We start from the raw sequence: 122,704 nt of genomic DNA, 5'->3' as shown, positions 1-122,704 counted from the left end.
GGTCCGGTGGAAAGGATGTCGTTCTTCAAGAGAAGTCATGGAGTACTGGAGACGGAATGATAATAACTTGGCCAGTGTGAGGAGCCAGACTGATAATCAGGCATTACAGCAAATGGTTAATGAAAATGTGCCATCGCTGTCCTTGGACTGGATCGCTTTGTTCAGAGATGAGTGGGAATGGTCGAACCAGAGTGACAGTTCCTTCAGAGACTGGGAGGGCTCTCAGCCAAAGGATGGACACTGCAGTGTAGGCCCTCGGCCAAGAAGTGGTTAGACAGAGATTGTCCCTTCTCCTGCTGTAATTGTGAGCATTCAGTCTGATTCTATCAAGTAACCGTATATAACATGATTTATTTATTTAACAAAACAAACCAAAAGTATACATTGTATAATTTCTGTTTAGCTGTAGAAAAGAGAAAAAAGAAGATATTGAGGGTGGAATTGAAGTCAAATTCATTGTTGAACTTCGGTGACTCTGCTGTGAGCGAAGCCATTTTAAACTAAGTATGTTTTTGTCTATTCTAAAATGTAGGTGCTGCAGTAGTCAAGAAGTTGTCTTATCACTACCAGTGTACATGGGCCATTACTATAGTAACATAACTAGTTTATTTGACTAAAGGTGTTTTTTCTTGCTTCCATAGACCCAACAAAAATATGAGGAGACCAAGCTTCAGTGGAGAGTCCAGCCAGATGGTAAGCTTTTACATAAATAATAAAAGTAGAAAAGCAATGAGGCATGAAGTGAAGTTGCCAATATGAAATCATCTTCAGTGGCAAAGAATACATTGCAATTACTTCTAAACATCTGTATGGACACCTTAGCTGTGAATATAAAAATATAATGGCTAGAGTGATTAAAACAGCCAGTAATATCATGATCAATGAAACCAGAATGAGTTGGGGAGTTGTACTCTATTAGTAATAAACATAAAACCTATTTTACAGAAAGCACCTCCCTGTTTAAAATGCCTTGCTTTGGAAAGTGCTTTCTGATGTATTTGGCAAATACAAATTATTATAACCGGTCAATTACTCCTACAGTTGTTATACCTTGCAGTCTGTATGTGGTATTTATTTTACACAGATATTATTCATGTATTTACGAGGTTCATTTTTCAAATTTTTTATGCTGTCTTCAATGTTTACTCTTATTTCTCATTATTTAACAGTAGGTGTGCTGTGTCCTTTTGCAGAAATTAAAATTATATAAAATAGATACATAATCTTTTTCCCTTCTGACAAGCCTATGAGCATTAAAGAGAACGCCAACGCCCTTTTGTGGTGCTAAAGGGAGCCGCACATAATCTGATAAATTCAAGTGAACTCAACTGTACAGTTGCATTTTGGGTAATGTAGGCACCAGGTTTTGACAAGGGATAAACATGCATGGAATAAAAAAAGATATTGCTGGTTCTGCTCCATCCATTTTTTGCCATTATTTATTTTTTCTGTCTGAAGGCTAAATCGGCAGGGTACTCTTAAGGCAACAAAAATAAACACTTGTGGGTATTTTTCTTTAAGAATGACTTTATGTTCCTCCATAATATTGCATTACAAAGACTGATCATAGTAATGCAATGGCTGATCATAGTAATACAACGGCTGATCATAGTAATACAACAAGACAAGCTCAACTGAAAACCAAAAAGGCAATAATCAATGAAGAATAACAGCAGTCTGTGTCACTGGTACACACCATCTGACCTGCAACACTGCTCAAGGCTAAATACCTGCACATAATGTTCATGAATATAGCTTGCATTGTTATGCTTCTTTAATAATCCAGTGGTAATAATAATTACAAAACAGATTTATAGATGGCAGTGAAATAACTGGAGTTCATTACAGTACAGTTTTTAACTTTTGAAAAGCCTGACCAATGAAAGATAAACTGACCTACATTATTTGTATGCACATTTTGAATATGTTTAGAAACATGAAATAAAGGTTACAGCCTGGGTGAGCTGGCACTGAATATAATACCAGTCAAAGAGTAATGCCAACCTATGAATTAAGTAGAGCCATGTCATTTCACTACTCCTGTTTCCTGTATAAACAGCCGGGCACTCTCAGCACAGCATTACAATCATGTTGTTTGTGTAGAAAGCAGATATATACATATTGAGTAAACAGTGAGAAGTCGCAGACTTCCGAGATTTCTAAATATGTGGCGTCATTGTTACAGCAATGTTGCATTTACATGGTAGAAACTGAAATTGCCTCAACAGCCCTGCGTGTTTCCTCTCTGAGCTAATGTGCTGAGACTATAGACGCATCACACGCTTCAAAACTAATTTAACAACAGAAAATTAGTGGCACAAAAAGTGTGGCACACTTAGTGGTGTCAAAACATAATGCACTTGAATTGATTTTAAATTACTCCCTGTAATAAGGTGAAGTGTTTAGCAGTTGCTACCCTAATCCTTGAGTGCTGAAATATGTACTGGCCTTTTTTATTATAATCAAAACATGTCAAAATAATAACTTGCATATTTTCCAAAGGTTTTACTGTTAAAACTAAACGCATAAACCATACTGTACTTGAGTAACACTTCTTGTTAATCTATGGACCTTTTTCCTTCTCACACACCTATCATCCAGATAATAGACACACACAAATATAGATGCATATTAGTAAAAACATCACCTCCATTTTATCAGTCTCCCCATTGAGCTGTCACTTGAAAATCATCTGTGTGGCTATACAATTCTCCCAATGCATGAGGGAAAAAACAACCCCTATGTTTCCTTACTTCATAGTGTAACATTTACGCTTGTACACCTTCCCTTCAGCATCCTTTTCTCCTGAGTAGCCGGCTACAGGTCTTTCTTGGCCTCTGGCCGCTTCTCCTCTGTCTTGAACTCTGTTTGGTTGGGGATCAGCAGCTGTAGCAGGTCGCGCAGGGCTTTTCTGATCTGAGCACCAAACGCGTGGGCTGACTGGGGGGGGGGGTAGGAGAGACAGAATAAAGAATAAGGAGACTGGGAGATACTTTTTCTTTTATGTCATCTGCTTTCATCAATCTAAATAGTAACAGAGATAAACTTTATAAACTAATAACTTCACAATTGCCCCAAGTTGAGGAGTTCATTCTTTTCAACTTTTTCTATGGAGCATAATATTACTACTTTCATTAGACTCACAGTGTCTGTACAGGAGAGCTTGCACGCAATGTTGAAGCTTAAGATGTTCTCTCCCAGAACGGAGTAGGACACCCCATAACCGTCATCAGCCACCTGAAAGAGATACAGACAATAGTTACACTCATGGCTGCTAAATGAAAATCAGAACCCAGAGCCACTTTCAAAAAGAAAGTTTCAATAAATATTAAAAAACAAATGTGCTTGTACTTTTACAGTGTCAAGACTGCAAAAAGCATGGAATGGTACTGTTATTTCTAAAAACTCAAACTGTGTACAGCCATTAAAGGGATAGTTTGGATGTTTGGATGTGAGGTTGTACAGTCAACAGTAGATGGCGGTAGGAACGCCCCCCAGTTTGCAGAAGCAGGCAGCAGTCCCGGCAATGAAGCAAAGCAGATTACAGCTGTGGACGGGGGCAGCAGCTAAATGTATTTTTAAGCCACCAGACTCCTTTGACAAAAACAGTAATTTTAGGAAGTTTATTTCTGGCTTCCAGTTTTGCAATAACTTAAACAGTTGAATGACTTTGTGAATGAAGCACTGACCGGTCCAAAGCCCCCTCCACAGCTGACGTACTCTGGGTGATTGACGAGGTCAAACATCTCCACGTGCATTGGAGACTGACTGGTGGACAGCTGCCACGGCTCAGACTGCACCTGAAATACCCACAAGAAGCCATCGCATCAATTTGCTGAAGTTGCTGCTGTATTGGCTCTGCTAAAGAGATAAATACTCATACTGAACCAGACAGACTGATGTCTGACTAAAAATGACAAAGGAAAAAAAATGAACCTCTTTCAAGAAAGGTGACTCCACTCCGAGGTATTTGGACATCACATAGAGGCAAAAGAGGTGTCTGTCGATGCCAGCTCCAGTCATAGCCAAGCGGTATAAATGCTGGTGCTGTTCTGCCGCTTCGTGGAACAAACGCCTGCACACATGTGCTGCCTGGGGGACAATGGCAAGAGCAGCATAACTGCTTGGCATAGCACATATTAATGATAGACACTGCATGATTTATGCGAGAGAGAAAAACGCAATAAAACATAATCATTTGCAATGCAGATAGAACCTTTAGTCATTCTCTTTTGATTTCCTATTATGTTATCCACCAAAATGTTCTTTAAACACTGTACTATACCAAAATGATGGAAATGAAGAGAGTTTCCACGGTCTCACCTCTCCACCCTCCAGTGCCCGGATGAAGGCACTGCTCTCATTGCTACAGGAGCGAACAGTCTCGGTCCTGCCCTCCCTGAACAGACGGGTCATGGAGGCTTCGTACGTCAAACAGAATCTCCTCTGGTCCTGAAATGCAAAAACAAAAACTCACATGCAACAGATAGCAGTAACAGTGCCAAATGCAATGTCCAAATTGAATGTAGTCTGACGAGCACACAAAAGCATGCTACTTCAGAGGGAGGTTTACCCTGTAGTAGGCCAACTGAAGGGCCATCTGAATGAAGGCATCTGGACTGACTCGACACTTCTTGACCTTTCCTTTGCCAAAGTCTTGGAAGGAAAAAACGTGCAAGTCCACATCGTCAGCCAGGGCCTGGGCCACTGCTAGAGACTGGGTGATCTGCTCCTCACACTGGGACAGACACATCCAGACAGCTAACATTAACAGGACTGAGATACATATAACCATTGCGCTGTGGTTTCAAAAGAATGAGCCATGCTTTCATATCGTTCCAAATAACGAGTCACCACAATGTTAGTCTTGTCCCTGGCGCTGACTGGCTAACCAGTCTTTATGCTAAGCTAGGCTACACTGGCTTCACCTTCATATTAAGTATTCAGACATGAGGTTTAAAGGTGAAATTGATCTTCTTATCTGACTCTTGCCAAGAAAACTAATATTTATATATCAAATATTTCTTTAACAATACAGTGTTTCTCTAGATCCTAAGCAGTCTCGCATTCCAACATTATAATATATCCTTGAAAATGGATCAATGAAAATGTCAAAATTCAACATAAGCTTTTTTACAATAATTTAGGCGGCTGTTTTTCTTATTATATAACGTGGGTTTGTCACTATGTCAACTCTCACTTTGAAAGATGAACTTAACAAAATAAGATGTTTGCATGTACCTATTTAAAATGATAAAAATCTAAATAAGAGTAATTGTGACCTTATAATTTTAGCATGAGCCTAATGTGAATTATGTCTACAATACATGCCTCATTTCAAAACACACTTTTTAATGCATGTATAAAAAGCCAGTAGAAGTTGTTGCCGACTAGGGAACCTGTGTTCTTTAGCTAAAGGAGAAAAGGAATAAAGGAAAAGTGTGAATGGATAACTAACTTCTGGAGGGATTTCCCAGTTCAGCTTCTGTGGTCGTGGTAGTGATGAATCCACTTCTCCTTTGCAGTGACCCTCTGCATTGTAACCGAGCTGGAAACAGTCAGTGGACAAGGCGTGCTGGAAACACACAACAATTTTAAGCGATTGCCTCTCAGAACCAGATGACAACAGTGTGGAGCCTACGTTTCTTTCAGGTTCCTTACCTGCCATAAGTGTGATACCACCGGTGCGTCAGCCCACGAGTGCTCTGCATTGATGCCCATTTTTCCATTCTTGAAGTAAATGATTGTGAAGGACTTGTCAAACCACCTGCATGACAACCAAGATAAAGATTGAACACAACATTAAAAACTAGTTCACTTATTACATGTTCACGAGACAGTGATCAGTTATGTGTAATATTACCTGTCATAACATTTCCCATGCAACAAGGATTTGGCGTAGGAATCTAGACTGGCCGGGTCATCTGCCGTCACTCCGTCGTCATCATCATCCAGGGACACAAAGAAGGAGGCTTTCTCTATGCAGTCCAGGGAGCGTTTATTGACCCCACTGCTGAAATACTTCACCCTGGCTTTAGCCCATGGAATTCTGGGAAGCATTTCAGAGGAAAATGATGACATTACATTTAGAGCCAAATGTTAGTAGCCAATATTGGCTTATCACAGAGATATCTATTGTATCAGAGTATATGTTGGCAATATGAAATCTTTTTCTACAGAACATATAATGCAGAAAACGAGGCTTGAGGGGGCGATTTAGAAAATGGTGTCATTGCGTAGTTCTTTATTTAAATGGTCAGCAATTGACTGATACTGAACATACAGTATTGATGTTTATTTAGCTATTTATTTTATTTTTTATCTATTCTTTATTTTTTCTGTGGTTATTTCTTGAATTGGATTGTGAAACTTTGTATGCATAATGTATAATGTTCAATATTATTTAATAAAGTTATTTGTTTAAGGAAGCAGCCTTCTGAGTATTTTTGCATAGTCATATTGGTGAAAAACAAACTACATAGAAAAGGTCTTTTTTAAATTTAGCTCAAAAATTCACTCCATATAGATAATCTGAGAATTTTCTCCCCTCTAAAATAAATATTGGTCTCAAAAACCGAGTCAGGCTCTAATTACATTAAGGATGTACTGTCCTTGTGATTTATGCACTGGTGGTTTGTCAAACTGACCTGTCTCCAGCAGTCAGGGCCCCCAGTTTGGCCTCTCCTTTGGAAGGAGGTGAAGTGTCATCAAGGATCCTCTGAATTTGGAATTCAATCTCCCTGGGTGACAGGAGTCTGCCTGCCTGGTACACCCTAAGACGAAAGTAGCGACCCCTGTGGTATACCGCTATGTAGTCACTGTCCTGCCAATGTTGCACGGTGTCTTTGCACGTAAAAGAAAAAAAGGAAATATTTAGTGAATTGAGACAAAGTACACAAATACATCAGAGATGATGCACTTAATTTAGGAATTTATGTGTGCCTTGTGCTTACGTTTATTCAAAACCTCATCATTTTGTCTGTCCTACTGGCAAGGGTTGTTCTCACATTCATGTCATTCATCTTCAGCAATGCATTCATTTAGTCAGTAGGTGATTTGAGGCAGGATGCCACCCCCCTTGTTAGCAAAATGACCAAAATGCCTGCCATCCCCCTCTCCTCCCCCTAGTAACAGAGAGCACCTGGTCTAGTCTCGTCTGCCTGATGTATTGATCCTTTATCTGACTGAGCTTTGTGCAAGTTAGACCATGGCTCTGAAATCTCAGAAGCCTTACTGTGTGTTGATTAATCCATGGCGCTGTCCATGGTGCTGAAGTAGCAAACAGATTTGTAATGGCGACTTTCTCTCTGAGTCTCGCCCTTCTTTGAGTTTTCTTGTGGATCTATGATATTGTCAAAACTATATAGCTTTTATATAGTTTAGATAAAGCTAAACGGATACCTTAACGCCGACTTAAATGGAAGAATGAAGAAACACAGTGCTGAAGAAGGCATGCCTGAGTAAAGGGAAGCAAGGGTGTTTCTTTTTATTGTGGTTTCTAATTTGAAATGATTAGTAGGGTGACTATCAAGATATTGGCTCATTAACATAATGAACAAGGAACATTTACTATATATGTCTTCATTTTAAATTCTTAATTATCATACCTGCAAACTCAGAAGGCACATCTCTTAAATTTTACATCTCTTGAATTATACACAGTAAAAAAAAAATGTTTTTCTAAGATCTAAAACTAGGATTGAGCCAGTTGTGTAAAAGCATTAATACTACCTGTTAGTGTTCCAGGGATTCGACAAGTGTCAAACATCCTCTCAAATTGATAGGAACAGCAAGGAACTGCAGACCTCAACAATAACTGAGCAGGATAAAGGATGGGAACAGAGCGAAAAGAGAGTAAGGGAGAGAAAGCGAGAAAACAGTGTTGTGAAGGAAGGAAAAGATGAGAAAACGAAATGTGTGGGCAGAAGAAAATAGACATTAGTTGAAGACAGACCCGATCCAGAAACCCAGACAGACCTGCGATGAGACCAGAAGGCAAGAGGAGACAGCTGAGAGATGACAGGATGGACTGTACAGCAGACATATTATGACTCAGTGAATCGCGGCGCCTTTGTTTCTTGAGACCATACACACACATTAACACTCGTCTTTCACACAATTTTCTATCCCACGCTTAAACTCCAGACAGCTCAGACACACGCAGTTTGCCTCATAATCTCTGAAGCAGCATTGTGTTAGCATTTCTCACTTGCTGAAGCGACCTGCTAATGTTTAGACAATATCATATTCAGCACTGTGTGAATATTGACGTTGCCACAGCGTGTGTCTATGTGCGTTTGCATGTCAGTCTCTTTACCCGTCTCCTCTCCAGGAATGCGTGTGGTGTTGAATAGCCTCTCACACTGAGCTGAACACAGAGGAATGACAGTGCCTGGTATACGGTTCTGGGAAACGGAGAGGAGAGCAGTGGAGGGAACGTAGAATCAAGCGATTTTTTTTTAAGAGAGAGGAAACGAGGGTAGTAAATAAAGAGAAATCAAACGAGCGAAAGAGAGGTGGAAAGGGTGAGAGATGAGCATGGTATGAGAACATGAGGGAAAGTGTCTTCACATAAACATTAAAAAGGAGAGATGCACACGCTACCGTATTATAAACACAGCAATGAATGGATGTTACTCACACAGTCAAGACACAGTCAAAACATGTACTGATGGCCTCATATGTTTCTATTGTAATCATTTACCAGTACATAATATTTTCAGGTTCCACAGAGAAATTTGTCTCATCATTTTGAGAAATTTGATCAAAAAATCTTCTGTTGCCATAGCAAAGAGACATAAATAGTGAACGCCTCCATGAGGCAGTTGGGTTGGCTGGTGGGCTAAACTCACAGGTTTAAGCTCTTCTTTGTTGAGTTTGCGGCGGTATAGGAAGAATGCGTGAAGGCTGTTGCCTGCCCTGGCCGCCTGGATGGGTGTGGGCGTCACATACATGAAGTCCTGGGGAGAGAACGCAGGAAGAGACAGGAAGTCAGGAGAAGAATAAACATGGGTGACTATTTTCCAAACATATTGATCTGCCTGGGATTACAGAATCAAGATCCGCGTTCTGCTTGGAGAGTTTGGGTCAAGCTTGCATAACAATCCTCTCAGTTATTATCGCTATGGTTCTTTTAATCAAAAAACAAAGGATTGGAACATGCTTGAGAAAATAGTTGTTTTTGCTAGAAGCCATACCTAAAAACAACATTCACATTCATATTACTGTATGTGTTAAGATGTATCAATATAAACGTGAGCGTTGTTGACAAAGAAGATAAATTAATTTGGACTTTTCCAGGATTATTAAAAAAAGGTAAAAACCTGTGACAAGCAGTAACACACAATTATTTTTCTCTCCTTGTGACAATCAAACAACGCCCACAAATGATTCCCAGAATGAATCCTTAAATATCTCAAAAGCAGAGGTGGGTAGTAACCGGTTACATTTACTCTGTTACATTTACTTGAGTAAGTTTTTGAAAAAATTATACTTCTAGGAGTAGTTTTAAATCACTATACTTTTTTACTTGAGTAGATTTGTGAATAAGAAACTGTACTCTTACTCCGCTACATTAGGCTACAATGAGCTTGTTACTTTTCTTTTTACCTCTTTAGTATTCTACACGTCGTTGTTTTTATCCCCCCCCCCCCCCCTCGCGTACTCCTCATTTTAATGTTTTATTTTGACAGAGAGAGAGACTTCTGCTAAAGGCTCTACCACGTGACTGTGTTTCATCAATCAAACGTAGTTGTGCAGTCTCGTCACGTGACCATACTCAATCTCAGTGGCAGGAAGGGTTGTCAGAATCAACTGTTGGCAATGCAGACACAGACGAGGAGGAACACCCCTGGCCTCATACTGAAAGCATGTTTACCTTAGTAAAAGTGCAAAACAGCAGCTACATTACCTTGTTATAGTTCTGCCTGCAGAGCCTGGTAAAAAAGTATAAAGGTTTGGAAATTTGTGTTACTTGGGCTTATTTATTTTTGATTTATTATTATTTTATTGATTTTATTTTTTAAGTACTTAAATTTACCTGGATTATTTTAATTTAAGCTATTTTGTAATTAATTAATTAATTAATTAAAATTTATTTTATTGATTGGATGAACTATAATTTGCCTAAAGATGATTACTTTGTATTTTTAATGCTTGTCTTAAAAAATACATCAGACGTTACTCAACAGTTACTCAATACTTGAGCACTTTTTTACTCTTACTCAAGTAATTATTTGGATGACTACTTTTTACTTACTTACTTGAGTTATATTATTCTGAAGTAACAGTACTTTTACTTGAGTAAATTTTTTGGCTTCTCTACCACCTCTGCTCAAAAGCCATGAAATAGAATAAAGTAACCTTCAAGGCCTGGTACAGTCAACATTTCCACCATCAAACAGAGTTAAACATAACACCACGTTAGACTGGAAATTTCTGAGAATGAAAAGCTTTTCCTACCATGCCAAAATAGTTACTGTTGACCATTATTGGGCCACGTCCACGTAGATAGACATATTCCTCCCACCAGTCACTTACCTGAAAACAAAAATAAAATATTTGAGACCGAGCGAATACTAAAGCCAACTGGCAGTCACTTACATATTCAGACCGGTTAAATAATTTAAACCACAGAACCTCACAAAGATATACATTGTTAATGGAATTTAAAATTTCGTATGTGATGTTTGAAGTAGCCACACTCAACCAGAGCATTGTGGTCAACCACTTACGTAGTTGGTGGACCAGAGAGCTTTGAGTTTGAGGTACCACTGCAGGCGGTTACCGAGGCTACTCTCAAACTCTGCCGCCAGCTTGGTCATGTGTTCATACTGTCTATCATCCATCAGCGGGCGCACTGATTCCAAGTGCTAAACAGAAGTGACGAGTAAAGAATAATAAGAAGAATAAGCATCATTCAGCAGAAATAAAATGACCACCAGATTAAATAGTCAACTAAATACAGAAACCTAGAAAACGGTTTGTGATGGTATGTGGAAGTCTTCTACCATAAGTCTGCTGATATAACAACAAATCTATTTCCCATTCTATCTCCTCTCATCTGTCAAATATATCTCAATTTAAAAGGGTAGATACCAGGCATTGTTATACATTTCGTAACTAGTTTGCAGCCAGCAACAACAACAACAACAACAACAAAGGACATGTGGTACAACAGAGGCAGGAAATGTGAGAAAGTGATTCATCTGTTTCCTGGTCAGTAATCAGCGTGTTGTCATTTCCTCTGCTTCATGTGACGTCTCACCCTCTTGACTGTGTCCTTGATGGCAGGCACAGGCAGGTTTGGCAACGAACCCTGGTAGCTGTAGAGCAGAGGCTTTCTGCCAGAAAAGATCCGCACCAGAGCCTGGCATAAAAAACAAACACACTCAAAATATTAAAGTGAGGACATACTAGGGCAAAATATTTTTTGGTTTTCTTCAAGTAGTATCGTAGAATATCATATATCATAACAATCAGATTAAATTAAGATAAAATTAAAGAGACAGTTCAACCCCAAATCAAAAAATTTTCCTCTAGTCTGTAGTGCTGTTTATCAGTCTACACTGTTTTGGTGTCAGTTGCCCAGTGTTGGAGATATCATAATCACTTTGCTTTCTAACATAGCATGTAACATTCTGCTCACAGCTCGGTGTGTGAATTGTCTCGAGTAACCAGGTCATGATTTCTGGAAAGAGACATTGCTGTTGAGTTTTCAAATGTATTTTTTTTGCGGCTTTGAGCACCACAAGCCGAGTGCCATCTAGTTCTAATGTTTTCGAGAGAAGGAAGACATCTTTATCTCCAACTCACACAAAAACAATTTAGTTTGATAAAAAGCATTACAGGTAAGAGGAAAAATATGGATTTTTGATTTTGGGGTGAACTGTCCCTTTAAGGTGATTAGATGACTTGTTGTAGATTGTCACATTTTCCTTTTATTTATCTCTTTTCTTGCAGCATAAAACACACATTTTGTAGTATGGGAGGACATAAAAACTATGTCGCTACTTTAAAAAAACCCAATATAAAACATTACAGTGTACTAATTGTATTTTTTAACAACAGCATATAACATACCAAAGATCACAGAACTTGAGGACAGTAAAAGGTATGGTTAGTTTACGGTGCCAAGTGGAAAATGTATGAAACAATACTGACCACCCAGACTTTGGTGGTGTTGGACATCTTGCCGTGCTTCTCGAACATCCAGCGGTGGTAGGAGAGCAGCTTCTTGAGGCACATGCGCATGGTGAAGATGAGCAAGAGCCATAGCATGGTACTGAAAAGAACTGCTGACACCAACGTCTGGCACTGGGTGCTCATAGATTGGCTGCAAATGGTGAGAGAAGGTGGACAGATTGATAGATGGGAAAGAGGGAGAAAAAAAAGAACAGGAAGTGAAACAAATAACAGTAATATGGAACTAGAAGCAAGATTACAACAAGGATTGATGGGAAGAAAAACTACTTCCAAGATTTAAACTACAAAAGCTAGCTGTTTCACAGTGGCAATATCAAGCATGGAAATCTCAAATTAATTCGTTCCCTTTTCCGAATCAGTGCTGTGACCAATATACCTTCACTTAAATGCTAAATCAGTTTTTTATGAAAGGAACAGTGGATCGGAGAAAGGAAGAAGAACAGGAGAACATTGTAAAGATGAGGCAAAAAGAAACATAAAAATATATATTACAGAACACAATGAAAAGGAAGAATGGGAAGGGTAAGGCCTATTTTAACCACACTATATATCTATACATACTGTACACCCATCTCTGTGACACAATGTACAATCAGGGAAAGGGAACATTTAGTGTCTGCAGAGGGTGTCTGGTAAATCAAAAGATTAATCATTAACCTTAACAATTTTCATGGAGTCACGAGATGCGTTACCTGACTGGCAGGTGCTCCTGTATCTTGGCTATGAGTCCCATGGAGGGGTCGGAGCGTGTGTACATAGTAGCCAGGATTGCTATGACCACAAAAAGCCAGGAGGAAGGACTGGCCGGATATACCCCCGTTATCACGCTGTTCTGTTAGCATGAGACAAGAGAGATTGATTTGAAATCCCATTCTTCCTGTTCACAATCAGTACACTGACAATTGATCAGTAGCAAGATAATTCATTCATGATCACAATAAAGTAACACATGTCCTGTAAATGCTCAAGTTGTAACTGCATTTAGCTCTGTGTCAAACATGAACCCAATTTGCACAAAAAAAATCACAGAGAATTGAACTGTTAATTTAAGGTTTTTGCAGCAGGTGCATGTCCGACTTGGTATGAAATGCTTACACATCCAACATCCCTTTAATTCTTATCGACATTGCTTCTGAAAATGAATGAGTGATGGAAGTGAGGATCAAACATGAGACATGAGGGTACCCAGACGCAAAGAGTGCATTGTTATGTGTGGCATGAAGTCCACACATTATAACAGGAAAAAACTCCCTGAGAGCATGCTCTCGCTTTCTTTGTGTTGGCCATTTAAACTCAGGTGGATTCAGGAGGGAGGACTATGATTAACTGCCCCACAGATCTCTGCAGGGTATATCGACACAGCTAACTACACTATCTGTTCAGTCTGAGTGTTCTGTTTTGCAGTGGCGCTGTTGCTCCGTGCGGCGCCAAGATGCTCAAGACTATTGTGATTGGTTTAATTAAATGCCAATAAACCAGAGCACGTTTTTCTTGCCAGACCCCCATCCGCAGCGCTGTGGGGGAAGGTCTGGCAATGCGAGACTAATGTTTCAATGAATGCGGTGAACGTACAAGTAACTTATAGGAATGCCAAATCCAAGTGTATTCTGTTTATTCTTGCAAAGCTACAAACCTGCAAATTGAGAAGAATGAGCAGAAAATGAACAAAAACACTAAAACCATTATATGGACAGGCCAACAGAAAATAATTTAGCTCTGACACAGATTCAAGTGCAGACATGAAGAGAGGAGGACAAGCAGTAAGAACAAGGAGGAAGAGGCACATATGCGATTATCATAGACAGTTTTAGGACACAGACAACAAGTGTGACAGCCAGAATGAAGATACCTTGAGTCCGATGATACGCTTCTTCCATGAGCGCACACCAGAGAGGTAGATCTCAGTGAGGGCCTGGTGGGACAGCTGCAGATCAATGCCCTCTCGCGTGACCGTGAACTGGAAGGCCACCGCCTGGTGGGCTTCCGCCATGATGACTGTGCATGATGAGAGACAGTTTAACTTTAAATTTAAATTAGTCATTTATGCCACGTTTCCACTGCATGGTACGGCACGGCCCACCTAACTCGACTCGTTTGTTTTTGGTTTTCCTTAAGGCTCTGATACACTAACCCGACGGCCGACCGTCGGCAGAACTGCCTCCCCGAGTTGGTCAAAAAAGCAGGCGGCACTAATATGTATTGTCGCCCAAAAAATGAAAACCGGCAGCTGATTGGACGAACCCGTCACGTGGGTCTGGCTTCTCCCGAATTTCAAAACCGACCTTAATGGCGGCTCGTTCAGAATGCGATCTCGTATTTTACAAAATTAGTTCACCGAAACGAGTTTCTGAAAACATTTTAAGCGAGAAATGGGCCATGCAGTTGCTGAATCTGTCTTTATTTCAGATTGACAAATGTCAGTTTAAAAGATTTTTGTCAGATTTTGAGAGGCGTTCGTCAGGCTCATCCTACTCGTCATTTCCGGGATAGCACTCCACCAATCAGATTGACCATTGAGTCCGACTGCCCACTGGCCGATTCAACATGTCAAATCGGCCCAAATGAAGTCCGACGGCTCCTCCGACTGACGACGGCACGGAATACACCGAACAGACTCGAGTCACTGACCTCGCCAGACTGTCCGACGGCCGATAATCGGGTTGGTGTGTCAGCGAGTTTAAGCAAAAGTCAGGATAGTACCTGGTCCTTTCTTTGTTACCACCTCGGTCGAGGTTCCAACCGAGCTGAGCAGATACGAGAAGGTGGAGTTAAAACACTGCAGACCAGTGACTGATTAGTCAGAGAGACATCCTGGCCACATTTATGAATAGCCAACCTACTGTCAAAAAAACGACCGCAAGTTTTTTTATTCTCTCGCCCCAGATTTAAAAAAAAAAATAGCAGCGATGAAAGGATCCAGCGAGTCTTGAATTGAAGATGATGTCACAGCAGTTCCATGCGGTGTCGCTATGGCGATCAATTGAGAATCCCACCTACAATGAGGGGGTTCTATCTTCAGGGAAATAAGGCACTAGGACCCCAGGTTACGACCTAGAGAACTGTCTGAAAACTGTCAACAAGAAAATAAACAATGTAAACAGCCAAAAGCAACATTATGCTTTGTGAATTGTATTTAAAATTTGACTGACAGGAAAGGTGGTAGCAAGTGCTATGAAGAAACAGCAGCACAGAAGATTTATCAAAAAAAAGATGATGAATTGCACAATTTTCGCATTCATGCCCGGCAAAATACATCCATCTCATGCAAGAGCATTTTAAAGAGAAGCTAAAAAAGACACACATTATTTATGAGTCCTTTTGAATGCAAAGTCAACTTGAAACTTTAATAGGACAGCGCTGACTGTGATTGGGACTATTTGTTTAATGCATTAACTGCTTCTCTTCACAAAGGGAATTGATTTTCCTCCAGAAATAGGCTATGGACAATGCCCCGAGGTTGAGTCACAGTGACACTCCCCGTGGAGGCCATGTCTGCTCTAATTGTGTATGTCTAAAAATGATAAACACACACGCACAATTCCCTCATCGTGCGCAGGTCCCATTGAGGTTCTGCTCTTTAGCTCAGATCTGGCAGATACAGTCGTGCCTGTTCCAAGGACTAACAGCAGTACATTTCAGCCCATTTCTTTCAGTGCCAACACACCGGCTCAGTTTAGTGCTGACTGCCCGCACACCAAAGGAGCCACTAATAAATGTTTTGAGAGCTTAAGCTGCATTGACAGTGTAGTAATCCTAAGCATCTCCGCAACTTTGATTCCCAATTCACTTAGAGCTCATGTCTTTACAGCTGTGTTATAAAAAAAGACTGCCAGATAATGATACAGCTTAACAATGATATTCTTGATAAGGCTACAGATATAGTATAATTGAATACAGTAATTAATAAGGGGAACTGGCTATGAATAGTAAAGTCTGTTCAAAGATGTTACAGTTTAAAGGTTTTTAAAGGGGCTGTACTCAACATTCAGCAAACAACTATTTGCTATGTAAAGATATAGGGGAGTAATGATGTCCTGGGCATAAGTCACACTCCCTCTATGTGTGTTGTAATCCAAGCTTCTCTGTTCCTTGTTTTCATTTTGCGTGAGGCCGTGAAATAACGTTTTTCTGAAGAGCTGACACAACCCTGTACCTGCTTGACTAAACAACTTTTTATTTAAATTTTTGGAAAACTGACAGACAGAAAACAAGCGGCTCAAGATTAAACAGTGGGTCCAGAGCAGGAAGAGGAACAAGGGGGCAGGGCCAGTTAAGTGTAAACTAGGTGAAAGAAAATCACCTCTAAGGCTTTAGAAAATACAAACAAACTAAATTTCACATTTAAATCCCTTGTTCTATTGTTTGACTGTAACTTTAGTTAGTAGTGAAATGTGATATTGTCAGGTTACTGTTATCATACTCACATTGTAGAAGCAATCACATAATTCAAAAACAGACATACTAGAAATATTCTTGAATTTTGAACTCTGAAGTACTATTATGTTATTTTTGTGTTTGAATTCTCCAAAAACACAAAGATCCTGCACAACCCCTAACAATTGGCCCACAGTACCAAGGTTATATGCTTTCAACTGTGGACATGACATCACTATCATATAAAGCAGATTTTATTGTAAAATCAGATACTGTTTAAGTCAATTAAATAATCCATACCATGTGTCCTTGTCACACTGTTGACTGCAAATCTGAAAGATTTCCCAATATTCCATCCACTCTTTTTGGATGATATGATGTGAAGTTGTTCAACAATATTAAGTAAGCTTACCATTATTTGGAAAATATTTTTTTTTCTTCCAGTTGAAGAACTCATCTTAAATTATGTTACTATTTATCATTTGCAGACCTTGAAAAGACAAATCTTTAAATCCCTGAGCTCAGGGCTCAGTCACAGCCAGCCTTCAGCTCATACCAGATGCTACTTTTAATCAATACTAAGACGTGTGTGTGTGTTCATACTAGAATTGACTCTTTTTTTACTGGTCACACACAGTTTGTAATTTGATTTTAAATGTTTACGCACTGGCATCGTGTTACAGTAATGGTTGTCCCTAGGTAGGGCATTTCTTGTTGTTCCTAAAACATGCCTTATTACTTAAGGTGACTTTCAGCCTTCACTGTTCAGCCCTTCACTGTGGAGCGAATGTCTAGCTAGCTAAATAACTATCATCTTTTAAATCACTTCATCAAACTTGATCATACTTTAAGCTCTGCTGGGCTTTAATCTGGCTTACTGAAAAACGTCATAACTTAGTGTTTGAAAACTATTCATAAATAAAGTTATTCTCCTTCAGTGGAGGAATGCAGAGTCTATAAACGTAACGTTACATACATATTGAGTGGATTCTCATGTTGAGAAGTAACATTAAAGCCACTGTAAGCCATTTCCTTATGTATTGTCAGTGTTTTATGAGACAGGGCTGGGAACAGTTGGTCACCTTTCAATGTTTAACAAGCAGAAAACCTCTGACTGCCATAAACTAGCTACTATGTCAACTCTATAGAGAAACATTAGTTAACCCATGCACTGAATGTGCAATTGACTAGCTATATGAGACATGTTGTAGGACAACTTCCAAAACGTAGCTAGCTAAAGTCAACAAACTTGTTGCAAATTTAAATTATTTGCTGAGCAAACAAGGTTAACATTCAAGATGACCCTCTAGCCCTTTCAGCCAATATAGCCCCAAATGAAGAGCGGATAGGAATTTGGGTAATGTCATTATAGCTAGCTAACACTCCCGGAACCTTACATTTTAGTAAAGCAATAACGCTAAGCAAGGTCCTGTTTACAAAGTAAAATGTGATTTAGCAGTAGTACCAGTATTATTAATCAGCTTTACGTATTTAGTCATCAACGTATTGTTATACATATTAACGTATTATTGTTATTACATCTGAAAGCTCCACACTAATGTTAGCTTTTATGCTACAAATATGGAAAGCCAGTTGATGCCGGTTGATGCACGTTAACGTTAGCTGACGTTTTAACTAGCTAGCTAACAGCTAGCCGAGCGTCCAGCCTATTATGTAGTGAGCTAACGTTAGGTACTAACAGATGCTGATGGGTCTTCTTAACGTTCATGGAAAGATGCGACTGTATGTGTCTTCATTGTGACGCACTATAACATTGTCATAACCCTGTTAACATACCTGTTGTTGTTTACGAAATGTCCAGCATCCAGAATAGCAGGAAAACGACTTCTGACGACGACCAATTGCCCGGTGTCTTTTGCTGGGGTGTCGGCCCTCTCCACTGAACAACTGTAACCTACTACAGATGCTGCGCTCTCCTGGATGGAGCGGATGCTGCCTTCAGCGACTGTCGGAAATGTCGCAATCGCGCAGTGGCAGTGAGTTGTGTCAATACCTGAGCTGTTACGTTTAAGGGGCGGAGAGAAGCCTATGTCAACATCTCACGATTAGGAATTTATCGTTTGACTGTCGTATACTTGGAATAAAACCCATTAAGAAATAATCCGTGGCATGTAAATCTTTTTTTCCACAGTAAAATGTCAGTCAGTGGAAAAATGCTAGCAAGCCTTTTTTTGTTTCACTGTCATTTTGATAAACCCTGAGTATGTGAGTGAAACTATTATTCAGATAAACTATCCTTACACATTTCTCGTCCTGACACAAAAAAACGAAACTTTCACTCAGTCCATTTACAATTTTTTTTTTTACTTTCAACTTCTCACAGTCTTGAAAGCTCTGAAAAACTCAATTTGTTTAGGAAACCTATAAGATGTGATTGACAGCGCGCGGAAAAGCTAGTAAGTAGACTTTTTCTCACTTTTATCTTGTTTGAGAATAATGACCATTTAGGTTTAGGTTAATGTTGTGATTATTATAGTATTTGATATTATAGCAAATACTACAATAATGTTTGCATCTAAGGCTTTACCTTTTTCGGCATTAGTGCAAAGTAAAAGAAACAGCCACGTAAAATGAACATAAGCCATTTTAAACCAGAAACTAAATAGACACACACATTAATTTAGGGTTTATTATTGTAACCATAACAATGAGGTGGATCTCTCTTTATTTTGACCATCAATTCAACCATAATTGTTCTTTTTATCACAGGCAATTGTTATAATAGTGCACTTTTTATATTTAAATTATGATACAGACATTTCATTTTTTAAACACCTTATTCTACTGACCCTTATGAATGGAGAATAGTTTACAATCTTAGCCAGAGTTGGGTCAATGAAAGTGGAGGTGATGTGGTGATGAGAAAGATGAAAGTGGTGATGATGAGCAATCAAAGAGTGCGTACGGACAGTGAGGCAAACAACTTTGTACAATTTCTCTTTTGGTGATGGCTACACAACAGGTGAAGAGGCCAACAGACTGGTCAAAGGGACAAGGCATAAAAGCAAGAGATGATGAAAATTAGCAAGCATTTTAATGTGTGTGAGAATGCCTGGTAGGGTTTGGCTATGTTAGTTAATGTGATATATTCCTGGGTCAGTCGAAATCTCCGTATGTGATTAGCTCAAAATGCATCTGCTGCAAAGTTTTCAGCTCACTCTCACTCAGCCACCATCCACCCGTCTCACACACACGTTCCAGTTACCAGAGATAAGTGTGATAAAAGAGATGTAAGATATAAACATCACTGGAGAAGTAAGATCAGAGCAACTTGTCAGTACTGCTATAATGAGAAGTGAAATAGAACAGTTTTCTTGAATTAGCGCTTGATGAATTTTTGTTGGCATAAAATCTAGTTTGTAAACAAATACATGACACAAACAACCACGTGACCAAAAAAGTAAATAAATATAAATAAATAGATGGATAAGTAAGTGGACAAATATAAAAACCAAAACAAAATGCCTTTAAAATAAACAGAACTGTAGCACTGTGTATCTCTCTGAAAACATTCTGCACTTTTGTTGCATATTGTGCTGTATGGAAGACTGGTGAAAAACATCAACTACTGTAGTCTGATAGAGTGCTGGAGTAATACATGACTGTCCCGAGTTGCTACGTCTGCTTGCAGAATGGTGCGACTCTGGCGATGAGCGTGGGTGCAGTGATGGACTACTTGGCTTGTTGGTGAACACTGAAGTGAGGAGCATGGGGTTAGGAGACTCTTTGTTTGCTTCCCATTTTGAAGTCCTGTTCAACAAGGAATTGACATCGCAAGCCTTAGTCCGGCATTATGAAAATGTCCATTGATGAATTTATGTTGTCTTTTTTTTTTGTTGTTTTATTTTATTCTGAGTCAGTAGATGAATACTATGGCAATAGGAGACAAGCTCTGCGAGAAAGGTGGCTTCTGTTTGATCCGCGGGCCAGGAATGCTTTTCTCATTCAATCTGGGCACAAACAGCTGTGATGAGGTTCATGGAACTATTCACTCATAGTGTTTTTTTTTTGTTTGTTTGTGTTTTCATAAAGTAATGTTCATATTTCTGTTCAAATCAAAAAATACTTTTCTTCAGAGCAACAAGAGTCCAATGCAAAAATCTTAGATGCATTGTTTTATATTGTCTCTGAGTAAAAAGAAAATACAAAAGAATCACAACGTTTAACTTTAAAAGATTGCCTTCTTAAAATAAACTGGTAAACAGCTTCCCCTCTCCGCCACTGTAGAGTATTTTCAGTTACTGCCTTTACTGCTATCACTGTGCTACTGACATCCTCAAAATACATTTGTAAACAATAAATAAAAACTAAATAAAAAAATATTTTTTTTTTTCACATTCACTTACTTAGCTTACTTTGTTGGTTTTTCTTTACCTCAGGAGAAGACACTGCTGGAATTCCAGGGTGTAGTTTCTCCTGAGAAAATGCGGACGTTTTGTTCAGCTCATCACCACTCACTGAAGTGGGAGCAGGTTGATAACTCTTAGGGTTCATCTGCTGAGATACATCTATATTTCTTTCAGTATGGACTGGTAGTTGCATGTTGCTTGATAATGATATGAGCGCACTGGTTACTTTTAAGAGTGAGACCATTATTTCTTTTTGGTGTCAGATACTGTATTACAATGATATGGTAGACTAGCCTATCTGATCATTTCAGCATCCTTTAGCAGGCTGATTTGCTAACTGGCATGCACATTAGCAATTCAAAATTCCTAGTTTGATCTGTGAAGCTGTATCTATGATGGATACCAAAACTGCTCATTCACATATTTTTTTTTTTCATTAAAGGGTGATTCCTTAACACTTGGTTCTCATTTAAGGGTAGGAATCCTGGTGATCCAGAAGATCAAAAGAATGTTGAGTTGAGGAAAAAAAAAAAAAAAAAAACGTGATGGGGAAAAGGCTCAATCCTTGCTATGGTCAAGCACCTTCAATAACTTAGTCAAGGAAGAGTGGGAGTAGCTCATGGCTTGCAGGGATACTTGGTCTTCTTTCCGGTGTAGTTCAGGCATCCCGCTGCATGCTCTCACTTTCTAGCCTACGGTTGGGATTGGGTTCCGTTGGAGGACAGCAGTCGGGTTCTCTCCTTTGCCGAGCCTCTGCGTTGCAGAACTCCCCCGCTGCCGCCTATGCCTCCGCCATCTGCTCGGTCGCCCCACTCACACCTGTCACCCCCACCCTCGGAGCGCCTCGAGTTTTGGCGGGTGGGGGTCCCATGGGGCCGGCCATTCTTCTCATCTGGGAAGGGATCAGGAGAGGAAAACAGGAAAGTGACTCTCGACGTATACATGATACTACAGTGTCTATGGGTCAGGGCCAGGAATGAATGAAATGCAGGTGTGATTTAAAAAAGTGGGGGTTGAGCCTGAAAGTCAGAGGCGGCAACTACCGTTCTCCCTCTGCTTCGGCCACTGCAGGCGATGGGAGCCTTGAAAGGAAAACCGCTTGAGCAAAAGATTAAATGTGAATACAGACAGAATGCTCATGGCATAGCAGATAGGTTGGTTTTGGTGAAAACGGCACCATCCTCTTCTGTAAATATAGAAAAATGTTTCCAGCACAAATAAAGAAGTATTGGTCATGTAGAAGAACATAAAAAAAGATATTTCAAAAAAGAAACACATCAAAAAGAAAATTGTGTCATTGTTAAATACTAGTGCTCTTGTACGTACCGGTACCTAGAAAAACTCTAGTGGACATAAGTGTGTAAAAGCAGTCTCACCAGATAGGGCTTGCACCATGGGTTGATCATGGGAGCTGAGAAGCTGGGCTTGAATTGTTTCCACCACTCGTCTGAACCTGCGACTCGGACCTGGAGATGCACCACACAATATGATACTTGAGTTTGGGGAAAAAGTATTTTGGATTCATCATCTATACTTTCCTACATTTGCATGACATAACCCCCTGGGTGATTACATGTACTGGTCATGTGTTGGCCTTTTTTCGTGGTGCTGATGTGGAAGCAGAAGAAAGGGAAATCACTTGAGATTAGGTTGAGGAGTGAGTACAATACTAATTTACCAAAGTTTGAGATGATGTGTCTTATACAATGATCTTAAAAAAATGCTGTGATTGCAATATGTGCTGTCATCCTATAGGTTGGTGGCTTGGGAGGAGAAGCTCAAACCACCTAAACAACCAATCCTGTAGAGAGGTGTGAGCGTTGATGAAAGCATACCGTAAAAGCTATTCAAAATCCTTTGAATAGCTTTTAATTCCATAATATCAATGCATTGGGAACACTGCACATTCAATTCTAAATCAAAACATGACCAAAATTGATCAAGTTTGTGTTATACCTTTACAGAAAGTGAAGAAAAAGGAATATTAGGCTGTTAAAAAACAAATAGCAGTATTTGCATTTTTCTTTACAAACTCAAACATTTACTGTATAAACTGAAAAATGTCTCAAGGGTTTGCTTTACTCTGAATCACTGCACTAATATATTTAGTTGCATAACCATTATTTCTGAGAACTGCTTCACATTTGTGTTGCATGGAGTCAACCAACTTCTGGCACCTGTGAACAGGTATTCCAGCCCAGGACGATTGCACTACATTCCACAATTCCTCTGCATTACTGGGTTTTGCCTCAGAAACAACATTTTTGATGTCACCTATGGGACTGAGGTCTGGGGATTGGGCTGGCCACTCCATAACATCAATGTTGTTCATCTGGAACCAAGACTTGGCTCGCTTACTGGTGTGTTTTGGGTCATTGTCTTGTTGAAAGACCCATTTCAAAGGCACTCCTCTTCAGCATAAGGCAACATGACCTCTTCAAGTATTTTGATGTATTGAAACTGATCCATGATCCCTGGTATGCGATAAATAGGCCAAACACCACAGTATAAGAAACATCCCCATAACATGATTTTTGCACCACCATGCTTTACTGTCTTCACAGTACTGCGGCTTGAATTCAGTGCATGGGGCTTGTCGGACAAACTGTCTGCGGCCCCTAGACCCAAAAAGAACAATTTTGCTCTCATCAGTCCACAGAATTCTCCTTTGGCCAGTCAATGTGTCCTTTGGCAAATTTCAACCTATTCGGTACATGTCTTTTTTTCAGCAATGGGACTTTGCGGGGGCTTCTAGCTGATAACTTTGCTTCACATAGCCTTCTTCTGGTTGTAACAGTACTCACAGGTAACTTTAAGTCTTCTTTGATGTTCCTGGAGCTGATCATTGGTTGAGCCTTTGCCATTTTGGCTATTCTTCGATCCATTCGAATGGTTGACCGTTTTTTCCCACGTCGTTCAGGCTTTGGATGCCATTTCAAGGCATATGAAATCATTTTGGCTGAGCAGCCTATAGTTTTTTGCACTTCTTTATATGTTTTCCCCTCTCCAATCAACTTTTTAATCAAAGTCCGCTGTTGCTCAGAGCAATGACTGGAACGACCCATTTTGCTGAGTATTTCAGTGTGAAATGCACTATAACCAGCATGCACAACATTTGCTTCCTTCCTTCCTTAAATATGGGCCATAATTGTCTGTGTCTTCACAGAATCAATCACCTCACTAAGTGAACACAACACTGCTATTATTTTGAACATGCCCCTTTCAATTACAGATTCAATTACACAGAATGAGCAGCATGCATGTCATGACTGTTGAGTCTGTTGGTTTTCTATGACTCTACAACACTTACTAGTAAATTATTTGCCATGTAGAAATATCACTTCTACCAAAATATTTGATGTATGAGGTTAGTGATGTTGGACCTGCTATTATTCTGAACACAACTGTATATAAGTGACTTACTTCTAAGAGTGGTCAAATCTTTCCTGACTTCTGTAACTGGGTGAGTTGTCTCTCGCTATGAATATAATTTTGTATTCCTTGATTTTATCATTGCCTTTAACTCATCACATGCTTTGTGTGTTTAAATGCTTATAGTTGAATTTCCAAACAGTTTCAGGACCAAAACCATAACTATACTATTTTCAAAACATATAATTAATTTGGTAGCCCACTTACTTTTCAGATGCATCACTCCCAATGTCTACACAAAATTCAGTCTTAAAATAAAGTATTAAAAATAACAAAATTATGATTTCATTCAGGAAATGTCTGAATCAGAGAACAAGTAAACACAACTAAGGATCTGGCCAAGCATCCAGAGCCAGTTTTTTTATTTATTTATTTATTTAAAGGAATAGTTTATGAAATATTCCCGTCCTTAAAGGTAGATAATACAAAATTGTTACATAAGGCTACAGCCAGCAGCCTGTAAGCTTAGCTAAGCATAAAGACTGGAAACAGGATGAAACAGCTAGCCTGGATGTGTCCAACAGTAACATAACAAACCCAACGGAATTTATCCTCCCTTATACTGTAACTCTCTGTACTTCCCCAAAATGCCAAACTTTTATTTAAAGTAAGTACAACCAAAACTACTTACAAAATGTTAATAAAGTTTAATTCAATTCCCAATTGAAAGGGTTAAATGTCCGCTCCACTTGCCTGAAATGAGGGTGAACGTCACGCTGTAGATTCCCGTCTCCCTCCTGCCTTCCCTCTCGGTCCTCTCCCTGTCTCGCTCCCTCTCGCCTTCGGAGAAAGCAATGTCCACCTGGAACTTGACGGGCTTCTGGAAGACAGAGGGACCGCCGGAGGACTTGTACTCGGCTCGAAAGCTGGTCTGGGAGAGAACGCTGTGACTGAGTGACGGGATCTGTGTGGTGGGGAGACAGAGAAGAAGCAGAGAGACCGACAGACTTACGAGGCGGGAGAGGTACGGGGGCCAACGTGAGTATAGGGAGACAAAGGGTGAGGGTGAGGGTGAGGGTAAGGAGAAGAGAGAAAGAGTGAGCCATTGGTAAAAGCAAAGTGATCCATCAACATGCCACGAATGAGCAAGACTGAAATAAAGAGAAAAGTGAAATAATGAAAGAAAGGAAGTGCGTACAGTATGAGAGTGCGTGTGAAGTCCTTACAGCTTTGCCAGTGAGAGCCATGCTTTCTACAAACGAGCTTTGATAGTGAGAGGCGCGAAAGACAGACCACATCAGATACTCACGGACAGGAAGGCGTGGACAATGTCGGCTTTGACAGAACTCAGAGGTTTGTCTCTGATCACCACAAAGATCTGCTCCTCCTTCTCCAAGCCAATGAAGTTCCCAAACCACGACTTCTTAGCCAGCCTGGTAGCCAAACAAAAAAATATACAGTAGGAGCAAATACACGGAGCCATAGAAAACATCCAAGAGCAGAGACACACCGCTTTAGAGAGTGAAAACAAGTGACACCTCAGCAATTTATCTCAAGGAGTGTGACTTACTCAGGGCTGGATTCTGGTGTTAGACTGGACATGTCTTCTGATGTAGGAACTGAAAGAGACAACTCACTATTAAAATGAAAATTTGTGTACACAATTAGATCTTTAGCTGGAAGCCAGAAGAAAGTAATATTTGAGATATAATCCATTACCATTATAAAGGGTCTGGTATACTGTATGCTAAAACAGAAAATTGATGTTTTACCAGTGTAAGAATGGAGGAAACCTTTTGAAACTAATGCCCAACTTCAGTTTAGTTGTCCTATACAGATATTAGTGCATCGGAAGAAATAAAATGAAACGAGCATAATATTAAGGTGAACGTACCAAACTCACCTTGCAGTTTACGGCGATGGAAACGAGGTGAGCCCAGCAGGTTGTTCTTGAAAGAATTGAGGCGAGTCCTCCAGTGGGCAGAGCTGCTGGCTGCCATGCCGCTTCCCCCTCCTGGGCTGGAGGGTGGGGTCAGCGACAGCGAGCCCACCCCTCCCCCTCCCTCCGCCCGCGAGGAGGATGAGGATGAGGAAGAGGAGGGCGGGGTAGAGGAGGGGTGGTGAGGGTGGTGGACAGGGGTGCCCAAGGGTGTGGGCAACGGAGAGCCTTGGGGAGTGACCTGCGGCACAGAGTGGGTAGAGTTTGGGTAGAAGCTCTTAGTCACTGACTTTAGGACAGAGGACGACGGGAAGAAGAAACGAGGGATGGGTGACAGGAGCGAAGAAGGGGAGGGTGAGCGGGAGGATGGGTTGTGCAGAGGCAAGGACTTGATGGGCTGCAGATGGGGTCGGTCGGCCGGTCCTTTGGTGGGCAGGGTCTGGGTCTTTGGGTTGGGGGGAGCTTTGAGCTTGTCATGAGCCCGAGCTGAGCGAGGAGTAGTGGCGTTTCCCTGTTTGGGCTCCTTTGGGAGCGGGGTAGCGGTGGCAGAGGTGACGTCTGATTGGCTGAAAGTGAAGACGGGGCTTTGATAGGACTGGGGAGTGGGTTTGTGGGGCGGGGTGGGGGGTGGGAGAGATGGATAACAAGAAAGAGAGGGGATGGAACATGGAGAAAGGATGGAAATGAATATCATGCTTCGTGACAAAAGAGTGCATCTTGTGAGAAGTGAAAGTGTCAAATGCAATACTACCAGTGCTGTCTATAAAAGCTTTCATTTCGGGGCTTTAGTCTTTTGTGCCATTAGTATTTTATGTGAGTGAAGGTTTAGTGAGAGTTGTGGTTGTGACAGGGTTAAAAATGCAGTGACAAAGGATAGTGTCAGTGAAGGTGTTACTGTTTAGTTATTGCTGGCAGTTAAGGTTGATTCAGTCACCATCTATGGACTGTTTAATAATGTAATGCAGTTCAGAACTTGAGCAGACCAGGAAAGCAAATAACGCCATAAACAAAAATAAATCATCTAATTTACGGTTCTATGGTACATTCTTAACAACTGTGCATACAGCTAGTTCATGCATGGTGAAGAAGAGAAGTGATATGAAGACAGAATAAAAATGCCACACAAACCTCCAGTTGGGTGAGATTTAATCAGAGGATCTGGTGTTGTGATGATGTGTAAGAATGACTGACTGAGGAGCTTTATAAATGGATATTTTAGAGGGTTGTGGAGTGTGGTTAAATTTTTTTTTAAAGCAGTTTAATATCGGGGTAGGCAATACTGTCAAAAAAAAGTTGCGAAAGTTATATATTATTGGTATATCAGCATTCCAATATTGATAGTGTATACTATAATTAGTAACACATTCAAAATTACATGTAAAAAGCTATTATTGCCCAGTCCCATCTTACTGTCAGAAATACTTCAAAATCCCAAACTACAATTGGTTAACACAGTACCGTTATCACCTAACTGTCAGAATATACATGTCCTAAATATGAGCACAATGTACAATCTGGGGCCCAATGGAAATGCTAACCATGTTGAGCACACACATAGAAGATTGAGGCTTTAAAGGATAGGTTCAAAATGTTTCAGTCAGTCCTAAAACAATAATTAGGTGCCCATATAAACATTGAAAGAGTTTTTGCTTGCTGTAGTCATTCCTCCTGTTCATACTAGCTATTAAGATATCCCTTCTTAATATGCTTTCAATATAAGTGATGGGGGACAAAATCCACAATCCTTCCTAAAGCTTATCTTAAGCCGAGTTGCAGCAGAGGGCTAAAAACCCAAAGAGGCAATTCAATAAACGACTGTAACTTTCGGAGGCATTGGGAAGGCCAGTATGAACGGGAAGAATTAATACAGCTTAAAGGCCCATATGGGCACCTGACTATTGTTTTAAGATGGACCCCAAAAATTGTCCAAAGTCCTGTACTTGTACTTGTAAATTACAGGTAGGAGTGAAATAATACAAATTAATGTTGGAAATTTAATATTTTCTAAAGCATGCTTGCATCATGTTTCAGAGACAGTGCAGGTAATCAAAACAAAACGGTGTAGAGTTTGTTAAAATTTGGCCAGCAGGCCCTTACCCTGGGACTGCTGAGAGGGCTGGAGGAGAGACCGGTTGATGCTCCACTGACTGAGCGAGACCTGACAAACAGACCAGAGGTCAAAAGATTGTGAACAAAGACAGTGTATAGCCAACAAGAAACTGTGTGCGACATGCACTCTTGGTATGCAACATATGAGTGTGTGTACTGTATAAACATAATATACTGCACCTCTGGCTGTGTGCAGCTGTGTCCAGGGCCCTGCGAGGTGGGGTAGGGGACCCCTGTTCAGTAACACTCAGTACCTCCAAGCTTTTCCTCTCGGGGCGACAGCGGCCGTGGCGCGTCAGCATTGGAGAGTCAACACGCTTTCGAGGAGGGTCTGCTGTAGAATACCACCATAAAGTTATGACAGGATTTACCAACATCCAATAGCAGTTTAAAGATTATGTTAAAGCTGCATTTTTTAATAACATTACATGATATGTCGTGCAACTGCCATAAAAAAAAAAGATTTCTCTCAAAAAGATTGTTTGTTTGTTTCCCCTGAAAGTGGTATTGTTAAAGTGTTTCTCAAAATAATAAGACATTTCAAATTAAAACCTAGTGCTTCCTGTTAGTCAGAGATGTTGCTGCATCTTCATCACCCCGCTCCCTTTTATCACTTTTATTTTCTCTTTTGCAATACTAAAAAGTATGATTATGATGAAAGTGATTCTTTCCACAGGCTTTTGGCTCGCTGCATTATTTGTGACTGTGATAAACGTAGCTTTATTTGCACAGACAGAATAGCTGCCTTCTCCCAGTTTTGTCCCATAGAGAAATCTTGTAGATGTCCTGCAAAGTCTGTTTTGAATATCTTTAAAGACAATTATGTCTTATTGTTGGTAAAATGTTACACATGATTCCATAAAAATAAAGACCATAAAGACAGAACTAGGGAGGCTTTTTGCCCAACAAGTAGGCACTTGGGCAAACATTTTTGTCTGTCTGTCTTTCATATTGCTTTACGTTTTATTGCTAATAGAGGAGATCACAGTTACTGATTCTTAGGCTATCAGTGCAAAATATTTAATCCAAAATGTAATCATGTTTAAAAAATGATCTCAAATAATCGCAAATTCATTGGCAGAGGTAATGAGTACCTGTGTGCGACACCAGACACTGACTGTGGTACAATTCCTTCACAGAAACTGAGGCAGAGAAAAGTAGCTCTCGCCCTTGAGTGGATCCCTCCTGCCCCCTAATGACTGACCTACATCATTGCGCGGTGGCAAATCCTCATCCTCATAGCTGGGGTAGCGCTCTTTCCTGTCCAGCAGCAGGTAATAGATCATCTTCTCTTGGTTTTCTCTGAGAGAAACAGAGAGAAAGTCATCGGATGAGATGTTGAAACTTGGAAAGAAAGAAGAAGACGAAGTAGAAAGGAGCAATATGTGACTAGAGTAGGTAAGCCTGTTTATCCACTACTTTCCGCTAAAAAAAATGTTCCTGGAAGAGATTGGACAGAACATAAATACTCTTACACTGTTCCATACTAAGCTTTGTTCAGGGGTTGGATCCGCCAAAGGCTGCAGTCCTATACTTACTACGTCACAGCAACAAAACGCAGACCTTTTCGAGAGCAAACCAGCACATCATTCAAAGCCCTCAATATCACTTTGTTGTGACAAGGAGCACCTGACTGCACCATGACTTTGATATTTGTGAGGCTAGATCACACCGCTTCAGTGTATCCACCATCTTGCATGCTTTAACCCTGTGGCGAGTCACTCAACCTGATTCAGAACAGGAGTTTCACACGGCATGATGGAGAGGAAACCATATCCCCTCTCCGCTTTCAGACAGCACTCAAAATGTCTGTCCACAATACACTTGGGTCAATAAAAATCAGATGTGGAAACTCTTCAAGTACATGACTGAGTAACCAGAATAATAGTAACTCCCGTACACAATCCAATACAAAAGTCCTGAAATAAGTACAACTATAAGTATAACTAAATTTGTGCAACATATACTATTTAATTGTTGTTGACACTGTGAGAGGTGTTTTAAGATTTGAATAATCTTATTTTCTGTTTAATGTTGTTGTCCAGTTTACTATATTGTTATTCTATCTTGTTAAAATTATATATTTTTAGCTCTACCAACTGAGCTATGTGGGCACCCTATCTGTCCGTTGTAAGTAAAGCAGTAGTGTGTCTGTTACATGGCTATTGCATGGCATTATATCTAAGTGTTTCCATTTTTCTGGTCACTCAGTGTACAATCGGGCACTGTGAAACACAGTTAAGAGTTGAAAAAAATACTTACTCTTCGCATTGCAAATCCCGTGTGAGCTTGCCTCGGTCTCGGAAACAACCCAGCGAGTGCATGCTGTCCAACACATCTGGGTCTAGCTCAGTCAGGGACAGGATTCGCCTCACACACACTCGCCTGGGAGGAGGCTGCTCAGGACACGGCTCATTACGACCACCCCTGGGAGCCACACACACACACACACACACACACACACACACACACACACACACACACACACACAACACACAATGAAAACCACTTGAATGATACAGATATAGTCGTATATACGATTAAATCTGATGCATCACTTTAAATTACTATTTTATTCAACAGTGAGGTGTGTAAAAATGAACGAATACTCACAGATACCAGGCATGTTTCTGGATGGCCTCGAGCTTTAAAGGGTGACAGGGCAGATGGGGCCATTAGTTTCTACAGTCTGTTAACAGCCATATGGCCACAAAGCTGTGCTGGGTTAACATTTCACACCAGACACTTTTCTTAACATGCACAAGACACCTAATCAGTTCTGAATATTGTACATTATAATCGCAATGTGCATGCGTCCTTCTGATTACTGATTATTTATAATGCACCACTGTAAACGCAACTCTATCTCTAGTCTCGCATTGCCAGACTTATCTCGGCAGCGCTGCGGAGATAAGTCTGGCTAGTCCACACAACGTTCCTGGGTAGGAGAAAAGCGTGGTCTGGTTTATTGGCATTTCTTTAAACCAATCATAATCGTCTTGGGCGGCGCTAAGCAGTGGTACGGTGCCCCTGCAAAATAGCCTCGGTAAGGAACTTGTTTTGGTGGACCATGTGCACGTAGGGAGGCGAGCTCTGGAATTAAAATGGCTGTCGAGTGTGTGATGAGAATCTTACTGCGAAAAAAATAACCACAATTTCATTGTCAGTTCTAGCTCAGAGGATGTTTTCCGAATCGACGGGAGTTTAGAATGCCAACACAAAGAAAGCGGAAGGTGAGGGTCATCAGGCGGCACCGGAACTATTGCGTAATTGAAACATCGTCAATATAGACTACTATGTCTCTAATCCATATCAACTCTGATAATCAAAATGCTATAGATCCAGCCACAAAATGCAAAAGTAAAGACAAGCAGGCATCTAAAAAATGATTAATATGAAAGCAAACTAAAGCACTTTTCCACTTCAGTCCCCCTACATGTTGGAAGCAGGATTGTCCATTACCGGTTTGCCAGATCAGGTAGCGGATCTGTAGTTTGATTAGACATAATGACACATTACGACAGCGGTAATGGACAATTCCGCTTCCAACCTGTAGGGGGACCGAAGCGGAAAGTCCTTTAGTGTTGCTTTAATGACAGCAGTCCAATAAAGCTGCTCTCTTCAATCCCCATATATTCAAAAGGAAGGAATGAGAGGCAATCCCAATTCAATGTGGACAATTTATATCTGGATACAGCCTGCATATGAGAATTGTATAAATTCCAGGTGTTTAGGCGGCATTCAGACCCCCTGTCTATGAGCCGCCTGTGTGTGAGCACATCGCTCAGTCTCATACCGTGAGCCTTATTTCAGGGTTGACCTCAATCATGCCTTTGAGCAGAGACTGGCAGTCCGGAGGGATGAAGTGGGGCATGTGGAACACCCCGCTCTTCACCTTCTCCAGGAGCTGGCGTAAATTGTCATGGTCAAAGGGCAGGGCGCCCTGTATGAGAAAAGGGGAGAGAGGGAATAAAAGAAAGACAGATTAAAATAAAGTTGACTTGGGAAGTAAGAACTGCAAACACACAAAGGGGTATTTACAAAGGGATCAACCTCTAAAAACAGGACTAAAAGACTTACCACCAGTAGAGCAAAAAGGATGACCCCACAGCTCCACACATCTGCTCTCCGTCCATCATATTTCTCTCCCTGCCAAAGTCAGAATTCATGTGAATTCACTATTTCAAAACCAAAATGAGCCACATTCATTGATTGAATTCACTGAGATAATTTCAGCTCATTTAAGGCTTACCCAAGAAATCTTAATAAAAAAAAAAGAAACACCGTAATCCATTATGATCCATCATTTAGTCAGTCTCAGTCCAAAAAACATTGAAACCATGTTTTGTTGACAGAACTGGATAATATTCTTGTATGCAAAACAACCCAAGTGACAGCCTCTATATTCCATTGAGACTTTTAAAATGATTTTTTTATGACTTTAAAACAATTAGTGATGTGTTTGTGTTTAGTTCATGTAACAATGCCACTGAATGAATAATGTATTAACATAATCTGCTTATTTATATTACAGGTACCAACATTTGAGGAACACTTACCCGTATAACTTCAGGGCAAGCATAATGTGGTGATCTATAATGAAAGAAATGTGTTACAAGCAACATTACTATGTTTACAATTCTGGAAGAATTGGCAATAAAACTGGTAAGTATACACAGTATTAAAAAAAAGTCTTTAGCTTCTGTGGAAACTACAGTACTCTTTATGGTAAAGAATACATGATGTAGTATGCATAGATTTACATTGTTTCTGAAATACAAAATATGACCATTTTATGTGCGTACACATTATTTATGAACACCCTCACAGTGTCGGTACTCACCCACAGCTGGTCTCTAACAGACTGTCCCCCACCTGGAGGGAGGCCATGCCAAAGTCAGCGATGCGGATGTTGTTCTTTTCATCCAGGAGCAAGTTCTCAGGCTTCAGGTCTCTGTGACTGCACACAACAGGTACTATAAGTCTTCTAGTGCTGATTATGGCATTTCAGCTTAACTGTCACTGTTGACTCATGCTGCACAATCACAAGTTCTTCCACTAATTTATGACTTGATACGCTATCACAAAACTGTGTCAATTTGTCTAAAAGAAATTTAAGGATGATAAGTGCCTTGAAACATCAAGTCAGTAATAAAGAGGAATGTTTAAGATACATTTTTGATGTTACTGACTAAGGCAGCTTATGACTTATTATGCCGTGACACATCGAATTGGCATCAATTTGTCATTGTTTTAAGCGTTTAATTCAAGAACCATTGCTCTCTTCAAAAACCAACCAGATGGAATGACTGTGGCAGAAATCCAAAGCAGAGATGATCTGCCTGAAGAACTTCCTGGCCTCTTTCGGAGTCAGTCGGCCCTTCTTCACCAGGTAGTCAAACAACTCTCCTCCTGACACATGCTCCAACACCAGGTACCTGTCGACATACAGTGTGATTCCAAAAGTTCATCTCTAAGTGACAAGAGGAGGGACAAAAAAAAATAATAATAATAATAAAAACATCTAACCTCAGACACTCTTAAACTGTTAGATACCATCAATGTATGATGTTGGATTCTGGGACTCACAATATTGAGATGAAATCTTGTGATTTACCTTTTTTATGTACTCACTTTTAGCCAACCTGCCTGTCTACTCCAACAGCTGTTTTACATCAGTGTTAAAGCATTTTAGCGAGTAAGATAAATAAAAAACTTTTCAGAATAATTGTAAAAGGTGAAGGAAAAGTAAGATTAGAGTGATGAAAGCAGATTAATACAGTTCTTAGAGTAATATTTATACCCACCCTGCTCCAAAGTTCAGTATTCAGCAAAAGAAAAGCATGCAGACTGCACTGAGCCCAGTTGTGAGGCTCTTTTGAATGCAGAGAGGAAACTCACAGGTATTTGTTATTCTCGTAAACATCATGCAGCTTCAACACATGCGGATGCTCAATCAGTTTCAGAATGGCAATCTCCCTCTCAACCTGGTTAGAGAGAAGAGATAGATGTAAAGAAAAGGAGAGGAGATACAGTACTAAAGCAGAGCACAAGTGTAATTTTGAAGCAACAGAACAGAGGTTAATGTATACACTAATACAGAAGTTAAATATAGAGAATATGGAGCACATGTTAGTGGACAGAATAACACATCTTGCTGTATGCAAAAATAGCATTATTGTCACTGCAACAGCCTCAATAGCATCATACTGTACCTTCATCAGGACTGACTCAGACAGCTTCTCTCTGTTGACTATTTTGATCGCTACCTTTTGACTCGTAATACAATGGACTCCGAGCTTGACCAGTCCTGAAAGACACAATGAGAGAGGTGTAGAGAGGCAAAAATAAGAGACTGACAGACATCATCTACAGTATACATTTTTACATGAATTAGTAGTTTAAAATGCAGTTTGGTTTACTCACCTGTCTGTCCCTTCCCCAGTGTTTTTTCCAGTCGGTAGGGCCCAACATATTGAGCTGACTGACTTAGAGACAGTTCCTTACTCATACTGCTCTTACTGGAGGCTAATACACTACAACTACTGCACAATGGTTATTGCACTGTGATATTATACAGCGGATACAGTTATTGGTGGATACAAGATGGTGCTTTAATTAGAAGGACTATTTCAGTGATAACACTGCCACTCTAAAGTTACTGGGTGAATGTGTAAAAATGCACTGGAAAAACTGGTGCTGAGTTACAACATCTGGATGATAAATTCACATTGTTTATCTAAACCTGGTTAATACACAAAGCTTAATATTTGTGTTCTGAAGCACGGTAAACAGGTAACGTTATAACGGTGATATTTAACAAAAACAGCTTACTACCTAGATTAAAGCAGAGAAACGGAGATGATGGCAAGTTATTAGGCTGTTCTAAGCGTTAAATACTGACCACTACCCTAAAGATAAACATGATAAGTTAGGCAAAACTAAAGAGAATTCACTCCTGTGCATTAGCTATCTTATTCGTATACGTTAACTTACATGTATAACGTTAACGTTAACCATAGATATAACGTTAACTAGCTATATATGACAGATAATAAGGAAATTATCGCAGAGTAACGTTATAGGCTTAAAACCACCAGTGTTTTTCCACGTCTGCTGCAAAGATTGATATCCTTTGCTGGTTGAGTTTACCAACAAAACGCCAAATACATCGAGTGGATGTTAGCACTGAAAATAAAATCAGTGTTATTCTGTCTGTCAGGCCTGTTTTACAGGTGCAACAACATGCTATTTAGCCTCGCCGCCGCTCTCCCACACAGCAGCGAGGCTAGCTTTAGCTTTAACGCCTGGACCAACGGCCGTCTCGCGCCGCCTGTCAAAAAAACCGACACCTCCTGAAGTTTCTAGGCAACGCCAAACGGTAAGATTTATCAGACTGCATTCTCACAATATTTCGAGGTGAAACGCATATTCCTAGCAAAATAACCATCTTTAAGGTAGCCTAGTCCTCCCCCTCCCTGTCTCTCCCCGTTTCTACATCCCTGCAAGTAGCGGATCACAGCATCTTCTCCTCTCTCCTTTGGCGTGTCCTCCTCCCTCACCGGCGGATGCACAGGTACAAAAAAAACACAGATATCCGCAGATCAACCAGCACTATTATCGACTGCCTTATTCCCCTCCTCACTTCTGATAATAGTTCGCGCAGGGTAAAGGCCCCTGTATTATACTCCCTTCGGTTTTCTTGCCGTAAATCGATATTTTCTCTCTCCTCTTCCTTCCTTCGCCTCACTCGCATCAGCATCCGGGTCCCACTCTCTCTCCATCCACTCTCCTCTCGCCTCTCCTCCCCCGCCCTCCTCCTCCTGGTCATCTTCCTCAAAATACGCTTATCTCTGCATTCACCTCAGCACTGGGGCCACACTGTGGGCCCCGTGAGCAGATGCGGGCACTTCCCTCACTGTTATAATAAAAACATTTTTAAACATAGCCAGATGCAGGGGATGGGATGCTGCTTGTTAGGGGGAAATGATGCTGGGGTGCTTTGGCCTGGCTTCTGGCCTTTCAGAATCATTGGTGTCCCACAGGTGGTATTTTGTTTTCAATTTGACTTAATATGAGGTGTAAAATTTGAGGTGCAGCATAACTTAGAGGTGTAGGCTATACTTCAGATAATTTCATAGCATGCAGTTGTGGAAGAAGCATTGGGATCTTTTGCAATAGCAAAAGGAATACTCCATTATCAGTGGGTGAAAGTAACTTAAATGTACTCAAATACAATTTTGAAGTACTTATACTTTTCAGATTCATATTTAACACACAAAACATTTAATTAATGTGTAGAATATGATGCAGTTAAAGATTAAACAGCAGCCTTATTCAAATGAGCTCCACCTCGACCAGCTGTAACACTAAAACATTGCTTAATGCATTCATAATAATAAAACAATAATATAATGTAATGTAACAATGTGAAAGAGACCACTGTGCATAATGAGTTTTATTTTACTGATAATACTTTTACTTGCTGTAAACATGCAGAAACCTTTCATTGAAACAGAGTAGTTTTACATTATGGCATTACTTTTACTCAAGGATCTGACTTCTTCTTCCACGCCTGTCAATTACAAGTAAAATACTTCATTCATAATCATTTTTTCTCAAGTGCAGATGTATTAACAGCTAAATATACTAATCAATTTAGTAAAAGTATTCATGTTTTTCAATGTTGTTGAGCCAATTCTTTTTGTACTATTGAGCAGTTTAATCTAAAAAAAATAAATGTATAGGATGACCATATGTTTTGTATTTAATGTAAAATCTTCACATTTTTTATTTATTTAACAGGGACAATGCTCATTAATCAACAGCAAAGCAACTGTAAATGAGCCAGATTTAGCCCAGCAGGCTAATTTTCATCTGTTGTCCCTGGCCAGTCTGAAAATGGCAACCTAAAATAAATTAAATACAATAAAATGACAATACAGTCAACACATAAAAGCAACATACACAGACCAACATAAAAAAAACAAACAATGCACAACAACAAGTAACAAACACAACACATCATCATACAACAAGCAACATGACAAAACAAATCTGCAGGCAGGCAGCAAAAAGTCAACAGGCCGTCAGCAGTCTAATGTGCACATATCTGGTTATTAATAAGCCAGTTCTTCAGCTAATCAGTAAAAGAACAATAAGTATTTACTTCTCTTATCGGTATTGGCAACATATTCCAGTCTTTAGATGCTGTTACAGAGAACGCTGACTGACCAAAAGCACTTCTTTGGGTGGGAATGATACAGTCCCCTCTTGTGGTGCCTCTGGTAACCCAAGAGCCTGCTCTTTGAACAACAAATGTTTTCAGTGGTGGCAGAGCTACTGTTCAAAGTAACTTTTAATAGCTATCAATATATTTATTGGGGGGAAATTTTAATTACTTCCTCATGAAATGTAGTGGAGAATGAAATAAAAATGGAAATATTCAAGTTAAGTAAAGCACCTCAAAACTGTGCATTAACAGGCCTTGAATAAATGTACTTAGTTACTTTCAACCACTAATTGCCTAGTAGACTATTTTCAAACTGCTTCATTTCATTATTGTGTGATCACTTAGTTTTAATGTCTGCTGATAGTCTGTTGTCACTGAAGACATATAGGAAAATCACTGTGTAAATAGTAAAATAATGATGGCTGAATTCCATTTAGCTGCTTCAGTTTCAGGCACCTGCTATTGTGCATGCTGGCTCACTGTTACACTGTCATGAGTTACTGGGGCACTTGAATAGAACAGAGCCATCGTTAATGTTATTAGTAAGTAAACATATGTGCTTTTCCTACTATGACAAGTCAAAAATATCTGCTGTGAAAGATGCGTTTACTTACACATTTTCATTGTGGTTCACATGAAAAGCACATATTTCGCATCACCTTCTATGCACATCGTCAGCTCCAATTTACAAAATGTCATTACAAATTTCTGTTTTTGTGAAGAAACTACGGAATTCTCATGACACATGATGATAACAGCAATGTCCCAGAAAGTCTCAACAGACCATGGGACATTTAAACTTTACTGAAACCCACACTATCAAAATATTTTCTGATGAGCATTGAGCACACCTCATTAAAAAAGGGTGACCCATTACACCTCCTCATCTGCAGAGGAAACTGAAAAGAAAGAAAAAGTGTTGGGTGTTGATTTAATGAATCATGCAGAGATGTCATTGTTATTTAAAAAAAAAAATAGAGTAAGTAGGACATTTGAATGTATCCTCTGTAAAGTGCTTTGAAAAAATCTCAATTTAAAATGTGTGTGTGGGCGGATAATTCCCCAAAGCCCATCTTCATCTGCGCCTAGCTGTATGATTTACACGCAGCCAGAAGGATTTGTCTCCAACCATGGGGCAGAAATAGAACTGGAAGCGTACTCATCCTACTATTTTCTGGTTCGTTCTAATGGGACACACTGTGTTGTCTTTTGAAATCAAAGTTCTTCAGTGCAATGAAAATAAGTAGGCCTAAATCAGTGGCGTGAACGATAAATCTATCCACCTTAATGGAAGATGGAAGTCTACATTTAAGACAGATACATTGTAAAATATCATGCTTTGTTTTTGTAACCTGTCCCTCTTAATTATGCTGTTATAGTTTTGGACTGCCGGGGGACTTCCTTTGACACACTGAGCTTCTCTCTCCTCTTTCTTTCCACCTGTGTGCATCCTTGTCCCAGAAATGCTTGTTACTAACCTAGCTCTGGGGAGCTTATTCCCCAGAGTCCTTATGTTTTTTTTTGCCCAGCATGTTTCCTTGGATTAGGATGGCACCTAAATCATGGTTGCAGCTGTCGCCGTGGTCCTGCTGCGTGCCCTGCTATGCCCTGTTACACCTTGCTACGCCCTGCTGTGCCCTGCTACGTCCTGCTATGCCCTGCTATGCTCTGCTGTGCCCTGCTACGTCCTGCTATGCCCTGCTATGCTCTGCTGTGCCCTGCTACGTCCTGCTATGCCCTGCTATGCTCTGTTGTGCCCTGCTACGTCCTGCTATGCCCTGCTATGCTCTGCTGTGCTCTGCTGTGCCTTACTACGTCCTGCTACGCCCTGCTATGCTCTGCTGTGCCTTACTACGTCCTGCTACGCCCTGCTATGCTCTGCTGTGCCCTGCTACGTCCTGTAACGCCCTGCAGTGCCCTGCTATGCCATGAACTACCACAACTATTATTTCTAGTCACTGTTCCATTATTTTTTATTGTGACTATTATTGCCACTGTTGATCACACCCCCAACAGGCAACGTCAGACACCGACTACCAAGAGCCTGGGCCTGTCCGAGGTTTCTCCCTAAAAGGAAGTTTTTCCTCGCCACTGTCGCACTAAATGCTTGCTCTTGGGGGAATTACTGGAATTGTTGGGTCTTTGTAAATTATAGAGTGTGGTCTAGACATACTCTATCTGTAAAGTGTCTTTATATAACTCTTGTTATGCTTTGATACTATAAATAAAATTGAATTGAATTGAAATTGTTTGAGTTTTCCCACAAGCAGTATTTGAAATAAAAGAATTGTGGCAACAAGGGAGTCCAAAAAGCAAAGCTGGGGGAAGAAAAATTAGGACAAAACAAGTCTGCAGTTGTTGTGAGGACAAAATGAACTTTGTCTTATTCATAAACCTGCAAACATACATATATACTTCAATTTTCTTTCACAATTGAATGCCTGACACCTAATGTGAATTTTGTCTCTCCAGAGCTTGGTCCTGAACCTCTCCTTCAGCCGACAGCACCAGGATCCACTCTGTCCTCTAGAATTACACAACAGGTTATACTGTAACATCCAGCTTGTGAGTAAATCCATTTTGGCTCTTAAACACCTTTTCCTCTCATCTTACTGAGAACAAGGAACTCTGGAAAAACTTCTCTTCCAGGTCCTTTCTCCTGTCTACTCTTTGTGCATTCCCACAATCCCCACACTCTTTGCAAGAGCTCAGAATGAAAAAAAGTGACATTAGACTGCTTAGGACAGGTACTAATGTGAGGATTAAGCAGAGATTAACAAGCTCTTCTTAATGCCATTAAGAGTAGCTATTCCACATAGAAGCCTATGCTTGGCCAGTGGAGAGATATCTACAGCCAGTACATCTTTAGAAACATAACAAAAATGACTGATGTAATAACATGTGATTACCAAAAGAAGACAATATACTGTGTGTGGTAAATGGACAAGCTTTATATTTATTGTATTTTTGTGCATAAATATGTTACAGTGCATAGGTAAGCAGTGTTATAGTAGAGTCCATAATGGAGTTATGAAATTTACGAAAAAAAAGGTTCACGTTGACAGAAGTACACTGTATCAGAAGCTCAGTATCATCACACCCCTCTTCAGTTTTTCAGATGGTTTGGTCCAGTGCAATAAGCAAGGAAGGGAATACTGGGAAAGAGGAGGACTTTGATAAAGTGAAGCTGTGGTTTAAAAGAATAAATAAAAAAGTCATGTGACTGTAATATCACAGGTAGAATATGTGACAAAATGGGTGATTCAAATAATCTAAATACAACACAATACAATTTGGCCTCAAAGGTATATTCATCCCACAACAAGACAATCTATAATATGTAAAATAAAACATGGAAGCTCAAACATTTCACAAAGTCAATAACTTACATATTGTAAATGGAGCAGTTTACCTGTAATTTTCAAATAGCCATTTTACAATATCTATTTGTCAACATCCAATTTCCTTTTTTAATTTCCTTTTTCTTTTATGATCTGATTTTTCTGAGTTGTACAATTTTTTCTGTTTTCATTTTCTCCTTTAAATTTACTAAAATTATCCTCCAAAAGATTCAGTATTCATCTCCTACTAACCTCACTGATGTCATTCTTGGTTATCTGCTAGTGAAATCAATAAAGTGATGTGACAAAATGGCAAGAAAAAAAATCCCAAAGAAGTAACACCCCAGTATCAACTGGCAATAGCTTTGAAAGATTGTTTATCTGTAATCTGGTTTGCAAACACAGATTATCTTTGTAAACGCACAGGGTTTATGTTTTATGGTTGTTTTTTTACTCTATTCAGGGAAAAAACTATTCAAAAGTCATTTGTGTGAACTTACATTTTAATAAGATGTCTCATGATCCCTCAGACAGGGTTTTTATACAGGCCTGGAAGGCATCTATTAGATCATTACAGGCCTCCTCTCCCTTCTCTCTGACACTGAAACACAAAGATGGATTTACAAAACACACTTATCACTCTCTCACATGTAGCTGGGTTATCCTCTTTGGCATATAACATGGTTTCTGTTCAAATTGTGCAACTGGAATGATGTAAAAATGTGGAGATGTGTTAAATAAATAAACACATTAGAAGTCACCTGAAACTGTGTGGAGGACATATCTCTAAATTTAGTCTGCATGTGCATCAGATGGGATTATTACAGTATAGCATTATAATAAAGTATTTCAACTCAAACCCTCACAGCTGCTTTTATCTGCATTTGTCAAAGCTCCACTAACACTAATCACAGCTGCACGTGTACACGTATCCAACCTCCGTTGCTTGTTCATGTAATACGAACCAGCAGCCTGGAATGTCCTGGTCGTCGGCAATAGGTCATACATGTGGAAGCCTATTTTAAACCTCAGGTCTATTTTGCTTCTCAAGACATTTATGTTACTGTAAGGGTCCTTTTGTAAATGTTATAACACTTAGTCCTATGATGTAGAGTGGATTCACTGAAAGTTGTGAACAAGTATTCTACATGAACACTAATTAGACTTAATGATCACCCCACAAGCACTCTTACATGTTGAGCTCAGATGACAAGTTAATATGAATCACATTGGATGTCCCACATATAAGTAATGACTGAGAATGGACAGTATTTAGTTGGAACCCAAACCCAGTTAATGAATCTTCCTTGAGGGCACAAAGTTATACAAGGACACTCTGTACTAGCACTTACACTCACCAAAAACTGTCACACTGGCTGGAGAAAATGTAAAGTATGTATTTTTGTATAAATGCCATTTTCAGCATCTATATTGTACATCATCCCTGTCAGAACTCACCATTTGTCAAAGTCCTCTTTGATAACCTGGCATGGTGCTGGCATACCATCGTGAGAGTCTGGCATTTTGACGGAGAAGAGCTGAAGTTTGTGGTGGTGTTTGCTGCAAGAGCTGCGGTCAAGTATGGTTACAGATTGTTTACAGAGATAGAGGGAGGGAGGGAGCATGACACTGAATGTATGTGTGATGAACTCTTAAGGCTCTGATACAGTGAGCCTTTGCTCCTTTCTTTTAGTTTACCTTTGTCTCTTGATATTCTTTCCCATTTATGTATATCAACCTATAAAATGAAGGTATTCTTAAATACTTTCAATCCTGTCCTTTGTTTTACTGTCTTTCTAATGAATATGCAGATAGTAGACCTTTTGAGACAGGCATTATGCATTACAAAGACCTCATAATGCATCTAAAATACTCACTACAGGGAAGGGCCTTTTCCTGAAAAGAGATCGGAAAGCCTGACTTGTTTTACAGTAAACTGCTTTGTTGGTTTAAGAGGTTGAGAGTTATAGCATTTGTTTCTCCAGTAAAATGTCAAATTAGCCTTGAACATGCCATTAGAAAGGATGGAACGGATAGTCAGAAAATAATCCAGAATGTTGAGGCTTTTTAAAGATAAAAATAAAACCACATGTAGGAAGCATTAGTGATGTTAATCCTTACAGGAACACACATTTGCTTCTTATTTTGAACATCCAACTCATCTAGTCCTGATTGTGTAGTTACATTCATCTACACAGCATACATTTGAGAAGTATTGTGAGGTTTACTTAACTCTGAGTAACTTTCTGTCCCATAGTTCCAAAGAATTTTCATCATACATCATATATATATAACGTAATTCATTTACATGCATATAGCTTTTTACTGAAGCCAAAAAGTTATACATTTCTCCAATGCTACTCATCAAGATGTATTGTAATTTTTAATATTTTAACTGATAATTGTAGAATGTTCTAGGCATATGTGTTTTCTCCTCTAAATAGCAATATTTTTACAATATTTAAAGAAGGAAATGACAGCAAATCAGAACAATGATAACATGTATTATATCCCATTAAACGCATGTATTGCATAATATGATATGCCACTGCCTCATTTTATTCTCTACAATTACAGCTCGTAATTGTCATGGCACCGGGAAAAGTGACTGATAGGTCAAGTGATGTTAAAGTGTTTTTAATTATTTTCGTCAAGGTACTGCTGGTGTCCACTGTGCATATTATAGATAGTATAGGACAAAACATGGTATGAAGAAATACAGGAGAAATCTTGTCTCCAATGTTTTGTCCACATGACACAGTAAATTTAATTTTACCTCTAGGGGGCAACAAACACTCATGTACAAAATTAATTCCTGGACAAATGGGCCTCCAGTGTGTGCATCATTACCTGTAAACAAAAGAGATCACATTTACATTCACATCATTATTAACTCGTTTAGATTCCTGCTCACGTATTAGAATACTTTTCTAATATTGTCTTGGCTGATGTGTGCAATTGGAGATGGTGACAGGTTAATATGACGGTAAAGCCACTTACAGTGTCTCAGGAAACCCTGGTCAAAATATGAAATATGAGCATGAGCAAAAGCATCTCTGTGTCAGCTCCCAGTGATTCCTCCTCCTTTATAATAACCATAAAACCCAGTGTGCCATCTGTTGGCGTACAAAAAAAGTGCACATGAGGTCTGGCAGACAGGTTTTCCAAATAATAAAATTAGCAAATAAAAGGCCTAAAATAGGTCTTGCTATCTTTAGGAATGTTTGCATGTGTAAGGGAGAAAATACCCCCTATTTGTATGCCACTGATTAGAGACAAACTGCAGCCTAATTAAGCATCTGACTGGAGGCAGGAAGTGCCACGGTCTCTCAAACAGGCTACACAATTCGGATGTGAATTTGCAAAGCGGCTGCTGAAGGCCTTTTTAAATCTGGTTATCACTGGAAATATTTTTGCACTCGAATGCGTCTCAGCCGAACGCGGCGTTCAGTAGAAACAGCATTTTTGTTCGTGTAAAATGTAGTTTAAGATAATAATTAGCCTCTAAATAAGATGAAAATCTGAAAAAGCATGCAGGACTGGTTGGCAGACTGAGGGCCGGTGAATGGAGGTCACCGCAGACACAGAGTGAGTCTCAGCGGTGAGATAGAGAGGGGGAGAGGGAGGACGGACAGCGGCCAGCCGCCTTCAAAAATGGCGTCTCCGGAGGAAAATGAGTAAAAAATATTAAAACGAGGCCTGTTTTCTTTACACTTCCTCGTTCGGTATTTATGTTTTTTCGTACTCTGGTTGTATTTCGCCCGGTTCGAGCAAACTCGTCGTCGCTTTTACTTGAATGGCTAAAGAAAGCAGAAATCAGAGGAGCGAGCATTTAGGGAAATAAAGGCAGCCCTGTTTTATTTTGATGCGTCGTTACTGACAGCTAGCATCTGCTGCTAGCCCACAGCTCTGCTCCGGAGGGGGTGGGAACGATTTGTATTCAAAGGAAAAAACGATTTTTAAATTGGGGTTTTTCTTTGCTCGTCTATGGGGAGTGATTGCTACCAACGTGGCCCGTCGATTACAATCTTTTCTGGTGCTAGCATCGTAGCAAAGACTAGCCCAAAGAAAGGGGAGGAGAGACAGTGAAAAAGGACGCATTCAAATCAAATGTTTATCAGCAATTCGTCCATCACTGGCCAAATCCGCGGCATCTTCATCATGACCATGACTGTTTTTGGACTAAATCTGCATTCGTGGAAATGATAAATGTGAAAGGCGTAGGAAAAGGAGAAAGACTGGCTTTTTTTGGAGGTGGTTGGATTATAACCCCGTAGACCCCCCTCTTTTTTCATCCAGCTTTCTCCTCCTCCCCTCCATTTCTCTTTCAATATGCTGTTTTCCACTCCTGAGGACTTGCTTATGAAACCGGGGAAAATAGCCTGAAACCGAGAACGGGAAAGACTGGATTTTTTTCCGTAATCTGCTCTGCGACGTTCTCGTTGCTTTCGTCCTCATCGCACACATTATACACCACATAAATGGATAGAAATTACCCGGGAACAGGATTTGGTGATTTGGGCGCAGGAGCAGGATGGAGTTACGAGAGATCGGCAAAAGCAAGGTATGCATTGGATTCAGACAATGTGCATGCATCATTGGTACTTTGCAGGACACTGTGTGGCCCATGTAAACAAATTGTCGCCATTGGGTTCATATATAGTGCCATGCCTTGCCATTATGTGCAGTGCATTGTCACCCAAACAGTTGCATAGTAATAATATTATAAACAGGAATAGAGCAGTGTGCGTGTCGTGGGGGTGGGCGGGGTGGAGAAAGGAAAGGTTGGGGATATGAATTGAATGTGATTGACAGACGTGGGTTTTAGGTGGACCTGGCGGGGTGGGGGTATGTCTGGAGCATCCATAGGAATTATTGTTCCTTGTGTGCAGGCCTGGACACAGACCCTGATAGATACAATCATTGGATTTATAGCAACTGCGAAGAGTGCAAACGCAGCAAACCCCCTGACAGACATCAACAAGAAGAACTGATGCATATAAACCGTGAAGATTAATTTAATGAAACATGTTAAAGAAAACAGGAAATACAAATATTTTAGTGGCGGTGGTGCCATACTCAAATAAAATTGAGATTGCTAATGCATTTTGCCCAAGCGTGATCTAGATAATTGGTGATGGATTTTGGATGGTTTATGCTAATTTGCATAATGCAATAAACTGAGTATTCCCACTGCATCAAACTTGCATTTTGCTGTTTGTCAAAAAAAAAAAAAAAAAGGCCATGGTGAATTTATAAGATGATGAAAATTGCCTGGGATGAGCAAGAAAGCTCTGGCTCTCTTTTAGCTTTGCGTTAGCCTGCAAGCTAGCGTTATGTTGCATGGAAGTCAGTTGAGGCCTGTGCTCGCGAGCATCATTGCATATTTAGCTGACCATATTTGAGATATTTTGACCCGTAGTTAGCTGGTTTATCAGATTCGAAAACCACCCTGCTCATATTAGAAGTGATATTTGGCTAAACAAACCTGGCTAGTTGCTGGTGTTTGCATGCAGCTTAGCATGCATTTGCGTCGACTTGCACCATCCAGTTGTTAGCTACATCAACATAATCAATGATTGCAGACAAATTAATCGTTCGTCTTTGGTATATATTGAAAAAAAACTATTTTTAACGTTACCTATATCTGCACATTGATTACCCATGGTCTTTTTACACATAAGACTGGCCTTTCAGTTTGGGCCTAGTCTCTGCATTTCTACCATAGCTGCTGTGCATTGCTGCTAGGCGGTGCTACCAACAGCACAAATGCTAGCATGTTATCTGGCCAGCTAGGCAGCCACGCATTTCATCTATCTTTTGTAAAGCTAAGTTCTGCAACTGGCAAATCCTCAGCTTTGAATAAGAAGCATATTTAGTTTGTACATTTATAAATTATGTAATGTTTTAGTCTTGTGGGTCCATTTATAATTGCAAATTAACTAACCCGTTATTTTTGCATGACAAATTGCTGGTTTGACAGATTTGCATCTACTCTAATACACTTTGGTGTAATGCCCAAGTTTGTAATTCTGTTTGAGTATTGATTGAAAACCATTATCTTCAAATATAGATTGCACTCCTCAGGAATTTAGTTTTTTACATGTAAACTGCTGTTGAGAAGTTACATATGGAGACCAAACAAATGAACAGCCTTGAGTTTACATCTGTAGTGTGTATTTTAATTAAAGATAAATTTGCTTCCATGTCAGATTTTGTGTATTTTAAAAATGACCCAAGCCTAGACCGTTTTTTTTTCTCAAGGGTCACATTTTGGGAACAGATTGTTTTATGTAAATATGCTCTGAAATTAATGACACTCCACCAACTCCCCTTTCTCCGTAGTCTTGTATATGGGAGTTCCAGATCATCCCACCCTGAGTCTGAGCTCCTTCACCGACAAGCCTACGCCACCCCTCACCCTCTGCAGGGCTATGCCACCAATCACCACCCAGGGAGCTCTGGCCAAGGCGGGGCTTGGGGAGCAGCTGGACGGAGTTTGGGTGAGATAAATGTCATACCTTCCATGTCACCACCATAAGGGGCCCCAGCAATGAATTATTATGTCCCTCCATGCAGGTCCTGGTAGATTGTCATTGAAAAATGTGCACATTATAGCTCAACTGAGTTGAAGCCCAAAATGTTAAAGCCCATTCATTCTCATACAGTTTAATGATATTTTAAGGGTTGTTTTCAGCAGCAGACGTGGATGTGCTTATAGTTACACTTGCAACTACTGCCGTCCTAATTTAAATTCTTTGTATGTGCGACAGCAGGCTCGCCAAATAAACTATGATAAATCTAGATCCTTAAATCCTTTATTATTGATCATTTTTTACTGACAACATATCATGATTTCATCTACATCTCTGTAATTAGCTGTTGATATTTGCATTTTTTATCAATTAATAAATTTTCATGGTTCTGTCTTTCCATCCCAAAGGTCTGTCGGGGCTCTTTGACACTGGCCTGCACCATGCCAGCCCCTCTGCCCCCGATGCCTCCGTCATGAATTTGATCTCAGCCCTGGAGTCTCGGGGTCCCCAGCCTCCGCCCTCTGCCTCTTCGCTTCTTTCCCAATTCCGCACGCCATCCTGGCAGACAGGTGGGGCTGTGTTAAATCTTTCCTCATGTGTTGACATTCAAAAAAGCCCCACAGTCAATATGACATTTGAAGAACCTCCCAATGTTTAGCTGCATTATTATTCTGGCGGTGTTGCTATATAAGCATTTTAATATACCATTTAAGCATTTTACTGTACTTGTCAATAGTCTTACTCTAGAATACTTTTATAATACTCCTTTCTTGCTTTCATTATTTCATAATTTAAATGATAGCTTTATAGATACTGAGTAATTTTCCAATATGTCTTCCTTTTCCTAACAGCGATGCACACACCTGCTCCTCCTGAACTATTCATCTCCGGAGCCCTTCCTGGCTCTGGCTCCTTCCCCTCCTCCTCAGCTCTCTCAGCCTATCAGCATCCAGCATCGTTCTCTGGCCGCTCTTTCCCTACAGCCTCCCTTTCCCTCCAGGACACGCCCACGTTTAGTCCCACATCTAATGGCCTCCTCTCCCCACATGACCCCCTACTACACATCAAGGCCCCTTCCCAGTCTAGCCTGGGTTTTGATAGACTGCTGTCCTCGCAGGGTGCTGCAGCAGCTGCCTATAGGGGCAGCCAGGATCCCACGAGTGCCACATCAGCCCAGGCGTCCTCTGCCAGGCACCTGCAGTCACACCAGTTCAACCTGCTGTCATCACAGCTCCAGGACCAGTCGTCCCAGCTGTACAATGCATCAGTCTTTTCCTCAGCCCAGCCCCAGCCTCAGTCCCAGTCCCAGTCCAATTCGGCTCAGGAACGGGCTGTTCCCCGGCAGGACAGCGTTATCAAGCACTACCAGCGGCCCACGCCAGCTCAGTCACAGCTCTCATCCTCTGCTGCCCACTCCCTTCAGCACTACCTCAGCTGTGGAGGGGCGGGGTACCAGCAGATTGCCACCCACCACAGGCATGCTGGCCTTTCCTGCAGCCCACTGGGTGACCAGAGCCCCTCATCTGACCACAAGTCAACCTCTCGCACTGAGCAGTATCGGCCAATCATCCAGCCACCCTATTCCTCCTCCTCCTCGTCTTCTTCCTCAGCTGGGAAAGGTACCAAAAGCAGCTCCAGCAGTGGCTATTCTTCTGCCAGTTCAGCGTCATCCTCAAGAACTCCCCACACACCCCCTTCTGCTTCCTCTACCTCCTCTTCATCCTCATCTTCTTCTGCCACCTCTGGGGCTCATCCTTCCAACTCAATCCCCACCTCCAGCTCCAGCGCAGCCCCTTCCAGGCAGCAGCCACCCCCTCAGCCAGCGCCTCCTCCCCCGGCCCCACAGCAGCCACCTGCCACCTCCAGTTCAGCCCCCCAGTCTCTCTCCAAATCTTGCCTCTCAGGCTATGGTTCTCCTGTGCCCCCAGTGAAGACTCCCAACTCTGCTCTTACTGGTCAGACCCCACCCCAACAACAGACACAATCATATTCCCCTAATCAGCCCCCTACTTCCCACCTGGCTCAGTCCTACGGAGGCTTTAGTTCACCACAAGCCCAAGACCTGAGCTCAGGTACAGGTGGAAAAGGCTATGGGAGTTTAGGAGGGCGAAGCCAGTCATACCCCACTGATATATATGGAGCTGACTCCACCTATGGTTCACTTCCATCCTCTCTGGGTGGAGCTGGAAGCCCATCATTAGGCTACGGAGCCCCAGGTCACTCCCCTGCCCTTTTAAGGTCAAGTGGTTCATCAGGCAGTGGAGCATCTGGGGGAGGAAGCAGTAGCGGCGCAGGAAATGGGAACTCTGGGTCAGGAGGAGGAGGGGGGAATAGTATGACCAATGAGAGAGGTGGAGGTGGTAGTGGTGGAGGGTCTTATCATATTCCAGACTCTAGCCCCTCTCCATCAGGCAACTCCGGCATCATCCGTCCAGGGTTGCACTCCCCAGCGCCCAGCTGCCCCACACAATCTCCAGGAGGTCCAGGCTCTAATAAATATATTTCTTCAGTTCTCTCCCCCACCTTCCTAGCCTCTCCACAGGGTTACCCTGACACTAGAGGTCCAAGCTCCCAACCTCAGTCCTATCATTCCACCTCTTCGAAAACAAAGGACACTTCCATGCTAGGAGTGGGCTCTCAGAGATCACAAGAGGAAGTAGATGACGATGACGAGTTCTTGATCCAACACCTGCTGCAGGCACAAGCAAGTCCCGCTCCCCAGGCTGCTCATCACCATCCTCAACAACAACCCCAACAGACATCCCAACAAACACAGCCTCAGCCCCAATCAGTGCCCCCAACCACTGATTCAGGCAAAGGGCTGAGCTATGACATGGATAAGAGCTCTGAGGAGAGGTACCACCCCCAGAGTGTCATACGTACCCACAGTGCCACATCTACTGGTAATGCAGGGTCTGGAGCGTCCATCTCAGGGCTGGAAAACCAGCTGGAGATGTCACTAAAGAAGCAACAACATCAACAACAACAACACCATCATCAACAACAGCAGCAGCAGCAAAGGAACGAGAGGTCTGTTGGAAGCAGCAGGGGCAGTGGAGGAAGAGGCAGCGCTGAACAAGTGCACTCCCATCTCCATCACCATGACAACCTAGGCTCGGTTGTCCACTATGGGCGGGGTGACCCGTACAGTCAACACTCCCTTGCTCCCCAACACTCCTCACATGGTCAGCATGTGTCCTCGCACTCACAGATACCGTCCCACACCCAAATGGAGCTCCAAAAGAAGCCACAGGAGCGCGCTGAAATCCCTTATCCTCGGAAAACACCGGAGGTCCAGCAACAGCATTCCCAGTCTCAAGCTGCTGCCTCCCTCATGGACTCTCCTACCGATCAGTCTCGTCAGCCACCACATCTGCTACAGTCAGTGCTGTCCCACACCACCCGCAACAAACTTGAGCCTCATCAGCAGCACCACAAGATGGACTCTCACCAACAACATCAACAACAGCACCACAAAATGGACTCTCATCGGCAACATCAGCAACACCCAAAAATGGACTCCCACCCTCAGCATCAACAGCACCATAAAATAGACTCTCATCCCCAACAGCAGCAGCACTCTATCAGTCAACAGCAAGCTGTAATGGAAAGTGGTGGGACACTTGGCTCAAGTAAACACCAGGCTCAGTCTCAGTCCCAAACCACCCAGCTCCAGCTTCAACTCCAGTCCCAGGCTTTGGAGGTGGCAGCGGCTCACTACAACCACGGGCCCCCTCCACATCAGCATGAGCAGAGCCAGGTTAAACAACGGTCAGTGGTGTCTTCTTTGGACATGCTGGAGCGCTCCCTTTCTCAGACCTCCAGCACAGATGTAGCTGTTGCAGAGGACCGACGCGGTGGAGCAGGCAGCGGGGGAAGGAGTGGAGGTAGCAGTGAGCGCCACAGACAGCAGCAGGAGCAGCAGCAGCAGCAGCAGAGGCAGCACCCATCCCACCATCACTCACAGCAACACTCAGCCTCTGAGCTCCACTCCTTCCTCTCGGAGCCCGATATCGGCTTATCCACCCCGCCTCACATGCACCACCTTTCACAGCACCACCCGCAGCAGCAACAGCAGCACCCCAGCTCTCAACACCAACAAACCCACTCTCACCACCCTCACTCTCAGCAGCCCCCACACCCTCACCACATACCCCCACCATCTGCCTCAGCCCACTCCCAGCCTCAGCCTGACCCACAGCAGCCACTCTCATCCCAGCTCACCCCTCAGCAGAGCCAGCTGGACCAACAGCGCTCCGAGCAGCACCAGTTTGACACGGTCAGTCCAGTGGAGAAAGCCGACCAGAATCAACAAAGTAACCGCTTTGTACCCCTAACTTCCATCTGCTTCCCGGACTCCCTTCTTCAGGATGAGGACCGCTCCTTTTTCCCAGGAATGGAAGACATGTTTTGTGCAGAAGACTACAAGTCAAGCTGTGCTGGAGGTGCAGGACCAGGACAGGAAGAGATGAATGAAAGCCACACTGGGCAAGAGGGAATGGATTCCATGAAAGGTGGACCGGGGGGAGGTGGAGCAGGGGGAAGTAGTGGAGCTAGCTATGACATAATGGGTCACCATGGTGGAGATCAAGGTTATGAACCTTACTGTCATGGTCTGGAAGAACCCAGCAACAACACCATGACTCTGGATCTAGACTCGCTTAAAACCCACGAGCTCCCATCCACTGTGAACACTGAACAGCTAGGATTGATTCAGTCCCAGGCCCCAGCTATGGGCATGGGCTCCAATACTGCTGCTCCCAACAACTCAGGAGCTAAACTGTCTTCTGGGCCTGGAGGAACTAGCCAAGGAGCTGGTTCTGGAGGCCTCCAATCTCCCATTTTCTGCTCATCACGTCCCAAGAAACTTCTCAAGTCCAGCTCTTTCCACCTGTTAAAGGAGCGCCGGGACCCCAACACACTGCCGAAGAAAAGTTATGCTCAAGAATATGAGTTTGAAGATGATGAGGATAAAGCTGACCAGCCAGCTGACATCCGGTTGAACAGCCGGAGGCTCCCGGACCTATTGCCGGACTTGGTGTCGAGCTGCAGAAAGGGAGGAGGAGGAAGTGGCTCACTCAGCCCTCTAATGAGTGACATTGACTTTTACCACTCCTCTGGCTACTCCGCTATGGGTTCACACTCTCTTCTGCCTCAGGATGGACCCAAGAAGAGGGGCCGAAAGCCCACTAGACCCAAGAGAGACGGCCCCCCTAGGCCAAGAGGCAGGCCTCGCATTCGCCCGATGCCTGAGCCCTACACTCCACGAGGGATGATGGGGGAGATGGGTGGAACACCAACAGGAGGGGGATTTAGTGTGGAGGGACGAGGTAGGGGTAGGGGCCGTGGAAGCCGAGGTAGAGGACAAAGGAGGGAGGATATGTACATGGAAATTAGCGGGAAGGAGCAGGATCAGATGCACCACCATCACCTCCATCAGCAGCAGCCACAGCAGCTCCATCACCAGCCCCAACAGCAGCTACACGAGCCAATTCCTCCTCTGAAGGTCAGTGACATTCAGTCTAGAAATGGCTTGTCATTTATGCACAACAAATGCTAGTTATTCAAGCTTGACATGGTGCCTTGGGTATCCTTTTGCAAAAACACAGATACAACAAGAGGTTTACATATGATCCCTTTCTTTGAATTAGTAGATCTGCTTGTGTGGTGGAAAGGAGAGTCCACCAATACCTGCAGTTTTTGTATTTTTGTTATTTTTTTTGTGTTCTCTATGCATGGCCATGTGCCTGCTGATGGTCTTCATTTTTTTCTGTCTTCATTTCTAACTCTAACTCTTGCTCTACTTTTTATAAATCTTACGGTTTTCTTCCTTTCATTCATTTTAGATCAAGCTACCAATTGGTACCCTGTCCTCATCCGATGCCTTGCTGAGGACGGACTCCTTGTCTGGCACGGACCCTGCTTTGTCGGACGGCTCAGTGGGCTCCGCTCCCTCACTTGGTTTAAGTCCTGGACCCCCCTGCAACACTGAAAGCAACAGATGTCAGGACAAGAACAAGCAGAAAAACCAGATGATGAGTGAAGGAGTGGATGATGAGGGGCTGGAGGAAAGGGTAAGAGCTACATGATTATTGTTATAAGTTCAGCAAAAAAAGAAAGTTGCGTCAAGATGAATTTTAAACTGATTGTATTCAAGTTTTATTGCATTATAATTGTTGAGTTCACTACTTTAGTGGTGGTAAGTCTCTCTTTTGTTTTTACTTCTAGGGCGAGGAGAAGGACTCTGAGTCCAAGGCCGGCTTCGTCGCTTCATTCTTGGACTTCCTCAAGACAGGGAAGAGACCTCCAGGCTTGGACATTTCACCAGGAATGGAACCTGACAATGGTGAGACCTGTAAATCGGGAGGTTTGCGCCCACTCTCTCCCGCACCTCCTCCTCCACCACCGCCACCTCCATTCGGGGACAGCGAAGGGAACGGGGGTCTGGCTCTGGGCAACTGCCCCAGCCCCAAGCGCTTGGAAGATGAGCTGAAGAGGAACCTGGAGACCTTGCCCTCGTTCTCCTCTGATGAGGAGGACTCCGTTGGAAAGAACCAGGACCTCCAGAAGAGCATCTCCTCAGCCATTTCTGCTCTGTATGACACTCCTCAGCTAACCTCTAACATCCAAACCCAGCTACCTCCTTCCCCTCCCCAGCCTCAGGCTACCCAGTCCCCACTTACTCCCACACTGCAGCCCCCCACGCTTAGCCCACAGCCTACCATGCATACGCCTCACATCTTGCCCCAGTCCAACGAACCTGATGTCCTCCAGCCAGAAGATAGAGACATGGATGAGAACAAAGAGGAGGAGAATGAGGAGGAGAGGAGCATAGGAGGAGAGGAAGAGAGTGACATGACAGAGGAGAGAGAGCCACAGCTGGAAACCCTGGGTACCCCCAATCTCGATGGTAAGGCTGAGAGTTAGCTTTTTATTCCTCTCATGTCCTATTTTCTTGCACATTGATTTTTCTACAGCTCACCTTAAAAAAATTAATAATTTCCCCCTCAGACTGAGCTATTGCTGTGTTTCTTTTGTCTAATAAAATGTCCTCATTATGTATTTGTTAAAACATTAATCTGATTAAATTCTTGTGGCCGTATTAACCTTGTGGTAAAATTGACCTTAACCTCAATCTTGCCCTTCTTTCCTTCCAGCGCCCCTCCCTGAGATTCCTCCAGAGCCAGAAGCTCCTGAACCTCCCTCTGTCCCTCCATCTCCCGCCTCATCCTCGTCACCTTCTCACTCCCCCCTCCCTCCCCTCTCACTCCCCTCACCCCTGCCTCCACCAGAGGAACAACAGGAGAATTCCCAGCCTCCAAGCCCCGTCGCTGCCACATCCCCCTCTCCGCCACCTCCCCCATCCGCCACTCTCCCTCAGCCTGCCACTCCGCCTCCTCCGACTTCCCCTCCTCCTCCATCTTCAGTTCAGAAGGAGTCTCCCATGCCATCTCCAGAGTCCCCCGCCTCTCCTGAAGAGCCCCCCGCTCCTAAGATCACCTCACTGCACCTTGCCCAGAAGCAAGAAGATGCTGCCATCGCTGGAGAGAGTGAGGAGGATGAGAGTGAGAGTGGAGGCGAGGGCATCTTTAGAGAAAGAGACGAGTTTGTGGTACGGGTGGAAGACATTCGAACTCTCAAGGTATTTGCAGGAAATGTGTGTTGATTTCTGTGTTATTGACGGTAACCGAATCAAAATACGTTGTTTTCCAAAAATAGAAAATAGTTGCTTGCTTTCTAGTGAAGAGGCAACAAACTGAATCAACAAATCATTACACTGATATGTAGGTGTCAGTACAGGCAGAAAATAGTGGAAACTAAGAAATTGACAAGGAAAACAGCATTTGGGAAAATCACTTTGAGTAAATTAACTTGAAAGTTGAGTACCTCAGTAGCTGCCAAATTTCGAAGACATTTTATACGTAACTGTGCATCATGTGTTTGTGCACAGCTTGCCCTGCAGATGGGCCGTGAGCCTCCACCCATCTGGAGGGTGCAGAAAGCCCTGCTGCAGAAGTTCAGCCCAGAGATCAAAGATGGACAGAGACAGTTCTGCGCCACAAGCAACGTGAGTTCCCCCACAAGCCCTCAGTCATCTAACCACATCTGCAAACAGTCAACACTTTTCACAGTCCCAGCTACATCCTACTCTATGATGAAAATACTGTAGTATAATGTAGGTTGCTACATTGCTAGCTGAAAGATTGATTGATTGATTGATTCTCACACACCATATTGTCACTGTGTCATCAGTCAAATTAATGACACTGAAAGTTGTGCTATTGTGTAATTAATTCTTTTTCTGGCATAGTATCTTGGCTACTTCGGAGATGCCAAGAGGCGTTACCAGCGAATCTACGTCAAGTTTCTGGAGAATGTCAACAAGAAAGACTATGTCAGAGTCTGCTCTCGGAGACCTTGGCGCAGAGCCACACCTGCTCTAAGGTACCAATGATTTCCATAAAATGAAAATCCAATTCATAATGAATTAAGACTTGCTAGATTTATTTTGCATACAATCACTATGCCCAGATCAGGGAATACAAGTGGCCCAACTGACAGCTGTGGTAGTTGACTCGATTTACCAGTTGATTTAGGTTCCAACCCTCACCTGTAGTCCTGAACTTTGTCCGTGTGTGTGTGTGTGTGTGTGTGTGTGTGTGTGTGTGTGTGTGTGTGTGTGTGTGTGTGTGTGTGTGTGTGTGTGTGTGTGTGTGTGTGTGTGTGTGTGTGTGTGTGTGTGTGTGTGTGTGTGTGTGTGTGTGTGTGTGTGTGTGTGTGTGTGTGTATTTCTGTGCCTTTCTTCGTGTATCATAGACGCCAGCCCCTACCCAGAATGGCTTCCCCTCCTGCCACCCAGGTGCCACCAAAAGTAGAGAAAGAGGAGCGAGTGGCTCCGCCAGTCCAGCGTGAACAGAGGGAGAAAACAAGAACCACAACAACAAAAGAACAACGGGAGAAGAAGGAGGTTCCAGCTGCTGTGCCCAAAGCGAAGGAGAAAGAGAGGGAGCCTGAGAAGGAAAGGGAGAAGCGAGTACAGCCGCAGCAGGAAAAGGTGGAGAAACGTACCGCGGCAGCAGAGCGAGGTAGAGCAAAGGAGGAGAAGAAAGCGGTGGAGAGGAAGGAGAAGGAAAAGGCAGAGCGCCCACCCAAGTCCAAGCCGGCCAAAGTGAAGGCAGAGCCACCGCCCAAGAAGAGGAAGAAGTGGCTGAAGGAAATCCCTTCATCATCTGACTCAGACTCATCGGAGGAGGCAGCTAGTGAGAATGAAAGTGAGATGGTATTTTGGTTCTTTGTGCTCCCATTTTGCCATTAAAAATCAATGTAATGGAGTTACAAAGCAGTTTCAAATTTTTCTTTTTTTGTTTTGTTATGCCATGGTAGAAGGTTTAAACTCTTTTTCTATTTTTTCCCGTCCGCTCAGTGCCAGTGAAAGGCGGAGTGAACAACCGTGCCATGAGGGAGATGTTCAGGAGCTACGTGGAGATGCTGGTCAGCACAGCCCTGGACCCTGACATGATCCAAGCCCTGGAGGACACTGATGGTGAGAACCGCACACATTGCCTCCTAAGCATGTTTACAATTAAAGCTTCCTTTAAAAAAATAAAATACAAATAAAAAAAATGAAACTACTGACATGTAGGAGACAGAAATCGAGTGAGAAGCTCAGATGCAGCCTGTCTGGTAGCACGTTTTCTGCAGATAACGTACCTGCAAACTAGTCGCTTTTCGGCGAAAATCGCTGTTTTGAATGGGAAAATGTCATCCTCATGAATCGTGTAGATCCAAAGAGTTTTTTTATTTGGGGGCTGGGGGGTGGTCCGTAACCTGACTCCGCCAGATGGATTGTTTCGCATTTGCTCGGCATTTCCATCTGGGAACTTTCCGTTGGAGAACTTTTGGGAAGGGGCGGAAATACTGGTTAGCTGATTGGATGAACCATCTGTCTATCACCTATGTTGGTGATAGACGGGCCAAATCAACCAATCAGATCCACGAAGCGTAGGAAAATACAACCTCAAGCCCGCCCCTGCTGCTGCAGGCAAAGCATAGCTCGTTAGCTCAGCATGCAAGCAACATGTCGGTAAAGGATATTTGCCGTTTGTGTAACGAGAATTTAGGAATAAAAGTCACCATTTCAGGTTCCCGGACCATATTCCAAAAGAAGGATCCAAGAGAAAAAAAGCATTAGCGAGCGGCTAACAGAATTAGGGCTACCGCTGGCTGATAATACTGGTTAGCTGATTGGATAAACCATCTGTCTATCACCACCTAACCCACCTCAAAACCAACGCTGATTGGCCCGGTCGTTTGGCTAACGGCTCCAACTTTTCTCTGCCTCAAGATGCCAGACTGATCTGCGAGTGGAAAACTGGAGCTCGCGAGATCAGGACGGTCTCACGAGGCTAGGTGGTCCGAGACCCAGTGCTAATACGGCACCGGTGCCTTAACGACCGTTATCTACCGGACCGAATAGCAACGTGGATTTCGCTGCCTTATTTAGGTGCCACTTAGGTGTGTTTGCAGGTGTGAGATTAGATAAAATGATGGAATTTTCTTAAAGTTGCTTCAGTTGTCTGTGTGCAGTGTGGGGAGGTTGAATAAACGTCACCACTGACAAGTAGCAACTGCCAAGTTTCAGTTCAAGCCATCCAGCAGGACAAACGGATCTTACTGATAGTAAGATAGTGGTTTTTAGTAATCCAAATAAACAAGGTGTGGCAGGATGAAGGAAAGCCCCAGGAATACTGAATCTGCCCTTGGTATTTAAATAATTTGCAGCTACATGAATGATGACTAATGAAACTTCCTGTCATCCTGATTGCCCACCAGATGAGCTGTACCTCCCACCGATGAGGAAGATTGACAGCATCCTCAGCGAGCAGAAGAGGAGGTTGTTGAGGAGAGTCAGCATGAGCTCTCAGCACCAGGTAATCTGTCCTGAATGCGCTCTCTCTCTCTAGCATTTGTGACTGAAATAATGTAATGGTGGTTTCAGTGCTGAAACAAGCAGTAGAGAAATTGGTAAGTCAATTAACAGACAGTTAATTTACAACAATAATTGACTAATCAATTTTAGTCATTTATCATACAAAAATGTCAGTTTCCAGCTTGTCAGGCGTGAGAATCTGCTGCTTTCTTGAGGCTCTGACACACCAACCCTGATCAGTCGGACTGATCGGTCTGCTCCCGTCTCTCAAAAAAGTGCCTCGGAACACACCGATGCAACGCTGACTTGAGCGTACGTTTTGCGTGTGCGCAAAACATAAAGGCCCTCATTTATCAACCTAACGTAGAAACCAGCGCAGATATGAGCGCAGAAATCCTCTTATGACCGGCTTCACGTGTGATTCATAAAATGTTTGTATCCCACCAATCGGAGCGTAAGAATGGTCGTACATTGATAAATGCAGCGGCTGGAAACGATCGTGATTTAAATATCACGCCCCAATATATTCTCAGTTTTGAGGCCTTGCCCCTGCCATTTACGACATGGCGAGACATAATCCGGCTGAGAAGCAGCACTTTTCAGAGGTGGAGACTGAAACCCTGATATCTCTGGTTCATTTGCACTAACGTGTACTATTTGGCAGCCTGAAAACTTGTAGGCTATTAAAGACTGTAGAAAGAATGTGGAATGGAAAAAGATCACTGATGCGGTCAACAGTGTTGCCGTAGTAAATCGGACTCCGCACGTTTCATAAATGAGGGCCTATACGTCTCCATAACAGCAGGCGGCGCTAATCTGTATTGTCGCCCCCAAAAAATGAAAACCGGAAATGACGGAACATCTCTCTAGACCTAGTAAACACAGAGCACGCTGTCGTCAGTCATTGTTTTCATCAGAGAGTGTTGATTGTAGTCAAGAAGGATCGTTGTCATTACTCGCTGAACGGAAGAAAATACGATAGCCAGTAATAAGAAGATACTGCCGTTGTCAGCTCTCGGGCTTCTTCTTGTGGAAAAAGCACTGATTCGCTAGTCAGGGGCTAGCACTCCACCAATTAGATTTGTCATTGAGTCCGACTGCCCACTGGCCGATTCAACAAGTCAAATCGGCCAAAATGGATGCCGATGGCTCCTCCGACTGACGACGGCACGGAACACACCAAACTGACTCGAGTCACCGACCTCGCCAGACTGTCCGACGGCCGATAATCGGGTTGGTGTGTCAGAGCCTTTAGCCGTTTTTTTTTTTTTTTTTTTTTTTCTTCATTTCATCTCATTGTATATACTAGGAGGATCATTTTAAAACTCAAGTACAAAAATCTCTTAAGATATCTTGTTGTCAGTCTCTGACCTTTTCTTATGTCTCTCCCCTGACAGGAGATCCTGCATGCTTACCCCCAGATCATTGTAGACCCCCTGGACTCAGGAGTGGTGAGGGTGCGGCTAAGCGGGGATGCTTACAACCGCAAGACCCTCAACAGAGTCAAAAAGTCCCTGCCTAAACCACAGGTAGGTGTTACCAGTGTTTAGAGGGTTAGGAGTGTCTGTAAATCCTTAATAGATAATTCAATGTATTTTAAAGAAACTGTTATGGTCAAAAAATATGCCTCCACTAAGGAATATCCTTAGGTCATTTTATTTGAGTTATCAAATATTCATACACTAACGGGACCTCTATGGATCCTAGTAGGAGAGTTTTAGCCTATAACCAGGTGAATTTTTTTTTTATTTCTTTTTCTGGGTGACACTGAAACCACGGCAGCATCCTCAAAATTTACCATTACAGTAAAAAGCTCGGCAGTGAAGGGTGGGTGACGAGGGATCGCTGAGAGCAGAGAAACATTAGCAGCTTCACCTCATAATACCTGCTGCGAGTTTCCTCTTTCACTCTTTCTTACGTGGAACTGAGAATAATAATTCGCTGCAGCTTTATATTTTTAATTTTTTTGTTAAAATTGATCTTAATCTGATTTCATTTATTTATTTATTTATTTTCTAGGACCTTAAACTGTCATCGGAGACGTATCGGATCTACAGTCTCTTCCACTCCCTGCATCACTATAAATACCACACCTTCTTACAGTGCAAGAAAGAGGTAAGCAAGCATGTTTCTAGTATTGGTATGCGCTGCAGTCATCTTTTGTCAAGATTTTAGAGTTTAAGCTAGTGATGGACAGATTTTATCAGCCGGCCGATATATCGGGCCGATATTTGAGTTTTTTACGTGTATCTGCATCGGCCAATACGCGGCTGCTACGCTCGGCGATAGTTTTTTTTTTTTTTTTCCCCGCATTATTTACAAACAGGCGTCCACAGGCAGCCTGGCAGGCTTCCAGCACCATGGCAGTCTTAAATTACAAATCAAGCACTTCATTTCAATGGCTACTTTTCAGGTTTATTGTTTTCTTAAATTTATTTAAATGTGTTGACAAAGGACATTTTTTGATGACCTGATTATATCTGTCTTATAATATGTCAGCAAGCAATGCATCATCAAGGCTGTGTTGTAGATGTTGATGAAAGCCTTTTACCCTTGCACAGTTAACCATATGCAGTGCACCCATCTATATGATGCACATTGCACACATAATTTGGGTGATATGAATGTAAGATGATTGCAGAAGTGACACTGATATGTGTTTTTGTTATTTTTAAAGAAATGGCAGAGCAGATTCCGAAAACAAATCCAGTGTGGCAGGGTTTACATTTCTATGATGTAAATTGAAGGAGCAAAAGCAGTATCTGCTCCAAATATCTGCTCAAGGAAATGATGAAAAAAAAAAAAAAACATATCTGTCGATCTCTAGTTTAAGCTGTCACTCCAAACATGCTCAATATAACTCCTCAAATATACTCTGCGGTAAAGCACAAATTTTGTAGGCAAAAAATAAAGCATATGCATGCTGGCTCTGTGTAGTCTAAGACACTGGTTTGAGTTTTGGTTTCACAATTGTCTGTTTCCGTCGCACGTTTCCAGACCAACACCATTGAGCAGGCAGCTGAGGACCCGGGCCAAGAGGAAGTGGTGCAGCAGTGCATGGCCAACCAGAGCTGGCTGGACACTCTCTTCAGCTCCTTCATCGAGCTGCTCACGCTCAGCACCAAAGCCTGAGTCCACCACAAAAATAAAGAGACAGAGAGAGCGAGAGAGAGAAAATGGATTGACGCAAAAGGATAAAAAAAAAAAACTAATCAAAATGAAGATACAAAAACAAAGAAATGGATCCTACTGTACAGCCCCCTGACCCTCTCAGAATCTTAAAGATCTGAGGATGAATTTTTAAGGCCCTTGACGAACATAAGGGGGTCTGTTGATGTGACCTCGGACACTGGCGTCTGTTCTTTTTCTTGTTGTTTATCACAGACTAAAGAATTGTCTTACTTTGTGAGAAGGGGGGACCCCACCAGAGACCGTTGGTGAAAAGGGAGCGACGCAAACTGGAAGGACAAAGAAGAGGAGCCGTCACGCCAAGTCAACGGAGGAGCCTCTGAGATCTTGTAAACTGTGTGTCATGAAGACAATGGTTCAAAAGAGAAACTATTACCACTTAGTTTTTACATAAATTATTTTTTTGAAGACTAACATCAGCTGTTGGCTTTTGAAAAGAGTGGAAGAGGGTGAGAATGCTTTTTAAACTGCGTGTAGAGTGTGCTGTGAGCAGCGTGAACATGGATAGAAACAAAATGTGTTTTTAAACGCTCTCTCTCTCTCTCTCTCTCTCTCCCTCCCTCTCTCCCTCTCCTGCGCTATGTGAAGGGCAGCACCAGTCAGCTGTGTGATAATATATAAACACATTTTTATTATTTATATGAGGAGGTTTTTAACTTAAACTCTCACAAGCGCTGGGTTGCTGCCCTAACATTTAAAAAAAGTCTTATTTTCCACAGGATCAGTATACAGTCGTAACCCACATATCCAAGCCGTCTTTCCCTCTATACAAAAGAACAGACGGCGAAACAGAAATATTGTATCAAATACAGTGGGTGTAAAATAACAGGGGAAAAGTAAGAAAAGAAAAAAAGAAGAGAACGGGGAGAATCTATTTGAAACTTAACATTGTTGTGCTTCAGTTCAATCATCAGTCATGCAGGTGCAAAGAAAAAAGTAAACTATCCATTTCCCATGTGGGAGGAAGGAGTATAAATAAGTAATATTTAAAGAGGAAATAGTCATTTCATTTTATCATTTGATGTTTGTGCATACTATGACTTATTTTGAAAACAATCTAATTTTCCATAAAAAAAGGAAAAAAGGTGTGTAAATATTGTACAGTTCTTGATGAAATTCTTTGTCCTTCTGTACATTAACTCCTGTATTTGAGAAACAAATAAAATCTGCAAAGAACAAAGTGTGTGTGTGTTTGTGCGCGCGCGCGCGCGCGTGCTCGTTCTCTGTACTCACACTAAAGTTTTAAGACACGCACCCTAACATGATTTGTGACATCACAGCTTGGGTCCAGTTTAAATTTGCACAAAGTGTATGTGGAAACTTGAGACCTCCAGCAAATAAACACTGAAAATGTACTGTTTGCTTTAGCGAAGTAAGAGACACGTAGGTATAAGAACCTACTGGAGGAATTATGTTATTAAGGGTCCTCATAAGTATTGAAATATGCAGGTATCGTGTGATTGTGTCTTTGACCCCACCTAGCGGGACCTAGCGGGATTACGAAACTCTCGCTGACGTCACATCTGGAAAACGAAACTGACTCGAGAGTTTCCCGAGAAACCGAGAAATCCCTGAGAACAGAAAGCGGCCGGTCTCCTCGCCGTATTTAAGGAATTGGCAGCTGGGATTGAATTACACCCACCTTCAGTTCTTCGTTACAGCCATCATCCTCCAGCATATTTCTGACTTTTCTTCCCCCTGAAAACGACTTCACTTAAACTCAACACGCACCGGCTAAAGGTAGGAGAGTGGTTTTTTTATATCCGAGCTGTCAGCTGTTGACACATTTAAACGTGACTTTAAATCTTATCTTCTGAAGTTGTTGACAGCCATTAAACCTGCGAACAAACAGGCCTGTGTAACTCCTCAGCGGTTGTTTTTCTAGCTCTTCTGTCACACATGATCACACGCGAATATTTCATTATAGAGGCTACTCAATATATAGGCCTAGGCCTACTATTCATTCTGTATTCATTTTCTGACGTTTTGGTTGTTCGTGAGTATTTTCACTATCCTCCGTAACTTTTACTTTAAACGACACATTACAAGTAGACCTAAATTACTATGGAGTATTTGGGGTATTGAGTGCTGAACTGCACCTGGCCTCACCTTCGCCTAGCTGCTTCCTCTTTCTTGCATTTCAGAAATTGCCAAAATAAGCAGATCTGTCCAGCTGTACCATAATACTGCAGAATTCAGGATGTTGTGTGTTGCTTATTTTTCTTATACCTTCTATGATGTAGTGAGTGGGAAAAGACAGGAGGAGTAATCCCTCATTTTAATAAATTGTACATGCATTAGAAATAGATTTTCTACATTTTAATGAAGGGTTTGTGTAAACATGCAGAGGTTAAGTTGCTTTGTATTCTATCAATTAAAGGTCCCATGGCATGAAAATTTCACTTTATGAGGTTTTTTAACATTAATATGCGTTCCCCCAGCCTGTCTATGGTCCCCCAGTGGCTAGAAATGGTGATAGGTGTAAACCAAGCGCTGGGTATCCTGCTCTGCCTTTTAGAAAAGGAAAGCTCAGATGGGCTGTTTTGGAATCTGCTTGTTATGAGGTCATAAGGAGCAAGGTTACCTCCCCTTTCTCTGCTTTGCCCGCCCAGAGAATTTGGCCAACCCATGAGAGAGAGACATCATGGCTTTCAAACGAGAAAACTGGCAGTTGGTCAAGGCCACACCCCCACCCTCCACCTTGCCCCCCTCTCTCCTCCTCAATAGCTTCAGACACAGAAATGGCACATACTAAGGAAAGCTCATTGTGGGACTGATTGTAGTTCTGCACCACAGCTGAATTTCGGGAAAGAGACTTCAGATACAGTATTAGGGGACCACTAAGGTCTATATAAAAGCATCCAAAGAGCACCATGTCATGGGACCTTTAATATATACCTATAATAAATACATATGAATAATTACGGTGATTTAACATCCAGCCTGGCTCAGCTGCTTTTATTGAAATGAAGCATGTGAATAAGTCTTCCTCCAACATTATTCAATGATGAAGATCTGGGAATCATGTTACTGATGATCAGGGATGCCAAATGCTCCTGCAGAAATGTCTCATTCTAAGCCACTGCTCATCCCGTGGCTGCGGAACAAGATTGACAGCGGAAGGTATCCCGGTGTCCACTGGACAAACCCGGAGCAGACAGAGTTCGCCATCCCATGGAAACATGCTTTAAGACAGGACTCCTCCGACACAGACATCCTCATCTTTAAGGTAATGAACAGTCATCGTTAAAAATATCAGTGGCAGTATTGTAGAAAGTAGCACTTTGGGATTGATTTGTCAATGAAAAGTGCTTTACAAATAAAATGTATTATTATTATTAAGTAATCACATATATGGGATCTTGGTCTGTTCATATAGCGTATTGCTTCCTGTCTTCAACCTGTGTCTTCCCTGTAGGCCTGGGCAGAGGTGAGCAATGGCCGGGCTCATGGAGAACCCTCAGTCTGGAAGAGGAACTTCCGCAGCGCCCTCCGAGCCAAAGGCTTCAAAATGGTCTCTGACAACAAGAACGACGCTGCTAACCCCCATAAAGTGTTTTGCTGGCCGGCTGAGTCACCATCAGGAGGTGAGGATCCACCAAGGCACCTGTAGACAAATCACCATTTGGTCCTTTATTGTAGAATATACCAGGCAAGTTAAACTATTTCCTCTGATGAACTGTACTAAAGATCACCTACTAACACAACAATGTAATGAGATGTGTATGTGACATGTATTCACTGGCACCTGGCATTAAATGGAATTGAAAATGATAGAGTGCCTTTCTGTCAGTGTGGCCACATACGGCACATATTTGATCACCCCACATTATTTTCTATCGTGCATACATTTATGTCTGGATTTCATGTTTCTGTGGTTGAGATTTGTCGAAGTAATATGCAAATACTAATAATAATATTCTTATTTTATTACATCCTGTGTGTGTATATATATATATATATATATACATATATACATATATTTATATATTTATACTTATATTGTCTGTTCTGTTAATCTGTTTGTTTAACTTATTTTAGATAATGTGTGACGTGCACCTACGACACCAAAACAAATTCCTTGTATGTGTAAAAAATGTACTTGGCAATAAAGCTTTTCTGATTCTGAAATACCGAGCCGATACCATTTGTAAAGGGGATTATCAGATTAAAGAGATGTGTCTGATGAGAGTAAATGATTAAAAGATAGCAAGCTGCAACTAAACTAACTAAGCATTTTGCTTTCACTCTCAAAGCTACCTCTTCTGCTGGATCCCAGGACCAAGATGACCCTGATTTGTTTGAGGATTATCCCCTTCCTACACAAGACGTAAGCGCGACTGTGCTTGTGTGTTCGTAGGAACGTACAGGAAGTAAAATGTAAATGCTGTGTAATTATATAATTGTGTCTGTGATATCTTAGAGCCAGGCCATCCCAAGCTTTGATGACCATCTCTATCTCCCAGAAGACACTGTGTTTTTACGTAAGGGACTATTTATTATCTCCTGGCATGAATGTTTGTATCTCAGAACCTACATTTATCCTAATATTCAAGAAATGGCAATTCATTTGATAGCTAGGAATGTGGAATCACTTTTCTGAATATTTCTAAACTAACCAAAATTTGCCAGCAGAATCCTCTGCCAGCCATGATATTCTCCAGGAGTGTCTAATGGGACTGAACATTGGCCCTGAAACAGGTAGACTTATCAGCTCTGCTCATCACATCCTCATCCCTGCTGCAGTGGGAGCAGAAAACAACAGTATCAGAGGGACTTTCTCTCGAAACAGTTTTTCAGTTTCTCCAACTTTTCCACAGAGGGCTTTGAGCCTCCTGCTGAGCAACAACAGCTCCAAAACCCAGCTGTGATTGGTGGACACGTGTTGCCTGAGCAACAGCAGTATCCAGTAATGTTTGAGGGTTCAGTCGGTGAAGCTGGGTTGCCTGAGCAACCGGCACGTCCAATGGAGGGAGCCATGGGAGGGGCCTATGATGAGCATCTGGCAGAGCAGTTCCTACATACAATGACCCAGACCAGTTTTGGAGATAATTTCAGTAGGTTGATGGATGTTACTGTAAAAAGGAAATGTTTATTTTACACAGACACTCAAAAATGACATTGTTCACCAAATATCAACATCTAATATCTTCAATAAGGCTATTAAAAACAATGTGGCCTGTCAATATGAATAATATGGCAGTAACGAAAGGGATTTTAGACATAAAGTTAGGGCCTACTTATGGAATAAAATAGATAATTAGGGGAAATAAAATCTAGATTGGGGACAGAGAAATTCATTGTTTAGTAGGTCATGGTGATTTAGCTGGTTTTTTGATGTGTAGTTCTATTTTTCTTTTTTTTAATGTTTTAATCTTAGGACTGTATGTGTTTGCATGTGTTGTATGTCCTGTTCTCTTACATCAGGGACCATGTTGGAAAAAAGTGTTTTTCACTTTTACATGTTATCCCTTGGATCCCCCTTGTTGTCTTTCTATATCCATAAAAATAAAAACCAAACCAAACCAAATATCAGTCACGATTTGCAATTTAAATAACGTGTATAAACAGGAATACAGTTAAGAGTGGAGCCGTTAAACGCATTTTCTCATACGCTTCTCCTCTTTCTGAATCCATAGAGACTCAATTCAGGATATTAGTGTACTACAGAGGGGTGATGGTGTCCGAGCAGGAGGTTCAGAATGAAGTTGGAATCCGCTTAGTCTACAGGTAACATCGAAATAAAGCTTTCATCAAAGGGAACGTGTCTAACAAATGTTCAATATCTCCAGTTTGGCTTCAAATTGACTGTCACAGTTAAAGGAATAGTTTGATCTTTCAGGAAACACATTATTTACTTTCTTGCTGAGAGTGAGAGATGAGAAGATTGTTAGCACTCTTGTGTTCGTACGGTAAGTATGTAGCTGGAGCCTATTAGCTTAGCTTTGCATAAAGACTGGAAACAGTGGGAAACAGCTAGCCTGGCTGACTCTGGCCAGAGGTAACAAAATCTGCTTACCAGCTCTTTTAAAGGCATACTATGTAAATTTTCCCTTGTCGCACGAGCTGTAATTCCAATGAGTCAACCTGTAGGGGGACCGAAGAGGGAAAAGTTACATAGTATGCCTTTAAAGCTCACCAACATCAGGCTAGCTTTTTCACACTGTTCCCTGTCTTTGTGCTAAGCTAAGCGAAGCTAACTGTCTCCTGGCTGTAGCTACATATTTACCTTGCAGATATGAGAGTGGTATCAATTTAATCTAACCCTAACCGAAGAAAGTGAATAATCGTATTTCCCAAAATGTCAAACTGTTTGTCAAAATGTTGTCAGGGCTCTGCTGGGCTATATGACCTGCCTTTCAACTTAAAATCAAATGACTAAATGTTGTCCTCACATCAGGCCCGAACTCAAGGGGACAGTTTTGGATCACGAGTCAGGCCTGTCCCTGGTCTCTCTGCCAAGCCCTGGACTCATGCTGGATCGTACCCAAGCCAATCTGACCCAACGCATCCTGGACAAGCTGGGCGATGGTTTAGACGTGGGGGTGTCAGGCCATGTGGTCTACGGCCAGCGACGGGGCGAAATCAAAGCATTTTGGAGCTTCTCCAAGTTTGACAGGAGCAGGCAGCCGCAAGAGATTTCTAAACTGGAGCCTCAACCAATATACCTCTTCAAGGACTTTGTGCGAGGTGGGTGAAAGGCATAATTCTGTAGGTTTTTGTCAGCATACCTATGAATACATGTGCTGTAGCTTGAATGTTTGCATGATGTAGTGATTGATTGCTCTTTCCCTATAGGCATTTTGGACTTCATTGAGGGGGGAAAGGGCCCTCCCTGCTCCCTGTTCTTCTGCCTCGGTGAGAAGTGGCCTGACTCAGACAACAGGCCTTGGGAGAAGAAACTCATCACAGTGGAGGTGAGAGTACCTTTGAATTATTAAAATGCACAGAAAGTGTTGCGCTCTCACAGACCATAAAGCAGTATTTTAGACGGTTTTTTTTCTCGCTGCACATACCTATATTAAATTTCATGAGTGATCAAACACCCTAAATTGCTCACTCAATGGAGCTGTAGTCAGCAGCACTTTTTAAGAGGCTATTTTGTCTCAGTATTGATTAATAGCACTGAGAGAACAAAGCCTGTGGTGACAGCTGATCCCTCGGGTGTAAAAGGTTGTTCTGCTCCCGAGCCTCTACAGAGCAGCACTTGCTGAGAAATGAAAAAGCTTATAGAAAAAGTTACTTTAAAGAAAACAGCTTGACACCAGCTTTCTCAAATTGAATGGCTTCTGTGAAGCTCAAATTTGCCATCACGCTCTTGTCATTCTCGTCATTGTGTGACGCCCCCCCGCTGTCCTGTGTATGCTGTGTGATTCTCTCTGCTGACTCGGCAGAGGCATCATTAGTTTAACCTGGAACACCTGGGCGGCCCCAGATTATTTAAGCCTGGCTGCAGTGCAGCAGCTCTCTCTCGGCCTGCCTCGCTTGGTTGCTGCTGGTTCAACTCTCCTTTCTCATCTTTTGGTTTGGTTTGGTTTGGTTTGGTTACGGTGCTTTAGTTTCTTTATTATGTTTTTGGTTGTCCGTCCGTCCATCCCATTCCAGTGAACGAGATATCTCAGGGCCCCCTGGAGGAAATTTCTTCAAATTTTGCACAAACGTCTACTCAAACTCAAAGTTTAACTGATTAGCTTTTGGAGGTCAAAGGTCAAGGTCACTGAGACCTCACAAAACACATTTCTGGCCACAACTCAAGAATGCATACATTTATAACAACATTTCACACAAATGTCCAATAGGATGAAGTGAGGATATTTTTTCTATCCAAAAGGTCAAAGGTCAACTTCACTGTGACATTTGGTCTGAAACTGAATTGGTGACGCTCATTTTAAAACTTCATCATGGTATGCCTCCTCATTGTTGTGGCCTAAGAGCTGGGTCATAACAATTGCATCTGACTTTCTGCTCCGTGTTTTTTTTATTTTCCTGTCAGGTGGTCCTGACTTCAATGGAGCTACTGAAGAATATGGCGGTTGCAGGCGGCGCCTCCTCCCTGCAGTCTGTGGAGCTGCAGATGTCCCTCGAAGAGATGATGGAGATGTACTGACACACTTTGCTTAGCCTGAAGAAAGTAATTGTTTACACTTTTTTGTAATCTTAACCTTGACAAGAACATTTTATTTCATTTATTTATTTATTTGATAGGGACAATGCTCATTGATCAACAGACAAATTACTTGCTGTAAACAAGCCAGTTAGCTACAAGTGCTAGTTTCCATCTGTTGTCCCCAGCCAGGTTTTAACAGGCACCCTAAAATACAAAAAGCAATACAAATACACTATAAATCTAAGAAATACAGTAGCAATGTAATAAATACAGCAGAAATTTTAAAACAATATGAATATACCCGCAAACAGACAATATGTTTCTCACCTCATCTAATCCTCAGCTTAATTACATTCATGGGTTTAAGTATTTGGTGTATGATTACAATTGTAATTGTCCCTAATCCAAGATTTAAGATGTTTTTTAAAAGAAAAGAGATTATTACAGTCCCTTAATTCATTGGGCAGACTATTCCCAAAAATTGTGGCTCTGATAGAAAAGGTTGTGCTTCCAATCCTACTTTTTCTAAATTGAACTATGCAATCCCCTCTGGTGGTTGCTCTGGTTACTCTATTGACCTTATCTTTCTGTTTTATAAACTGGCACAGTGGTGGTGGAGCAAGCCCATGGAGTACCTTAAGACAGGCATCTGCAAAGTTTTTAAAGTTTTCAAAGCTAAACATGTTGTGTTTTGTAATTATGTGACAATGATGATAGCTATTACCCTTACGGTCCAATGTCGTTAATGCTTGTTTATAAAGTGACTCCAATGGTTGTAATATTGTTTTATTGGCTTGCGACCAGCTAGTTAAACAGTAAGAAAAATGAGCTAACCAATGAGTGTGTGAGAAACAGCTACCACATCCAAGGAAGACAGCAGGCGCGCAAATTACCCACTCCTGACTCGGAGAGGTAGTGACGAAAAATAACAATAGAGGACTCTTTCGAAGCCCTGTAATTGGAATGAGTACACTTTAAATCCTTTGACGAGGATCAATTGGAGGGCAAGTCTGGTGTCTATAGAGGAAACTGAATGAAACTATGCATTAAAATACACATAATATCAGTACAAATATACGGGTTCCACACTTTATTAAAATATTAGACCATATTGAAACCAGTCCCTTATTAGGATCTACTATCAATTCAACTCAAACCAGTGTGACCATATTCCTGCTCTATATTATTTGGTTTGAATCCAAAAAAGAAGAAATTCAAAAAAAGAGCTTTTTATAGCCTTTCTTGAGATAATTTAGTTTTAGAATGGCTGACTGGGTCTGGCTGAGAACTACACTCTGTATTCATGTTTTTCAATACATTACATTACATTTCATTTATTTTCATTCATTTACAACATGTATATATGCACTGTCAAACTTTAGAAATGTGAATTTTACAAAAGAATATCAATAAATTGAATAAGTGGATTGGTCTCTGTTGTCGGATGTGTCAGTTCTTCTCTCCTTCCTGTGCCTCTCCGTCATCCTCCGAGCCAGACTTCCCCTGCTCAGTGAGGGAATCTTCCCTCAGCCCCGACATTGGGACCAGCCTTCCCTCTGCATCCACTCCCATCGGCTGGATAATGTTGTCTCTGCAGAACAAATGAGGATTGAAAAATATGGACAATTTATTAATGAACATTGTTCTTATAGTACTTATTAAATCTTTGTCTGCTCTCAGCCTGCACTGGACACTTAGTGTGGACGTGAGGGGTCGTTGATGAGAGGTACTGTATCGTACCTGGACAGCTTGTTGAAGAGCATGAAGAGCCTCTGGGCCTCCACGTCCTTCTCCTCCTCTGTCATGCCCTCCATGGGGTCCGGCTGCTCCACCTCCACCCGCCCCGTAACCGGGTTGATGCGATCTCTGACCTGCCGGTACTCCTCAGTGTCCGAGTCGGAGTCGCTGGAGTACTGGGCGTCAGAGCTGACGACCCTGGAGCCCTTGCCGCCCAGCAGACCCCTGGTGGCCAGCAGGCCCGCTGCGTTACCGTAGCCTGTGTACTTGACAAAGCGGCTCACTGGAAGAAGATGTCAAAGTGATGATAAAAAATGATCAGTGATGAAAACCATTCACTGTTAGCACATCTTTTGTATGTATTTGAGTGTGTGCACAAAATAAGAGATGAAAATGAGAAAAACACAACATGTCTTAACACCACAGGGAATCGCTGATGTACGGAAGAAGATTAGGGCCACACATGAAAGAATGTTTTTGAGTCAGAATTTTGAGAATAAAGTCCGACTTTTCTCAAAATTCTGACTTTGTTCTCAGAATTCTGACTTTAAACTCAGAACTCAATAAAAAATGTTCACATGTGGCCCTAATCCTCTTCCATACTGATGCATGTTATGCAGTCAAGAATTGCTTAAAACCACCGAAATGTATTTGGAATTCTAGTGGAGAGCCCAAATTTTCAAAAACCGTGATAATATGTTTTCTTACCATTTTCCTTGCAGAGGACAAAGATGAGGTCAGCAGCGCAGTGTTTGAGGTCTGTATCCATGTGAGTCATGAGACGGATCAGACGACTCTTCACCGTGGAGCCTTCCTCTGGCTTGTGTGATGCGTCTCTCAGAGGCGGCAGGATCTAATGGCGAGTGAACATTATCATTTCACTTGTTTTGAACATTTGACAACATTACAAGTTCCATTAAAATCCAAATATTGCAAGAAGCACAAAGCCTTCTCAGAGGCGCCATGTTTTATGGGGTAATGGTATTACATGTTTCCTGATGTAATGGCGTGTTTCTCTGTGGCCTCTGCAGCTCTCTGTCAGCAGATTGAGGACAGGTGTCAGCTTCTCTTTCATCTTATCACCCTGAGAAGCAAACAAACAAGGAACACCTCAGGTTTTTTTAAAAAAATACTTTTTTCACAATCAGCAAACAGTCGCTCTCCTAAACTCAAACTTTCAATTTTTTTTGCCGCCAACTCTTTATTTTAACATTCAACTGCTTCTCCACATATCACTTTCTGTCTCACCACTTCCAGGCGTCTCTCCATGAACAGCATCAGGGTGTGGACGCAGTCCATGTTGACCCCCTGGCACTGCTTGGAGTTGGGCTGCAGAGGCACCATCAGCAGCACATCGAGACACTGGAGAGGCAGCGCTGACAACAGGTTGACTGTGTGACTGAGACAAGATTACAGGAACAGAGAGTGAGAGTCGATAACAGAGGCAAAGTATTATAGAAGGGCTCAGTTTGGCATGATGGATTAATTTACAAGATGTCTTTACAAAAGAATATGTAGCGAGACATGAATGTATTATCAGCCCAGCTTTTTGTAAATTGTACATTAATGAGCCAAGAACGTTAGAGGAATCATCCCTGATACAGAAATCCAATTGTTTCATGAAGATAACAAGATAAAATGGAATTGAACAAGAATGAAATGTGTATCAATAAAGGTCATTTGAACTGAAATAAAAATGAAACAGGGATAGAATGAGAAAAATGCAGCAACTTTAAATGCATCTGCATCGTTGTTATTAATGACGACTGATGATGATTGTCACTGCAGCTTCCCGACTATCCGAGCTCACTTCGGTTCATGCTCACCCCTGCAGTTCATCAGTGTCGTCCGGAAGCAGACACTTCTTCAGCAGGCAGAGACGCAGGATCGCCACCAGGTGTCGGTACAGAGCTGCGTCATCCTGAGGGAGGAGAGAAACACAGTACAGATCATTTCTCTCTCCATATACAGTAAGTTACAATCTCATTTGACAGTCTATGGTTACAATCTATTTTCTGACGTTACACCTGATGGCTGATTTGGTTTATCATGACCTCATAGTCACTGACCTCACTTGGCTCCTGCCTGTGGGTGCTGTAGGTGATGTTGAAGAGGATTTTGAGGATCTCTATGATACGCTGAGAGGCTTCCAGTGAGATGGCTGGTGCTGCTGGGTCCAGCACACACTCGTACTGCTCCTTCCACTCAACCTCCAGGCAGCTCTCCAGAGCTGCTGTGAAGATGGACACACCTCCCTCCTGGAAGAGCGACACAAGGTTGGAGAACTGAAGTGATGGCATGATGGTGAAAAGAAGATTTAATATAAATTCAGATACAATTTTATAGCTGATATATTTGGAATATTTACCTCACTCATCACATTTAGCTAATTTTAAGATGCCAGTTAGTGTAAAACAACATTTAGATTAAACACTTTACTTTTTATTTCACTTTTACATATTGTTGACAATTGCATATAACACGTTTACACTAGTTTCTGTCTCAAATGTGAGAAAAAATGAGCTAAATGTGAGGAAAGTGAGCTAAATAATCAAAATATATCCGCTATAAAATTGTACTTGAATTTTTAAAACATGTTTTTGTATTGTTACATGATCTACCACATCTCATAACTACTATTATATTAATTTCACTACATAATAGAGTAACTCTGTAGTAAGTCAGGTCATGTTACCTGCTGAAGCTGAGTGCTGAGCTCTCGCCGTAGCGCAGTAATGAGGAACATGAGGCGTAGTTCATAGAAGTGAACACTGGAGGGAGCGGAGCCACCGGAGGATAGACGCTCTCTGAGGCCACACAGGAGTCTGATGGGGAAAGTAACAAGAGGTTGGCTGTCTGGAAGTATGATGATTTGTACAAAAGCCAACTGAATGTTAGTCAGTAATGTAACTACAAAGCCAACAGCTATGTTTAGCAGTATTTTGGGATTGTTGTGAGGAAGCCCACCTGAGAGCGCTGAACCTCTCCTGCGCCCAGGTGCTGTTGTACACCACATTACACAACACCTTCATGGCCTCTTTTCTCTGCGCCTCCTCTCCTGACACCACCCCCTCTTCTTCTTCCTCCCCCTCCATCTTGCTCTCTCGGCGGTCCTTCCTCCCTCTCTGCAGCACCTTGTGATGAATGCCGCTACTGTGCATTTCGTTGATGCTGGGCCTGTGGCTGCCAAACCCGCTAATGCTGTCCAGATCTCCGCTGTTGGCGATGCTGACGTCACTCTTGGCGTCCTCGTCGGAGCACTCTTTGTTTTGGTCATTGGCTTCACCCTCGTCCTGGTCAGTGCGACAATGCAACACTTTGGCCTCAGCGAGAGAAGCGATGATGTTATCGTAGAAATCAGAGTCGGGGTCGCTGGAGTCGTCACCAGCTTCAGTTGTGCTCAGCCCGGCTAGTTTGGCCAGCGTCAGGAGAGCGCTGTCGGTCACCAAGGGGCCCAGGACCTTTTTGTCTCTGGAGAGGATTCTCAGGGTGCGTAGAGATACTCTTAACAGATGGCATTTAACTCCTGTTCTTATGAACCTCACCAGGACAACAACTAAGTTCTGAGGACAGGAACAAAATAGACATTTAGTTTAACAACATTCTGCAACAAAAAAAAGACAATAGGCCTACCTCTGGACAAGCAGAAAGTGACAGTGTCAGGCACCTGTCTGAGGATGAGGCCTCGATCCTCCTGGTCGTACTCATCACAGTCTGAGTCAGAATCAGTGTATTCCCTCACTTTATTCTTCCTGAACTGGTACACCAGGGCAAAGAACAAATATGATCAAATACAGTTTATTATGGGGTCACTCGTATGCGAACAAATGCAATACTTAAACATGATTTCCAAACAGTGAAAGCCCTGTACCTCTTCTAGTTTTCTTTGCTTTAGGAGGTGGGCAATCCGATTTCAGTGAGCAACGCAGCAGAATAGAGAGAAAATAGTATCAGTGCATATTCATGTCACCAAATAAAGGGCCATATTACACAAAGTGTCGTATTTAACCATTAGGAGCAAGGTGGAGGGTGGGGGTGTGGCTTTGACCAACTCAAACTCATTTGAAAGCCATGATGTCTCTCTCTCATGGGTGGGCCAAATTCTCTGGGCAGGCAAAGCAGAGAAAGGGCAGGTAATCTTGCTCCTTATGACTTCATAAGGAGCAAGATTCCAGATCGGCCCATCTGAGCTTTCAGGAGGCCCATCTGAGCAGGATGCCCAGGGCTCGGCCATTTCTAGCCACTGGGGCACCATAGGCAGGCTGGGGAAACGCATATTAATGTTAAAAAAACCTCATAAAGTGACATTTTCATGCCATGGGACCTTTAACCATTTGTTCCTGGCACAAAAAGGTTTCTTCTTAAGAGCTATAAACAACTTAAAACAAGGGGGTGGGGTTGACCCCGTTGCTATGGATGACATCATGATTCTGACTTGATTTACTCACTATTTCTACAGTGATTGACAGGTGAGCAGCCTGTGTCAGTGAATCTGAAATCAAATATTTACCAGTGCATATAGATATAGATTAAAAGAGCAAAAACAATAAAATAAAAAATTCATATTGTAAATTACAAATCAATTAGATAAAATCAAATATTTACCAGTGCATATAGATATAGATTAAAAGAGCAAAAACAATAAAATAAAAAATTCATATTGTAAATTACAAATCAATTAGATAAAATGAATTTAACATACTGTCATAAATTTTTTTATTAAAATGTAACCTGACATTTAAAAATAAAATAACTTAACTGAAATTTAATCAAATAAAAATCAACTCATATTTAAGACAATTTAATTAAATCATAAATTAAATGTAATTAAAAGGGAATTAAATTAAATGAAATACGTAATTAAATTATTATTATTAGATTTACATAAAACAATTTAATTACATTTTAATGAAAAATATGAATTCAAGGTAATGGATTAGATATAGATAGATAGATAGATAGATAGATAGATAGATAGATAGATAGATAGATAGAATGGCTGCAAAGGACATACAGTAGCTGAAAATGTTGAATAGATTAACATGGATATTCAATCACTCTGCCTGGGCTCAATCTGTCTGAGTATGCAAGGAGAGAGGATCAGGGACAACTGATGCAGCACAATTACTAATCACAGACAGACTGTGGAGTGTGTGTGTGTGAGGGGGGGGTAAGCAGAGGTGAGGTGGAAGGAACACAGGTAGGACATGAGATGTGACCCTTTCTCTCAGTTAACAGGTGCAGCAGCATAAACCAACTTACTTTCCTTCTGTCCCTCTCCTCTGCATCAAAGAAGAAGCACTGGGCATACTGTAGAGAGAAATGATGACAAAATACTGGTCTGAGCTGCAGGTATTATCCAGACCCAAGAAGGTGTGAATAGCTTCTGTGTGCTGGTACCTCTTTGTTGAACTTCTGCAGCTGTATCTGAACACCATTCTCATCTCCCTGCTTGATGCACTGGATAATCCCCTCCAGGTCCACATCCATGCTTTTTGCGCGTTTGCGTGCGTGCACACACACACACACACACACACACACACACATGCACGCACGCACGCACCCACAAACACACACGCACAGGGAGAGGAATAATCATTCAGGCCATAACAAAATTAAAGTTACACAACAATAATGATGATGATGGTGGTGAGTGACAGAGTTTAGTCATTGATTAAACAGATCATTTACAGTACATTTGGTCTGTTAATCACCCAAAAATATGTGGAAATAAAAACCAATAAATGTGAGATTAACAAGCAGAAATGACAGATTTTCAGTTAAATACTCATCCTGCCATCTTTTCTTCATGACAACCACATCTGTTTAATCACTGATAAATGCTTTCTGGCCAATGGCTGAATCTGTATCTTTTAAATGACAATTGTCCCTACTGACATGTACTATATACACACATAACAAAAGACTGTTGTTACAAGAGTTTAAATCCATACGTTTGTCCAAACTTACCTTATGCAATTCACTTAATCCGCCAGGTGATGTAAGATTAGTATGTTATAAAATAATATACCGTATGTGTGCCAAGATCACCTTAATACACCAAAGTGCTGTCACTGCTCCGACTTTACTTCAGCTCGCTTCCCGGTGTTTCTCAGTCCAGTAAACTCAGTATACAATACTCTGCCTTTGAATTTGCTCAATTCACTTGTTTTCCAGTTGCCCTCATGCACTCAGCATAACTCTGCATCTCTCTGTCTCTCTCTCTCTCTGTCTCTCGCTCTCTCTCTTTAATCCAAGAGAGATGCAGAGCCATGATTATAATCCACTAATGGACTGGAAGCTTATATCTCTTAGTGTTGACCCTCTAACCTCCAGGTTTTCCCGACTTGTGCTGCACATCTCTCTCTCTCTCTCTCTCTCTCTCTCTCTCTCTGTCCAGCTTCAACACACTCTTTTACTCAGATCTCTTAATAGCATGAGAATCACTGAAATCCCCATTAACATTTTGTTTTTATCACGCCTCTCTAGCTGTTGCATAACCTCACTGGAGCAATTGACGGCTAAACTGAACTAGAACAATTTTGCTGAGAAATGCATCTGCAGAGTCAACGAAGTTAACATCAATATTTATATCTGATAGTTTACAGCTTAAAATGTATGTTTTTATTTACCAAAATCCTTTCATCATAGTAAATAGAAAAAGTACAGTGAATTCCATGTTGTGCGTAGAGTATTATAATGTTGTTTGTGTCTAGTCCCACAAGATGGGGCTATTTTTATGGTTGAGTCAATCCAACCTTGAAGTCTGACCAGGTTATTTATCTTTTGCATTATAAAATGTTTCCATTGAAAGTCAACTTTAAAATGTTACACTATTTATAACTACAGATGGTACCAGTCTACATGAGATCAGCTTTAAAAGAAATACATCTGTAAATTCAAATTATAGCTCAAATTCACATTTTATTCTAGTAGATCTGCTGTTTTTGTTTTCAATGTGGCTAACTTACTTTCAACTGTCGTACACGGTGTACTGTACAGACTGTTCTTGTTGCAAAGTGTCTTAAGTGGCCTGAAAGATGAACTCGGAGAAGATGACATGCGAGTGAATGGCAGTCTTTCCTGGCAGGATGCTCACTCTTGTGCCCAGTAGGTAGAGGAAACAGGGCCGAGGAGGCTGAAGTGAACGGCTGGTGGTTGCAGGTTTACAACAACAGGATGCACACTACGTCAGCGAGAGCAGGAGAAAAGTCAGAGCAGTCTTGACAAAGTGCTCTCAAGGAAGTAGACTCATATTCCTTCAAGAAGAATTAGGCACTTGAGATATAGGATATCAAGTCAGAGCTACAAGAAACCGATGACCCTTTGCAACCTCTAAAAAACATGGGGGGATAAATGACCGTTGTCACTGACGTATATAATCCGGAACTATCTGTTTTAATCATCAGGTAGTGTTGGTAAATGTAAATAAAAAAATATTTTCATATTCATAGATTAAGGTATTTTCAATGAGGAAGGAGGAGTAGATATGATTGCAATAAATTTGAACAAAAGAAATCCCATATCAGACACAAATTGCTATTTACAGCAGAGTATTTTAATATTCCTTAAAAATGTCTGGAGGCAATCTTTAATAAATTGACAAATGTAATTCTAATTACTTCAAAATTCCATTGTAGGGAGCAGAACATGATACTGATACTCTCCAAGAGGGATCAAATAACAACTTGTTTTTATTATTGTTGTACGTTATTGTCGGGCTGCAACTACAAAATGTCAGAAAATAGTCAAAACTAAACGCCCATCATAATGTACTAAAGCCTAAGGGGATGTCATCAAATTAAAGTAATGTTTGTAATATGTGCTTGAAAAATGACTTTAGCAATTAATAAATCTTCTAAATAGTTGCCAATTCATTTTCTGTTTGACTTATCCAATAATTGACTCATTGTTTTAGCCTTTATTAGTGACAAAGTTTAGTTTCTTTTAAAGTATATGTTGATTTGGTTTTAAATATTTAAAATATGTTGGTCACAGCCCTGCTTTGTGGCCATTGGTCTTTAGACTTTGTCTCATTGTGACCATATGTCTTTAGTTGCCTTTGTTCCAGTGTCTTATTTCTTGAGGTTTTTTTTGTTCATGTTTCTTGTTCCATTCATTGTATTATTTTAACTTGTCTGTGCTTGCCATTGGTTTCCTTATGTTTCTGTTGCCCTGCATGTCTTTCCCGTTTACACCTGTTTTGTGTCTAGCCTCAGCCTGCCTTTGTGTTCCCAGGCCTTGTTGTCTTGTTACCCAATCGGTGTTTCCCTGGTTATTCCTGTGTACCTGCCCACCTGCTCACTCAAGCGGTGTCTTGTTTCATGAGTAGCTCCATTTTTACCTGTCTGTTCTTTGAGTTAATTGTCGGTTTGTTTGTTGTGATTCTCTGTGTTGCTCCTCAGGTTTGCAGTTTGTTCCTGTTTGGATTATAAATAGTTTGCTATTCAGTTCCTGTATCCTGCCTTTTTGCTGTCTTTTGGGTCCAAACCTGCTCCAATCCTGACAATGCTCATATATTTGTCATAAAATCACCAAGCAGCAGCAGATGTACAGGAACTAGTTTACAGAGAACTAGTTTACAGAGAAACTATGCTATGTTGGCAAACAATCTCTGCTGTCATGCAGGTTGCAACATTTAAAGAGGAATTAGGAGGAAATTAACTAAAAACACTTGGTGTAAACCATTGCTTGACTGCTTGAGAAATCACAAGCAGACTCACCAGTGATGACTCAGTGCACTACAATGACTACACAACCTGCCCAGATGTTAGCACAGGAAATGTACACAATAGACCCAAGAGGGGAAGCTGTGATTCACAGAGGAGAGAGGCTGGGAGAAACAGTGTGGAACTTGGAAAACCAAGCGCTGGCTCCCCATGGATTTACTGTATTATTAAAAGATTAAAAATTTACAGGATAATTTCCTGAAGAGATAATAGAATCTGGCCATGTGCCACACCTTATAAGTTCATCAATTCTTATTTCTGTGACCATTTATAAGTGGGCTAACAAAGCGTTACCATTCGTGAATGCTAATATGATATCAGATTATCTGTTGAATCGGGATTTATAATCTTATAGGAAAGGTGTAAGATCAAGAAGTTGTTTTTGAAACACTGTATGTAGGGGCTGATGTGAGTGAAGGACATTTCAGGAATAAACACGGTGACTGTAAAAGTGACTCAAGGGAAAAAGGCAGAGGAAAAATGGGGCGATAAAGAAAAGCTGGGAGGAGAATTGGGGTTATTTTGGGCTCTGCGTGCTTCCTGCAGGTGATGGAAATGAAAGAATGATTTCTGGAACAATTGCTCAGCAGCAAGTGGAGTGAAGGAGGAGAGGGATGGAGGAGGATGTGGCTGAGGGGGGGGTCGGTGGAGCAAAGAGCGAACAACAATAATTGATGTAAACATCACAGAAGGTATACAAGGTCACCTCAAATATAAGCACAATGTTGTTTCAAGGTTGTTTATGTTAGTATCACACCCCGCTCCTGTAAATCCAGAATAAAACTGACACCATAACATAAAAGTGTGGGAGTTGGTCTGAATAATGAGAAGGTTCCAGACACACCCCCTCACCCTGCCATCACACTATAAAGTGGAGAGGGGTGACAGACTTGGGCATCCAGACATCGACAAGCGACTACGAATGGTTAACTCAAAAAGCTATAGCAGGTTTTGGGATTTTCTTGACGGTGAGTTTCATCCTTCATTCATGATTCTGCTATTTTATAACCGGTCTCTTATTCATAATTCTTATCTTTCTTGACATTTCTTTTTTCACAAAATCCTCTGTGTATTATTATGGTTAACATTGAATTGTACAGACAATTTGTTTGCAATAAGTCTGGTTTAGGTTCAGGATGTTTTCCCAAGTATTACTCACTTTCTGGTTTATTTGCCACAGGCCTGTGCGGTATGGAGATAGCCGTTCTGCTGCTGCTGACTGTGCCTTTGAGTGCTGCCACACCACTTAGATCAACACACAGGTCAGTGAAAGACATCAGTAAATATACAGCTCATGATGTGTCACCCACTGCCCGCTAATCTATCAATGGGATATCAAAACATTTCTGCCTCAAAAAAGAGAAAAGAAAGAAGGAAAAAAAAGACTACATATTAGTTTATCTATATATAAAATTGTTGAAAATCAGATTGTTTGGTTCATGAAATGCCTGTATATTAATAAATACCTTTTTCTGATGGACCCATAGGTCAGACACTGTCCTCTCAGGGGACGCTGTCCATGCTTTAGCGGTGAAAAAGTCAGAGGACACACAGGAGCAATATGTTCAAGCCCTGAAGATCATCCCATTTCATTCAGAAGACAAACATCTAGACCTGGAGGCCCTGAAACACAGGTACATATACACTCACACTGTAGCATGGGTGGCTGTCAATTAGAAACTACAGAAGTACCAATACAAGGGATAGTTGAAAGCTTTCTTATATCACATCACATCCTTCTCAGTAATCGTGTTCATACTGATGCACGATCAGTGCAGCAAGAATTCTTTGAAATTGCAGGTTTATGATGTATTTAGAAACCGGACATTATTTTGTACATGTATGCAATGTTTTGAAGTCTTAACTTTAAATGTGTTCCCCTCTTTCTCTTCTTCATCACTCACAGCATGGCAGGGAAGTTACGTCCACGGCGTGCACCTCAGCGTGGATGCCAGCTCGGGACATGCCAGGTTCACAACCTGGCCAACACTTTATACCACATCAGCAAAACAAATGGAAAAGATGAGTCGAAAAAGGCCAACGACCCGCAGGGATATGGCAGATAGGGCCAAGAGGAATGATGGCATTTTGGAACTATCTATTTAAAACCAAATATCTCTTTTTATGTTCTGACTGACTGACTGGTACTTATTAAAGATGTATGCTTATTAACCACATAGAATGTGGATGTGTTAATACTGTGTAAAATGCTTAATCATATTACTTTTTGAAATATTAATTCAATATTTAAATTAATTGTACAATAAATATTTAATATAAACAAGTGTGTGGAGTCACAGTTTATGCATGCATGGATAAACCTTGAGAAAACATGCTAAATAAATTAGAGCGGAAACGATTAATCGTTTAATCGATTAGTTGTCAACTCTTAAATTAATCGCCAAGTATTTTGATAATCGATTAGTCGGTTTGAGTAATTTTTTAAGACAAAAGTCAAAATTCTCTGATCCCAGCCTCTTAAATGTAAATATTTTCTAGTTTCTTCTCTCCTTTGCGACAGTAAACTGACAAGACATTTGAGGACGTCATCTTGGGCTTTTGGGAAACACTGATCCACATTTTTCACCTTTTTCTGACATTTTATAGACTAAACAACTAATTGAATAATCGAGAAAAAAATCAACAGATTAATCGACTATGAATATAATCATTAGTTGCAGGTAAAATTAATGCTGCTTACATTGGCACTTGAATGGATCATTTTAGCTTTGGTGCTTTTTAGCAGAAGGCCCTGGACCATGTTCTTGGACTCAGGGACATTGAGAACAGTAGGCCTATATTTCTGTCATTATAATTTTAATTTCCTGAACAAACACATATTCTGATCGAATCTGGCTTTTACTTCCCTTGATGAGTAGGGAATGAGGCTTTTTGTAAATCCTGACCTGACAGTATTTTCAGACAACTTTCAGTTGTTCTGTCTGTCTGCTAAGTGATGCCAAAATGTGTCTTCATTGTCGTCATTCATAAATGCAATGACAACAAAGGAATCTTATCTTATCTTATCAAAGAGATAAATGGGAACTTGTTTGGCAGACTAGGCCTACTAGCAGCTCCCACCCCAGGTATAGCCTATACAATTTCCGGGGTTTTGACTGGCCACTCCTTTTTCAAAGTTTGGAGCACGGTGTTTGCAATTAGAGCCTACTATGTGTGCCTCAACCACACCCTCACCTGTAGCTCTACATCCGTTTCCTCTAGGACTGCTAAGAAAACGTTTGGGAATGGAATTTCCATAGTTTTAGGTTTATTCAATTTCGGCAATCCGGTAAATAAGACTATCAGAGATAATTCCTGAAGTCCCTTCCTCTCGCTATCTATCAAAAAGTCGATCAGAAAAGGAAACAACATGGGAGACGCAGGAAAAGAATTAGTCGACGGCGGAGACCAAATATGCAACGTTAAGTCTAAGGACCAGGTATGATTGTAACTCTGCTTCTGTTGTGATATCATGGCGGCGTTATGTCAAAGACTGCGGTTAATTACAGAGGAATTTACTAAGTGGAAGTTGCGGCTGTCAGTTAACGTTATTCCCAGAGGCTCTGAGTCACGAGCGACGGACACAAGTTTGCTTGCTGGACGATACGTCATTGTAGTAACTTGACACTCAAAAGTTTAAGGTTGGCGAGCAACTGTAGCGTGTGAGAGAGAGAGTGTATAGACATATTTCAAGAGTGTCTGTTCATGTCTGTTGACTAGCTAACTGTATAGGCTACTTGTCAAACCGGCGAAAGTTAAGCTAACGTTAGTTTGCTTAGCTAGTTGCGGAAAAGACGGACAGGATAAACTCTGCATTCACCCATAATCCCGAAGGCAGAGGGCGTTTATGTGTGCCTTGGAACAGAAGCGCAGCGAGAAAATAGCTTTTTGTTCCGCTGATGCACTGCTTTATTAGCGCTAGCTGTTTCGTGTTTCTTGCGGTCGGTCTGATCGCCGTGCCGCGGCGCACCTCCAAGAGGTTACAACGCGACCGCGTTGCAATGATTGGCTACTGGAGAGAAAAAGTCCGTTCTTTGAGCCGCTCTGGCCACAATCTGATGAAAGAACAGACGGTTCGCGTCGTCCGCAACGCCCCGACCGCAACAAGCAATGCAACAGCATGAAACACTCGACTACTGCTCATAGACTTAGCGATATATATATATATGTGTCAGTGCTCATAGACCGTACAGTCTACTGCTGCGTGCTATGACAGTTTGCCCTACCCACTCTTGTCAGACTAGTCTGATGAGCTAGCCACTTACTCCTACTCTGGCAAAAAAAAAAAAAAAAAAAAAAAACTTTTAGCTGCCACTCACGTCAGATGTGTGAGAAGCAGACAGGCCTAAGCTAAAAATCTACAAGAATGGACTATACTAGGTTACCTCCTAAATGTAGTAAAAGTAGTCGTTGAGACTAGAAAAGCGCTATATAAGAGAACAAAATGTAGAGTAACTCCTTCTTCAAGAAGCAGACCAATACCACGACACCAACATCCAAATGATAAAAAGAAAACAAGTACAAGTTGGCTCAGTTCCAATGTTTTCACTTAAGCACTATTACTAAAAACAAAACCAGTTTAGCAGCTACTCAAGTCATGTGTGAGAAGCAGACTTAAACTAAAAATCTACCAGAATGGACTAGGCCTACCTCCTAAATGTAGTTAAAAGTAGGCTAGCTCATACTGTCAGATAGGTTATAGGCCTATCTATACTAGAATGGACTCCTAAATGTAGTTAAAAGTATCATTCTTCAAGCAGCAGACCATATACCATGGCACCAACATCCAAATGATGAAAAGAAAACAAATTTGTAAAGTTGGCTCAGTTCCAAATATTTTCACTCAACAAGCACTATTAATAAAAGTAATTATGTCTGCATTCTGTTTAGGCTGCCAGTTCCAGGGCTCTAGTAGTGGGCCACTGGCTCACTAGTCACGCTGCCAGATCTATCTCCACTGCACTATAGATACTTTCTAGTAGCCTATAGCTCTGGATGCAGCAGTACAGTAACATGATCACCGTGTGTACTTCATCCACAGCCATCCCACCAATCGGTCCCAAAACGTCCCAGTTAGAGAGTAAATGCTGTAAAACATATTTGTAAATCTTTACAATCATTCACATAAAGAACCAAGCAGGCTTGTCTTGTTGCACGATCCAAATTGTCTTCACAATTTGCCATTTTCAGGGTGTATCTTGCTAGCACAAAGTTTGTTGTTGTTTAGCGAAGGAATTTTGAGAATGGCAACACAGAGTGAAAGGTGAGGGACGTGCTGGATGTCAGGCTTTATCCTGGAAATGAACTTTCATTGATGTAGACTACTGGCTCACTGACAGGGATCACTGGCACAACTTAATGGAACGGAGCCATCGTGTTTGCAGTTAAGCTGGTTTCACACCGCCCTGTGGAAACCGCTGCAGGGGCGTTTCCCAAAAAGAGTTTCCTAAAAGATTAGGTTAAAGCTTTAGTGCGTAACTTTTTGATATTATTGAATGTCCATTATATTCAAGCCATTGCCAAATGAGTTGCTAAAAAGCTAATTAAGACTATCACCTCCACACAACTCTCTCTGTATGGCTATGCCCCTTGTGGGTTGTTCGGGTCTATGGGACCCATTTTCACTGTTTGCTAAAAGAGACATTATGCTATTCTTTATACTTCTAACTTAAACTCATTGGCCTTGGCTCATTTTCTGTGAAGAATTTTCTGTTCTGGAGTTAAACTTCTTTCAAATTGAAATAACCTGTATATAATTTCAGTGTATTTACCTGTTTAAAATGTTTTCAGACTTGGATCCCCAAAATCATCAAGAAAAGAGTTTGCACCACCTTTGTAGAAGATTCTTCCAGGTAATGTGAACTCTGTGGAGCACACTCTGATAATATCTCTCTATTTACTTTGGGGGAGTGTCAAAGGATGATCATGTTTTTTATTTTATTTTTTGCATGCATAATCCTCTCACCTCTCTCAGTAATGGCGCGCGCTGCCAGTGCGGGGGTGCAAGAGATGCCCATGGCTCTGTGGCTCTCGGTGACTATTTCAGCACAGCGATTGTCAACCACTGGGACAGCGGCCAGCACTCCTCTGAATACCCGACTGATGCCTTTGGAGAGTTGCAGTTCGCAGGAGCCAGCAAGAGGCTTAGCTATGTGGGTGGCCTATCTCTTCTGTTCTCTGAATGGCTCATTAAATGCTTTAGAGTTTACAGTATGATAAAATCTTTTTAAATTTGAAAAAAAATGTACTGGAGTTTATGCACTGATCTGATACCACTTAATTTAGCCCCGAAGACAATCTACTTTAAGTAAAGCATTCATCGTTTGTGTTTATGTTAGGGCTGGGCATTATATTGGTATTGTATCGATATCGATATATGAGGCTAGATATTGTCTTAAATTTTGGATATTGTAATATCCTGATATGACAGAAGTGTTGTCTTTTCCTGGTTTTAAAGGCTGCAAAAGTCTCATTGTGTGCATATTTTGTGAAAGCACCAATTATTGTCAACCCTACAATATCGCCACAATATCGATATTGAGGTATTTGGTCAAAAATATTGGGATATTTGATTTTCTCCATATTGCCCAGCTCTAGTTTATGTTTCACAAAAAGTTTAACCTGAGCCAGGCTGTACAATAAATATAGAAAGCATATCACATCCATACAGGGATAGTAGTATACAGCTGTTAAAACATAATAAAAAATGAACGCACTGGTATAGGATCAGTACTCCGTATTGGCTGATAAGCAAGTTTAGGTTTTAGTATCGGGAAGCAAAAATGATAATGGACCATCTCTAGTTTTAAAGACAAATGCTACAAATGCACCAAGAGCTGTAGTAGTCAGCACATTGCTTTTCCTAATCTTTAACCTACTGCGGCACCTGAGTAAACACACACACAATGCACTGAGAGTGAGATCACATTTCTATACTGAGAAGCTCCTTTATCATGATCCTAAGAACTTGGAGTATAATTTAGCACTTGTTTTGATACTTAAATGATTTATCAACTTATGAAATGTGTTTGTTCCTTTTTAATCAATCAAATGTCTATTTTGTCTATCCTGGGAATATCAGTTTCTGCGTCTGTCATGGGACACACCCCCGGCTACGGTCTACAAACTGATGACAGCCCACTGGGGCCTTCCTATACCTAACCTGGTGGTTTCTATAGTGGGCGGAGAAGGCAAGACAAAGGTGAAGACTTGGGTGCGGGAGGTCATCAGGCAGGGACTGGTGAAAGCCTCACAAAGCACAGGTAAACATATTGTGAAAGCAAACTGTAACTTTGAAATAGCTAAACCACCAATTCAAACACTGGTACGCAAGTGGGTCATAGGTCACATGCCAATTAACAGTATTGTTAAACCCATATTCAATTTTATTTATAGTATCAAATCTATCTACTTTATTAGCAGAGCATTACTACCGTAACAGAACAAAATTAATAACGGAATATGCAAGGGAGGGCAAAAGCCTAAGAGACTTATCAAGGGTCTCCCCAAGTTTGGCTGAGAAACAAATAAAATAAACTAACTAAAAACAATGACAATAAATGTGAAATAATGAATCAACACGTTCTTGGAAGACACAGAACCTTTTTTGCAGGAAAAATACAGCTGTTACCAAATGTAGTACCATTACCATGACTCCCTGGGGTCCGATCCTAATTTGGTACTACAATGGCCATTTCCTCCCAAATACTGTGCCATTGGCAGGTGTCGCACAGCGATACTGCTCTCCCGTCAACTGAGCTCACTTTAACAAGCTGTTCTCTCAGAGGCTCCCTGTCAAAGCAGAGGTATTAGACAGACAGGCAAAAACATTCAGGCATATTGTTGCTAACACACTGCAGATGGACAGTGTGTATCAACACAGACTGTATGCAAATATGTAATAAATATTACAAAGCAGACTTTTAGAAATTAAAATATCGATCTGTTGGTGGCGTGTTGCTCGGAGGTACAGTGGTTGGGCCTTAACCACAAGATTGACGGTTCTATCCCAGGCTCCTGCGGCCGCATGTCAAAGTGTCCCTGAGCAAGACACTGAAGTTGCTCCTTGGATGCCTTATAAATAGCTGTCCACTGCTCCTAATACTAGGATGGGTTAAACTGCAGAAATAAAATTTCACTACATTGTACTGTGTTTTTTTTGTTATCTTATTTACATTATTATAAAATCAAGAATATATAAGCTAATTTACACCAATTTCATTAGTTAAGTGGCTTGGTGATGTCCTTGATATTACAGCGGTAATTGAGCCATTTTTCAGGCATACAATTCCAGCTTTGAACAGCAAAACTCTGTCATGACATTTCTTTCTCTTTCCTGCAACCAAAAAGTTTCTCTGTTGTTCTCGCACTCACTGTTTGACTGCTCTACCCAGGAGCGTGGATCATGACGCCAGGCTTGCGTGAAGGTGTTGGCAGGTGTGTCGGAGAGGCGGTGAGGGATCATGCCACCGCAGCCTCGTCTGTGTCCCTCAACAAGGTGGTGGCGCTGGGCATCGCTTCCTGGGGCCTGGTGCATAACAGAGAGCAGCTGGTCAACCCTCAGGTTGTACAGGCACTCCCATACTGTATTTAAAAATGTACAGTGCAAAAAATATCTTGTTTACTTTTATCAGGCAAAAATGTCCACACTATATGTATCTTGGTATCCACCAAACCCAGGCTTCCAATGCATTAACCTTAGTTAAGGAAACCCTGCTATATCATATCCTTGGATTTTTCCTCTTGCAGGGCAGCTTTCCTGCTAAGTACCATGGCCAGAACATGTCCTCGGACACTTGCTGCCTGGACATCAACTACCAGGCCTTCCTGCTGGTGGATGACGGGAGTGTGGGACTTAGACCAGAGACAGGGTTCAGGGCCAAACTGGAGGACCACATCTCCCACCAGCTCACAGGCGGTGAGAGATGGGATTATGAAATATAATTTGTTTTCATTGTGTGTAGAATCGGAAAAGAGGAATTGTTTGCCATGGTCTCTCTGACAAAAATATGACGCTTATGACTGGAGGAAGTAGGCCTAAACATGTTTTGCCTCTGTTGTGTTGTTGTTCCTTTATTGGTATTGCCAGATATGAGGAAACCAGTGTAGCCTACGTGCATGAAGAATGATAACACATTATTTTGACTTATTTTAAAATAGCAGATTTTCAATTCTTTTCTGTTGCTATTATCTCTGGTTTCCCTTTAATAATATTCCGAGAATGTATTTATTTGTGTAAACTGTACGTAAAGAAAATTGAGATGTCTCAACCGTACAATGCTCTCTCAACCATGAACATGCCATGCACATTTATCCCAGATTTCAAGCTATTTGGCCCTCTTGTGGAGATCTTTGATTATTGCATGTGACGATAAGATGATCCTTTGGTATTCCATGCCACTGCAGTACATTTCAGACATGACTCTTTAGCATCTGAAATCAAGCTATTTAACAAGGTGCTCTTTCTATGTCTATTGCTGTCTCTTAGCTTGTGTGTTACAAGAAATATATGCAGTTTGTCTGCAAACATGATCATCATGTTTGCGTTAGTGTATATCATTGACATTCCCCTTCCGGGATTGCTCCATTGCTGCTGGAAAATCAGCCGAATTTCACTCATTTAGGCTGGATGTTGCCTTGGGCTTCCTTTGTGTTGGCATTTTAAACTCTGGTCGATATATGAGGACTATGGTTAACCTTTTCTCAGATCTCTGCAAAGTAAATCCAGACTGCTAGCTAGATTTTCTGTCCAATCTGTGTTTTCTGTTACATGATTTAAACAACTTTTAAACTTTTATATGTTCCACCAAAACAAGTTCCTTCTGAGCCTATTTTGCAGCGGCACCGCTGCTTTTCTCAGTTGCTTAAAACCGCCTAAGACGATTGTGATTGGTTTAAAGAAAGGCCAATAAACCAGAGAACGTTTTCCTCCCATGCCCGAATGCTATGTGGAGTAGCCAGACCCTCCTCCAGTGCACTTTGAAGGAAGATTTGGCAAAGCGAGACTATGTTTGCGTTAAAGTGACGTATAAAGAAATGATTACAATTGTACTGTATGAATTAACTTTATACATTTTATATTTTTTGTAGGCACCAGCGGCATAGACATCCCTGTCCTTTGTATGCTGATATCAGGGGAGGCAAGCATGCTGGAGGTACAGTCACTGCTTTTCTTGATTACCACAAAGAAATTATTAGGTCAGTTTTAATGATTTAATTTATTTATTTGACAGGGACAATGTGCAGATCCTTAGCAGTACCAGAGTTAGCTATAAGCTAATTTTCATCTGTAGTCCCTGGGCAGGAATCCAAAACACCTCTGTCAGAGGGAAAACCTAACACTGGAGTATAAAAAAACTTTAACACAACATGAAGACAACAATACAATTTCACAGTATTAAAACACCAAAACAACAGTACCAACAATAAATTCATAACATTTAAGTACTACAACAGGACTTCACAACATTAAGATTAGCTGTTTGGATTTATGCTTGATGGGAACATGATTGGTTTGATTTCAGCCATGTTTCATCTTGAATTTAAAACCAGCAAAGCTGTTCCATTCTCGGATCTCTCTTGGTACTGAGTTCCAATACTTTGTGGCCCTAATAGAGAAGACTGATCTGCCAAACTCCGTAGATCTGTGCTGTACTGCACAGTCACCTCTGTTGGTCGTCCTAGTTCTCCTCCCATTGTCTGAATGCAGTGATATAAACTAATTTAATGGAGGAACAGCCAAATCATTAATTACTTTATAGACTAGACTAACATCAGCAAGAAACACAAAACTGTCAAAGGTCATGAGGTTATGTCTTTGAAATATGTTACAGTGGTGATAACTTGATTGCTTTTTGTCCAATGCCTTGGGTGTTTATTTGTAAAGTGTTTGCAGTGGAGCAAGTGTAGTTTTTCCAGCTTGTGACCAGCTTGTGATGCAGTATATGTGTGAAAGAGTCATTGAGTGCATATAAGGTTATGCTGCAAATAAGGGCAGCTGGTTTCTAATATATTTAAAGTTCCTTAAATTAAATTCGACAATTTCACACGTTTCTTAAATGACACATCTGGATCCTTTCCCACTTAACAGTGATATCTGGCTGACCTCCATTTTTGTTTTTTCTATTATAAAATACATACAGGCAGTTTTACTGATGTTAAGTGTAAGGCAGGACTCTGAGAGCCAGTCAGAAATGTTGGCCATTGCTGCTGTTAATTTACCTGCCACCTCATATCTATCTTTTCCATGTACAGGGATGACTGTGTCATCCGCGTACGTTTGGGTGTCAACTTCTGGACATAAAAACGGCAGATCATGCAGATATTATGCCTTTTTATATTCTGTAAAAAATGTCTCTCTATTATCCTAATTTCTATCAGAGAGTGGAGCTTTCTCTGAAGACCTCCATGCCTTGGCTGGTGCTGGCTGGCTCAGGAGGCCTGGCTGACTTCTTGAGCGATGTCTTGGAGAATCTGTCATCATCCCAAATTGGCCAGTCCTCCGGTGATGGAGATGGTGAGGCGGGTCCCAGCATAGATCTGAAAGACAAAGTGGCAGAAAGGGTTAGGCGGCACTTCCCTTCTGAAGCGGAGGCAGACAAACTAGTTGAACGGGTAAGAGCTGGAGGCCGAGACATGTGTTGTCATGTGACATGCAGAATGGAGAATCAAGGATATTTCATAATATAATGGGCAGATTGCCAATAAACTTACTGTACGTGTTTATGCTTCCAAGTGGACAAAGTAATTTTCTATTCCATCATAACCCTCAGAGCAAGCTTATACTGTTTAGACTTGCTGCTGCTGCTAAGGCTCTAAGAACAGCAAAATGATCAGTATGTTGCTCGTGCCGTCCAACACTTCATATTGTTGCATGTAATGAGCATTTGTTGACTCTACTGTACCTGTAGATGTAAAGCTACTACCTGTCTCAGATTGTGTCAGATTGTCCCACATTTCTGAAACAGCTTGCTGCTATTTAGTTCCTGTGCTATTTGCAATGAACTCACTCACAAGCTGTGGTTTGGAAGTCAATTTTCATATGGCATAATCAGATTATTTTTTGTAACACAAGACTTGCTGCATTATGTGTAGTTATGTGCTGAACTATTTTATAGTGATCCTCCAGGTTTTCCTGATATGAGGACAAATCACTATTATGTCGTGTTCACACCAAGGCAAAGCTAATATTAGCCTTGCTTTAATCGGATGACTGCGGGATCATATTGGGATCATGTGTTTTGCTGTGTGTAGAGCTTTTTTAATTGCATTAAACCGATAAAAGTATGCCGAAAACAACCTCATGATGTTGATGCCTGGTTGTGAACACGCTGTTGCACACTAGAAATTTGACTTGAAAATTCCCTGAATGCAACGTAAAAAGCTCATCTCTCTTTTTTTTTTTTTTTGAGTGGAAGTGACATCACTACATGTTCACTTCTCTGCTCTCCCAGCACACCCTCCTCACAGCTGCAGCTTTAAAAAATGATTTGTGTGAGTTTGATTCAATGTAACATCATTAATCCCACTGCTTTGAAATGCTTTGCGAGCGTGGCTGGTTATTGACTCATTCAATCTGCAATGTAACATTATTACTGATTTGATTTTCTATCTTTTGAACTTGGGAGCATTCTTTTCTACCTGCTGGCCAATTATTTACACTCAACGTTATCATGGATTTGACAATAACCTTTGTCACCAAATGTTTTTCCATCACTATCTGTCAGCTTAGTCTCTTTCTCAGTATCGCCAAGTATTAAGCTCATATATTCAGTATTCCTGTTTGTCTTCTATCCTTGTTCTGGGTCTCCAGGCTCTGAGCATCTACCAGCACAGAGACTTAATTACAATCTACCACGGAGAGCAGGACAGCCCAAATGAGTTTGATACACTCCTGCTCAAATCATTGGTGGGAGGTACATCCATCTAATTTTAACTATGGATATTGCTGTTTTAGATCTTTTTTTAGGTTTTTTTCATTTCTTTATTTTGATGTTTGTGTTGTAATTCTGTGTTTTTCAGCTAGTCGGCATCGTGTGTCAGAGGAGGACAGCCCTTACAATGACGAGCTGAAGCTAGCCGTCACATGGAACAGGGTTGGCTTTGCCAAGAGTGAACTCTTCAATGGAGACATCCATTGGAAGGTGTGTGTGTGTGTGTGTGTGTGTGTGTGTGTGTGTGTGTGTGTGTGTGTGTGTGTGTGTGTGTGTGTGTGTGTGTGTGTGTGTGTGTGTGTGTGTGTGTGTGTGTGTGTGTGTGTGTGTGTGTGTGTGTGTGTGTGTGTGTGTGTGTGTGTGTGTGTGTGTGTGTGTGTGTGTGTGTGTGTGTGTGTGTGTGTGTGTGTGTGTGTGTGTGTGTGTGTGAATATGCCTGCGTGTGCGGCGTAATATGCCACTTGTTTGTTTTTTGATAATTTTTTTATTAATCATATATATATTTTTTTCATTTTAGGCCTTTTATTTGTATAGGACAGTGTTGTAATGTAACAAAGTACAAATACTTTGTTGCTGTACTTAAGTAGAATTTTCACGTATCTGTACTTCGTTATTTACAGTACACGCCAAAAGTTTGTTTCCTTTATTTTCATGACTATTTACATTGTAGATTCTCACTGAAGGCATCAAAACTATGAATGAACACATATGGAATTATGTACTTAACAAAAAAGTGTGAAATAACTGAAAACATGTCTTATATTTTAGATTCTTCAAAGTAGCCACCCTTTTTCTTTTTTTGATAACTCTGCAAACCCTTGGTGTTCTCTCAATGAGCTTCATGAGGTAGTCACCTGAAATGGTTTTCACTTCACAGGTTTGCTTTGTCAGGGTTAATTAGTGGAATTTGTTCCCTTATTAATAAAAAAGCAAAGGGTGGCTACTTTGAAGAATCTAAAATATAAGACATGTTTTCAGTTATTTCACACTTTTTTGTTAAGTACATAATTCCATATGTGTTCATTCATAGTTTTGATGCCTTCAGTGAGAATCTACAATGTAAATAGTCATGAAAATAAAGAAACACATTGAATGAGAAGGTGTGTCCAAACTTTTGGCCTGTACTGTTTTTTTGAGAAACTCAACTCCATTCCTAAATACAGTGTATACTTTTACTACACCACATTTCCCCTAAGCATTTTAGTTTCTAGCTACTACAAAATGAAATCAGACGAAATTTGTTACACTGGAAGAAAACAGGTTTGGCAAATCCTAGCTGCTAGATTGCATGTTAATGCACACTCCATACCAGTTGGTGACGTGATGCCTGTTGCCAAGCGGCAAAAAAAAAAAAAAAAAAAAAAAAACATAGGCCAAAACTAAAGAAGAAGAGGAGGAAGCATAATAACGGATAGTGACATGGAAGAATCTGCTGCAGGCTCTGCCATCAACGTAACAGACGATGAACGCCCCAACGACCGTGGCGATGAAGATAATGTTACACACCTTTGGCCATAAAGTTTATTTTGTTTTACTTTGACTTCCAATAATCAAGTACATTTAGTACCAGAAAATTACTTTTGACACTTATTTACAGTAAATATCAGATACTTCAAGGCTTTTACTCAAGTAATATTCTAAAAGGTGGCTTTAACTTCTGCCAAAGTCATTGTCTGGTAAGATACTTGTACTTTTACTCAAGTATTGCGTTGAAGTACTTTACACAAGACTGGTATAGGACAGCTTAGTCTTAAAAGGGTCTCCCCTTTGCAGCAAAGTGCGGCAGATTGAAGTCGAACCTGCGGCCACTGCGTTGAGGAGTAAACCTCTATATATGGGCGCCCTACCCAGGCGCCTGTAATATGCCACTTTTGACAAATAAAACATGTTTAGCCTTGCCGTGTAATGGCATTGTTGGTATGAAATAAGTGAAAATGTATTTTTAAAATCTTGTATTATAACCTTCACCCAATCAAATAGCATAAAGACTTGGAAGACTCCATGACAGATGCCCTGATCAACGACAAGCCTCAGTTTGTACGTCTTTTCGCTGAGAATGGCCTCAACATTCTGGAGTACCTGACTTATGGCAGGCTGGAAAGCCTCTACCGCTCAGTGGCTGAAGGGACGGTGCTTTACCAGCTACTTCAGCGCCAACTAGCGGAGCGTCGGGGAACTGCAGCTGAATCAAATGTGCAGTACTCCCCTTCCAAAGTGGCAAAAAAGAAAAAAAAGAGTGGCCCAGAGGAGATCACCCTTTTTGAGGTTTGTTTTTTTCTGATGAGAGCGACATGCCATGCCTCTGATCTAGTTTTGCAATCAAAAACAATGTAAAGAAAGCTTGAGTTTACACATACACGTTTGTTTGTTTGTTACTTTGCCCCCGTTTTTCCCTCAGGTTGCAGAGCTCCTGGAACTGTTAATGGGTGACATCTGCCAGCCGTTTTACTACGATGCTTTGGGCTTAGAACAGACCTCAGTCAAGAGTAGAGCTTTTAGGGTACTCTTAACATTTCTTAATGTGTAGACATATTTCAAAACCAATGAACCACTGTCAATCTCATACCTTCTGCCCTTCTTCTTTTCTTCCTCCCAGCGTGCCAGTAAGCTGCTGCAAGGAGACTGCTTGTATCGCGGAATGCGCTGCCTCTTCCCCTGGGCTTCGCTCTTCATCTGGGCCGTCCTCCAGAACCGCAGCGAGATGGCCACCTTCTTCTGGGAGATGGTAAAACTTTTGAGAGCTAGAGGAAGCAGAAATTAGTTGTGCGGCTTTATGAAATAAGAACATGACAATCCTCTATGCTCTTGGTGCAATCAGGCTCACAACTGTGCCTGCTGTAGCACATAAAATTCTTTAAACCAACTGACTGATATTAGTAAAATGTTTTTACTTCATTGCCAAATACTGTATCAGTTGAAAAAGTTTTTATGCCCTGACTTCTTTTGCTGTCTCTCCCAGGCAGGGGAGTCTGTGCTGAGTGCTCTTGGTGGCTGTAAGATTCTGAGGGAACTGTGCAAGCTGGAGACGGAGACTGAGGCCAAACTGTCCACAAAAGAACTGGCCCAAAGGTTTGAGAACCTGGCACATGGTGAGACCATAAACACACCATCTGATTTAAAAAAAAAAAAAAAAAAAAAAAAAAAAAAAAAAAAAAAAAAGCAGAAATGATGATCTGACATTTCACATCCTTATTGTTCTGTTGTTATTTGGCCACTCCTTATGCGTAAGTTAAGTAACATTTGACTGATTTAGCGGTATGCTTTTTATTCAAGTATTTGTTGCTTGTGGTAATGGGTACGTTTTTGAATTCCTTGTCAAATAAAGCAATGCAGTCACGTCCCTTGTATAATTTTCAGAATAAGGACTTTCCATCCAACCAAATTTATTTATGCACTTGTCTTTCCCTTTCCTCAGATGTTTTCGGCTCTTGCTATCGGAGCAATGAGAGTCGCTCATTCACCCTGCTAATTAGGAAATCTCCATTTTGGGGTGGTACCACCTGCCTCCAGATGGGCATGGGCGCCGACGCCCGACTTTTCTTCAGCCACGACGGAGTACAGGTTTGTCACTGTTTTTACACCTGTGACGACGTATGAAAGAGAGAAATGGAACCAAGTCACAGACTTAATTGTGGCAGTTTGACCAGTTATGTTTATGCTTAGTCCTTTTTGAATATTTAAATCTGTGGGTTCTATCTTGCACCCAGCGCAATTGACTTGGAACACAGACGCTTGTATCATTCCTATTTTGCACCCGACGCACAGCGGACTTTTCCCTCCACAGACTCACGTCGGTAAATTAGGGAATGAACTTGCACTCCCGGGGGCGGTTCAGCAAAAAGAGGAGGCGTGTTCAGGTGCAAACGTTCCCTAATGGTGGCCAAAATCGCACTAATTTCGAACTTTCAATTCCAAATGGCGGACTTCCTATTTGTTTTAGGGTATGGCTCCAATGACGTTTTTTTGTACGTCTTTACATGCTATATATATATGTACCGAGTTTTTTAGTTTAGCGTCTGTGTTAGTTTTTTTTTTATTATTTTGTAGGGGGCACTAGCAAGCCATTTTTTGGAAACATATTTTTTTTCATTTCCGAAACCTTTAAAATATGTAAAATGGCACCAGAAGTGATGCGACCGCCAATTTTGGTGAGTTTTTGAGTATGTTAAGCTCCTCAAAAAAGCGATTAATTTGCCGGAAGAGAGGAAAGGAAGAATTGCTTCAGTTTCAATAGGGCCTTCGCCGCTGTCGGCGCTCGGGCCCTAAATATGACCTTGTTTTACACAACATTTCCATGAATCATGGATGTGTTGATGACATAAATGAGGAAATATTAGAGGACTTAAGGAACTGCATGTGCCGATGCCACTTAACCCAAATGCCCCAGCAGCAGCACGGGAGAGGAGAGACCAAAGAGCTGCATCGTCTATAGTGAGGTAATCTCAGTCTAATGTTAGACTACGTTGCAAAAATATCACCATGCATTCATAACCTCGTGATTCAGTGAGAGTGAGCTCTAGCCTGGGTAAACCCTGACGAACTTCCGGCAAATTTGAGATTCGCTCTGCAAGTCAGTCTGGCGAAGAGCCCATTCAAACCAATTTTCCAATGTCCCCAAAATTGAGGCACCAATCACAACCGCCGAGGCGGGCTTTACACCAATCGCAACCGTTGAGACGGGCTTTACGCGACGACGATAGTGCAGCGACGACGAGCAGCTTTTTGTTTACATTCAACATGACTGCTACCGAAGTGCAGCGTCACCCAGATCATTGGTCTGATTGGTTGGACTAGCCAATGCGCCCAGAGGCATTTGAGCGGCGTCCATTGGTGACACCCCTTTGGAAATGAACTGTCATTGAACCTTTCCCAGACCCACTCTCAGTTACAACTGAGAAGGGTCTGGTGTCAACCAGGCTAAGTGAGCCCAAAACATCGGCAAGTATGTTTTTGTGACATTTCTTTATTTACGTTTTGTCAAAAAGAAAAATCGATAGCAAACGTCGGTCTCGTCGGCTGTGAACCACTCCTGGCGTGCGCCCATGGATGTATTAAGCCGCCATTATAATAGCAATCCGCCACGCAACAAGCGTGCCTGCTTTTAAAGGGAATGTGAGATAACGCTCTGATTGGTTTATTGCACGTTACGCCCACACCACACTTATGAGTAATGTAGCTACTTCAGACCAACCCATTTTAGATTTGCGTGAGATCCGACCACAAAGCTACTTGCGTTTGGTGTTTTGATTCTTGCGTTTCAGATCGTTAAAATAGGGCCCCGTACCTCAAACTTGATTTTGATAGATTTTCAGTCTAAGATTAATTCCATTTTCTATCTTTTTCTAAAAAATGAAATCGCATAAATGTAACCCTTCCGTTATATTGACATACATGCTCTGCCAATGGTTAACTCATAATGTGGAGGTAAAATAGTCTTTGCTTCTTTTATTTCATTGCAACTGTAATTGCAAAAGACAGCATGGGCATAATTAAGGAATAATGATGTAATTACAGCCACTTTATATTACACAAATAAATTGCAGTTGGTGAAAATGGTCTAATTGTGTATTCTGGTCCAGGCTCTGTTGTCCCAGATCTGGTGGGGTGACATGAAGAGGAACACGGAGGTGTGGAAGCTCGTGTTCACCTTCTTCTGCCCCGTCCTCTGCTACACCAACTTCATCTCCTTCAGGTAAAATTCCCAATTTTATTATTATTTATTTATTAACATTCAGAAGATTTCTAAACATTTCAGGAGTGATACTTTAGACCATACTCCAACCTAACAGGAAACAACAGAAAGATGAAGAAGAAGAAGAGGAGGAGGAGGTGGAGCCTAACGATGACGGGCTGGGCAAGGACAGCGACAGCCTCTATGGAAACACAGTCTTCTCTTTCGCCGACATCAACCACATGTAAGACTCTAAATAATTCTAAAGAGATGTGGTTTGTCAAATGGCGAGGTTTTTCCTTTTACGACACTTGCCTCCCAGTTTTGAATGGACATTACTTCATTGATGTAGTGTTTATTCATTAAAAATGTGTAATTGTTGTACCAGGGAAGTTGAGTCACCAAGACCAAACACCAGGACAGCAGGCATCAAAGGTGAGTTCTATTTGAAGGCAGCATCTCTGAAAAAGCTGGAGGAATGATCCATTCAATAAGCTACTTATCCATGTCCAATAACCTTAACCTTACTTAACAGGCAGACTCCACTCTCACAGACCCCCAAAGCGTCCATATGTAGTGTCACGATGGCGACAGTTCTGGTTTGCACCTGTCACCACATTTTTGGGCAACGTCCTGATGTACTTCCTCTTCCTCCTGCTATTTGCGTACGTTTTGTTGGTGGACTTCAAGCCTTCGCCTGCCTCTGGTCTGGCCGTCTCAGAGTATGTGCTATACTTCTGGGTATTCACTTTCGTGTGTGAGGAGATCCGACAGGTGAGTGCTGCGAGACATATTTTTGACCAAATACCTCTATCGATATTCTAGCGATATTGTAGGGTTGACAATTGGTGCTTTCACAAAATAGTTACACAATGAGATTTTTAAAATAAATATCATCAGTAATGTGGATATAATAACTATGTGGGTAAAGGCAAATAATAGAACAGTTACAACAGTCTGGTAAGTTCAGAAAAGGACATAGCTTTACTGTAATGCAGCCTTTAAAACCAGGAAAAGACAACACTTGTGTCTTATCAGGATATTACAATATCCAAAATTTAAGACGATATCTAGCCTCAGATATCGATATAATATCGATATATTGCCCAGCCCTGCTTGCATCAATTGTTATGCTTAATGCATCTACTTCACATTTAGCCACTGCAAAGTAGATAGGCGGTAACATCACTTCACATTAAATCTTATACCCATAGCTTTCTGAAGGGGATCTTGCACAGATCAACACTGTTAGAGCTTTTCTGTTCATAGCTGTGCTTCATCTATGGATCTGTGAAGTTGATCGATGTTTTCTTTTCTAAAGACGTTCTTTTTGGGGTCGATAAGTTACCGTCAGAGGATCAGAGTGTACATTCAGGATGTGTGGAACAAGTTTGACCTCACTGCCATCACGCTGTTCATCATAGGAGTAATCTGCAGGTACGCACAACTACTACACACGGGACTACTACAGGATTATGCCAAAATCTTTCACATATTATTTTAATGAGGTTTTCATGTTGCAGAATTACACAAATTTGTTCTCAATGGCTTTGGCTCTTGACACTGTAAAACAGAGCACTGTGTTGTCTGTGTCACCATCACAGGGCAAAATATTCACAGGTCAACCTAATTGAGTTTTACGCGCCTAGTAGTTTAAGTTGATTACTGTGATTATCAGGGAATGCAATGACATTTTTTATTTTTTATTTATTTTTTACTAGAAAAGCATACTGGTCAGAAATCGGACCAAAATGACGTCCTAACAAATTACACACGTCACAGACATGTCTTAACTATCCTATAAATCATCTTGTATATCCTGTTCTCCTGAGTCCGGTAAATGCAAAGCGTGCAGATGCCCCTCACTTCCATCCTCCGTAAGATTCTAGTTCCAGTTGTGTACCATTTCTAAAGTGCAGTTTCTATATGATGTATCAAATGAAGCTTGTAGGATAGTTTCACAAGTTGACCACTCTCTGTTTATCACATTTGATTTGCTTCACTCTGTCTTTCAGGATGTTCAAGCAGTCATATGGATTTGGCCGGGATGTCCTGTGTGTGGGCTACATGGTCTTCACCCTTCGTCTCCTTCACATCTTTGCCATTCACAAACAACTGGGGCCAAAAATCATCATTGTTGGCAAGATGGTGAGAAACATTCCCTAAGTTGACATCATACCAATGTTATTCAGCAGGATGTTGGCATTATAATGACGGAACATATTTCCTCCTTTTTTAGATGAAGGATGTCTTTTTCTTCTTTTTCTTCATGATGGTGTGGCTCATAGCATATGGAGTAGCCAATCAGGCTTTGCTTTACTCCTACGACCCAAACTTAGACCGCATCTTTCGCCGTGTTTTCTACAGACCGTACTTGCACATCTTTGGACAGATCCCTGTGGAAGAGATGGATGGTATAATTGTTTGTGTTTGTGTGCCATGCATCTTGAGAAAATAATAGTTCCAGTTTTAAACCTGTCTGAGAATAATGTTGTAGCCTGTACTGGGCATTTTCTACAGCCATTGCAGCTTTTTAACAATCACCACAGTATCCCAATAGCAGATTTATGTGATAATATCAAAAGACAGGACATATTTTATACTTTTATACTACCTGTATATATTTTTGTGTCCATTGCAGTAAAAAAGTCGTGGGAAATGGACTGCACACATAACATGACGTTGATCCAGAATGGTGAGGAGCCGTGCAGGACTGTGTCTAATAACTGGCTGGTGGTAATTCTGCTGGTTATTTATCTGCTGGTCACCAATATCCTGCTCATCAACCTGCTCATCGCCATGTTTAGGTAAAGAACAAAGAGCAAGGTGTCCATCAATCTGTCTCCGTGGCTTCACCAACATGCTGTAAGTTTTCTACAGTTTGCCACAGCACTCTTTACACTGCTCTCTTTGTGTCCACCCAGCTACACCTTCAATAAAGTGCAGGCTCACAGCGACATCTACTGGAAGTTCCAGCGCTACAACCTGATTGTTCAGTACCACTCCCTTCCCTCCCTGGCTCCTCCTTTCATCATCCTCTCTCACATCAACATCTTTATCAAGAGGGCTATCCGCAAGGTGCCCTCTTTCAAGATACTGCACTTTGGTCAGTATTTGAAAAGGAGTCTTAAGTTAGTCTAATGTTATAAAGTTATTGCGTAATTCTCCGAAACTAACAATATTAGTTGTTGCCTTTTGTAGCTTCCCACAGAATGCAGTATCTCTAATGGCAGAATCTAAAGGGGAATTGGATCATTTTTTGCTTCCACATCGGCTTCAATTCAGCCATGGTGGTTCCTGCGTGGTTTAGGAAACGCCATGCCTGAGTTGAATGATAGCAATAATAAAACTCTTTGCCTTTCTTATTAGTATTGCAGTTAAGAGGGAAAGCAGCTAACAGGCTAATGACGTGGGAAAACATTCAGAAGGAGGACTTCCTGTCGGCCCAGAACAAGCTCCAGAGGAACTGTGACTCAGAGAGGCTCAAACGGATGTCCGTCAAGTGAGCACACCTTCCTACACCAACACTGTAGCAGTGAAATGATTTTGGCTCCATCATACTGAGTTGAATGTTTCCTTTTTCTTTTAGAGTGGATGATGTGCTTAAAAATGTGACTGAAAGCAGAGGCTTTGACCATAGGCTGAGGGTTCTGGAGAATGAGGTAAAAATGAAAGCACTCTTTTTTTTTTTTTTTTTTATCATTCTTTATCATGTGTGTCGTTCTTGATACTTACATGGCATTGCTGTAAAAGAGCTCAGTCAACCTCTCCTATGTAAAGGACAAAGTTTACCCATTTAGATATAGCAGGGCTGGGTGATATGCATCATGACAACTAGAACACTATGTTCTGATATTGATATCAAATATGTACAATTCACAGGAAATGTCAACATGTATTCTGAGCTCACTGCCTGGTATTCCCAAAATACTGGCGCTTCCCTCAGGTGTCTTGGAGTTACTGTATGTCAATAAACAGATTTTGGCTCTTTTGAATCTCCTCCTCAGATGGAATATTGTTCACATGCTCTCAGCTGGATTGTGGATACTATGGCACAAGGCAGCACGTTCAAACCTTCTCGTCCTCCACCTGCAGTAAGTGGTGCAAAATCGAAGCACACATTCTTCACAGAAACTATGGAGTAGTTTTTGCCTCGAGTCATTCATACTTAACCTGTCCCCTCACTTACCATACTCTGCCTCTTCTCCTACACAGATTCGTCACCCTCGTCTCCCAGTTCCATCTGATTCAGCCTTGGTGATGCCTTTATCAGGGTTGGTATAAAACTCGAAGAGCTTTTACTTTGGCTGCTCCCATGCTACCCACCGACCACTCTAGGGCCGGAATATCATACCGCTGTGCCTCCTCACTTTGGCCTTGATGCCCCGCCCCCACCGTAACTCTCGCCAAAATGCAACCTAGGGTGTTTTTGTGAATGTACCCTAGTCACACTTTAGTTTAAAAGCATAATTAGGACAGAAGCGCCACTTTTAAGATTTATTGTATCTTTGTTTTTCAGTCAAATGGCCTTTTGAATGGGAGTGCTATGGGCACTTCTATGATGGCATCAAAATCAACATTTTTAAAACGCTAAGAAGGCTCGACAACACATGAAACTTTGTAGTATCACCAGGGTCTCTACACATGAACTTGATGATTGAGAACATTGTTTGTGTACACAGTTTACTAAAAAAGGTTTTGAACAACTTACTTTAGCAGTTGTTGTTTCCGGGCGCTACCATCTCCGAATGCAACATAACAGGGAGGAGAGTAAAGATGGAAATCTCCTAAAGCTTAGTTCCATATAAATGCACGGATAATTCGTAGTTTTGTCGTTAGTGAAAAACCATATTGACCTTGTAGTTGAAAAAGGAGCCTCGTATAAGAATGACATTTGCTCCTATGGAGTCAGTTCATTCGCATTCTGAGATCGTCACTTTTTGACTGGTGAGATGGTAGCGCCCGGAAACAACAACTGCTAAAGTAAGTCGTTCAAAGCCTTTCTTTTTAGTAAACTTTGTGTACACAAACAATGTTTTGAGCTGGTCGCTGGAATTCCTTTTTTAAGGTTCTTATATAGGTTTTTACTGCTATATTTAAACTTTTGATACTGTTACATTCAATGCACATTATTGTTTTAGCAACCTTAAATGTTTAATCGTGAATGTGTATTGCTAGATTATATTATTCTGTTCAATAAATTGTGTATACATTATAATGAATGAGTTCTCTTACTGTTAAAGGAATAACGCTAAGTCATTTTGGGAAATACACTACATTCACTTTCTTGCCGACCACTCTCATGAGCCAGCAGACAGTTAGCTTAGCTTAGCACAAAGTCTGGAAACAAGTGGCGAGAGCTAGCCAGGTTCAACATACATGTTAATTTGTGCCAAGAATTTAAGTATAACAGCACTACACTGAATATGGCATTGAATTATGTAAATATACCAAGGGAGAGGGGAAAGTGTGATTAAAACATAGGAGTGAGGTAGTTGGATATGTTGTAGACTGAAGTGGATATGGATAGTGTGAAAGGTGTACCATGGTGTGTAGTTTCAGTGTGCCAGAGCTCTATTGAAGGTCACATAGTGGCGCAGGACTATTGAAGGAGCCTTTACTGTAAATAGCCGGCCGGGCCACCTGTCAATTGCACCAGCAGCTCATGCTGAGAGAGGCAGTGTCATCACTTTCTGCCTTACTGCCTTCTCACTGCATGACGGCTGCATGTGCAAAGATATGTACCCATGTACAGTAAGTGAGCATGTGTGTCTTACTACTCACGTCTCAGATGAATTATTTTGATTTAAACACACCTCATTTCACACAACCTGCAATGCTACTGACTTGACTCTCCTCCTTGTCTCATCTGGCTTCATAATGAAAATGTACTTCAAATTTAAGGCATTTGTTTGAAATGTCAGTTGTTGCACATGTGCAGACCGCCATCATCTCGATTTCCTTCTATTTACATCCATTCCATACATCATTCTGACATGTTCTCCTCTGCTTTGGGACTGGCAAGCAAATATTACCTTTGCCAATGAGACTGTCTGAAATATGTTGGTGTAATTGTATAGACCACCATTTTTATTGAACCATATCTGTTCTGTGGAATTTACAGACATGCTGAAATTACATTACAATTAGAGAAAAATGCGTGAATGAATGAAACAAAATAATTATAATTAAGAGACATACAAGTGTGAACATATATGTACACAAATGTGTGTATATATGTACATAATTGTGGTTATAAAGTGTTGCTCTCCACAACAAAGGTTATATAAATTTATAACGTCATTAACTTCAATTGGAATTATTTAGTGTCAGTAATTGAACTTTTCCCTCCCTCTCATTTCCCTATGTTCTTTGACCTCTCTTTCCCCCTCTTTCCTGCAGTCCAAAACTCCCCTGTCAGCCATAAGCACACACCCACCTCTCTAATACACTGGGTTAAAGGCATCGGGAGCATTCTTCCCAGACATGTGCCCCTGTCACTCATGCACATTCAGACACACAACTACACCACACACCCACTAGTGTTTCCACTGTGTCCTCTGTGTTCCCAGCACAAGGCTGGCACACTGCTCGGTTAGTCTTTTGAACACCGTCTCTCTGCAGCTTGGAGCAAGAAGCTGAATAACATTACTGAATCACCTGCAGCTCCATTACGTTTTTTTGTGTGGATTTATTGTTTTTTTTTTCTGTTTTAAAAACCCATTGATTGTTTTAGTTTTTGCTGGAAAACCGTGTGGAGACAGTCATTTAGTGTGTAGTAGTATCCTAGTAGTTCAGAATAAGTCTTGAACTAATTCTTCGAAAATGGCCCCTGTGAAAGGCTGGGTAGTGGGGCTCCTGCTGGTTCTCCTGTGCCCCTCCCAGGTCCCCCTCTCGGGAGTCGTGAGTGCCCAGGACGTGGCTGAAGCAGAGCAAGGCCTCCATGCCAGAAATGTTGAGGAGGTTGTGGCTGAAGAGGGCCAAACGGCGGAGGGGGATGATGGCGCAGGTGAGGAAGAACAACAGGTAGCGGAGGAGGACGGAGACGAAGAAGATGGAGAATCAGACGATGAGGCAGAAACAGATGATCAGGAGGAGGAAGGGGAGACCGCTGAGGAGGAAGGGGAGACCGCTGAGGAGGAAGGGGAGACCGCTGAGGAGGAAGGGGAGACCGCTGAGGAGGAAGGGGAGACCGCTGAGGAGGAAGGGGAGACTGCTGAGGAGGAAGAGGAGACTGCTGAGGAGGAAGAGGAGACTGCTGAGGAGGAAGAGGAGACTGCTGAGGAGGAAGAGGAGACTGCTGAGGAGGAAGAGGAGACCGCTGAGGAGGAAGAGGATGCTGGGGAGGAAGAGGAGACTGCTGAGGAGCAGGAAGACAAGGATGAGGAGACTGCTGAGGAAGACGAGGCTGAAGAAGAGGAAGCCGAGCAAGATGAAGAGGCAACTAAGGAAGAGGAGGAGGATGTTGAAGAGGAGCAAGAGGGGGAGGAGGAGGAGGAGGAGGAGGATGAGGAAGAAGAAGAGGCTGCTGAGGAGGGTGAGGAAGAAGAGGCTGCAGATGAGGAAGAGGATGATGCTGAAGAAGAGAAGGAGGCTGATGAGGCAGCAGCTGAGGAGGAAGAGGAGGGTGACGGTGAAGAACAGGAAGACGGGGAAGAGGAGGGGGAGGAGGCTGCAGATGAGGAAGAAGAGGACGATGCTGAAGAAGAGGAGGCTGATGAGGCAGCAGCAGAGGAGGAGGAGGATGATTCAACAACTGAAGGAGAGGAGTTAGCTGAGGAAGAGGACGCTGATGATGCTGAGGAAGAGGATGGGGATGACTCTGAGGAAGAGGAAACAACTGAAGCAGAGGAAGATGACGGTATACCCACTTATTTAATATATTGTTTAAAAAATATATATTTATAACACATAATACAATATACTAAATACTAAACTATGCAGTCCTTTAGCATGAAGTATGTTTGCCAACACTGCAGCCTTCTGCCATTGCTAGGCTAGCTGCTGCCGCCGTAGGAACACTGTCACACATATCAGTCCTGAAATAGACCGGCTTATCTGGGAGGTAGCTGGCACCAAGCCGTATCTAATCCAATCGTGCCTTTTGTAGAACCAATGTAGCTATTTTGAGACGCCAAAACAATTACTGATGAAGTGTGTAAGTTCAGAAAAACATTCAGATAGAAGCAATATAAAAGCATATTTGTTTTAAGAGGTTTTGGTGTTCATGCTGTTGTTTATTCTTTACTATGCAACCACAATGTGATCATCTCCACCAAATCAGCTGACACAGTTGTGATTCATCTGTGTTGGGGATAGTTTGCTCATGGACCTTAAGTCTAATTTTGTGATAAGTACTTACATACGTGCATTTAGCCTTCTCTTTAAAGGCTGTCTGCTCTCAAACTGAACAAAAGTCTCATCGACAGTGCTTAGCTTTTACAGCTGCGTCATCAAATCGATATTGTGTAAGCATAACAACTTGTAGTATGATCTCTAGTGAATGGAAGGTTTACATGAAGTAGAAGCCATATGTCAGCCAAAAGTCTTTTTTTTTTTTTTTAAATATAAACAACAATCTTGATAGAGATCCCTTAGATATGTTATTTAAAGAATTATGACCAAGATACACACCAAGCAGGACATTTTACAATGTAACAAGAGAGTCTCCAGCAATGCAAGCGGCTTTGTTGCGGCTGTACTTGACCTTAATGTTCACATCAGCATACTAACATGCTTACAGCGATAATACTAGCATGCTGATGGTTAGAAGGTAGAATGTCTATAATGTTCACTGTGTAGATTTAGCCTGCGTGTTAGCATGCTAACATTGGCTAATTGACTAACTGAGGCTGATTGAAATGTCACTAGTTTTGCTGGTGATTGTTCATAAACCAAACTGAAATTGTGAGCTAATGATGGTGCTACATAGATGAAAAGTCAGGATCTCAAAGTTATTACAATTCATCTCAGGGGACCATGGGAATTTTTTTTCGGCATTTAGGCCTTTATTTTTGTGACAGCTTAGACATGAATGGGGAGAGAGTGGGGAATGACATGCAGGAGAGTACCGCAGATCTATATATGGGCGCGTGCTCTACGACTAGGCCACCCAGGCACCCAAACCATGGGAATTTCTGTACCAAACTGAACAGCAATCCACCTAGTTGTGGATATGTTTCTCCCTGAATCACAAATGTTAACCTCATGGTGGCGCCAGAGGACAAGTAAGGGGATCACAAAAGTCAATAGGCTTCATGAATGAATATATGAACTATCTCTTGGTTGTTGAGATATTTCAGTGTAGACCAAAGTGGTGCTCAAACTATTTAATGGTGACACTGTTTCCAAATTACCTCAATCTATCATTTCTGTACTGCAATTTTCTTGCTACTCATCGGCAGACATATATTCAAGGATACCAATATATTAACGATAAGCCAGTATTGTCCAGGCTGAGTTATCGGTGTAGCTCTAGTAGCCTAATTTGTCATTGACTCTATATAGATGAGCCTGAAGATGATGACACAGCAGATGAAGAGGAGCCTGCCACTGACCTGCTGAAATTCCACTCTGGCTCTTTGTGTAGTGTTTGCTCAATCTGTGAGGTAAAACGTATGAGTACAAGACTTTAATGGTGTAATGAGTAGTCTGTGCTTATTTCTAATGAACATTTTGAACAACTGGGAGTGAAAGACTAATCATATTGTGTGTACCCCCCTCCCTCTTTTAGCACTGCTCTAATAACTGTGACAAATGTCCCTGTGAAGATGAGTCGGATCACTGTGAGCACTGCCAAGTAAGCATCTTCACTGTCCAAAACCAGGGGTGGAGCCAGACGTGGTAAACATTCGGGGCTCAGCCTAAATCTACAGGGGGACCGGGAGCACTAAAAATCTGTACATTGTTTTGGAAAAATGTGATAGTTGCCAAGGAAAAGAATGATCCTGTAAGATCCTACATTCTGTTTTGTATTTAACTGTTCTCCAACTGTCTTCGTCATTCTGAATCCAGAACAAAACAAATGTTGACTCATTTTCCACCCTGTCACCTAAAGAGAGGCAAACTTTGTCTGATATCACAATTTTGAATTACATAACACTGGTAAGGTAGGAATTTGATGTAAACCACATTACTAATTTTTGAAACCTATTTTTAGTAGAGTTCACAGAATGAATGGCGATATTTCCCCAGTAATAGAACTTTTGCTCCATTCATTTGCCGGTCCAGTCAGAGAGACTGAAGGGAAATGACACAAAGTTGAAGCTATTTTAAAACCCTCAAACATTCGGGGCTTTTGAGAAAACATTAGGGCTGTAGCACCAAAAGCCACCCCCCGCTCCGCCCCTGTCCAAAAACACTGTCAATAATACACATTAGAGGACAAGAGGCTCCTCATTTGAACCCTTTTGTCTTCCAGGAATGCTCATCCTGCTACATTTGCCCCATACTGTGTGACACAATTTGCACACCAGGTAAATACTGTTAGCAATGACTCATACTGTGCATGTATCATTGTTTATTTACATATTTAGTCAATTTTGCATTTCTTAAATTTTGTATGCATTGATTTTCTTTTCTTTTTTTACCAGGTGGCCTTGTTGATGAGCTAACTGGGACCCTCTTTCAGTAAGACTCACAACACATTGATAAATAATTGTATGCTTCTGCTGTATCATTATTTAATGACCTGGCAGCAGCTATAGGCACATATTTGGAAATGCTATGGTGTTCAGTGTGGGGGTTTACTCACGTCCTGGCCTTTGTTTTGCAGGACTGTTGCCTCTCTACTCTGAATAACCTGAAGACTGTGCTCTTTAATGCCACCCTGTTGGTTGCACAAGGTACAGCGCCCAGGATTGGGGCTGTTCATACCTCTCCAGCAACACGTGGACTCCCACAAGAGCTTGTCATGAATACAAAAACACTTTTAGGTTTTAACTCGTTTAGATAAGATGTTTCAGTTGCTAAAAGAAAATAGTTTGTAGTCTATTTTCTTTTCCTTGCTTTACATTTTCAATGCAAAATAGGCAATAATGCCTTACCAAGGCTAATATATGATTTGTTAGGATTCTTTCTTTGCAAAACCGTTTTAGTTGAGCAAAAACTTTATAAGATCTATCTTAGTGGCAACAAATCAATCTGACTGCACTACTAGAAGATGAAAATCTACGGCCACTCGGGTAACTTGCAAATGTTTGTTAAGCCCATTTTTTCTATATTTTTTTTTTTACTACAGTAAAGTTTCACACATGCTGATACATTAACAGCTTTCCCATCTGATAATAAATGTATCATCTGTAAAATTTGGTTTAATGTAGCCAACATGTACGTCACAGGCACAGGTTCTATCTGTCACAAATTTGCTTCCAATTAGCTGTTTTTACTATGTTTACTTTGTGTTTTTTTAAGTTCATATTGTTTTACTGACTTCAAAGTTATTTAAAGATCAATTTTGTTGTTGTTGCATATACTCATGACTGTGGCTCATTAAAACTGCAGTTGAGGTCAACTTTAGTGCGTACGTTTTTGCAGTGCGCGGTCATGGAAGGCTTGTATCATGTGGACGCACCAACAGTTTTGTTGTCCTTACTTAGAATTCCTCATGGGAGTGGCAGAAACTACGCACTATAGCTTTAAGAAATGTTAACTTGGGTAAATATAAAATACAAAAAATACACTAAAAGACAACAGTTTGTATAACTTTAGGTATTTCCTTTTAGCTTATGGAATATGTTGTAAATTGGAGAAAACAAAATAATAACTTGGGTTTAGACAGAGAATTTGTTAGGTGACTTTTAATCCTTTAGTATTAATACATTTGAGTAGGCCTATACTCTGTAGAAGTGTGGAACAATTGCAGTATAGCTGTTTCTTAAATAAATAAATCACTTCTGTTCACCCTTTCACCTATTTATTTTTTAATTCTATCTGTTATAATCTGATAGTCTGTGTCATGGTTTTTTTTTTACTTCATGGTAGCCCTAAGCTTATGTGTACAGTGCATAGACTGAATGAAATAATGGACAGAACTTTCAAGTCTCAAAAGAAGTCTTCTTTCAAAAAGAAGTCTGCTTGTATAAAAGTCTATATAATAGAAAATGGTCCGGGACGAATGAAACATTCCAGTTTTCTCCGAGTGCAATGATGATAGACAGACTTCCTTTGGTCAAAACATAGAGCATGTTAACCTCCTTCTATCAGCCAAATATCTGCCGGTTATTTCCTTTTTATCACGGAGTTACAGGCGATAAACAAGTTTTGATGGTCGAAAGTAAACTTCATTAGTTAAATTTTTTTTTTTGATTAAGTGTTTTTTCATTTAAAGGTTTGACTATGTGCTTATTCAGTAGACCATTTAGTGTTCTTCACAATCCCAGACTTTCATATTGCATGCTTGTTTACATGGAAAGCAAAACAGGTTATAATGGCATATGTCTGTCGGGAAGGTTGAAACAGCTGTTGTCCCCATCGTCATTTATTAGTTTGAATGCTGTTGAACAGCATTCCAACTAATAAATGACGTGTCAAGAGATACCATTCAGTATCAGTCATTCCTCCTGCAGATGAAGAGGAGCCTGCCACTGACCTGCTGAAATTCCACTCTGGCTCTTTGTGTAGTGTTTGCTCAATCTGTGAGGTAAAACGTATGAGTACAAGACTTTAATGGTGTAATGAGTAGTCTGTGCTTATTTCTAATGAACATTTTGAACAACTGGGAGTGAAAGACTAATCATATTGTGTGTACCCCCTCCCTCTTTTTAGCACTGCTCTAATAACTGTGACAAATGTCCCTGTGAAGATGAGTCGGATCACTGTGAGCACTGCCAAGTAAGCATCTTCACTGTCCAAAACCAGGGGTGGAGCCAGGCGTGGTAAACATTCGGGGCTCAGCCTAAATCTACAGGGGACCGGGAGCACTAAAAATCTGTACATTGTTTTGGAAAAATGTGATAGTTGCCAAGGAAAAGAATGATCCTGTAAGATCCTACATTCTGTTTTGTATTTAACTGTTCTCCAACTGTCTTCGCTATTCTGAATCCAGAACAAAACAAATGTTGACTCATTTTCCACCCTGTCACCTAAAGAGAGGCAAACTTTGTCTGATATCACAATTTTGAATTACATAACACTGGTAAGGTAGGAATTTGATGTAAACCACATTACTAATTTTTGAAACCTATTTTTAGTAGAGTTCACAGAATGAATGGCGATATTTCCCCAGTAATAGAACTTTTGCTCCATTCATTTGCCGGTCCAGTCAGAGAGACTGAAGGAAATGACACAAAGTTGAAGCTATTTTAAAACCCTCAAACATTCGGGGCTTTTGAGAAAACATTAGGGCTGTAGCACCAAAAGCCACCCCTCGCTCCGCCCCTGTCCAAAAACACTGTCAATAATACACATTAGAGGACAAGAGGCTCCTCATTTGAACCCTTTTGTCTTCCAGGAATGCTCATCCTGCTACATTTGCCCCATACTGTGTGACACAATTTGCACACCAGGTAAATACTGTTAGCAATGACTCATACTGTGCATGTATCATTGTTTATTTACATATTTAGTCAATTTTGCATTTCTTAAATTTTGTATGCATTGATTTTCTTTTCTTTTTTACCAGGTGGCCTTGTTGATGAGCTAACTGGGACCCTCTTTCAGTAAGACTCACAACACATTGATATATAATTGTATGCTTCTGCTGTATCATTATTTAATGACCTGGCAGCAGCTATAGGCACATATTTGGAAATGCTATGGTGTTCAGTGTGGGGTTTACTCACGTCCTGGCCTTTGTTTTGCAGGACTGTTGCCTCTCTACTCTGAATAACCTGAAGACTGTGCTCTTTAATGCCACCCTGTTGGTTGCACAAGGTACAGCGCCCAGGATTGGGGCTGTTCATACCTCTCCAGCAACACGTGGACTCCCACAAGAGCTTGTCATGAATACAAAAACACTTTTAGGTTTTAACTCGTTTAGATAAGATGTTTCAGTTGCTAAAAGAAAATAGTTTGTAGTCTATTTTCTTTTCCTTGCTTTACATTTTCAATGCAAAATAGGCAATAATGCCTTACCAAGGCTAATATATGATTTGTTAGGATTCTTTCTTTGCAAAACAGTTTTAGTTGAGCAAAAACTTTATAAGATCTATCTTAGTGGCAACAAATCAATCTGACTGCACTACTAGAAGATGAAAATCTACGGCCACTCGGGTAACTTGCAAATGTTTGTTAAGCCCATTTTTTCTATATTTTTTTTTTTTACTACAGTAAAGTTTCACACATGCTGATACATTAACAGCTTTCCCATCTGATAATAAATGTCTCATCTGTAAAATTTGGTTTAATGTAGCCAACATGTACGTCACAGGCACAGGTTCTATCTGTCACAAATTTGCTTCCAATTAGCTGTTTTTACTATGTTTACTTTGTGTTTTTTTAAGTTCATATTGTTTTACTGACTTCAAAGTTATTTAAAGATCGATTTTGTTGTTGTTGCATATACTCATGACTGTGGCTCATTAAAACTGCAGTTGAGGTCAACTTTAGTGCGTACGTTTTTGCAGTGCGCGGTCATGGAAGGCTTGTATCATGTGGACGCACCAACAGTTTTGTTGTCCTTACTTAGAATTCCTCATGGGAGTGGCAGAAACTACGCACTATAGCTTTAAGAAATGTTAACTTGGGTAAATATAAAATACAAAAAATACACTAAAAGACAACAGTTTGTATAACTTTAGGTATTTCCTTTTAGCTTATGGAATATGTTGTAAATTGGAGAAAACAAAATAATAACTTGGGTTTAGACAGAGAATTTGTTAGGTGACTTTTAATCCTTTAGTATTAATACATTTGAGTAGGCCTATACTCTGTAGAAGTGTGGAACAATTGCAGTATAGCTGTTTCTTAAATAAATAAATCACTTCTGTTCACCCTTTCACCTATTTATTTTTTAATTCTATCTGTTATAATCTGATAGTCTGTGTCATTTTTTTTACTTCATGGTAGCCCTAAGCTTATGTGTACAGTGCATAGACTGAATGAAATAATGGACAGAACTTTCAAGTCTCAAAAGAAGTCTTCTTTCAAAAAGAAGTCTGCTTGTATAAAAGTCTATATAATAGAAAATGGTCCGGGACGAATGAAACATTCCAGTTTTCTCCGAGTGCAATGATGATAGACAGACTTCCTTTGGTCAAAACATAGAGCATGTTAACCTCCTTCTATCAGCCAAATATCTGCCGGTTATTTCCTTTTTATCACGGAGTTACAGGCGATAAACAAGTTTTGATGGTCGAAAGTAAACTTCATTAGTTAAATTTTTTTTGATTAAGTGTTTTTCATTTAAAGGTTTGACTATGTGCTTATTCAGTAGACCATTTAGTGTTCTTCACAATCCCAGACTTTCATATTGCATGCTTGTTTACATGGAAAGCAAAACAGGTTATAATGGCATATGTCTGTCGGGAAGGTTGAAACAGCTGTTGTCCCACGTCATTTATTAGTTTGAATGCTGTTGAACAGCATTCCAACTAATAAATGACGTGTCAAGAGATACCATTCAGTATCAGTCATTCCTCCTGCAGATGAAGAGGAGCCTGCCACTGACCTGCTGAAATTCCACTCTGGCTCTTTGTGTAGTGTTTGCTCAATCTGTGAGGTAAAACGTATGAGTACAAGACTTTAATGGTGTAATGAGTAGTCTGTGCTTATTTCTAATGAACATTTTGAACAACTGGGAGTGAAAGACTAATCATATTGTGTGTACCCCCCTCCCTCTTTTAGCACTGCTCTAATAACTGTGACAAATGTCCCTGTGAAGATGAGTCGGATCACTGTGAGCACTGCCAAGTAAGCATCTTCACTGTCCAAAACCAGGGGTGGAGCCAGGCGTGGTAAACATTCGGGGCTCAGCCTAAATCTACAGGGGGACCGGGAGCACTAAAAATCTGTACATTGTTTTGGAAAAACGTGATAGTTGCCAAGGAAAAGAATGATCCTGTAAGATCCTACATTCTGTTTTGTATTTAACTGTTCTCCAACTGTCTTCGTCATTCTGAATCCAGAACAAAACAAATGTTGACTCATTTTCCACCCTGTCACCTAAAGAGAGGCAAACTTTGTCTGATATCACAATTTTGAATTACATAACACTGGTAAGGTAGGAATTTGATGTAAACCACATTACTAATTTTTGAAACCTATTTTTAGTAGAGTTCACAGAATGAATGGCGATATTTCCCCAGTAATAGAACTTTTGCTCCATTCATTTGCCGGTCCAGTCAGAGAGACTGAAGGGAAATGACACAAAGTTGAAGCTATTTTAAAACCCTCAAACATTCGGGGCTTTTGAGAAAACATTAGGGCTGTAGCACCAAAAGCCACCCCCTCGCTCCGCCCCTGTCCAAAAACACTGTCAATAATACACATTAGAGGACAAGAGGCTCCTCATTTGAACCCTTTTGTCTTCCAGGAATGCTCATCCTGCTACATTTGCCCCATACTGTGTGACACAATTTGCACACCAGGTAAATACTGTTAGCAATGACTCATACTGTGCATGTATCATTGTTTATTTACATATTTAGTCAATTTTGCATTTCTTAAATTTTGTATGCATTGATTTTCTTTTCTTTTTTTACCAGGTGGCCTTGTTGATGAGCTAACTGGGACCCTCTTTCAGTAAGACTCACAACACATTGATATATAATTGTATGCTTCTGCTGTATCATTATTTAATGACCTGGCAGCAGCTATAGGCACATATTTGGAAATGCTATGGTGTTCAGTGTGGGGGTTTACTCACGTCCTGGCCTTTGTTTTGCAGGACTGTTGCCTCTCTACTCTGAATAACCTGAAGACTGTGCTCTTTAATGCCACCCTGTTGGTTGCACAAGGTACAGCGCCCAGGATTGGGGCTGTTCATACCTCTCCAGCAACACGTGGACTCCCACAAGAGCTTGTCATGAATACAAAAAACACTTTTAGGTTTTAACTCGTTTAGATAAGATGTTTCAGTTGCTAAAAGAAAATAGTTTGTAGTCTATTTTCTTTTCCTTGCTTTACATTTTCAATGCAAAATAGGCAATAATGCCTTACCAAGGCTAATATATGATTTGTTAGGATTCTTTCTTTGCAAAACAGTTTTAGTTGAGCAAAAACTTTATAAGATCTATCTTAGTGGCAACAAATCAATCTGACTGCACTACTAGAAGATGAAAATCTCTGACCCACTCGGGTAACTTGCAAATGTTTGTTAAGCCCATTTTTCTATATTTTTTTTTTTACTACAGTAAAGTTTCACACATGCTGATACATTAACAGCTTTCCCATCTGATAATAAATGTCTCATCTGTAAAATTTGGTTTAATGTAGCCAACATGTACGTCACAGGCACAGGTTCTATCTGTCACAAATTTGCTTCCAATTAGCTGTTTTTACTATGTTTACTTTGTGTTTTTTTAAGTTCATATTGTTTTACTGACTTCAAAGTTATTTAAAGATCGATTTTGTTGTTGTTGCATATACTCATGACTGTGGCTCATTAAAACTGCAGTTGAGGTCAACTTTAGTGCGTACGTTTTTGCAGTGCGCGGTCATGGAAGGCTTGTATCATGTGGACGCACCAACAGTTTTGTTGTCCTTACTTAGAATTCCTCATGGGAGTGGCAGAAACTACGCACTATAGCTTTAAGAAATGTTAACTTGGGTAAATATAAAATACAAAAAAATACACTAAAAAGACAACAGTTTGTATAACTTTAGGTATTTCCTTTTAGCTTATGGAATATGTTGTAAATTGGAGAAAACAAAATAATAACTTGGGTTTAGACAGAGAATTTGTTAGGTGACTTTTAATCCTTTAGTATTAATACATTTGAGTAGGCCTATACTCTGTAGAAGTGTGGAACAATTGCAGTATAGCTGTTTCTTAAATAAATAAATCACTTCTGTTCACCCTTTCACCTATTTATTTTTTTTAATTCTATCTGTTATAATCTGATAGTCTGTGTCATGGTTTTTTTTTTTTTTTTCATGGTAGCCCTAAGCTTATGTGTACAGTGCATAGACTGAATGAAATAATGGACAGAACTTTCAAGTCTCAAAAGAAGTCTTCTTTCAAAAAAGAAGTCTGCTTGTATAAAAGTCTATATAATAGAAAATGGTCCGGGACGAATGAAACATTCCAGTTTTCTCCGAGTGCAATGATGATAGACAGACTTCCTTTGGTCAAAACATAGAGCATGTTAACCTCCTTCTATCAGCCAAATATCTGCCGGTTATTTCCTTTTTATCACGGAGTTACAGGCGATAAACAAGTTTTGATGGTCGAAAGTAAACTTCATTAGTTAAATTTTTTTTGATTAAGTGTTTTTCATTTAAAGGTTTGACTATGTGCTTATTCAGTAGACCATTTAGTGTTCTTCACAATCCCAGACTTTCATATTGCATGCTTGTTTACATGGAAAGCAAAACAGGTTATAATGGCATATGTCTGTCGGGAAGGTTGAAACAGCTGTTGTCCCACGTCATTTATTAGTTTGAATGCTGTTGAACAGCATTCCAACTAATAAATGACGTGTCAAGAGATACCATTCAGTATCAGTCATTCCTCCTGCAGATGAAGAGGAGCCTGCCACTGACCTGCTGAAATTCCACTCTGGCTCTTTGTGTAGTGTTTGCTCAATCTGTGAGGTAAAACGTATGAGTACAAGACTTTAATGGTGTAATGAGTAGTCTGTGCTTATTTCTAATGAACATTTTGAACAACTGGGAGTGAAAGACTAATCATATTGTGTGTACCCCCCTCCCTCTTTTAGCACTGCTCTAATAACTGTGACAAATGTCCCTGTGAAGATGAGTCGGATCACTGTGAGCACTGCCAAGTAAGCATCTTCACTGTCCAAAACCAGGGGTGGAGCCAGACGTGGTAAACATTCGGGGCTCAGCCTAAATCTACAGGGGGACCGGGAGCACTAAAAATCTGTACATTGTTTTGGAAAAACGTGATAGTTGCCAAGGAAAAGAATGATCCTGTAAGATCCTACATTCTGTTTTGTATTTAACTGTTCTCCAACTGTCTTCGTCATTCTGAATCCAGAACAAAACAAATGTTGACTCATTTTCCACCCTGTCACCTAAAGAGAGGCAAACTTTGTCTGATATCACAATTTTGAATTACATAACACTGGTAAGGTAGGAATTTGATGTAAACCACATTACTAATTTTTGAAACCTATTTTTAGTAGAGTTCACAGAATGAATGGCGATATTTCCCCAGTAATAGAACTTTTGCTCCATTCATTTGCCGGTCCAGTCAGAGAGACTGAAGGGAAATGACACAAAGTTGAAGCTATTTTAAAACCCTCAAACATTCGGGGCTTTTGAGAAAACATTAGGGCTGTAGCACCAAAAGCCACCCCCTCGCTCCGCCCCTGTCCAAAAACACTGTCAATAATACACATTAGAGGACAAGAGGCTCCTCATTTGAACCCTTTTGTCTTCCAGGAATGCTCATCCTGCTACATTTGCCCCATACTGTGTGACACAATTTGCACACCAGGTAAATACTGTTAGCAATGACTCATACTGTGCATGTATCATTGTTTATTTACATATTTAGTCAATTTTGCATTTCTTAAATTTTGTATGCATTGATTTTCTTTTCTTTTTTTACCAGGTGGCCTTGTTGATGAGCTAACTGGGACCCTCTTTCAGTAAGACTCACAACACATTGATATATAATTGTATGCTTCTGCTGTATCATTATTTAATGACCTGGCAGCAGCTATAGGCACATATTTGGAAATGCTATGGTGTTCAGTGTGGGGGTTTACTCACGTCCTGGCCTTTGTTTTGCAGGACTGTTGCCTCTCTACTCTGAATAACCTGAAGACTGGGCTCTTTAATGCCACCCTGTTGGTTGCACAAGGTACAGCGCCCAGGATTGGGGCTGTTCATACCTCTCCAGCAACACGTGGACTCCCACAAGAGCTTGTCATGAATACAAAAACACTTTTAGGTTTTAACTCGTTTAGATAAGATGTTTCAGTTGCTAAAAGAAAATAGTTTGTAGTCTATTTTCTTTTCCTTGCTTTACATTTTCAATGCAAAATAGGCAATAATGCCTTACCAAGGCTAATATATGATTTGTTAGGATTCTTTCTTTGCAAAACAGTTTTAGTTGAGCAAAAACTTTATAAGATCTATCTTAGTGGCAACAAATCAATCTGACTGCACTACTAGAAGATGAAAATCTCTGACCACTCGGGTAACTTGCAAATGTTTGTTAAGCCCATTTTTCTATATTTTTTTTTTTTACTACAGTAAAGTTTCACACATGCTGATACATTAACAGCTTTCCCATCTGATAATAAATGTCTCATCTGTAAAATTTGGTTTAATGTAGCCAACATGTACGTCACAGGCACAGGTTCTATCTGTCACAAATTTGCTTCCAATTAGCTGTTTTTACTATGTTTACTTTGTGTTTTTTTAAGTTCATATTGTTTTACTGACTTCAAAGTTATTTAAAGATCGATTTTGTTGTTGTTGCATATACTCATGACTGTGGCTCATTAAAACTGCAGTTGAGGTCAACTTTAGTGCGTGCGTTTTTGCAGTCTTGGTCATCATGGAAGGCTTGTATCATGTGGACGCACCAACAGTTTTGTTGTCCTTACTTAGAATTCCTCATGGGAGTGGCAGAAACTACGCACTATAGCTTTAAGAAATGTTAACTTGGGTAAATATAAAATACAAAAAATACACTAAAAGACAACAGTTTGTATAACTTTAGGTATTTCCTTTTAGCTTATGGAATATGTTGTAAATTGGAGAAAACAAAATAATAACTTGGGTTTAGACAGAGAATTTGTTAGGTGACTTTTAATCCTTTAGTATTAATACATTTGAGTAGGCCTATAAGTAGTAATAGGATGGCGTCTTTGCGCGTGCATGTGTGACGTCATCACACGCACGCGCAAACCCGCCATGTAATCTGGTGCTATGCGCGTGCATGTAACGTCGCGGGCGCACGTTGGTACTCGCGATCGCCATCTAGTGGCCGAATATGGTAGTGCATCTAATCGTCGAAGCTGCGCACGCATCTAGCGCATGTGATGACGTGGCGGTCGAACGTCGGCACACCGCGAGCGCCATCTAGCGGCCGAATATGGGAGCGCATCCCGTCGTCGAAACTGCGCACGCATCTAGCGGATGTGATGACGTATGTATAGCTGGCGTCATGGTTTATGTGGGGGTGAGGCATTATTTACATTTTGTAAAAAGGTGTTAAAACGTCTGATAGACCAATGGTTAGCTGTTAAGAAGGGTTTGCTATTGGTGGGTTGTAAAAACGCCCTACAGGGTGTGGTTTGTGGTGTTTAAAAATCCCTTGTTTCAAGGCTGACTGCTCACTTTTTATCCACCATTTTTAGCTGTTCTGGTAGCTAGCTTGTTTCCACGTTTTTCCACAACAAAAGGCCAGCTGGAGTTTCACTTTTTAATTCTTCTAGGTGCAAGCAAAGAGGAATTGTTTTTCAGCCATGTCTTTCCACGCATTTGGACAATAATCTGGATCATCTTTTGTTGAAGAAGGTGAGACATCTAGAATAGGACCCACTACATTTGGTTTGAGCCTAGCCCACCGTGAAGAGTTATGGGGATGCGAAGAGCCTAATACTGGAACAACAGGCAGTTTGAGTCAGGCTCCCAGAAAGAAGCGATTCCGTTCGGAGATCTTTCCTACAAGCATGACTGAGTCATGTACATCTGATCTGGAATATGTTGGTGTCAACGGATACAGTTATTCAATTCGCTACAATGCTGGATACGTGACATTAGCTGTTTACACTAGTGTTGCTGTGGAACTATCTAGCAATGCCAAAACAGCCTGTACAATCTCTGTGAAAGACTGGGGCCTTTTTTCGTGATGTCGTCTGTCCGGATCTTGACAATCCGGGCTTACCTGAGCTGGTGTATGTGTCTCAATGGGATAGTCGCAATGGCTCCAGTATCTATCGTGTGGAAGCAGACCGTTTCACTAGACCTACAGAGGATTTTATTTTCCTTAGCTTGTGCAGTGAAAGGGAGAAGTTAGTTGCTGCCCGTGGTCATGAAGAATGGAAGTTAAAACCGTATCCTGTATCTAACGATGAATACAACAAATGGTTTAAAAATGTGTTCTTTATACAATGGTGTGACTGGGAGATTTTGAAGAAACAGTTTGATACCATCGACTATGTCATCAGAAGAGACAAAATAAGGAGTTCTTATGAGAACATAAGAAAAAGATTGATATTTGGGAACACTGACCAACAGTCTCTACCCCTGCCACGGAACCTCTATAGACCTAAAATCATCAGACACAAAGACTAGCAAAATGGTGGGTCTATTTTTAAGGTGCTAATTATTTGCCCAAAATAGTTAAAATGATTTTATTTTTATTTATTTTTTTTTGCTACTGTGATTGTAATGTGTTATTTTTTTTTTTTCTCAGAGGATCTGGAGTGGTTTCATTCGACCCCCACAGGTACGCCTCCTAACACCCCTGGGCTATTTGCACCCCTAAAGGCATCCGGATCTCCTCAATCCCTTTCATCATCGTCATCATCGCCACCTCTATCGCCGGAACACTTCCTACCATCCCCACCTACACCTCCCCTGCCACCATCTCTATTGTTTGGGGCACTTCCCCCTCAGACATGTGCATATCAAACAACCCCCTCAACATATGCTACATTACAACAGGGAGGTGTTGCTGATTGTTCGGACACAGAGGCGCCTGATCAGACGGATGGGGTGGTGTCATCTTTGTTTATAGATAGCGTTAAAACAGCGTCTCTACATCTTCTTAACATTGTTCTTTACAAGTATTTGGAAGAGCTTTGTTCGGGCTGTCAGATCAATCATCCAAGCCAGAATCAGCATGCCTGTTTAGAGGGGCTACCAGAACACTTCTACACTGTCCACTTTGAACAGCTTATGAAAAAGACTCCTTACTGATAAATTCATTGGTGTAGTGCAACGTTTTCTGTCCTTGAAACATCTCACCGCTGATGAGGGTAGAATCAGGGGAGTATCCGAAACAGTTTTGTACGAGTTGAAAACGGCTGAAGATGTTACGACTAAAATCAGTGCTATGTATGACTCTATGATAGGGGACGACGTTGTCAAAATAGCCGAAATTAGAGAGATTGGGGACTATTGGCGCGATTTTATATGCAAGAAAAAAAAACTAACAGTGTGAAAATATGGGGAATTGTTTAGGTGTAATGTATAACCATATCAGTGAGCGATATCACGTATCGCATTTATCTGGTATTTTAGATAATGCCATTGCTAATAATGTGAACGACGTTGAAAAATACCAATGTAAGAGTGCTGATGTAGATCGTACAGTTGTGAGTAGGTTAGAAAAACTGATGGTGATTGTAAGAAGACAACATAATACCCCTCCTTGGGAGGATCTGTTGCAGATGTTATTATCAATGTTAATGACACGTGAGAGTATAGTGGACACATTTTGTGACGTCATAGCCAACATTACACGCAATTTTAAGATGCTGAAAGTTTATCACCTACTTACTATGTATACAATGCTTGTAGATACAGTGAGTTTGTATGTGCAAGAAAAACAGTATACTGATGTCTTGCAGGATTTGCAAAAACTAAATATATTCATAATCAGTAAAAGCAATGTATCCGTATTAGCCAATATGCTATCTATGATAGAACGGGTTTCACTGTCTTCATAACTGTCCTATATATATGACTGTGTGAGTGTGTTTTGTAAAAAAATAAAAAGAATTACATAACTCTAATGTGTTCACTTGTGTTTTAAATGAATCATGGAGAAGGTTATGCACAAAATATACTATGATCCGTCCCACCCAGGAGGGTTGGGAGGAGTGCAGCGGCTTCGTGATTCCGT

At 41.2% G+C, this 122,704-nt stretch overlaps 7 protein-coding genes and 3 long non-coding RNA genes across 21 annotated transcripts; 6 read left to right on the top strand and 4 right to left on the bottom strand.

Annotated features, from left to right (window-relative positions):
- Positions 1-1,459: 1,459 nt before the first annotated feature.
- Positions 1,460-18,539, bottom strand: LOC114547803 (carnitine O-palmitoyltransferase 1, liver isoform). Of its 2 annotated transcripts, none has more exons than XM_028567223.1 (19): positions 18,376-18,539; positions 14,054-14,199; positions 12,897-13,036; positions 12,163-12,334; positions 11,267-11,368; positions 10,734-10,871; positions 10,462-10,539; positions 8,853-8,960; positions 8,318-8,405; positions 6,648-6,843; positions 5,864-6,049; positions 5,662-5,767; positions 5,459-5,575; positions 4,574-4,738; positions 4,324-4,452; positions 3,937-4,092; positions 3,690-3,800; positions 3,145-3,237; positions 1,460-2,940 (listed from the first exon to the last, which is right to left on the bottom strand). In XM_028567223.1, the coding sequence occupies exons 2-19, from the start codon at positions 14,192-14,194 to the stop codon at positions 2,818-2,820; spliced, it is 2,349 nt and encodes a 782-aa protein (XP_028423024.1). In that variant the 5' UTR covers positions 14,195-14,199; positions 18,376-18,539; the 3' UTR covers positions 1,460-2,817. The 2 variants fall into 2 exon arrangements, with proteins under 2 accessions (XP_028423024.1, XP_028423025.1); XM_028567224.1 differs by lacking the exon at positions 8,318-8,405 and adding an exon at positions 7,732-7,816.
- A 673-nt stretch (positions 18,540-19,212) lies between these two features.
- brsk1a (BR serine/threonine kinase 1a) lies at positions 19,213-36,149 on the bottom strand. Of its 9 annotated transcripts, none has more exons than XM_028568630.1 (19): positions 34,795-36,149; positions 34,584-34,678; positions 34,270-34,355; positions 33,666-33,806; positions 33,212-33,328; positions 32,928-32,961; positions 32,449-32,517; positions 32,165-32,311; positions 30,982-31,013; positions 30,631-30,795; positions 29,573-29,670; positions 28,549-28,702; positions 28,357-28,417; positions 26,215-26,854; positions 25,891-25,939; positions 25,630-25,753; positions 25,074-25,284; positions 22,325-22,414; positions 19,213-21,852 (listed from the first exon to the last, which is right to left on the bottom strand). In XM_028568630.1, exons 1-19 carry the CDS (start codon positions 34,877-34,879, stop codon positions 21,641-21,643), a joined length of 2,610 nt encoding a protein of 869 aa, XP_028424431.1. In that variant the 5' UTR covers positions 34,880-36,149; the 3' UTR covers positions 19,213-21,640. The 9 variants fall into 9 exon arrangements, with proteins under 9 accessions (XP_028424431.1, XP_028424434.1, XP_028424433.1 ...); XM_028568633.1 differs by having other exon boundaries at positions 19,213-21,840; XM_028568632.1 differs by having other exon boundaries at positions 26,224-26,854.
- A 4,427-nt stretch (positions 36,150-40,576) lies between these two features.
- Positions 40,577-42,510, bottom strand: LOC114548636 (uncharacterized). The gene is made up of 3 exons (XR_003691378.1): positions 42,400-42,510; positions 41,442-41,542; positions 40,577-40,787 (listed from the first exon to the last, which is right to left on the bottom strand). It is a non-coding gene; the product is annotated as an uncharacterized LOC114548636 (long non-coding RNA).
- A 1,726-nt stretch (positions 42,511-44,236) lies between these two features.
- On the top strand, positions 44,237-62,776 carry prr12a (proline rich 12a). The gene is made up of 15 exons (XM_028568629.1): positions 44,237-45,505; positions 47,287-47,444; positions 47,885-48,046; positions 48,329-52,983; positions 53,324-53,551; positions 53,706-54,387; positions 54,635-55,119; positions 55,429-55,545; positions 55,789-55,922; positions 56,295-56,749; positions 56,902-57,021; positions 58,311-58,408; positions 59,805-59,936; positions 60,427-60,522; positions 61,405-62,776. Exons 1-15 carry the CDS (start codon positions 45,423-45,425, stop codon positions 61,537-61,539), a joined length of 7,740 nt encoding a protein of 2,579 aa, XP_028424430.1. The 5' UTR covers positions 44,237-45,422; the 3' UTR covers positions 61,540-62,776.
- A 366-nt stretch (positions 62,777-63,142) lies between these two features.
- On the top strand, positions 63,143-71,136 carry irf3 (interferon regulatory factor 3). Its single transcript, XM_028567176.1, has 11 exons — positions 63,143-63,336; positions 64,659-64,825; positions 65,015-65,183; positions 65,853-65,926; positions 66,020-66,080; positions 66,232-66,297; positions 66,417-66,653; positions 67,236-67,326; positions 67,997-68,286; positions 68,395-68,513; positions 69,590-71,136. The coding sequence occupies exons 2-11, from the start codon at positions 64,661-64,663 to the stop codon at positions 69,701-69,703; spliced, it is 1,386 nt and encodes a 461-aa protein (XP_028422977.1). The 5' UTR covers positions 63,143-63,336; positions 64,659-64,660; the 3' UTR covers positions 69,704-71,136.
- On the bottom strand, positions 70,677-81,409 carry LOC114547776 (synembryn-A). Of its 3 annotated transcripts, none has more exons than XM_028567173.1 (13): positions 81,329-81,409; positions 76,841-76,931; positions 76,703-76,750; positions 75,108-75,197; positions 74,408-75,003; positions 74,136-74,265; positions 73,495-73,698; positions 73,267-73,361; positions 72,689-72,839; positions 72,429-72,524; positions 72,149-72,293; positions 71,444-71,723; positions 70,677-71,294 (listed from the first exon to the last, which is right to left on the bottom strand). In XM_028567173.1, the coding sequence occupies exons 2-13, from the start codon at positions 76,928-76,930 to the stop codon at positions 71,153-71,155; spliced, it is 2,067 nt and encodes a 688-aa protein (XP_028422974.1). In that variant the 5' UTR covers position 76,931; positions 81,329-81,409; the 3' UTR covers positions 70,677-71,152. The 3 variants fall into 3 exon arrangements, with proteins under 3 accessions (XP_028422974.1, XP_028422976.1, XP_028422975.1); XM_028567175.1 differs by having other exon boundaries at positions 73,510-73,698; XM_028567174.1 differs by lacking the exon at positions 81,329-81,409 and adding an exon at positions 78,412-78,631.
- Positions 81,410-83,277: 1,868 nt separating this feature from the next.
- On the top strand, positions 83,278-103,956 carry LOC114548389 (transient receptor potential cation channel subfamily M member 4). Its single transcript, XM_028568318.1, has 29 exons — positions 83,278-83,608; positions 85,960-86,021; positions 86,144-86,321; positions 87,251-87,431; positions 88,563-88,732; positions 88,918-89,086; positions 90,259-90,323; positions 91,549-91,782; positions 92,981-93,083; positions 93,190-93,311; positions 95,082-95,366; positions 95,500-95,601; positions 95,698-95,826; positions 96,061-96,190; positions 96,517-96,662; positions 98,681-98,793; positions 98,891-99,016; positions 99,161-99,207; positions 99,308-99,546; positions 100,094-100,209; positions 100,788-100,920; positions 101,012-101,186; positions 101,414-101,579; positions 101,697-101,878; positions 102,142-102,274; positions 102,362-102,434; positions 102,780-102,866; positions 102,988-103,046; positions 103,292-103,956. The coding sequence occupies exons 1-29, from the start codon at positions 83,540-83,542 to the stop codon at positions 103,305-103,307; spliced, it is 3,810 nt and encodes a 1,269-aa protein (XP_028424119.1). The 5' UTR covers positions 83,278-83,539; the 3' UTR covers positions 103,308-103,956.
- Positions 103,957-104,473: 517 nt separating this feature from the next.
- hrc (histidine rich calcium binding protein) lies at positions 104,474-109,405 on the top strand. The gene is made up of 7 exons (XM_028568455.1): positions 104,474-104,526; positions 105,175-105,903; positions 106,048-106,633; positions 108,280-108,380; positions 108,506-108,571; positions 109,193-109,247; positions 109,365-109,405. The coding sequence occupies exons 2-7, from the start codon at positions 105,598-105,600 to the stop codon at positions 109,403-109,405; spliced, it is 1,155 nt and encodes a 384-aa protein (XP_028424256.1). The 5' UTR covers positions 104,474-104,526; positions 105,175-105,597.
- A 4,947-nt stretch (positions 109,406-114,352) lies between these two features.
- LOC114548498 (uncharacterized) lies at positions 114,353-115,743 on the top strand. The gene is made up of 5 exons (XR_003691372.1): positions 114,353-114,430; positions 114,556-114,621; positions 115,244-115,298; positions 115,416-115,452; positions 115,598-115,743. It is a non-coding gene; the product is annotated as an uncharacterized LOC114548498 (long non-coding RNA).
- Positions 115,744-117,387: 1,644 nt separating this feature from the next.
- On the top strand, positions 117,388-118,669 carry LOC114548480 (uncharacterized). Its single transcript, XR_003691367.1, has 5 exons — positions 117,388-117,465; positions 117,591-117,656; positions 118,279-118,333; positions 118,451-118,487; positions 118,633-118,669. It is a non-coding gene; the product is annotated as an uncharacterized LOC114548480 (long non-coding RNA).
- The last annotated feature ends 4,035 nt before the right edge of the window (positions 118,670-122,704 follow it).

Source organism: Perca flavescens, chromosome 21 (genome assembly GCF_004354835.1).
Source record: "Perca flavescens isolate YP-PL-M2 chromosome 21, PFLA_1.0, whole genome shotgun sequence".
Lineage (NCBI taxonomy): Eukaryota > Metazoa > Chordata > Actinopteri > Perciformes > Percidae > Perca > Perca flavescens.
This window is presented reverse-complemented; position numbering and strand designations above follow the sequence as displayed.

Coding starts and splice junctions, on each gene's coding strand:
- hrc (XM_028568455.1), top strand. CDS start 105,598: ATGGCCCCTGTGAAAGGCTGGGTAGTGGGGCTCCTGCTGGTTCTCCTG. Junction 105,904..106,047: donor CTGAGGAGGAAGGGGAGACC/GCTGAGGAGGAA, acceptor GAGGAAGAGGAG/ACTGCTGAGGAGGAAGAGGA. Junction 108,572..109,192: donor ATCACTGTGAGCACTGCCAA/GTAAGCATCTTC, acceptor TTTGTCTTCCAG/GAATGCTCATCCTGCTACAT.
- irf3 (XM_028567176.1), top strand. CDS start 64,661: ATGTCTCATTCTAAGCCACTGCTCATCCCGTGGCTGCGGAACAAGATT. Junction 65,184..65,852: donor GGCTGAGTCACCATCAGGAG/GTGAGGATCCAC, acceptor TCACTCTCAAAG/CTACCTCTTCTGCTGGATCC. Junction 67,327..67,996: donor GGAATCCGCTTAGTCTACAG/GTAACATCGAAA, acceptor TCCTCACATCAG/GCCCGAACTCAAGGGGACAG.
- LOC114547803 (XM_028567223.1), bottom strand. CDS start 14,194: ATGGCGGAAGCCCACCAGGCGGTGGCCTTCCAGTTCACGGTCACGCGA. Junction 11,369..12,162: donor ACACCACCAAAGTCTGGGTG/GTCAGTATTGTT, acceptor TTTTTATGCCAG/GCTCTGGTGCGGATCTTTTC. Junction 8,961..10,461: donor ACAGTAACTATTTTGGCATG/GTAGGAAAAGCT, acceptor TTCTCTCCCCAG/GACTTCATGTATGTGACGCC.
- LOC114548389 (XM_028568318.1), top strand. CDS start 83,540: ATGGGAGACGCAGGAAAAGAATTAGTCGACGGCGGAGACCAAATATGC. Junction 87,432..88,562: donor GAAAGCCTCACAAAGCACAG/GTAAACATATTG, acceptor TGCTCTACCCAG/GAGCGTGGATCATGACGCCA. Junction 93,312..95,081: donor ATGGAGACATCCATTGGAAG/GTGTGTGTGTGT, acceptor CCAATCAAATAG/CATAAAGACTTGGAAGACTC.
- prr12a (XM_028568629.1), top strand. CDS start 45,423: ATGGATAGAAATTACCCGGGAACAGGATTTGGTGATTTGGGCGCAGGA. Junction 52,984..53,323: donor AGCCAATTCCTCCTCTGAAG/GTCAGTGACATT, acceptor CATTCATTTTAG/ATCAAGCTACCAATTGGTAC. Junction 55,120..55,428: donor AAGACATTCGAACTCTCAAG/GTATTTGCAGGA, acceptor GTTTGTGCACAG/CTTGCCCTGCAGATGGGCCG.
- LOC114547776 (XM_028567173.1), bottom strand. CDS start 76,930: ATGGATGTGGACCTGGAGGGGATTATCCAGTGCATCAAGCAGGGAGAT. Junction 76,751..76,840: donor TGCAGAAGTTCAACAAAGAG/GTACCAGCACAC, acceptor TTCTCTCTACAG/TATGCCCAGTGCTTCTTCTT. Junction 71,724..72,148: donor TGTCCTCTGCAAGGAAAATG/GTAAGAAAACAT, acceptor ATCTTCTTCCAG/TGAGCCGCTTTGTCAAGTAC.
- brsk1a (XM_028568630.1), bottom strand. CDS start 34,879: ATGAGTAAGGAACTGTCTCTAAGTCAGTCAGCTCAATATGTTGGGCCC. Junction 34,679..34,794: donor ACTGGGGAAGGGACAGACAG/GTGAGTAAACCA, acceptor TGTGTCTTTCAG/GACTGGTCAAGCTCGGAGTC. Junction 29,671..30,630: donor CGGGATTTGCAATGCGAAGA/GTAAGTATTTTT, acceptor TGTTTCTCTCAG/AGAAAACCAAGAGAAGATGA.